Genomic DNA, 144179 nt, shown 5'->3' on the forward strand with positions numbered 1-144179 from the left:
ACCAATAATGACAGAACTACTTGACCCAGGTTGTAGCTGTTGATAAAATCAAAACACTATTCAAAGTATTTAACAAGTTGGGGAGGCTGGGAGTGCTATTGGAATCAGCCAATCAGAACAGAAGCTATTGCAGCTGAAGAGCACTTACTGGGGCAGGTATTAATTAACCCTATAATTGCTGAAGTGTGGGGTAATGGAGAAGGGTCTGGAGTGAGTCTGTATCACTGGGGATGATAGGGAGGAGGCTTAGAAGCTCTATGTTTATGGTGCAGAAATTGTTTTAGTGGTTAACTACTGTAAGTTCTATAGCCAAAAATGAAGACCAACCTTGGTTATAAATTCTTATACTTACAGAGGTAGAGTTTATATGAAAATTCAATCCTAAAGAACAAAGGAAAAGTGAAAGATGTGTTTCAAAGAGCTCTAGTAAGTCAGTGTTTGAAATCTCACCATTATTTATCAATAACTGTGGGCAAAGTATTACCATCTTTCCTTTAAAAAATGAAAATACAGTGATCTTGTTTTCTGGAAAGAAAACAAGAAAAAAATGGCTCCAATATTTTATCTCATTTTAGCAGCAGGCAAATGGCTAACTCTTCCATGCACACTTCGTTCAAGAGCCAAAATCCATTTTCTCATCTATGCCTTCTACTATATTTTGTTAGGTTAAAGAGTCAAATGCATTTTCTGTAATAAAAACACAGACTTTAAGAGCTAGAAGAGTGCTAAGCATTAAAAGTAAAACCACCACTGATGGTGCCAAATAAGTAGATGTGCCAAATAAGTAGAGACCCTGATTTAAAATATCCAAGAGTTCGCAACATTAGCATTGCTGACATTTTGGACTGGATATTTTTTTTTGTTGAGGGGGCTATCCTAAGCATTGTAGAATGTTTATAAGCATCCCTGTTTCTATCCTCCAGATGCCAGTAGCATTTTTCCTGCTTGACAATAAAAAATATCTTCAGATATTGCTGAATATCGTGTGTGTGTGTGTGTGTGTGTGTGTGTGTGTGTGTTGGGTGGGAAGGGGGATATTGTCCTTGGTGGAAAACACTGAAATAATCTAAGGAAGTATTTTATTTTAGAAGTCATGATGTTTTTTATTTCTTTTTTTTAATATATTTTATTGATTTTTTACAGAGAGGAGGAGAGAGGGATAGAGAGCTAGAAATGTCGATGAGAGAGAAACATCGACCAGCTGCCTCCTGCACACCCCCTACCAGGGATGTGCCCGCAACCAATGTACATGCCCTTGACCGGAATTGAACCTGGGACCTTTCAGTCCGCAGAGCGACGCTCTACCACTGAGCCAAACTGGTTTTGGCTGTTTTTTATTTCTTGAAGATTTTCCTCACAAATTGTTTTATGTAGGCTAATATTAACATTGATTTTTATGTGCAGACCACAAATTATTGGTGAACAGGTAAGTAGGCCAATACATACAAAAATATCAGCCAGAAACCAATCTGAAATTTAAAGCATTTCATGTTAAACTTTTTGTCAAATTGTGGCTGCATCATTCATCCTTTTACTTTACATCAACAAATATTTTCTAGACATAATTCCAGAAATTGGGGATTCAGTGGCAAAAAAAATAATAGTTGAGTTTGGCCTGTCATGGAACTTACATTTCTGTGATTGCACACAAATATTCCAGTAAAATGTAAACATTCTCAACATGTTCTAGGCAATATTTGACTTTTATGTCTCAACAATTCTAAACTAATATTTAAGAATTGTACTTATTTTAAGTCATGTCACTAAGGATACAATAGATGGTGAAAAATTTTAAAAATCCAATTAGTTATATGCCTGCTTCTTATGCAGGCTCTAGGCTTTATGCACACCAAAATACAAGAGGTTTCCTGAGTGAATCCTCCAAATCTTTCTCAACTCCATATTGTGATGCATCCTGCTGCCCCTTTCAGAAATTTACTCTTTTAACACACCTTCCTCAGCTCAACTAATCATTCATCACAAAAGTCCTATTTTCTCATCTCCTCTGGGAAGCCTGCATCATCTCCATGCCTGGGTTAGGCTTTTCCATTGAAACTCATTAAAAAAAACCCTTAGTCTCATCATGTCCTTACTGGGTTGCAATTGTTTGCTTTTAAAGTTATAGAATGTACATTGTTCACCATCATATGCCCAGTGAGTAGCATATTCTGTCACATGATGCATGCTCAATGTATAGTTACTGAGTAAGTAAATGAATGACTGATCCACTTGGAAAATGTGTCCTGTTATAGATTCTAACATATATGCACCTATGAGGCAGATGTTCATGCCAATAACAAGATACCCTTTGTTGTTTTCTAATGTCTGTATTCCCAGTATTCTTTGTTTGTATCAATTTCTCAATTCTTAAGCCTATCTATTAAACTTGCCTTGCCTTTGGTGTATCCTTTTTATTTGGTGAGGTTGACCTTGATAACCATATTCCACTCCCAATTATTGCTTTCCATTCCTCTTCCCCCCCCCCCAATACATGACTTTTATTGCATATTTAGAATATCACAAGTAAGTGTGACAAATTGTTCAGCATCTTGCTATTTCTATAGCTGGACAACTTAAATCTTATTCATCAGCTTTCTGAACTGTTCCTTTTTCAGGAACATAGATCCCATCCAAAATTTTTTCTGATATCAAAGCAGCTGAATTTGATACAAGTTCAATGTCATTCCCTTTAAGAATCAACTCATCTTTGTTGGCTTGAGATACTGAAAAAGCAAAGCCTGAACTCATCTGAACTCTGCAGATGTATTTTTCACTCAAGAAATTTCTGATTTCAACAAGAGAACCATTCTCCTGAATAATGATGTTGACAGGGAAGTGAGCGAACACAGACTTGAGCTTCTAACACAGTGGTAGTCAAACTCATTAGTCAACAGAGCCAAATATCAACAGTACAATGATTGAAATTTCTTTTGAGAGCTAAATTTCTAAACTTAAACTTCTTCTAACACTACTTCTTCAAAATAGACTCACCTAGGCCATAGTATTTCGTGGAAGAGCCACACTCAAGGGGCCAAAGAGCCGCATGTGGCTTATGAGCCACAGTTTGCCAACCACGGTTAACAAAAGCCTAGTAAAACACCCTTGATCCTGTTGTGTACATGATTGCAGATGTGAGAATCTTGGCCATTTCCTTTCTGTTTCCCTATTTGTCAACCGGATCCTCTTTTTCTTTCTACGGAGACTGAGCTCCACATTGATGTGGTTGAAGTCGCTCCACAGGTGCCTCTGGGGCCCTTTACAATAACTGTGTGTCCCTTCAGAATGATGTCCACATTTTCAGGGATGTCTATGGTCTCATTTCTTCATCCTCACGGTAGATGTGGCAAAGAGCTTCATTCCTCTCTTTTTCCAAACATCCATGCATCATTGCTGTACCTTCCTAGACCTTTTGCTAACTGCTCTACTACATTTTTTTAGTTAAACTAATAATATTTCTCACGCCCCTATTAGGAATTTGGCATAATCTTAGCATTCTGCATACAAAGATAAACAGGGAAACTCATGCTCTTAGAAAGTGCATAGTGAGTCAAACACTACTTCAATTTTACACAGACATCCTGGGTCATTTATATACAACACGGGCACCAGAAGGATAGAACATATTTTTTAGATTGGTCGCCATATGCCTTCAACTTCTCTGTTGTCTGATCTCCTGTTTGTCCCCTTTAAGTCATCATTCATGTCCCAGATGTTTTGTCTGATTCCTTCCAACTTGGCAATACTATTTTGGGATTTTTATAAGAGACATTGCTCTACAATTTATTACTCTTTATTTTGATAAGGCTCTTCCTGAAACAATCCCATTTTACACACTTCATTCAGCTTATAGCTGGAGTCCCCACAACCTTAAAAAGCCCTTAATAGGTATGGTTTAGCACCTAGAAAGTAAAAGCTCTCCTGGCTGTCTTCTAAGAGCGAACACACAATCCTACCTCCCCACAGAGAAATGACAACTTCCTCAGAGCCTTCTCAGCTTCTTGCTCCCAGGTGAGACATGAATTCTGTCTGGCAGCAAGACTGCTCATGTCTCAATGCAATACTTCCAGAGTCATTATGTTATAAAAGTGGATCATTACAAATTAATGGTTCAATTAATATGTCCCACTTTAAAATGGCAAAGAATATAAATATCCAATAAAGAGATTCTCCAAGGTCACTGCAGTATTAATTACAATAGCCATGATATGGAAACAACCTAAATGTTCACAGATGGATAATTGGGCAAAGAAAATGGTTTGGGATATATATATATATATATATATATATATATATATATATATATATATATAATGAAATATTATTCAACGTAAAAAAAAGAATGAAATTTTCCCTTTGCAATAACAGGATAGATCTAGAAGGATTATGCTAAGTGAACTAAGTCAGACAGATACAAATACTCCAAGAATTTGTTTATATGTGGAATCTACAAAAAGGAAGGAAAAAAGGAAGGAAGGAAGGAAGGAAGGAAGGAAGGAAGGAAGGAAGGAAGGAAGGAAGGAAGGAAGGAAGGAAGGATTCACAAAACAACAACAAAAAACGCCCAAGGTCATAGATACAGAGAACATGTTGGTGGTTGCTGGAGACAATAAAGCAGTGAGCTAAATAGGTGAAGAGAATCAAAAGGTACAAACCTCTGATTATAAAACAAGTAAGTCATGTTGACATAATGTACAGCATAGAAACTATAGTTAATAATACTATATTACATAGTTGAAGGTTACTAAGAGATTAATCTTAAAGGTTCCTATCAAGCCCGGGCAGCGTGGCTCCATGGTTGAGTGTCGACCTATGTATGAATCAGGAGGTCACGGTTCAATTCCCAGTCAGGGCACATGTTGGAGTTGTGGGCTCGATCCCCAGTGTGAGGCTTACAAAAAGCAGCCAATCAATGATTCTCTCTCATCATTGACGTTTCTATCTCTCCCTCTCTCTTCCTCTCTGAAATCAATAAAAAATATTTTTTTAATTCTCATAAAAATTCTGTATAGCTAAGTATTCTGATGGGTATTAACTAGACTTATTATGGTATCATTTCTCAACATATACAAATACAATGTTCTATGTCAGTTATACATTACTTTTTAAAAGTTCAACTCAATAATTAAAAAGAAAGTTAAAATGAAAATATAATAGCATTTCTTGCTTTTAAGTTCTCATTAGTTATTAAAATGAAATTATCAAGAATTGGTGAGAATTGGAAGAAACAGACATTGACTATCATGCTCTACTGAGAAGATAAATTAACTTAACCTTGTTAAAAAGTAATTTTCCAGTGCTATTGAAAGTGCACATATCCTTAGACTTAGCAATTTCACTTTTAGGAAGTTATCATAAGAAAATTATTAGGGAGGTGAATAAAATTGTATGTACAGTATGGTCACATCAGCATTTTAGTAACTGAGATAATAGTGATAATGATGATGACAATAATAACACTCATTGAGTGCTTACTATATGTCAGGCACTGTTCTTAACTCTATGAGGTAGTAGGTATTACTATTATTCACTCCATTTTATCAATAAGGAAACTAAGCTGTAAAGAAGTTAAAGTAAGTGCCCAAAGACTCACAGATTCTAAATGGTGGAACCAGAATTCCAATCTAGTCAACCCAGCTCTAGATTCTTTATTCATAATCACTAAGAATAGGGGGCTGATAGCATTATCACACATCTGTAGGATGAAATGTTATACAGGCTTGACATTTTAAAATATATGATTGCATTGGAAAATATCCACAACATATTTTTGAGTGAATAAAATTGGTTGGAAAAAAACTAGCTCTATAAACTGGCATCAGTTTTTTTAAGTTTTGGGTGTATCTATCGTGGTGGGCAGACTTCTAAGGCGACTCCCAGTGATCCCAACTCCTGCTATTTACATTCCTTTGTAACCTATCACCTTTGAGTGTGATCTGGACTTAGTGATTTGCTTTGTAATAATATTAATAATAATAATAGTAAAACTTGAATAAAAGTGTTGGAATGTCACTTGTGTTATTAGGTTACAAAGGGTTATGGCTTCCATCTCGCTCACAGACTGCATAAAGCATGTTGTTGTGTTGGAAGAATTCCATGTAACAAGGAACTGAGAAAGTCTGGCCAAGCACTAATGAGGACCTATGACCCTCAGAGCAATAGTGTATAAGGAACTGAATAAACCATAATAACAGTCACTGAGTGAGCTTGGGAGGAATCCTGCCCTGTTTAATTCCAGCCTAATAAAAGATCCTGAAACAGAATATCCAGCTAAGCCATACCCAGAAATTATAGATTACAATTGTTATTTAAAATTGTTAAGTCTTGAGGTAGGCAGCAGGATATAAGTAAAACATACTTACAGATATTTTTTAATATTATTGTTATTGTTGACACTATTACAGATGTCCCCAGTCCCCCACCCCACCTTTGCCGACCTCCACCCAGTCCCTGCCAACCTTCCCTCTGGCCCTTACCACACTGTTGTATCTATGGGTCATCCATAGATGCTCTTTGGCTAATCCCTTCACCTTCTTTCATCCAGTCTCTCCCTTCCCCATCTCCTTTGAGGTTTGTCAGTCTGTACCATGTATTCATGCCACTGGTCCTATTTTGTTTGTCCATTAATTTGGTTAATTAAATTCCACATTTAAGTGACATCATATGATATTTGTCTTTCTCTGGCTGGCTTATACAGCATTATCTTTAGACAATATAATTAAGATGAGATTGACTTCTTTAAACTTTGCTTCATTTGAAGTTTTTCTGTAAATAGCATACTTTGTTTATACAATAAAAACATACTGAAAGAAAAGGAAAATGAAATATAGTTTAACCAAACATGTATCTTTTAATTGATAATTTTAGAACTTCTATTCTCCTTCAACTAACATAATGAGGATAAAGTTGTTTTGGCCTGTCATCTACAGAACAACTGTATTCTGTGGAGAACTTCCAAAATTACACTTTTCTTTAAGTTCTTAATTTACTGATATAACTAGAAATAAGGAAATTAGGAAATGATTAAAGTTGGCCTTGTCACTTTCTTCTCCCTCTTCCTCCTCTTCCTCATCCCTTTCAGCTTCCTCTTCCTTTCCCTCTTCTCTTCTTACTCCTTCTTTTTCTTCTTTTGAGTTTTCCATGTTTTGTAGAGTCTCCTCATTAATCCACCCAGAGATTTGATGTCCTAATGCTTCTTTCCATTTCTCCAAATATAACCCATCACTACTGCTACTCACAATTCTTACTCGACTACCACTCTCACACCTGTTTACTGCAGAGCACTACCTAACTACTAAGAGGCAGTATGACCTAATGGTCAAGAAAATTCTACTTTAGTTAAATCTTGTTCTATTCACTTAGTGTATAATCTGAAAAAGTAACTTAAGCTCTTTTATCTCAACTCCTTTCATGTAAAATTAGGACAATAACAGTGTCTACTCATAGTTTATTTGAATATTAAAGGACTTAATTTACCTAGAACAGTGGCATATCAAAGTTTAATAAATGTTAACATTTATTGTGATTACTTATCCATATCAATGACTGATAATAATAGCTATTAGTTATTTCAATCTTTCTATATTCCTTGTATTATGTTAAACACTTTATATATGTTTTCTCATTTATTCCTCAAAGTAACCCTATGAAAGGATATTATTATGCTAACTAGAGGCCCGGTGCATGAAAATTCATGCACTGGGATGGAGGTGGTCCCTCAGTCTAGCCTTCCCCCTTTCATAGTCCAGGAGCCCTCAAGGGTAGAAGGCAACCTGGTAATCAGGGGAAGGCAATGTCCCAACACACCTCTGTTGCTGCCACTGCTGTCATCACAAGCCTCACCTGGCCCTGGTTACCTGAGCCTCCGGCAACCATGGGTGGCTGGGCTGCCACCATCTGAGGCTTGCCTGCACCTTGGGCAGGCCCTGGGCCACTGGGGGGATAAAAGGATTGGTGCTGCCATCTTGTGGCTGTGGGTGCCACCATCATTAAGGACAGGGCAGTCAATTAGCATATTTCCTCCTTATTGCCAGTGGGCACCACCATCTTAGAGGGTGGAGAAGTCAATTAGCAAATTCTCTCCTTATTGGCTGTGGGAATTGCCATCTTTTCAACAGCATGAGGGTCAATTAGCATATTCATTCTTTATTAGATAGGCTGATAATTAAACCATCAATGACAAATGCTGAATGATTTGGTAACTTAATAGAATATCATATTTTGTCTTTAAATAAGTTCCTCAAAATAAATTGCTAAACTTTATGTGACATGCTTATAATTATAAAGTTTTTAAATAATTCTTCTAAGTAAAAATTATAGATAGTTATGAAAAGTTAATATATTAGCTCATTTATAAAATTTCATATTTCAACACTAGCATTATCTATACATTCCCCATTGTAATAGGCAAGCGGTACACATAATTCTTTCCTCCTTCCCAGTTTATTATATAGAAAGTTGTCCCCCAAAATGTATATGCACTTTAATAGCTTATAGCTCAATTTTGAAAATGAAATGTATTTTAATAAACACTGCCTTTATAATTATTAATGTGTATGTACATTTTTGGGGATACCCTATGTTTTACAATTTTGAGATTTATATATTTGCATTCAATTCTATATCTGTAATTGTAGGAATTTATATCTTTTGTTCTACATTTAAATAGTTTTATCATGGTTTCTCAATTCTTAGTTATTTACATTTAGATTCTTTTTTAATGACAATTTTATAAAGAAGGGGTCATTTCAAGAAGGGGTCATGTTTGCTCTATTCCCTGAGCTTGTCACCAGATATCATCTATCTTTAATATTAATGCTTGAAAGAAAATTGAGATAATTATGAATATTTTATTTGATCCATATTTCTACATTTTTTCTTCAGAATTACAGCTTATCGTTATGTTGATCCCATTGTCTCCATCTTAATCATCTCTAATTGCTTTTCTACTTTAGTTCTTTTTTATTTCATTTTGTGTGATATTCTCAAGTTTGTGCTGTGTTTCTGTATTTTCACTCTTCTTTATTTGTATTTTGTTCCAATAATAGTTTTAATTTTTCCTTCCATTATTCCCTCCACTGCAAGCTCTGCCAGCTTGCTTTTCTTTTTTGCTGTCTCTTTAGTTTTCCTATTTTCTTTTGTCTATTTTTCACTTTTTTTTTTTTTTGTAATCACTGTATTTTCTATAGAGTATGCTTTGAGATTTCTCATTTTCTGTGATAAATGACTTCTCTGGTAGAATTCCATCATCTGCATCTTGCTTATATTCTTTTCTCCTTCATTCTATGAGCTGGCACCTCTCTGGTTACAGAAGGGAGGATTTTAATAGAGCAACTGGAGAGGGTGTCATTTTCAAGGCTCAATTTGAGCTGTACTTCTTAGAGCCTCCCTTACTAAATTCTCTGTGTCCTCTATCCTGGTCCAGCATCTTCATTTAGCTTTTGGCACCCGATGGCTTGCTGAAACCTTCCTGAAAAAGGTGGGCTTCCTAGGTGAGGGATAATCCACAGTGCTCCCCTCCAGTACTCACTGAGGCCTTCCTTCACCAAGAAAGATTATACTTTCCTTTGCTCCATTTTCCTATCATTTTACATTAGACTGAGTTCTTATGTGGCATTGTTCAGACTGTCCCAAGACTGGCCTCAGCTTCTACATGTCATTCTAATATTAGAAGGAGGGTTTGAGCTCTCCTCAGAATTATGACATTTAGCTGTCAAGAAATCTTAAAACCAAGGAGCTGAATATACCGGTAGGTTAAGTCTTTCATTCTTTCTCAATTTATTCCAATATAGAAGATATTCTCAATTTATGGCTTGGAGTTGTGACTCTTGGGTTGCTTTTGGTGGTTGGTAAGGCAGGGGAACTATTAAAAATTTCTGTACCAGCATCTCTAATTAGATGTTTTGTCTATCTATGAAGCTGATATGAAATTCCACATCCCCTTGAATTTTCTTAAATAAATCAATCACAATTTCATCTTTCTCCTTCATGGTCCCTTTTTGGTGCTTACTATTTTAACTCTGCGAAATATATCAGAATGTATCCTAAATCAGTCCTGATTCTTTTCCATATGTACTAGAATGAAAGCTTAACTTCAATAAATGAAGGAATTACATCAGTCTTGCCTACCACTTTCCTCCCATTACATAGCATAATCCCTAGCAGATAATACATGCCATCTAAAAATTTGGAATGAGAAGATGGCTGCGCCCAGGTGAACACCTAGCCGCAGCCGCACACAACAATTTCAATAAAATACAACTAAAATATAAAACGGACATTGCCCAGAACTACAGGAAGGTTGACTGACTGGAAATTCTACAGTGAGAAGCAAGGAGAAAACCAGAAGGAGGTGCGGAGGAGCTGGAAAAGCCAAGGTACGGAGACGTGGCACGCGGAGAGGACGGAGCCAGAGAGGAGGGAGGCCGAGTGCCTGGCGGGCGTTCCCTAGCGGAAAGGAGATAAAACTCCGACTGTGCTGGGCCCCCGACTGTTCTGATCCCCAGTTTTAAGCCAGACCCCAGGGACTCAGGCTCAGCCATAGGGAGCCGGGCTGTAAGGCGGAACCCGGGGGAAGTGGCGAAAGGAGGTCTCAGCGGTGCGCACACTGCACACAGAGAAGGGACGGTCGGCTGTGCCGCGGGATTGCCCTGACTGGAAGGAGACTGGGGCTCCAGACTGCTTTGAACGCCACCTCCAACTCCACTTCCAACTGAACTGAACCCCAATACCGGGCTCATTGTGGCAGAGCATAGACTTTTTGGCAGCAGGCGAAAATCGAGGGCACCTTTCTCTCAGAGGTGCCTGCAGCGAGCACTGAAGGACCCGCATAGGGCGGGGCTGACAGAAGCCAAAGCTGCAGGCTCCACCCTGAAACCCCATCCCATCTGTAACTGCGAAATGCGACAACAAAATAGATCACAAACGAAAGAAATGGAGGACAAAAAGCGTCTGGATATAGAGTTCAAATCTACGCTTATAAGATTTTTCAAGAATTTCCTAGAAAAGATGGATAAGGCCTATGAGGATATGAAAAGAGATCAACTAGAATTAATAAGGAGTCATCGAGAAATGATAAGGGATCAACAAGAAATAAAGAATACATTGTCTGAAATAAAAAATATTTTACAGAGTCCTAAAAACAGAAGGGAAGATCACAAGAATCAAGTCAAAGATTTGGAACATAAAGAGCCAGAAGACACTCCTCCACAGAAGCTAGAAGGCAAGAGAATCCAGAAAATTGAAGATAATGTAAGAAACCTCTGGGACAACTTCAAGCGAACCAACATCAGAATTATTGGGGTCCCAGAAGATGAGAGAGAGCAAGATATCGAAAACATACTGAAAGAAATAGTGACAGAAAACTTCCCCCACCTGGTGAAAGAATTAGACTTACAAGTCCAGGAAGCGCACAGAACTCCAAACAAAAGGAATCCAAAGAGGACCACACTGAGACACATCATTATTAAAATTCCAAGAGCAAAAGACAAAGAGAGAATATTAAAAGAAGCAAGAGCAAAGAAGGTAGTAATCTATAAAGGAGCACCTATACGATTGTCAGCTGACTTCTCAACAGAAACCATGCAGGCCAGAAGGGAATGGCAAGAAATATTCAAGGTGATGAATAGCAAGAACCTACAGCCAAAAATAATCTACCCAGCAAAGCTATCACTCAGAATCGAAGGCCAGATAAAGAGCTTCACTAATAAAAAAAAGCTAAAGGAGTTCATCACCGCCAAACCAGAATTATATGAATTGCTGAAGGGGGTTCTTTCAGAAGAGAAAGTAAACAAAGATAAAAATTATGAACAACAAATACGTAACTATCAACAAGTGAATCTAAAAACTAAGGAAATTAAAAAAATCTGATAAACAATATTAACTATTGAATATAATAGAATCAGAGGTATGGAAGGGGAGTGAACTGACGATTCTTGGGGAAAAGGGGAGAGGGGGGCGTGGGAAGAGACTGAACATAAACTGTGCACCTATGGATGAGGACAATGGGGAGAGGGGAAAGGGCAGAGGGTGGGGTGGGAACCTGGTGGAGGAGAGCAATTAGAAGGAACATTTCTAATAATATGAACAATAAAAACTTATAAAAAAAATAAAAAATAAAATAAAATAAAATAAAAAAATAAAAATAAAAAATTGGAATGAAATAATGAATTAACTCATTAATCTACTCTCAAACAAGATTATATTATATTTGAGGGGACCTAATGCCTATCAAGATAAATAATTTTGAAAATGTTTTAAAAGGACTATAAAATAATATATATTATGTACCTGACAGCTGAGAGTAAACAAGCCCTTAATGCCTTGATAATGGAATTGAATTAAATGTAATTGAATGAAAGTAAATTAATATAATAAATGTAGAGGTACATTTGGAAGAATACTTATATAGATTACATATTTATAAAAGTTAGAATAAAATAATATAGACAACAAAAGTAAAATAGCCCAACTGGTGTGACTCAGTGATTGAACATCAACACAAAATCCAGGAAGTCATGGTTCAATTTCCGGTCAGGGCACATGCCTAGGTTGCAGGCTACATCCCCAGTAATGGGTGTGCAGAAGGTAACTAATTGGTAATTCTCTCATCATTGATGTTTCTATCTCTCTCCCTCTCCCTTCTTCTCTCTGAAATCAATAAAATATTTTAAGTAAAATAAATAACATACAAAAGCAAAAGAACTATGTAAGAGGAAAATGGAGGAAGATAAAAAGTTGTTTGGATACTAAAGTTTGTGAATTATTTTTATTTTTTGCTTGTTTCTGCAACAGAAAAATTAGTTTTAGCATAATAAAAGAAGAAGACTAAAGGAAGTTTTTTCATTCTGTCTTATAATGCCAATGTTGGATTTATAAAAATGTTTTTGAATTTCTGAAGAGAAAGCTTTAATTTTCAGCAGTTTGAATATTTAGTTTTCCTATAGCCCAAATAGGCATCCTGAAAGCAGTATAAAAGCATGACATTAAAACAGTTTTATAAAATATGTGGGTGTTTTTCTATTTGGGAAGGTACATTTGGTATTTCAAGATTTGAAGGGAAAATAACTGGGATTTCCAAATTTAGGTGTTTTTTTATTTTCTATTTTTATAGTGCAACCATATATCAAAACTCAGTCTTTGAGTGTAATAGGGTAAAATTTTAGTAAATGCCCTAAGTTATATTACCATATTAAGAAAAGATAAAGGATGTAGCAAGGTACCAATTAAGTTATTTAGCTATGCTTACAGCTCAAAGGCTGATGAAGTTCAAATTAAAAAGAAAAATAAACTTCTAAATATTATGATAATCTAGGCTAACATGTCATTCCTATCTTAGAACCTAGTAAAAAAGGGTAGTTTTAGTTTTACATTTATAAAATACAATGAATCAGAAATATCAAACACTTGGCAGTGAACCAAATGGCATTTTACCCAGTTCCTATGTAAATTTGTGACAGTACCATATAGGTAATATTTAAACAAAAAGAATTATGCATTTACTTCACCATTGTAATATGGTATAATATATTTAAATGATGACCCCTTTTTATTGTGTTCATCATGTGGTAGTGGAGAGGAGATAGCTCTCTGCACTTTCTTTATAAGAACACTAATCCTAATCATGAAGGCTGCAATCTCATGGCTTAATCACCTCCAAAGACACCACCTTCAAAAATTTGAGATTCAAGGAAAAATGATAATAAAAAGTAGTATGTGAGTAAATGAAAAAGACCATGAACTATACATTAAAAAAAAGCCTAGTGATGTTAAATAGTAACACTAGAATTAAAATGATAAACAGTGATAAAATATAAGTCACAAAAGATTAAATGATCTAACTTCTTTATTATATAAGAAAAATGAAAGTTTTAATAAATTTCAGACTTTGATAAGTATGATTATTATAATTCCTCAAGATCAATCACAAAATTAGAAGCAAACACATAAATCAGAAACATGCAAAAGGGAAAGAGGTATAAAAATTAATAAGTCAATATGAAAGATCACCAAAAAGAGAGTGAAAAAAATATATATAGATAGTAATATATGTGGGACATGTGAAACAAATAGAAAGCACAAAATAAAATGGTAAATTTAAAACCAGAGACATCTGAAATTACTTTAAAGAGACTAAGTTCTTCAACTAAAAGACAAAAATTTCCCCATCATACTGGAAAAATTTTCACATTCAACTATATGCAATATATAAGACACATAGAAAAATCTAAGAAAACCAAAAGGTTGATACTAAAAGAATGCAGAAGCATATACTTAAATATGAAGAAAATATTTTTATGAAGATATATTAATAGAAGATAAGCATTAAAGCTAAAATCATTTCTAGAGATAGAACATCAGCTTATTCTGTTAAAATATTTAGTTCATGAAGAAGATATAATAACATATATTTGTATACACATTATAACATAGGTAGTGAAAATATAAAGAAAAGCTAAGAGCTGATTATCTTAAAAGTCCAGATAATGTTTATTGCAAAGGAGGGGAGTGTGAATAGAAAGAGATATTCAAAAGTTTTTGAAATGCTGGTTATGTTCTATTTCTTTATCTGAGCAGTATTCGAACAAGTTTTATCATATAGCTATTAAAAATAATATAATCTGCCGAGACTGGTTTGGCTCAATGGATAGAGCGTCGGCTTGGGTACTGAAGGGTCCTGGGTTCGATTCCTGTCAAGGGCATGTGCCTTGGTTGCGGGCATATCCCCCGTGGGGGGTGTGCAAGAGGCAGCTTATAGATGACTCTCTCTCATCGATGTTTCTGGCTGTCTATCACTCTCCCTTCCTCTCTGTGCAAAATCAATAAAATATATTTTTAAAAAAGTATATATAAAAACATAATATAATCCTGTGGTTTTTTTTTTATGTTTTCTATATGTATGGAAATTCTTGAGTTATTCGATAACAAGGAATGTTACATAATAATCTATATACTATAACTGCCTCTGCCTGCAGGGATTGGGCTGAAACCGGCCCTCTGACATTTCCCAGGGGTCTGAGATTGCGAGACGGCACAAGCCAGACTGAGGGATCCCCCAGTGCATGAATCCATGCACTGGGCCTCTAGTATCTACATATTTATCTATCTATAGCTGTAGTCAAAGATATACATTAACTTTTTATCAACAACTATCTCTGTATGGTGGTTTTATACATTCTTTTTCTTTCAATTTTTTTTTCTTATGATATGTATTGTTTTTGTAATAAGGGAAAAATAAAATTTAAAAATACTGCCACTCAGGAATAGAAAATTGGGTTTCTAGAGAGAATAAAGGATTCAGTAGAAGGACATGTGTCAACCTTAAAATGGAAAATGAATAGCTTTTTGGAAAGTGAGACATAGATACTCAATGAGAAGAAAATACTTGGAAAGCAGCAATGCTGAAAATGACTTCAGGGTGAGTGTGGACAGCAAATTAGATAGAAGCTTGCAGTGTTATGTGCCAGAAATGAGAGCCAATGTTATTTATAGTTGCAAAAGCACAGACATCATGGCACAAAACAAGGACAGGAAGCCTCTTTTTATATATATATATTTGGAAAACCTGACTATAAGGCAACAATTATATAGCAAACTAGTTTTAGCTTAAACTAGGTACAAGGAAGAAAATAGCCACCATGACCTAAAAATCATTATGGCAGTATGGAATTCTCCAGTGGGATTATTTCTCTTTCCTGTTTTGTAAAGTGCTTAGCCTCTATTAATGGCAGCCCCAACTTTTATCAGGGTAATGGTAAATGGATATTTACATTTTATCTTTCGCAAAAAAGACATATCATGGTAGTTGTACATGATGCAAAAATAAAGTCTACATAGGAAGCTTGAATGTCTTCAAGAGTTCAACTCATTGAGAAAGAAAAGTCAGCCCTAACTGGTTTGGCTCAGTGGATAGAGCATCGGCCTGCGGACTGAAAGGTCCCAGGTTTAATTTCAGTCAAGGGCATGTACCTTGGTTGTGGGCACATCCCCAATAGGTGTGCAGGAGGCAGTTGATCAATGTCTCTCTCTCATATATGTTTCTGACTCTCTCTCCCTCTCCCTTCCTCTCTGTAAAAAATCAATAAAATATATTTTAAAAGAAAAGAAAAGTGCAGATATTATAAAAGTGGGAGAAATGAATCCTGACACAAGGCTGGCCTTTAAAAGTGGATACAATGCACAATTCCAAAGGATATTGTAAACTGAAGGTGTCAGATATGTTAAGCAGAATATGGCAGCAGGAATCGAGGTGTCAATTAATAATCAAATTCAGATAAGCAAATGCAGTCTGCTCCTAGGTTTGGGAGGGCCAGGAGCTGAGTTGGTGAAGAGTAGGAACCCGTGTCCTGAAAGAAGGTTGGTTGGCAAGAATTAGGCAAGACCTTAAGGTGAGCCGATGGACTTCGGGGAAGAATATCAAATCCAATAAGATATTGGGGTGCTGTATCCTATCTTGTAAAAGAAAGAGAGGATTAATAGGATATAGAAATTCCTTATATAGTATAAATAAAAGTACCTAATTGAGAGATTACTTACTGAGGTATGAGCAGAACCATTAAAATTACACCATCATCACCAGTACAAAAACAAGGATTGTTGAGTTGCACACAGACTATCAAGAGCAGGAAGCTGTTAGCACTTTAAGTGTAAAGGAAGAAAGGGAGGAAACAGTATCACCAGGGTTTAATAAGAACTGTAGATATGGAGGAGTCAGAGGCTGAAGCTGTCATAGAAGTAATGTCAAAATAAGGAGGAAGAGGGCAGGAAAAAAACTAGAGGGCAGGGAGTCTGGGTGATGGAGGCCATAAAAATTAGCTTTTCAGTGCAAAATCAGGGAAGAGAGGGTAGAGAAGAAAATCATTAGTGTATTAGTATTACTAGAGTAACCTGCTCAAGTGCTACATAAGGTGAGGCCAGTAATTCAAAGTGGGCCAATAGGCCAGAGCTGTCCTTTATTCAGTCAACCCCCAAATAATTTTAAAACACTTCCTATATTGGGCCAGCCTCTCTACTAGTTGCTGAGGATACAAAAAGAGTAAATCCTTTCTAATGAAGGAGTTATAGCTCAGTATAGATGAAGACGGAATATAAAGAAGGAAAGACAAAACAAGAAATCAGTCATTCTTGGGTTTGGAAGTCTATAAAGAAACACCATAGAGCAAAAGACATTTAAGGCTTAAAAATCAAAACAATGGAGAGACAGAAGAAATATCTGGAGCAGGGAGTAGAGGTGGGGGGAATCATGAGACATTAAGCAGTCTTGTGTATTTGGGCATATAGCAGTTTGACCCAAGTGTGGAATGTGAGGTAAATTGGAATTAGAAGCTACACAGCAACTAATCCGTAGAGTCTCCTTGGATAGACTGCTCTAGGAACATAGCAGTGCTGATTTGAGTGAGCAGATGGCACATTGGTAGTAGTGGTTGGGTAGAGTAGGGGAATACAAAAGTGCTCATACAACATGCTGCTGCTGTAAGGGTTTTATCCCTCAGAATAAGATTATGAAGAATTAGCAGAATGGGTCAAGGGATAAACAGACTGGAATAAATAACATAACCAAAAAGAAAAATAGCATCAAAAGCTCACAGAGAGAAGAGAAGGGAAGAGCCATCAGAAACACTATTTACTTAGTTCATTTACTAACATAGTGATATTGACTCATCTTAGAATGTTTATCAACAAAAGAAGATGTCCAGCATAGAATGGTAGGGCCCAGCATGTGAACAACTGTATTGTGTATGCAGAACTTTCCAGGGGAGAATTACACCAAATCTGGGAGTCATGGGTAGGCATGTTGGCAGCATTCTATAATGGGAACAAGGAAATTCATCAGACATCACTGTGTTCTAATTCATGCTCTTCACATACCCTTCTGAGTAATTCTTGGTCTTTTGTTATGAATATCAAGAGAGAGAAACTAGTTAGGGGATATATGTAAACCACTTTTGGAAAAAGTTACCAGAAGAGAGATTTTTGACTAATATATTATCTCTTGTTAACTTAATGAGCTTCTTTTTTTTTGAGAATCGAGATCTACCACTGTACCTTTACAATTTCCTGACCTATAAGACAGACATTCTAACCTGGAATACAGTAAATTATCAATAATTCTACCCTCTTGGCAGCCTTACTCAGTTTCCCCCTGCCAACCTTGCCATGGCATTGCCTCCATTCCTTTAGATTTTCTGCATCTTAAAAATAAGTTGGCTTGTCTACAGAGAAACTTAAGGTCCTAAGTGGAAAATCACACCTCTAGAAACACTTTAGTAAAACGATGACAGGAAGTATATGGATATAACAGTCCAACCAAGCACAGCCACCCAGGCTGTAAAATAAACTTAGTTTATCACGAGTTTAGTTTTTACTTTCCATTAAATTATGAAGGAGGCACTATAAAATGGTAGAGAACTAGCAGTTTTCAACACTTTTGAAGCCTCCAGAATTTTTTCCTCAGACTAAATCTTGATGAAAATTGTCATGTAAAAATATGAAGTGCATGGTCAGAAGCAGGAAGGAACAGCCAGGGGTCTGCTGGCTCAATTCTTTCCACCAGGACTCGGAGTTCCACAGCACATCCCAAGGAGTGCAAGGCCCACAATTGAGATCAGCTCACAGAATCAAAGAACCTGGGAGGGAAAATCGTGATACAGGTTTCTACCTTGGCTCTGTAGATGCTTGAAAATAGGGTATGTGGTAAAACAGCTGTAATCAATAAAAGCTACAGAATCTTTTAACAAGGAAATAAACTACCCCAGTGTTTCCCAACCTTCTCTCATGATGAGAATCACCTGGTGGAGTTGTTAAAACACAGATTCCCGGATCCCAACTAAGAAGTGCTAAACTAGAATTTTTGGGAACATATAGGTAAAATTGTATACTTAACTAGTGCTCTAAGACAGATTTTACATACAGAGCACTAAGTTAGGTATGCAATTTTACCTATATGTTCCCAAAAATTCTAGTTTAGCACTTCTTAGTTGGGGTCCGGGAATCTGTGTTTTAACAACTCCACCAGGTGATTCTCATCATGAGAGAAGGTTGGGAAACACTGAACTACCCTCGCCCACAGGACCAGAACCCGTAAGGAGAGTCCCAGCTTGCCATTCAGGGAATCAATATCTAGTGACTTTATTTCCTTATTTAACAGAAGCAGCTGTCCTCATTACTTCTGGACAAATAAGGAAGCAAGTTTTATAATAAAATGAATTTATGGCTTAACACTGAACAGAGACCACCTTGATCCAACATGAACTCATTTCACCTAAGGTTAACCCTTAGCCTCATTATATGTTGTGACTCTTAAAACCTAAAAGTAATATGGAAAACAGAAGTTATAAATACATGTATACATACATTTGCATACGTACTCTTGCACAGAAATCATCAGTACACTAGAGCCCGGCTTTAACACTGCCCTGTTTCACACTGCAGGGCCACCTCTCACGTTTTTAGGTTAAAAAACAAAATAGAGCCGAAACCTGTTTCGCTCAGTGGATAGAGCATCAGTCTGTGGACTGAAGGTTCCAGGTTCGATTCCGGTCAAGGGCATGTACCTTGGTTGCGGGCACATCCCCAGTAGGGGATGTGCAGGAGACAGCTGGTCAATGTTTCTCCCTCATTGATGTTTCTAGCTCTCTATCCCTGTCTCTTGCTCTCTATAAAAAAATCAATTTAAAAAAAAAAAAAAAAAAAAGAGAGCAAGTTTGGTCAGGTCCAGATGTGTTTACCATGTGTTACATTCTGTGTTGCTGCAAGACTCTAGTCTAGCCTTAACTGGTTTGGCTCAGTGGATAGAGCATTGGCCTGTGGACTGAAAGGTTCCAGGTTCAATTCTGGTCAAGGGCATGTACTTTGGTCGCAGGAACATCCCCAACAGGAGGTGTGCAGGAGGCAGCTGATCGATGTTTCTAACTCTCTATCCCTCTCCTTCCTCTCTGTAGAAAATCAATAAAATATATTTTTTTAAAAAAGAAAAGAGAAAAAACAAACCTATAGTCTAAAGAGATCCACATACAAGTACTCATTTGGTTTGAGGATGTGTTTTAACCATTCATGGCAAAATTTAGAAGAGACCTCAGTCTTTTAGATTACTTTTTATGATGACATCTGTTACGGCTGCCAAGACAACCTGCACATTCTTAGTATCTGTGGCGCATGTGAAACAGGTGTCTATTTCCTTTGTGTCCTTTCTCTTATTGAGGTCTTCAAACTGACATTGCACGAATGCAGCTGCCTCTTCATATCAGTTCGAGCCTGCATATTCTGGAAAGCATATAGTAAGAAGGCTCTTTCTGATTTTTTTCTTCAAAGGGAAACCAGTATAAAAACACAAAATGGTCCACAAAACTCCTCTGAGAAATCTCTGCCACTTCCCTTAAAGATCCTGAATAGCTCCTCCCACTTTCTTGAATACCCAACCTCCGAATAAATTAAAAGAACCTCAAAAAAGAAAGCAAATTCTGCTAAAGGGGGGCTACTCTGTCTGTGGATTAGCTCTCTATCTCACTATTTCACTAATAAACTCACTTTCACTTTTCACTCTAGGCTGGCTGGCATTTGATTCTTTCCTGTGCAAAGTTAAGAACCCATAGTGGGTTTCGAACTCAGTTCCCTAGATCCCCAGAATACCTGCAGCATGTTGAAAGGATTTTAGAAACAGAAAAGGCAGTTAGGGAAAAGGGGGTCCATGGGAGAGGAATACATACAGATCCAAGCTGCCAGATTGTTTACAAGAATGTAACAAAGAGAAGAAGAAGAGGGGCCATTGAGTGAGCTTTGAAACTAAAACTGATATGTAGGGAAAAGGGGAAAGTGACCAATTAAGGAGAAAAGGGAGACATAACATAAGGAAAGGTCCAATTAGAAAGTGAAAGAAACTATGAGTGTTTATAAACCCATAGACAAAGACACTCATGGAACTAGATTTTTTCCCCCCATTTTAGAGAGAGGGAACCCCTCACCAGGGAAAGTTTGTATACACTTGCAATAAACTTCCAGACTTTTGCTTAAAATATTTTAGTCCAAGAATTTTATCCTTCAAGTTTTTTTGTTTGTTTGTTTTGTTTTGTTTTGTTTTTCGCAGGACAAGACCCTATGAGGAGAGTCCCAGCTTGCCATTCAGGGTATCGATATCTAGTGACTTTATTTTCTTATTTAACAAAAGCAGCTGCCTTCATTACTTCTGGACAAATAAGGAAGCACGTTTCATGATAAAACGGCCCTGGGAATACTTTGAAGTTGCAGGAAACACGAACAAAAGACTCTATGTTTAGGATAAGTTCTCATATTTGGAAATCCGAAATCCCCTCATTGTATCATCACTTTCAATGGCTTTCTGTAAAAGCCATTGTTCTACAGTTTTAAAAAGAACACACACAATTTCATATAACAGATTTATATTCATTTATAAAAAATAACCTTTATCTTTGCTGTGACCTAGTGAAATTACAAGTAATTTATTCAAGTAGTAAGTATTGAGCACTTGTTATTCATGAACTATTGTGCCAACATAGTTAAATATATAAAGTTGCCTCCTTGCTTAACCAGGACAGAGAAAAGAAAAGGAGAATGGTAAAATTATAGAGTGAATTTGTTGATTTACTGTTAAGTATTATGATGAGTCATCACTATGTTCCTCATAGACTCACCCAAAAATCTATATTAGGAACCTTTCATCAGTCTCTCTTTTCTGTGTGCCATCTTGATTAGGTTATACTCCATGAAATGAGCATCTAACCTGTTTCCTCCTCTCCCCCTCTCTCTTTTTTTTGTGTGTGTGTTTTTTTCTTTTTTGCTAAAAAGTAGCTTAACTTAAATTTATACCTAGTTCTCTCCCATAAAAGTATTTCCTTTCCTTCATTATTTAGTTTATAACATTGACTATTATGGTCATATTCTATGCTTTTTATTTAAGTCATCTAAAATACTATTAGTAAATATTGTTAACTAACACTTGACTGTTTTATATTATTAAATATAATATTTAATTTAGGATGTTATACTCACAGTGGAAACAATCACTGGCCAAGATATATTTTTATTCCCATTTAAGACAAATCAGTGTAGGGAAGCAGTAGGAATAATAGCAGCATCTTCTTTATATTAAGTTGAACTCTTACAGCACATAAAATCTATAAGCCAAGGTTTAAGTAATAGAGTTTTTCTGTGGTCTGGACAAAAAAACTTTATGACGTATGGTTATTTGATGCATACGGTACGTACAACACAGTGTTCCAGGAAGAGAGGTGGGAATTGGTGCCCAGGGAATCTTCAGTTCTTGGAAGCTGAAAGCTAGCCTCTATGATCTTTAAACCAGCAAAGGATTTATATTATGTTTCTCTGCAAATTTTCCTTTTCATTAAATATCTGGGTATGAAAAATATAACAATCTAAGAAGTAAGTCTCCAGTTTTTAAATACTTTTTTTTCTTATCTAGATAAGACTTTGCTTTTCTCAAAAAAACAAAAAAACAAAAAAAAACACAATGATATAAGCTGTGGTGTTTTTCACCCTTCAAGTTTCAAGAGTTTAAATGGCAGCATTTCCCTTGATGCAGTGTTTGCCTTGATGGAGCATCTCAGAAAATCCCATTCTGATTGGCAACTGCAGTTCCCTGAATCGGTAATATTTTTTCTTGGCGTTTTCTGATGTGACAAGTCAATCCCGATTAATGAGAATAGTTAAGTTGATGTGTGATAGGCATGTAACCTAGGAAGGCTGAGATGTCCATGCCAGTGAGGTGGTAGTACCTAGCATATAATAGTTCTACCATGTACTGGATAAACTGATGTTTTTCTCATTTCCCCATCTGCTTAAATATTCAAGCCTAATTTATTATCTGATTTTATGAGATAAGAAGCAAGGGTGGAACATATTAGGCAGCACATGGCTTATTTATCAATCTTCCCATTTTAAAAGTCTAAACTAGCATATCAACTACTCCTGAGATAAAAAAAGATCACCAAAATGGGTCCATATGCCTCTCACTCTGAGTCAAACTGTATTATGTAACATTTCTCTTCCTCATTCCTAAATTCCAGCTACCACTGGAAGACACTCAATAGCAGTAAAAAGTGCAAAAATGAAGGTTGATTTCAAAGAAAATGCAGAGAATTAAGGAGGCAGGATATAATTACTATTCATATTGGACAATGCTACACAATAAAAATGACATAATAGTCAATTCAACCTCAAATGCTTGAAATAAAATTCAACTTCTTACTTGTTATGCCAAGATCTGTTACCTTCCCACTTCCTTTAAATTGCACAGAAACCAGTTAGTGAGCCAGTATCTTAACTAATTAAGAATGTTTGATTCAGGAGGTCTATTTCACATACACAATAGAAGAACTGACCAATATAAAAAATTAAAACTAAAGAATACAATAAAAATAGATATTAAGATATTCATGCTAGAAACAACCAAAAGTTTAGACTTTTCTTGTTGTAAGAACTTTAACAGGATAATGCCATCTATAAGTCAATGTTTTGCAAGATGCATACCATACACACTTTGGACTAGACACTGGAAAAGATTCCAAGTAGACCCAGTTCCATCCCCCAAAGAGCCAAAATCTAGATGAGGTGACGTATAGAATTGGCTTTAAATAAATGATTCACTGATTAAAGAGTAAAGCTAGAAGAGATGTTAAAGAACAATCAGTCCGACTTCCTCATCTTCTGCAAAAGAAAACATGGTACACTCAGACAGAATAAATCACTGGTAGGTACGAGGAAGGGACAGAACTGGACTCCAACTCTTCTGACTCTAAGTCTCTAAACTTAGGGATTTTCACATCATTGGTGGACCCTTTTCTAAAGGAAATGACTTTATCACCAAAAGCTAGGTGGTTGCAATTAATGGACTGCGTAACAGCTCTAATTGAACATTCTTGATATCATAATAAGGTCATTTCTGTTCCAGCAATGGGGTTATTTTAGGAAGGTTTTGATGGGTTTAAGGACCCTAAGTAAAATAGGTCCTTTGGCAAAACCAATTTGTTGAGAAACATTTCCAATGTTATAACATAATCATAAAGAACTTCAGCCAACCATCAAGACTTAGAGGACCCACTGTATGCTATTTTCCTGGCTCACACCTGGGGAAATAGAAGTGCTCAAAAGAGCCATCTTTGGTCTCTGGTTACCCTGCCCCTTTCTAAATGAGATACTGCTTCCATCAGAACCAAGTGGAGCTGCTACCTATGCTTTTGATGAGTTCTACCCACCAATAAATCTCCACTTCTTATCTGCATAATCTGCTTAAGACATCAGTTCAAAGAAGATTCTCCAATAATTTTTCTAAAACTTCTTATTGTGGCTCACATTACGAAATATAACTTACATTATGACCTATTATACACATATATGTTAAATTGAAATAAAAGATTTATACAAAAATACTATATTACTCCAACACCTAATATTTCCTATTCCTTTTTATTCTTCATTCTTGAAGTAAAATATAAATGTGAATTATAATACATTAATTTACTTTAATGACTCTCTAATAGATCATAACCCACTTGAGAAACACTATGAGACCATTTATCTATTTATTCCTAATATATTTATTGTCTACCCTAGGTCAAGCACTATTTGAAGTATTGGAAAACACTTTTCTTGAAGCCAACATAAAAGAAGTCTGACTACCCTGGGAACACCATGCTGAAGATGCATGCTCAGAAGGCAGTATTCAACAGTTCTAGCTGAGATTGTCCCTCTGAAATCCTAGACACAGTAACCACGTAACAAAGAATCCATCTTGGAAGGGGGTGGTCTAGTCCATTAATCCAGCCCTCAACATTCAAGTCACCCTCAGCTGTTTAAACCATATCAGCTGATTCTCTAGACATTCTGGAGGTGGGAAGAACTGATACCACTGTAACCTTACCAAGTTACTGATGACAGAATGCAAGAGCATAATGAAATGGTTGTTGTTTTACATGATAGTTTCATGATTGTTTCACAGCAATAGATAGTGCAGACTCCAATTTAAAGGAATTTTCCAACCCCCAATAAATAAGAATATTTTGACCCAATCAGATTTTTGCTAAGATGATGATGAAGGATGAATTATCCTTGCTTTTATTGCTTGGCTTAGTTTCTGTGAAAGGGGGCAATTGATGCTCATAAAAGAATCCATTTGCTCTCCACCTTTTCTACTCATCCATGCAGTTAGGTGATGGCTATTGTCCAGTTCTGGCTAATAAAATATGATGAGATGTAACTTTGGGTGCAGTTACAAATAGGTATGATTCCTCTAACTTTTCTCTTTTGGTCTAGGGCACAAACTGAGGAGACAGAATTGCAAGATGGAGGTATCCTGGATCCCTAACTCCCCATTCATAAAGAGACGCTTGAGAGAGCTTCCTGACTCACTCCAAACACCAAGAGGAACAAGAAATAAATCTTTGTTGTGTTAGGTTATGTAAATCAAAGCCATTACTTGTTATTGCAATATAATCTAGGTACTATAGCTAAACCTAACCAGTATAATTTTCATAATCTTCTAATATAGTCACTCTGCATACACTATAAACCCTCTCTCTTTTTTTTTCTTTTTTTCTTTTTTTCTCATCAAATTCATCTCAATGCCTACTCAACTCTTCCCTGAAACAGCTCCAGGCATCTTCAAACTATGGCCCGAGGGCCACATGCGGCCCGCAGAGGAGTCTGATCCGGCCCGCCAGGTTTTTTGGGCAGTGAGCGCAGCCGAGGTGTTACAGTAGGAATTAGTAGTTCATATAGTCCGGCCCTCCAGCTCTCTGAGGGACCGTGATCTGGCCCCCACTTTAAAAAGTTTGAGGACCCCTGATGGGCTGGGTGGGAAGGGGAAGGGACTAAGCAACCATGGTAACTGGCTTCTTTTTATAATTCATGTATGCAGACTTCAAATGGACCCTGAGTGCTTCCTAGTTATTCTCTTAAATTTTCTTCTTTAATTCACTCCCCAATTTTCCAAAGTGATTCTTTCAAACTCCTTTCACTTTCTTCAAATCAACACCTCCTTCCCCAAATTTATTCTCAGCTGATGATTTGCTTAATATTTTACTGACAATGTTGAAATCACAGGAAAAAAATTTTTCACATGTACCAATCTATCTGGATCTGTCTATATATTTTGTATCTCATTTATTAATTGTAGCTGAGCTGACTATGCTCTTATATAAAGCCAATGGCTCTACTTGAATCCAGTCCCATCTCTCTTACTCAATGATATTCCTTTCCTTCTCTCTCTGCATTGCTATGAAACTTTATTTCTTTACTGCACATTCCCATCACCATGCAATCATTGGTAGTTTTCCTTATTGCAAAACTCCTTGAAAAATATTATCTTTGCTCATCATCATCACTTGATATACTCTAAGTGTTATCGAATCCTTTGAAATTATCCTCAGCACTTTGCCCAAGCAGATATTGTAAAAGTCACTAATGAGCTTCAAATTGCTATATAAAAAACAAGTTCTCATTTCTCACTGGACACAATTTCTTAACAGCTTTTGGAACAATTGATCCTGTGCTCTTTCTAGAAACATACTTTTTCTGTGGCTGCTGGAATGATGTTTTTTTGTTTGTTTGTTGTTTGTTTGTTTGTTTTGGGGGGGTTGCTATCTCACTGTCTGATTGTTCTTAGTGTCTTTTTCTGAGTCATGTTCATTTCCCCCATCTCTAAGCATTAGAATGGTCCCATGAACAGATTTCAGACTTTGATTTTCCATTTGTATTTAACTTTCTACTTCATCTCATTAGAATCCATGTCTTTCATTTTAAGCTGTGCCGTGATGAATCCAAAATTTATATTTTCAGCTTCAACTGAGAGATTTTACTTCTGAACCCAATCTCCATTCTGTCTTATATAGCTAACTCCACATTTTCCACTTGGATGCTTAATAGGCATCTTTATCTTAGCAGAAGCAAAACTAAACTCTTGATATTTCTTTCTACAATTTATTCCTCCCACAATCTTCCTATGACAGTGAGTGGCAATTTCTTTCTACTAGAAATTCAGGCCTCAAAACTTGGGGTCATTCTTGACTCTTCTTTTTCTAACACATCATATCCAGTCCTTTAGCCAATGCTGTCAATTCTATTTTCAAATATGTATCCTGAGTCTAATCCCTTTTAACAACTGTCACAGCTCCCACACTATTTCAAGCCACCTTTATATCCCTTGAAGATTTCTCAGTAACCTTTTACACGGTTTCCCTATAATCATTCTTGCTCTATCATCAACTAATTTCCATGTCGTAGTGGAGAAGATGCTATAACTTAATAGTTACAATGTGTGGCTCAAAGATGCTTTAAAGTCTTGTCAGATCACACTCTCTCGTCTCAAATTCTTCAGATAGCTTTCCAGCTAAAGTACTAAGTTCTCGGTGCCCTATATGACCTGGCTATTTTCTATCCCCCCAGCCCCTTCTCATAATACTCAGACAATTGTCCACTCTGCTCCAGCCATACTCCCTTTATTTCTCTTTCTTAACTTCACCATCCAAGGTTCATCTCAAAGCTTTTGCATGTATAGTTCTCTTTCTCAGGGAAACTCTCTTCTGAAGTTGCCATGTGGCCCTTGCCTCATTTCATTTAGCTCTCTGCTTCAAGTTCATCTTTTTTTTAAAAAAAAAAAAAAAAGCTTTTTTCTGACTGTGTGTGCTATTGATCTATTATTCTGTTTTACTTTTGTATCATTTATCAAAAACATAACATCCTATATAATAAACGGCCAATATGTAAATCTATCAAATGGCGAAATGTCTGGCCACTATGACATGCACTGACCACCAGGGGGAAGATACTTAATGCAGGAGCTGCCCCTGGTGGTTCATGCACTCTCACAGGGGGAGCAACACTCAGCCAGAAGCCCTGAGCTAGGGAGCCTCTTCCACCTCTACAACAGTACTAAGGATGTCAGACTGCCAGCTTAAGCCTGTGGACCTAAAGCCATCAGTTGGACATCCCCTGAGGGCTCCTGGACTGCAAGAGGGCACAGGCTGAGATGAGGGACACCCCTTACCCTCGAGTGCACAAATTTTATGCACCGGCCACTAGTAGTTTATATTAAATGTGTTTATTGTCTGATACCTGCCCTGTGCAGGCCTAGAATGTAAAATCCATACACGAAACAACTTGATGAGTTCTATTTGATGCCTTTTATTATAGAACCCAAAATATCTGGAATATACTGGTAGTAGGTGCTCAATAAATATTTGAATAAATTAATAAATAAATAAATATGAAACTCGGTTTTAGATGATGAATATAAGTCTCATATCTGGAAACTCTGAGTTCATGTAAGAAAACAAGTAATCTGCATGCATCCAGAGGCATCAAATTGACTAAAGTAAGGCTCCTAGAATATAAAACAAACTCAGGATGGGCAGCAAAAATATTAGTACACCAAGGCTACCAATGTCCTTGGCAACTAGCCACAAAAGACAAGATAAAGCAGGAACCAGCTTGGCATTTGTGTCCAATATAAGCCCATATTTCTCCTTGCATAAAGAGAAAGCACATCCACATGAAGCAAATGCAGTTAAAACAAATGCTGACAACCGGTTATAAATTAGATTAGTGGCATTCTCATTAGTTTATGCTTGCATAGGGAAAGAACATTAGGCTGTAGTGAAGTGGAGCAATTTAAGGTAGTTCAAAAAAATTGTTATAAGTCTGGATTTCTTTTTCTGGTATCTTTTCTAGAGAAAATACATATGCCTAAAATAATCTTTTCTAAACCTACATCTGTAATATTCAATTATACAAACATACATTTACTTATGGGGACACCAGGACAAAATATAAAAATTGATACCGGCTTTAAAAAATGCAGGATATAGAGGTACAGTATATATGACTCTGAAGTGACCTTGGATATATTAAGTGGATGAATAGTCACAAAAAAAGAACAAGCAGATGCAGTACAGAGGAAGTGAGATCATCAAAAATAAGATGACTGAAGAGCAGAACACCATTAGCAACATATTTATTCAGCTACAGGAATAAGTTCTAATGAGGATGAATGGTTGGAATTCTGGAACATACTAGTAATAGAGTGAATGATCATGGCCTCAAAGAAATCCTTGTAAGAAAACAGGAATAGAAATAGAGGCTTACTACAAGAATTGGACTTATTTTCTTTACACACAACTGATTCTGGATTATGCAGTTTTATACCTTTTTAACTGTAATCCTTTAAAAGACTATTTTAACCAATGCTGTGTGTATTGCTGGAAGATATATATCTGCCAAACTCAACTTATTGATGCTCAAATCACATTCAGCCTCACCACCTTCATCGGGTGTGCTTTTTGTGTCTCCCAGCTTTGTGTGTCTAAGGCTTTGTATGTGTGCCTGCCCCAAAACACGCACACTAGCAGTCAACAAAGGAGAATGGAGATTATATATTTGAGGATAATATATACCTTAAATGTTTTTATAAAGGAATGGTAAAATTCTAACTAGATTTCATTCTAGTTAAAGAATGAAAAGAATAATATTGTAGGATCTTCAAAATTTCAAAATCTGTCTTAATATACAAAGAACTCAGACATAATGGCAAAAGACTACACTGACATGAGCAATAAAACATATGAAGATAGTGGAAAAGCTGAGATGAAAACCCAGATTTCTTAGTGCTGGGAGCTGGGTATTATTCCTTTCATTTCACTAGTTCTCAGTCTTAGTTACTTTACAATCTAATAAAACACAACAAAACAACCTCCTCCTTGACAGTGCAAATATTTTAAATAAGTATATATTTGCATGTCTGTTGTTATGTTTCAGAACATAGCACAAAAAGTTTCTTTTGGTACATTTTAAGGGTTTGAGTTGCAGAAATAATGAAAGGCTTCCTAAATTCTTTACATACACTGTCCTGGGTTAAAGTCACTGAGAGAAAAAGAGTATGAGAAGTGTATGTTGCAATGTCAGGCCTTTTCCCTCATCTATGGCTTTCAGTGATTTTATTATTTATTTATTTCTTTAAGGGATGGAAATATCACTCTGATTTTGTAAAGTCTATATTCCAATTCAGCATCCCAAGAGACGAGCTTTCTTTTTATTTGTATGAAATTTAAATTTTGATTATAGACTTTTCTGATTAACTTTTCCATTGCCTCCTGTATTACTACCAGTTCTATTATAGAAAAAAAAGCCATAGTAGGCTTAAAGGTATTGAATTTTCCAATCTTGAATGAGTAATGTTTTTTATTATTTATTTTTAATTAAATTTATTTGCATAAAGAAAAAAGATCATATAAGTTTCAAGTATACATTTCTATGATGCATAATCTGTATATTGCATTGTGTGCCCATCACCTAAAGTCAAAACATCCTCCATCATCATGCATATGGCCCCTTTTACCACCCCAAAGCCCTTTCTATCTGATAACCACAATACTGTTGTCTGTGTCTATAAGTTTCAGTTTTACTAGTATATCCCAAATATGAGTGAAATCATATGGAATGAGTCACATTTCATTTGTGATTCATGCTGTATGATTCTTATGAATCTGATATTATCATTTAAAGTAAAGAGACTGAGCTCAAAAAAACATAACAAGTATTAAATGGTTCAAATCTAGACTCATTCTTGTCACTGGTGAAATTTATTTTTGCATAGTTCTTTGGGAAAAAGAAAAACCCTTTTTATTAACAAAATGAGCATGCATTTAAGATGATATGCAAAATACAGGAAGACTTTCAATTTTCTGAAGCCAAGGGTTGTTTCCTATTTATCATTGAATTCTCTACACTTAACACACCAGTTTAACCAATAAAATTTATTGATACTTATTGAATCTTTACTATGCACTACTAGCTTTAGATATAGCTTATTAAGCTAAAAATTAAATCTTTAAGATGTTACAATAATTATTCTTATTTTACTGAGGCTCAATTAGATGAACTAACTTAATAGGACCACAATGAAGTTGAGTTTCCAGATAAAGAAGTTTGGTCTCAGTACCTACAGTATGAATCCACTTCTCAGCATTGTTAGGTGAAAACAAAAAGGACCTGGGTCACCTAGAGGACGTTGTGACCACACTCCTGTGTCTTTTTCATCTAACAATAGAACTGTAATTTAGAGCTGATTTTAACTGGGGGAGTAAAAAGCAATTACTTTAGAGTTGATGCTCTCTTGCTCATGTCAGTTCACCACCTAGAGGCCAATTTTTACAGCTCATCCTCTAAATCACTACATGTAGGGAATTATATCACATCTGACAGGACTTTTTTGCAGCATCACAGTCATCCCATTATCATCTCTTTTCTGATAAGCTCCATCAGTTTTGTTGCTGAACCATCACTCACTTTTCTTCTAAGATTTGATCTTGTCTTTAACACACACACAAACACACACACACACACACACACACACACACACACCCCACAATTTTCTAGATCATTTATGTATACCTGGCAGAAAACTTGCAAGAAAGGATAATCTTAACTGAGGATTAATTTTTTCATCAGAAATGAATATATTTTTAAGTAGCAGCTGGAAGATTTTCTTTATATAGATGTGAGGAAATAGATTATATTGCCAATAAAAAAAATTGAAATGACTTAATATTTAATAAAGAAGTTCTTTGAGATGAGAACATAATAGTAGTTCTCAAAATTTCCATCCTATGAAAATGTTATCAACAACTTGAGGATGCCCATAAATACAAACTATAAAATTCTGTTTGAAAATATTGAAGGTTTTGGATCTCCTTAAATCTGTACTCCTTAATCTGTGACCTATAATTTTCGAAGACATTGAGTAGAAAATGACAGTATTGTGCAAATATTTGGCAGCATTCAGTTCTTCACCTAAATGGAAAAATGGCCAGCCCATACTTTCCTGAGAAGCAGACCCACCCTATGTAAAATCATACAGAATCACGCAGACACACCAACACAAAATTAAATCTGACTTCCACCTGAGAATTCAAGAAATGTACTACCTTGCCCCAAACAGATAAGAATCCAATTACCACAAGGATGGATAGTTACCCATGGCGAAGAAGGGGATTCCCAGCAGGGTGGAGTTGTACTTCCCATCTGTGATGAAGAAGATCCCCGCTGCTGTGATGAGGGAGATGCATACCGTGAGCACCCCCAGGAGGCCTAGGAAGGGCTTACTGCGCAAACAGTCCTTCATGGAGCTGGAGAGGGTGGCTGTGGTCAAGATCAGCACAAGGCTCACCAGGACCTTGCTCCTGGCCAGGATGCTGCTCTTATGAAAGTCTCTCCAGAGGCTAAAGGATGCTAAATGGTAGAGCTGGAGTTCCTGGTGCTCTTCCTGGAGCTTCCTCATAAGCTTACAGAACTCATTCTCCCACTTCTCCCCTAAGAGGTCCTGGGTGGCAGAGCCATAGGTCTGGAGGTAGTAGGTGATTTGAATGGCTCTGGCTGACTTGACCCGTTGGTCCTTGCTGTTTGGCACTTCTACTACCCCGCCCAGTTGGTGTCCAATAAAACTGTTCCTCCCATCCTTGAAAACAGAAAAAAGGGAGACATAAGTTACAAGAGAGATGCATATTTCAGAGAACGGCTTCTTATTCTAAGTGAAGGAGACCAAGAAAGGCAGAGATGGGCGTTAGCAATTGTGGAACTGATGTGGGTGGAGTGACATGTTAGATTTTATGTTTAACCTTTTGGAGCCACATGGGATACCATGCAAGATGATTAGGATTAGAAAAGATGCAAAGACTATTATGAAGCTCTACAAGTCTTGCCACATGCATTAGAAATGTGCATAACTATTATTTTGATCTCATCCATACCCTCATTCCCACTATTTCCTTCTGTAACAGCCCACTGTAATTCCTTAATGGAGATCAAGTTTTATGATTCAGTTTCAGCCAAAAAAAATGAAGTATGAGTTAATATTTCAAAAGTTAAACTAAGTATTCATTTAATAAATATATGCTAAACTGTTTAGGGTTAACACACACACCTACACCACACACACATAGACACACAAACATCCATACTCATCCTTTATATCCTGGAAATACAACTGCATATCACAGAGCAAGGAGAAATAAATATTGTTCTTTTTTTTAATTAATTTTATAGTGTTAAATGTGTGTGTGTTTTTTAAAATATGATATGAACACCTACTCACTCATTATTTTCCCTCCAAACACATGCCTCAGTCTTACCGCAGGTTGACCTCTTTCCCATAGAATATAGTGGACAACCCCCCCTAAATGAGACTGCTAACATTTCACGTGGGTTTGCTAAAAGTCATCACAACTTCAGAATTTCACATAAGGTAGAGTAGACAAGATCATAAAAGTAGGATATTTATTCTTCCTGTTTAAGGTACTCCTGAGGCAGACACTGATTATCATCCAGTGTACCTTACCACTTAGAACAAAATTCATGACAGCCATTATCACATTTTAAGCAGTTAGTTTTTGTTTTCTGTGTTTGGGTTTTGCCACATTGTCATTTACTCTAATGCTAATGGCTGTCAGATGGAATATTGAACCCAATAGCTGGTTGCAAGATGAGATATAACATTGAAGATGGGCTGCAGGTACTGAGTGGGACACAGGTATGAAGATTAATTTATGCCATAGACGGTTTCTGTTAGATCAGGCAAGCCATTTATCTCACAAGGATATAAAAAGTAGATTCAGAGCAGAAAACAAATCTTTCTAGAAGGGTAGTGCAGAAAGGCAATAAACCAACAATGCTGTAACCTTGGTTATTTTCACTGAACTGTTATTGTGGACTTGTTTAGTACAGACACCTATATCTGCCAAGTTCTTGTTTGTATTTGTATTTTTAATACAGTCCAAAAGCAATATAAAAGTTTGAGAAATTTACAGAAAGTACAAATGTTGTTAGTAGCCTCATCCAGAATTAAGAGGAAGAAATTTCATAGTCACTCCACATACCCATATTTTCCTCACATGTTCAATAGAAAACAATCTTTCCATTTAAATCAATCTGGCCAGATATAAGTGAACAAAATATTTCTAAGTAAGAATTTGATTTAGTTTTTTTTTTTCCTTTCCTTGGTTTATCTCCCACTTCTTATAAATATCAAACTAAAATTCTGGCTGTCGGTTCAAAAAGCTCTATCTACATGAAACCCCGAATGTTCTCCGATGAGCTGTGAAAAGTGGAAAAGCTTTGAGAAAGGCGTGAGAATCCTGACTCATACTGAGATACAGTGAAATATAGTTTCCTGTCTTTTCAGTCCAGGAAACATAGACCCTTAATTAGGCTTGTTTACTTTTGTTTTAAGCTTGGTATAATTTTAAGTGCCAGTCTTGGTTTCTACTTCTTTGAAATCCCATCTGTGATGTTGAGTTGTGCTTTTGATTATTTGAAAGATTATTCTAAAAGCTGTACATAATTCACTTGAGAATGTACAGTTCCATGTTTCTCTACTCATTTATATAACCAAAAATATTGAATATTTCTGAGGGATCTTTAGCTGCAGAACAAAGATTTATTCATGCCTTAGGCCTTATTTGGAGCTTATAGTGGATCAAAGAAGGTGCTGGTAATGTAACTGGACAAAAGTAAAAATTTAAACAAGGCAAATATAGATTATTAAATAACTGATCTTCATTGGCTTTGGTTAACGGCTCACACCCCTTTTGAGGTAGTCTAATTTTCATTTTTTTTTAGTTCATAAGAATATTGTTTCATTCCATTATATTCAAATGAAAGTAACAAATTGAATGAGTTTCTCTTAATTTGCTTTAATCCACAAACAAGAACGAAATAAGCTTTGGATGTCCTTGAATTGAAAGCTCTATTGAATGGTTCACATTGGAGACAAGCCATTGGTGCCATCATCGTACTCAGTACAGTCTTGAGAAATATACTTTTATACATTATTTGTAAAGGACATTCTATTATTTTGTAAGGGGTGGCAGAAGAGATATTCAGTTTCCTAAACTAACCAGTTCATAGGTGCCTCTATGTAGGAGGGAAAAGAAAAGAATATCACATATGTTGTAATTATCCTCTGGAAATGTAAGAAGCTGGGTAGGATTAATAGAGAGAATACATAATCAGGGGTCATGTGATCTGGATCACTCTGTGCATCTTGTTCTAAGTGGATAAAAAACCTTGTTTGGTTTATTTCCCCTCCTAACGTTACATTTTCATATTTGTAAAGTGAGTGGATATGAGCATATGAGTAAATGTTTATGATACTGAAGACATTTTTGGCTCTATCCATACATATAAAAGGCTAATTTGCAAACTCCCTGGGGAGTTTGACCATGAGACCAGGAGTTCGATTGGTCACTATGACATGGGCTGACCACCAGGGGGTGGCACAGAACATGGCAGCTGGGCACTGAGGGAGGAAGGAAAGAAAGAGGCAGGGAGGCAGGGATCTGATTGGCCCTGATCACCAGCCAGGTCTAAGGATCCTAACAGTACACAAATTTCATGCACCAGGCCTCTAGTTATTCTATGAAAATATTGTCCAGAACTATTTTGAAGAGATCTGAATGTCAGAATGATATCATTACAACTATAGAGCCATAAATTGATTATTTTTACATTATATTCCACCCATTGGGTAGAACTGTTTTGTTTAATTAAATAATCAACTAGAGGCTCTGAGAAGACAAATCTTGGATGAACACAAGGTTCCAACTCAACTGAGAAAGCCTCAATTCCAGCACTTTCCAGAGTTCTATGGGGTGATTTCAGGGAAGTCAGGCTGGATCCCACTCTCCACTAAATGTTCTTTATTATTAAAACTATCTTACATGAAGATCCCTTTTTCCAATATTTTCCTCTCCATTAAACCAACAGCCAACCATTTAATACATGGTGATTCATTTTCCTCCTTTCCCAGTGAAACCTCCTACACAAATTCTGAAATTCCTTTGAGTGCAGAATCACTTTTATGTCTCAATGAAGATAAATCTTAAAATAAAAATATGACAAGATGGTAACATATTACTTTCATATGCTCTCCTTTTTCAGTGTTTTGCTGAATTGAACTGTCATTATTAAGATGAAATAAATTGAAGTCCCCAACTCATATCCTGTGACCACTTCCACTCCTCCTCAATATGTTTTCCATATTAAAGGTGGAACATATTTCCCCAGTTCTAAATGAAATCACATAATTTATTCCCTTAAATCCTTCTCATAGCTTCCACTTGCACCAGGATCAAATAAGAACCCCTTACCAGGCCTGCAAGGCCCTGCATGGCTCATTGTTGGTTGAGCCCACAGACCTCTTCTCCTACTCTTCCACTCATAAATTCTGTACCAGCTTTTCTGCCTTTTCACTTACTCCTTCAAGTTAATTTTCACTTCATGGCCTTTGTACCAACCATCCCCGCTGCCTAGAATGCCTTTCTCTGTTCTTATGGCTACATCTTCATGGAAAGCTCAGCTTCTAAAAAACTATTTGAATCACATAGTATAAACTAGACACCTTCTTCCCACCAATCATTCCCTCACATGGTCCTATTTTATTTCCTTTCTACTAACCATTTCTACCTGAAGTGACCTTTCTGTGATTATTCAATCATTCCTTTTCTGTCTCTTCCAGGAGAATGTGTGCTTAATTGAAAGGTGGCACGTTTCCTATCTTGCTCACCAATAATCTCCCTGGGCCTAGAACAAAGCCTGATGTATGATAAACACATAATATTTAACTCAGTGAAGTCACTCAGAGGTGTGGTAACAATACTTTATAGAGACTACTTTGCTTAAAACTGGAGAATTAAGAGACAGCTCAAAGTATTTAAGGACAGTAGGACCTCAGATGAAGAGAGGTGTACATAGAAATTAGTGATGATACAGAAAAAAATAAACTATCTTTTTTTTCTCAGTCTGCTTAGTTTAGTAAAATATCTTCCCTAAATATTTTTTCTCTTCTTCCTCTACACACTAATAATGTACAGTAAGCTTCTCAATGGACAGGGCAACATAGTGAGTAGCCAGAAAAAAGGATTTGTATCCACTATGGTTGGGACAAAGAATAGCATGAGATGTTCAAGGAACTGAAGGAAATGATGGGATCTGAGAAGAGAGAGGAAAGCAGGGTCTCTTCTGTAAGGGCCGTGGGAGTCATATTGAGTTGGACTTCATTGTCCTGTGATAGGAAGCCTCTGGTAAGTTTTAAGCAGGGGGCATAGCATGCTTTACTTTTTGGAGTGCTCACTCTTATTGCACTGTGGAACATGATTTAGGGAGTCAGATGACTCTAAATAGCTCAGTCAGAAGGTCCCTGCAGTATTTCTGATTCTTGATGCAGCATGAATAAAATGTCAGCTGAGTCAGTCCCTGGTAGGTAAATTGTCCCAAGGTGAATCAGTGGAAGTACAGGTCACAATGCTGTCTCACGGCCATGAAGCATCTCATCACATTATCTCTCTAGAAGCAATAATGCCAGGAAAAAAAAAAAAAAAAAAAAAAATATATATATATATATATATATATATATATATATATATATATATATATATCTTGGGCTTTTTAGGTCTTTTTTAGTTTATAGTTACTACTTTGTAGCTCGTAAAATTACTCTCATGCAAACTTCCAGAGTGGAAAAGAAAATTAAACTCCCAGAGATATGATCAAAGAATAAATTCTTAAAGATATACAAGAGGAGACATTAATGCTATAAAAATTGTGCAGAAAATACATTACTTGGTGAAGATTTGAAATTACAGGGAGTAAGTGTCCTATCTGCTCAATGTATATGCTAGGTTTACATTAAGATACTTGCTATGGCTGCAAGACAATTTGGAAACAAACCCCCTGTCCAAGGCAATTGTAATCAAAATTTCATTAATATTTGATGAGGTAGACCCAGTAAGGGTGTTGGGAACTTTTAGATGGTCAGTTGCCTTTATTGTTGACAAGAATACCTTCCTATGTATGGTAGACAGTGATATTTCTAAAGTAATTCTAAGTTTTTTTGTGTGTGCTTTTTTTGTTTGTTAGTTTGCTTAAACAAGATTTTTTGTCATGTGCATTTCTTAATTTATCCTCTGATTTATTATCAGTATCAAGAATACATATAAAATGGAATTAAATAAAATCATCAACAATATTGAGTCTCTAGAGTAGGGGTGTCGAACTCAATCAGAGAAGGGGCCAAAATCTAAAATCCAGCCTAAATCGCGGGCTGAATGGTTTACTGAACAGTCATAAACTGTCATTGTGATGGAAACGCAGCGGAGTGCAGTGATGACAGTGCGGTGCGGGCCACATTGCAAGGCCTGGCGGGACGGATTTGGCCCGCGGGCCTTGTGTTTGACACATGTGCTAGAGCTTCATGTTTAGTAGAAACACAGTGAATACGGAGAAAGCAAGTTCCTACAGGATCTTCAGTTAAAAAGAAAAATCAAGAGTCATGTTCAAAACAAAGGTTTAAAGCATTAAAATGCTCTGATAAAGAATAAATTAAAATCCTTATGCATATTACTAAACTAGGCGAGGGCAATCATATATCGATATATCTTGTTTTTTTATTCAAAGAGGGAAGTTAAAAAATAAGGTTTCTGTGTTGCTGAAATGAAATCTATACTAATAAAAGGGTAATATACTAATTAGATCAGGTCAACCAGACATCTTCTCCTCCTCCCTTCCTTCCAGCAAAGCCATGGTGGCTGGGGCTGAGCTAGAGGTGGTTAGGGGTGATCCAGCAGGGGAGAGAAGTTAAGGGCAATCAGGCTGACAGGGGAGGGCAGTTAGGGGCGATTAGGCTGGCAGGGGGAGGGCAGTTAGGGGATGATTAGGCAAGCAAGCAGAGGGGTTAGTCACCAATAAAGACACAAAGGCTGAAAGGAGCAGAGTTTGCCACCCCATATATGCCTCTTTGAGATATGGATTATTTTAAGCTGGTTATTTGTAAGGTCCAGAAGGCTCAGGAAGAACCTTTGACCTTACCTCTAACTGCCTTAAAGAATTTAAGATAGGAGATCTGGTCCAGCGAGGAGCTAGCACCATAGATAACTATAGTTTAGTCTGGGAACTAGCCAGGCCCTTCAATCAAAGTCCTTTCTAAGGCACACTGTCTCAAGATGTTCCAGCAAATAATTTTTTTATTAAACATTATTCATTTTTATCTCCCAGATGAGGCGAATTGACTTATTTCCCTTGGAAGTCCCAGACCCCTACCTCCCTTTCCTTAGTCCAGAATGTTACACATATATAATACAACAGGTCCTCGAATAATGTCATTTTAGTCAATACCATTTCAATATAACATTGATAAAAAAAAAAAAAAAAAAAGTAATTCCTTGCTGGGGCCACTGTCTATATGGAGTCAGCACATTCTCCCCATGTCTGTGTGGGTTTTCTCCAGGGATTTGGGTTTCCTTCCACATCCCATAGATGTGCAAGTGAGGTTAGTGGACTTGTCTAAATTGTCCCAGTCTGAGTGAGTGTGGGTGTGAGTGGCCCTGCATCCTGTCCAGATGGGTCCAACTTTTCTCCCTGAGCTGCTGAGATGGTATCCAGACACCAATGACTCAACTAGAATAAGTGATTAGGAAAATCATTAAGGAAGAGAGTGGAGGAGGGGAGAGAGAGAGAATGGATAAAGAAGGAGAGAGGGAGTGAAACATCATTGTGAGAGAGACACATTAATTGGTTGTCCCCTGCATATCCCTGACTGGGTCTGGGTATAGAACCTGCAACCCATGAAGCTGCCATTGACAAGCGATTAAACTCGTTATCCTTTGATGCTAGAGATAATGTTCTAACCCCTGAACAATGCTGGTCAGGGTTGTATTGCTCACATTTAATTCAATGTTTTAATATCAGAAATGTTTTGTGTCTAATTTAGAAGTTTGGTGATGTTTGTGGACAGAAATATGCTATAAGAGCCTAATTCTTGTTTATATCAATTAGCCTATAGTAAAATTGGTCTCATTATATGTTATTTCACTTAAAGTCATATTTTCCAAAAATCTGCTATTAAGTGGGGACTTAATGTACCTCACTTGCCTTACTGTCTTTGGAATTTTCATGCTTATGTGATTCTCCCTGTGTACATATTAAATTTTATTTTCTCTTATTAATCTACTTTATTTAATTTTAATTATCTGACTAGCCATAAAAACCATGAAGGAAAGGGGGTAGTATTTCCCTCCTATCTCTCCCACAAGGGCCAAGTGAGAGAAAACAATGTGAGTGAAGTCATACAACTCCTAAGTGACAGAGCTGGTCACTTGATTCCTCTGACTCCCAATGCTCATGCTCTTAACTCGACTACACATATGTTTGAATGATTTATCGATATACTTGAATAAAAGGAAGCATATAGCACTTATGTACACAGACTCAAGAGTTCAGTGGTCTTGCTTACAGTCCCAGCATCCACACTGACAGCTGTGGAAATCTCTCAAACTCTCCGGACTTCAGTTTTATTATCCTATCTAATAAAAGAGTAATATGCAAATTAACCGTCACGTTGTTGCATCCACAAGCCACACCCACCAGCCAATCAGAAGTGGTTATGCAATTGAACCCAACCAAGATGGCTGCGGCCACAGAGCAAGCAGAAGGCTTGGGTTTCCCAGGAATGGAGGAAGCCAAGATTTCTGCTTGCCCTGGCCAGCCTAGGCCTCCAGTCAAGGCTACAAAGTTTCAATTATAGAAGATAAATAAATCCCCGATCCCAGGGCCTTCACTTGGGTTGCCAGGGGGTGTGGCCAGCCTGCAAACCACCACAGGCCCCTCACCCAGGCCTCCCCATACCTCAAGGGAACCCCAACACTGATCCAGGACACCCTTCAGGGCAAACCAGCTGGCCCCAACCTGTGCACCAGACCTCTATCTTATCTAATAAAAGAGTAATATATAAATTGACCATCACTCCAACACACAAGATGGCTGATCCCATGTGGTCAAAATGGCTGCCCCCATGTGGACACAAGATGGCCACCACAAGATGGCCAGAGGTGAGGGCAGTTGGGAGGGACCAGACCTGCAAGGGAGGGTGGTTGGGGCAGATCAAGCCTGCAGGGAAGGCAGTTAGGGGTGACCAGACAGGCATAGGAAGGAAGTTGAGGGTGACCAGGCCTACAGGGAAAGGCAGTTGGGGATGACCAGGTCTATAGGGGAGAGCAGTTGCAGAGAACCAGGCCTACAGGGAGGGCAGTTAGGGAGGGCAGTTAGAAGCAATATTACTATTATATGTGAGTCTTTCACAAAGAAATTGTTATAATTTAATTAGCTAGTTAGGGATGACCAGGCTTGCAAGGGAGGGCAGTTAGGGTGACCAGGCCTATAGGAAATGGTAGTTGGGGGCAAACAGGCTGGCAGGGGAGCAGTTAGACATCAATCAGGCTGGCAGAGGAGTGGTTAGTGGGTGATCAGGCTGGCAGACAGAAGCAGTTAGGGGACATTCAGGAAAGAAAACAGGTGAGCAGTTGGGAGCCAGCATTCCTGGATTGTGAGAGGGATGTCCGACTGTCTGTTTAGGCCTGATCCCAGTAGGGCATCCCTCAAAGAGTCCCTGATTGGAGAGGGTGCAGGGTGGGCTGAGGGACACACTCCCCCACCCCGTGCATGTATTCTGTGCACTAGGCCTCTAGTTGGTTAACATAAAAATCCAAAGGCATTGTGAGGATCAAGTGTATTAATACACAGAAAACATTTAGAATAGTGCTCAGAAAGTATTGGATATTATTTTTATTAATATATATCATGAATTAAATATTTGAGTGAGACTGTCTATTCACTTAGCCATCTAAGATTATTCCACATTTGTCAGCAAACAACTGAAACAGGACACCTGGTTGCAAGTTCCAGTTCTACTACTTTACATCAGGATGACAGGGGACATGCTGTTGACTTTTCTGAATGCCAACTCCCTCATCTCCAAAATAAAAGCTTTGGCTTACATTCTCTCTAAAGGTCTTATTAGCTCTGTATTTAATGATTCATCTGTGGAAAAGTCATTAGACACTGCAAAGTAGGCTGGAGAAGTCTTCCCTGAGGGGGAGAAAAAAAGAAATAAGAAGGAAGGAGAAACACTGGACGACCCATGTTCATTTCCATAGAAACAAGAAGATTTTCTTGTCTTTAAATCTGGACCCAATAGCCTTTTTTCCTCTTTCTTTGAACAGTTTCCTGGGAGAATTCTTATCAAACAGAAAAAGATCAAGAATTTGCCCCATTTTGCCTAGATATAAATCATCTCTCAGTAGCCCAGATGAATTAATTTACTTCTTAGTAAAATTCATTTTAGCTTCAGTTCTCTATTTCATGAGTATCATCTCCCCTGTATTGGTTTTACTTCAGATAAATATTTGTAATTTCTCCTTACTCAGGTAAAATATTTACACAAATTTAGAAACACAATGTGGAAGTAGAGCTAGTGTTTACATTAAATGTGAGGCATTTAACAGTGAACATTTTGGTTTTTTGTACCTCAGATTTGTAACTCTATCCCAAAAATTTCCATAAGAAACAATATTATTATTTTATGTGAATCTTTCACAAAGAAATTGTTATCATTTAATTAGCTAGTATATTAAGATTAATACAAGGAAGAGAGCATAGCGAAGGCCAGACTTTATAAGGGATCACTGGGGAAGCTTCATCAGGAAGCTACAGCTTCACACAGCATTATTTCTCCAAGGGGATTAACTCCTCTCCCTTCCCATCTGGTGTTGGATTGTTGGGAGGAGAAGGAGGAGATAGGCACATGTGTAGTGAAGTGGGGCTGATGTATCATGTTTTCCCGAAAATAAGACATCCTCCGAAAATAAGACCTACTTACAAGTTTCCTTCTGAGTGAAATATAAGGCATCTCCCTGAAAACAAGCCCCCCCCCCCCCCCACCCGGCTAAACATGAGAGATTTGGTCCATTGATTCTGAAAGAAATGGAGTCACAAGAAATTCACCAGAAAATTCAGGAATTGGATTGTTATGATGATGTTCTAGAAGATGATGACATGATTGTCATTGAATAAATGAGTAAATTCTTGATACTGTAGGATTCACAGTTTGTCTGGTTTGTGTTGACAACTACCGAACTACCGTACTACCATACCGTATACAGGTAATAAATCTCCTTTAATTTCATTTAACAATAAATGTGTACCGTATTCTTCTTCATGGAAAAATAAGACATCCCCTGAAAATAAGACCTAGCGCACTTTGGGAGCAAAAATTTATATAAGACACTGTCTTATTTTGGGGGAATCAGGGTAGTTAAAGTGCTTGGCTATTAGTCTAGCTTGGGGAACAGTTGATTGGCTAGGGCAGTGATAGGCAAACTCATTAGTCAATAGAGCCAAATATCAACAGTAAAATGATTAAAATTTCTTTTGAGAGCCAAATTTTTTAAACTTAAACTTCTTCTAATGCCACTCTTCAAAATAGATTCGCCCAGGCCGTGGTATTTTGTGGAAGAGCCACACTCAAGAGGCCAAAGAGCCGCATGTGGCTCATGAGCTGCAGTTTGCCGACTACTGGGCTAGGGGTAGACCCCATCAGAAATGAGTGAAATCTTGGAAAGTTAAAATTCCCAAAGAGTTCTCACTCTTCCTGTTCCCTTTTCTCTCTTGCTCCTTGACTAGCACTCACCAATGCATTCAGGTATTCTCTCTTCATAGACATGTGACCTTAAGCAAGGCCATTCGGACTCCACATGCAATGGACTGCAAGCTAAGCTAGCCAGATGCTGAACTGGACTGGACTTTAATATGACCTAGAAAGCATGGGCAGCAGCCTTAATTCTGGCCTGCCGAAGACAAGATTGAATTTCTTCCATGTGGGAGAAACAGAGATGGAACCTTGGAGGGGCGCTCCCCTCATTTTACATTATCAACAAAGCTTTCCAGGAAACCTCATGCTCCCATGGGGAACTCAGGAAATTATTTTCCTCACAACAACTCAGGAAATTATTTTCCTCACAACAACCCAAGAATTACACTTCTACTGATAACAGAATCACATGGGCAAGTAGTCCATATCTAAGAACATTTAACTCTGATGCTGGTTACATAAAGGAAGACTATGTATCCCTCTTGTGGGAGCATTTCAGGAATGCAGAAAGGCCCTAAATAGAGGGATTGAAAGTCTCCTCCTCCAGGACAACCTTCCTTGTGGGTTAAGAAACTTCTCCAACAGAGACACTAATTGAAAACCACATACATACTCTATAAGGCCTGTGACATCAGGGCCATCAGCGCCTCTGAGTGAAAAAGTAGATCAGACTGACAACCTACAGAGACAAACCTCAGAACAGAACTCAAAACATCCTCATCAAAATGGGTGAGTTAGGGCAAATCACAGATATAGGCACTGCAGGTACATTAGTGCCTACTCCATGGGGCACTAATGTGGTGAGTTCCTGGAGTTCCTAGGACATGACACACAGGTGGAAACAGGCAAGAAGAGCAAAGGTATTCCTTTACTCAAGAAATATTCAGCGAGTGCATGCTCTGTGTCTCTTTGTCAGCCAGCTATGAAGGACCAAATGGTGAACAGCTATAGTTCTTACCTTCAAAGAGCCTATGGCTCTGGATGGAGTGGGGGATTGGAGAAGAAGATAAATAAACAAACAAACAAAAAAAAGATATATATATTTACACTATGGTACTAGTTAACACAAGATGGTAAGGTAGTACTAAGAATGATTTCCGGCCTAGTAGGGACTAAGAAGATTTTCCAAAGAAGGTTCTTAGCTGGAACTTGAAGCATGAGTGACAACTATCCAAGTGCACATGGAAATTTGGATGGTGGATGTGGGGAGGAATGCTCTTCTTCCAGACAGAAGGAAAAAATATGTGCAAAAGTGTAGAAAGGAGAGTAAGCATGTTGAGTTCCTGGGACTTTGAGAGTAACTGAAATACACAATGGGGGCTACTGAGAAGCAGTAATATGGGGATGGGTACTGGTAGTGAGTATGGAGATTCACTTATCTAAATGCTCTCTTTACCAGCAGTGTGAAGAATAAACTTTTGGTGTGTATTAAGGATAGAAATGGGTACTAGATAGGGAGCATTAGGTCAGTTTTTGCCCTCCTTATAGCTTTGTCTACAAGAAAACTTATCTAGCTGATTGTATGAGCATAAAAAAAAAGACTTTTCAGATCTTATAGAATGCACACTATTCTGAAAATAAATTTCCCTCATACCCTGAAACAGCATGTCTTCTGGGATGCTGATGGATTCTTGAAGAAAAGTTTACATGCAGGGATATTTGGAAGTGAACTACTTCTTCTAATGATTCCCATAAATCTAATATGTTTAAACAATACCTCTGTTGAGAGCTTGGGAAGGTGAATCGTTAGTCTGTGTGTAGAAAACAAGATAAGGGCAAATAAATGAAAGATAAAGTCTCTCTTTTGGAAGAGTTTATAATTTTGTTATAGAAACAAATCACAGAAATAATAGAGAAATGAAAATGAAGCAGCATAGAACATTATAACATAGAAGATACAGCCAAAGAATCAAGATAATTGCTAAGAGCTGCAAAAATTATTTACATATGGCATGATCTCAGCCATGTGAAAATAAATATGCACATATAAATAGTCAAAGGACATCATCAACATTTTAACATTGGCTCTTATTTTGTATAAAATTATAGGTTATGTCTGTTTTCTTGGTTAGTTGGGCTATTTTATATTATATATATATATATATTTTAAAAGTTTAGGTACTCATCAACAAAAATAATAATAAATGTGTTAAGGGAACTGAATAAAGGACAGAGAGGAATGGAAGGGATAAATTAGATACAACTACTAATCAAATGTCACTTCTGCAGTTGGGAGAGGAGAGAAGACCAAGAATCAGGACTCACTTATTTCCGGGCTTATGTTATAAGCAATCTGCCTTGTGGCATCTTAGTGAACTTGAGATATGATGGTTCATTCTTCATTAAGGACTGTGATTTGGTCCATTAAGATGTAATGAAGAATGAACTTGAAGTTATAGGTTAGTCCACAGCAGATTCTTGGGTTCCAAGATATTGTACAATGCTAACACACACTTCAGCCTGGAGCTGATCTGACCTTGCACATGGCTATGTGTTTTCTTTTCAAATAAAAGATTTTGAGGACCATGGCAGCTCAATATCGCTTTCCTTGTATTGAACTTGAATTCCAAACTGGCCTTCCTAAGGTTCTTTTTTCATTTTTGTCTTTGTATCCTTCTTTCCCATGCATTATTTTTATTTATTTTGAAAAAAAAAGGACAAATTATTTGACCAAATGAAAATAATTTAGGGTATGCATAAAGCATCATTTTAAGTAAAAGCTGGTTTATTTCTTTCTTAAATTATCCAGATAATTGTAATTGCAAAGGTCTAGATTATGAGGTTGATTAAAACTTTCAGAAAATATGCCATTCATTTGTGCAGTTTGCAGACAGTGTTGCTATTTATGAACTCCATTTTTCTCATTTCTATTTTGCTTTGATTTCCAAGATTGTAACCTTGTCTTCATTCAAAGGGGCCTCTTCTGATATGAATACACATAGTCCTTTGCCATTGCTATCTGCTTTATCATTCCAATTAGACTTCCAGCTTCACTGAAGGTAGGAAACGAAGTCTGTACCTTTCCCAAGCTAAATTACATACTTTGGGGCACATAATTCAGGGAAGCATAGAAGGAGCACATTGTGAAAAAATGTGAAGACAAGAGTGCAGCATTCATATGTAGCTGTGGATGACCTTAGAATCTTAACCCTTTGATAAAACAGAAGTGACACCCTTATATCACTACTGAAGATGAATTAGATCTTAGTTTCTCATTGCTTATATGAACAACCTCCTGGTCTCTTCCTGGCTTTGCCTCATTGCCGCCTTACTCCTCCTGCCCAGCAGTTTCTCCTGCTCATTCTCTCTTTTCTTTCCTATTTCCCTCAACCCTCTGATCTCTCTCCAGTTTCCTTATCTGCCCACTCCCCTTTTTGTCCTCCCTTTATTTGAAAGACAACTATGTTGAAGTCACAGGGAGGGATATTATTGAACTATGTCAGTAAAATGCCAGATAAAGAACCCAACTTGTGCTTAAATCCATTTTATCTTCACTAAATTACCTTTTCTTTTTAATCCCTGAAAGGACTGACATGCTTTGAAAGTATCGTGTGTGATACACATTCTAATGAGACCCCTGCAATTGTTCTGTACCACCACTGAGATATTCAGCCTCAAAGATATAAAAATAATTGAAAGCCTCTTGATAAGGCCAAGAAAATAACTACTCTCCTATCTCACGGCTCCATGTGGGAGTTAAATATTGCTTCTCCAGAACAGGAAATGTGAATGGAAAGACGAACCTTTGCAACATGTTCTGTGTTGATGTGGCATGGTTTAGTAAGTGCATTAGCTCATCTTTGAATTAAACTATATGTGCTTGCATGTCTAGCGAAGGAGCATCTGGATGCCTTTGGAAGGTAAACTTTTAAAAATTAATAAAACTTTTAAAAATACCCAAATGAGAAATTAACACATAAGCAAAATACCTTTTTTGCATGATAGTTTAAAACTTACTACAAAAGATTTTTCATAAATCTTTAAAGATTTAGAAAATAATTTTGTCTCTGTTTCTTGAGAGCAAAAAAATTGCCCACTTATTAGCTTTCTTTAAAGCGAAGATTCAAGTTGTTTTTGTTTAAAGCTAATATAAAGCCAAGTTAGTATTAAAGATAATGAATAACTGTGGATTTTAATTTTAGTAAGGCAGGTTAAATTTCATGTTTTCTTATTATCTAAATAAAAAAAATTCATACAACACTTATATGTTCTTAGTTTATATCTATGTGAACTTTTTTAATAGTATTATTTTTAATTAAAATCTTTCATTTGACCACATATCTCCATTTTTGGTTTGGAACATATGGTAACTTTAATAAGTTAGGTGAAAATAAGTTACAATGAGTAAAAGCAAACTTGATGAATCATCCCAAAATATTTTGACAATTAATTTACTTAGATTTTTATGCAATAGGGAAAAATATTAAGACAGAGAGTCACATTATAATAAAAGCAACCATCACTGAATTTACTATTCTGAAACAGGCCAATTTTCAGAGTCAACACACATAAATCAAATTTGGGAATTTGATTGCTTCAACTACATAAACATGAGTGCTGCTACTTCTAGCCACACATACATATCCCGCTCAGCTCTGTCAGTTCTGACATCATCTAGTTCTATTTCATGGAGTTTGGAGGAAATGCTTCTAATCAAAATTGCACTCCTTGTTTCAGGTTGGTTACAATTTACTTCTGAATATTTCAAAATAGTGCCAAGATTCAGCAAGCCCATTTCTCATAATTTTGACAGTCAATGGATTTTTTTTTAAGTCACTATCCTTATTTTCAAAGGACAAAGCTTTAGCCTATAGAGAATTCTATCCAACCTGTTCTTAAGAAGTATTAAGAAATGAACTGATATCTCCCCATTCTTCAGAGGAAAGACCTACAGTGCTTAGTCAAATGACCTGGTTACCACAGTGATGATGGCAAAACCACTTTAGCATCACAGGCCATATGGCTGGCAATAGCAATTTGCTTTAAAGTTTGGAGAACTTGGGCTTTAATGGTAATTTGATCACTTATTACTGCTGTGACTTTTGGAAAGTTGCTTAGTCCTCTGAGCTTCTTTCTTTAATCATGAAACAGGACTGTCTAGATCATAAGCTTTATTATAAGATATGTTTGATGATATTTGTAGACGAATGGCACCTTGTGTGTTACTTTGTAAGGGCTCTATCAACAGTTATTATCTAATCCTATCTAATAAAAGAGTAATATGCAAATTGACCATCACTCCAATACACAAGATGGCTGCCCCCATGTGGTCAAAGATGGTTGCCTCCATGTGAACACAAGATAGCCACTACAAGACGGCCAGCAGGGGAGGACAGTTGGGAGGGACCAGGCCTGCAGAGGAGGGCAGTTAGGGGCAAACAGGCTGGCAGGGGAATAGTTAGGCATCAATCAGGTTGGCAGGGGAGTAGTTAAGGGGCAATCAGGAGGCAGACAGGTGAGCAGTTGGGAGCCAGTAGTCCTGGATTGTGAGAGGGATCCCAAATTGAAGAGGATGCAGGCTGGGCTGAGGGACACCCTTCCCCTGACCTGCACAAATTTCATACACCAGGCCTGTAGTCTATAATAATAAAAGCATAATATGCTAATTAGACTGGACATCCTTCCTTCCAGACAAAGCCTCAGTGGTGGGGGCCGCAGCAGAGGTGGCAGAAGCCCCTGGCCATTGTGGCAGAGAGCGGGGGCCAAGACCAAGGTCCTTGCATGATTTCATGCATGGGGCCTCTAGTTACAAAATAATGATTGAGTAATTCAGTTATCTTAAAATAAAATAAACTCAGGTCATGGCCCTTAACACTGAAAACATTCCACGGACTCTCAGCCTATACCAAAAATACAAAAAAGGTCCAGGGGTCCTAATTAGGGTATGTTTAGCTAAAAATGTTTACAAAAGGTGCTAATACCCTGTCCCACTCTCTGTACCACCTAAAGCTTGCTCCCAGCTTAATGCAGTTTTAGGAGGCAGGTTGTATCTGGTATATTTAGAGGAAATCTAAAATTGCTGATTCAAATTTCCCTTTAAATGACCACCTGGACATGGGCTTTCTCTAACCTGGAAAACAGCGCATATCATAACAGAGAAAATTCCTGGGACAAGCCTCCTTCACTGTAGGCTTCCCAGGATTCATTGGGTTCAGGAATTGAGTCAGGCCTGTATGTCATCACTGTCATCTACTTTTATTCTAGGTACCAAAAAGATGGGGCTTCCAAATATGACAAATTTCATGGTACAAAGAGGACCTGTGGCTTTGTGGCATTCTCTGTAGCCAGGAAATGATGGAAGTGAGAATCAAACTTGCAGATTCTGGGGGTGTAGCTCAGGGGTAGAGCATTTGACAGCAAACCTGCAGATTTTATAGTACAGAACACACCCCATACCCTGGAAGGGTCCTCTACCTAAAATCACCTGGTGAAATCATGAAGGAGCCTCACTAGCTTCCTGGTTGTGTACCTGTCTTTAAATTTCAAATATAAAATGGCAGCATGCTAAAGCCAAATGGGGTTATTCTAAACTCAGATGGTTTCCTCTTATGTTTTCTGATCTATCATCTGACCACCCAACTGGATGGTTCAGAGAAATACAACTTAATCAAAATAACTTACAGAAAGCTTTGATTTCAATATATTTGTTTCAGTGCCACTTTTCATACTTACTATAGATAAATGTTCTCTTATTCTGTAACATGTTACAGACATCACTGAAGTTTGCTAAAAAAAAAAATGGCAAGAATACTTTTTCTAGCACAGTGTTAATATGAATTCAATATATTTCACCTTCCCCGTTGATAGCAAATACCTTCAACCAAATGACTTGGTTATATTAAAGTGAAGAGAAGGGGAAAATACGGTTAGAAATGAAAATACTAAAACAGTACACACAGACATTATTTCCAACTTTACACATTCAACAAAGAACGAATTCTTTATAACACCTGCTACAAACCGAGCTATTTTACAAAATATAAGCACAAAAATATAAAAGGCTGGTCCATTGTCCTTAAGAACATTCACTCTCACTCTCTTACAGCAGCACAGATTAATTCCACATAATTTTGTAGCAGTCAGAGAACTGAAGGTGACTATGTCATGCCTATCTTTTATGAATCGGTGGGAGGCTCTCTTTTTTACATGGCTTATGTAAAGAAAACAACCTGACATCCTTCGTTTACAAGGAGGAAGCATGATTAACTTAATGTCTGCTTCAATGGAAAGATCAGCGCTATGTGAAGCCACTGCAATCAGTTACATAAGCACGTATTTATGGGAGACTTTTCATATGCATATTGTTATGTCAATGCACTATTGAAAACATCAGGAGCAACCGGAACATGGAAAACAACACTCCCTTAGAATGGACTGGCAGCATGGGATCTGTTTACAAGGAAATACCTAGTAAGGGTCTACAGGAGTGCACTGCCCCTCAGAACTGAGCTAGCCACTGGGGAATAACAAAGGCCTCTTCCTGTTGTGAAGGGACAGTGAGTCCCATCACACCCTCCAAGAGCAGTCTGAGCAATGGTGTTTGTTATTGCTCATCCAGAACAGAAAAGAATGAAATGAGAGAGCCATCAAAAGGGACTGTGTGTCATCCAAAAGAAAGTGAGATAGTTGCCACTGAAAATCACTAAAACAAGAAGTACCCTGATGAGGTATATGTGTTTGAAGTTCCCTCTGGTAGCAATATGAAGAATGGGCTGAGATGTATGTGTGTGTTGAGGTTTTATGACAATGTTGACAGAGCAATAGATGAATAGATTTCATTAAATATCCAGGTGAGAGATAACAAATCCCTAAATTGAGCATGTGGTAACAGAGAGAAGAGAGAATGAGTTAATAAAGAAATGTGTAAGTAGTATATGAACAGAACTGTTGACAGACTGAATGTGAGAGATGAAGACAAGAAAGGACAAGTAGATGACAACTCCATAGTTGTTGCTTAGGAACCCGAAGGCTGAAAAATCACATTTGTGTGGGGTTGGAAGAACTGGGATTGAGCTCTGTGTATCGAGTTTTAAGTACCTGAAAAATATCAAGGTGGGAATACTTACAAATGAATAAGATTATGAATAGATTGCTAAAGTCAGAGGCTAGAGATACCCAAAGTATTACACAGCCAATGGACTGTGGCTAAGGCCATACTTGTCCAGTCAAAGTGAGTAATGTGAGAAGACTAGAAGCTGTGAGGGGAATCCAGAGGAATAAGGAAAATAGGTCAGGAAAATCCATAAAAAGCCAAAGCAATGCAGAAAAACAGCAGCACTTCCTGTAGAGTCTATATTGATGAAACATTTCCCCATCTCTGATGAGAAAAATATAGTAAACAAAGGGAAGAATTAAAACATGACAACCCATTTGCTGACATTGTTTAATTATCTCAGAATAAAATTTTGTAGGATATGGACTTATAACACACTCAAATGTTTCAATTCATTGACATAAACGTGGTTCAGATCCAAAGAATAGTCTGTAGTTGGAATCTTTTTACAGTCCCTTAATAGGAAATTAAGTCAAGTGAAGTAGCATCCTGTTCAACCTTTTGAGATGAAGGATTTGCCTTTTAATGAGAAATTTGCATTTCATTATAATGATCCTATGTCCTTGGCTAGGTTATTCTCTATAGAAGCGGAGACATTTTTTTGGATCATGTGCTCAGCATATAATGGCAGAATCCAGAAAATTTATCTCAGACATAGAAAAAAATAGGCTTTGTTAAAAGAAAGTGAGAATGAAAAAAAATAATAATCTCTTTTGCTGGGTATAATGTAAAGAATATCCTCAGAGGTGACCTCATAACTTTCCTGTTTCACATCCAGGCATCTGTGCAGACAGAACTAGTCATAGAAATAGTCATGTGAGATCAGGTTATTGAATTAAGAATTATTTGCAAAGGGAAATTTGATCATTTAGGGATAAATGAGTCAGCAGTATATTTAAAGCAGGAAATAGCTGTGGGGGAGAGGGAAGGAGAAAAGGTCCAAAATTTTAATTTAATTTGACATAGTAATGCCTTGAATAGACAGAAGTTAAGTTAAATAATAAAGAATTAACAAAAATGATCATTTTTTGAAGCAATGGCATATAGCATAAAAATTAATAACTTAATACATTTCCTGGATATAATAAAATATTAAAACAGACAGATTTTCAAAATGAATTAAAATGACCAGTGAAGACTCAGAATTTCTGAGGAAATTTCAAAATTATCTAAGATGAGTCAACACATTTGCAAGAGAAATTCTTATCTGTGGTAAAAAGTTAAAACTGACAAAAATTGTTCAAGAACCATAAATTGGGAGAAAGCTCTTTCCTCTGAAGTGTGATATTTTCTGAATTGTTCCTATGACATTTATAATTATTATATGGTATTTTCATTAGGTTTGTTTATCCTTTTCCTTACTGAGAACTCCTTGAAGTCAGACTAAGTGATTTTTTTTTATTTTTTTTTTTGGTTTGCTTGTTTTGTTTGCAATTGCCTAAGTTATACAATAGTATCTTCTCAAAAGTCATTTAACAAAGTGATATGTACCTTAGCTAAAAACTTTTCTCTTTGCATTGTGTGGAGACCTGTAACACCAGATCATGGCACTAGAGAAGGGCAAGATATTAAAGTAACAGCAAGATATGAAAGGAATCCAGATAATTCATATTTTTCTCTGTAGGTCAAAATGGTAGCTGGACCAGTACTCATTATTTACATGTGATTTTTGCCTTCTCTCAAATATATTTCCCATTGACTGCCATAGCCTTGCTTTCACTTATTTGGGCCTGAAATTCTTACTACTGCTTACTACTATGTGTTACACAGCAAAGTACGTGCGGACAACATTCCCTTAAACATCACTCTTAAGAATAATAATCCGGTTGGAATTATTATATAGCTTGGGTGCTATTTCTTTCTTACTAGCAGGTCAACCCAGAGCAAAACTCTGTTACCTTGGAAAGCACAGAACAAGGGCCTGAAAGGATGATCCATTAAATAAGCAGTGTTTGAGGAGTCAAACACGAGGTGTCCCTTGAGAAATTGTGGGCCCTTGGAAATATTACATTTATGAGATAAAATTCGCTGAGGAATTATGGTTGTGTGGTGCATGTCATAGTTATTGTTATTTTATAAAAACAAAAAATCTCCACAAATGACCTAAAATGGCAAAATTTAAGTAAGCAGGTTTAGACCTTAATGATGGCATATTTAAGTAAGGAGAGATGTCTAAGGATAGTCATTATTAGGTGACTAGTTACTGTTGTCAAGGTAGAACCTGCTAATTCTAGTCCTATATAATAAAAGGCTAAAATGCAAATTATAACCGCTCACCATGACGTGTGCTGACCACAAGGGGGGTTGCATGGGACATGTAGGCATCATCCATGGTGGGATGGTGGAGCAGGTGAGATGGGACGCTAGACCAAAGCAGAGCACCAGTCACTGCCACCAGGGCAAGTCTCTGGTGGTTACTGAAAATTATTTGCTCCCATGCACTGCGGTTCTGCCTGGTGCTTGCACCTGCTGATTGCACCAGTCCCACTCACACCCAATTGCTTTATGCCATCAGCGGGTATGAAAGGCATCTGCTGGCTCCAATTGCCCCTCACGGTTTCTCCATCTCCCCCTGCTCCTGAGGGGAAATAGGGGCCAGCAGCTGCCACTCACACCGGCTGCTGGCACTGGCCCCAAACACTCAGCAGTGGTAGAAGTGGGGCTGCCGGCAGACAGGAGATTGGGGGCCATGGCAGGAGGGGCCCAGTGGGGACAAAGAGGATGAGCTGAGACCTGCCTCTGTGTCTACCACAGCCTTGTGGCCAACAGTTCCTTTCAAGGTGCACGAATTCATGTACTGGGCCTCTAGTCCCTAATAAAAAGAGATTATAATTAGGACCTAGAAGTAAAAATTAGCAGTTGACTCTATTGTACTCTCTTAGTCATCAGAGAGATGCAAATTAAGACATCAATGTGCTATGACCTCACTTCTGCCAGAATGACTACAATCAACAAAGGGCAAGTGTTGGCAAGGATGTGGAGAAAAGGGAATCCTCATGCACTGCTGGTGAGAATGCAGGCTGATGCAGCCTCTGTGGAAAACAGTATGAAGGTTCCTTAAAAAATTAAAAATGGAATTGCCACTTGACCCAGTGATCCATTTCTTGGAATATATCTTAAGAATTGTGAAACACCAATCAGAAAGAATGTATGTGCCCCTATATTTATAGCAGCACAATTTACCATAGCTAAGATCTGGAAACAGTCCAAATGCCCATCAGTAAATGAGTGGATAAAAAAGCTGTGGAACATTTATACCATGGAATACTATGAAGCTCTAAAAAAGAAGAATCTCATACTCTTTGAGACAGCATGGAGGGACCTCAAGAGTATTAAGCTCAGAGAAAAAAGCCAGTCAGAGAAAGACATCACATGATCTCCCTCATATGTGGAATCTAATGAACCAAATAAACTGATGAACAAAAAATATTCAGAGGCATGAAAGCATGGGACAGACTGGCAAATCTCAGAGGGAAGGGGGAAGGGAGAGTGGGAAGCAATTAACCAAAGAACTTGTATGCATATATACATAACCCATGGACACAGATAATGTGGCAGTGAAAGTCTGGGGTGAGGTGGGGGTAGGATAGAAGGGGTTAATGAGGAGAGAGGACATATAATAAAGATTAAAAAATAAAAATTCTTATTTTTATGATTTCAGATGGTAATAGTACCGTATTTTTCGGACCATAAGAAGTTCCGGACCATAAGACGCACCAGTTTTTAGAGAAGGGAAATGAAGAAAAAAGATTCTGAAACAAATACTGTCCTAAAATATTTTATGTGCATTAAAACCCAACATCACAGTCATAAACACATGTAATCAACCCTGTAAAGTAAACAGCAGCATTTAGAACCATTTTAGAGCCAGGCAAGCACACAGAGACCACCCAGAGCCGGACAAGTAAAAAAACTTTTTTTTTAAAGTATATGTGTAGGCTATATTTGGACCATAAGACGCAGGGACTTTTTCCCCCCACTTCTGGGGGGAAAAAAGTGCGTCTTATGGTACGAAAAATACGGTATTTAAATAGAGGTTTGGAATATTAAAAATACTTGAAAGGTATAAGAGGGATAGTGTTGGAGCGGGAGAAAGTGTGGCCTTAGACTAATTGTTCTCTATCCTTGAGCTGCCTCCTTCACTCTGAGCCATGGCATATGGTGCACTCCTCCAGAACCCTCAGCAGGTTCATCACTCCATACCTACTACTATATACTGAAGGCAACATCTCTTATCATTCTCCCTCTGTAGTGGACGGAAATGCTGCTTTGGGCTCTCTAATCCTCTCATTCCCCAGTGATTAGAAGACAAAAATGTCTTGAATTATTGACTAATAACAAAATGCTGATCTAAGGTATCTGGGCAGTGAGCTACCTTATGAGGAACAGAGAAGTACTTCCCTTCCCTTCTGTAATAGCCATTACATACATTCTGCATTCCTCCTCACCTAAAAAAGGGGAAGACAGAGTCCTCAAAGAGTTGAATCTCTTCTTCATGATGCTCCACTAAGCTTGTATATGAAAATGTATATGAAATGCAAACTATAACCACTTCTTTTCCTTTAAAGGTCATTTTTTTCTTACCATCCTCATAGTAGATAAATAACAATCTTTTCATTTTGCAGAGGTAAAAAATCATTGAAATGTCATGATTTTTCCTCATACATTTAATACACCACTGAAAACCTTACTTAGAAGATGGCAAACACATGAATCCACAGTAAGAGCTCAAACTCTGTCATGAATATAGTAACAAAGTCTGAGGATGAGTTGGGTTACTCTTAATTGGAAGAATTCAGCTTAAAAAATTCTAATATTTCACTCTAGCACAGTGGTTTTCATAGCATCTCCCCTGCACCAGCAGCATCAACTTCACCTGGGAACTTGGTAGAAACACAAATTCTCTGAATTCCAATTTTCTGGATAAAAATTTTGAGTAGGGCTCAGCAATGTGCATTTTAGTAATCCTCCAGCTGAGCTTGGTGCATGCGCAAGTCTGAGAACCGCTGCCCTCAGAGAACTTGTGCTTATTATGTCAGCTTGATGGTGATGAGTCAAGTTTCACACCAGAAACATGGTAAGAAGTCTAACTTTTGTTATTGTTTCTTGCAAGAAAATAAGTATATGTATGTAAGCAGAAGGATGGTTAAAAGAAGGAAACCACGAGAGATGTAGTTTAGGGAGAAAGGTTTTCCTGACAAGGCAGACTGAGGCTCAGAAACAGCCAGGAGAAATAGGGAAAGCACTGATGGGATGAAGTTAAGAAAGTACTTAAAGATGGCACATTCTACTGAAGAGATGGAGAGGTCCACAAACTTCAAGAAGTCGAGAAGTCCTTTATCAGAAAGGAAGAATACACACATTTGTGAATTTTTCTTTTCTTCTGTTTAAAAAGTATTCTGATCAAGTTTGGGCTTAATCAGACACACACTGTGAACTTCAGAAAGGAAGTCTTCATAGATATAAAAGGAAAAGTTGACAGAATCTTTGACATGTAACTCCATAACAGAGAAAGCAAGCTTAAAGTTGGGTAAAGTCTTAAAATACCATTCCTACTACACAAATAGTCATTTCAATGAGGAAGGAAAAAAGGAGAAACCTACAGAATATGAGGTGGCACAGAATCTTCTCCAATGCATTTATTATTTAAAAGGAGAAGTCTACGTAATAATAATTTTTTAAAAAGGAGTCAATTTAAAAGAATATTGATGTATAAAAAAAATAGTGTTCAGAGTCTAAATTTAAAATAAGCCACCAAATGCTGAATGTAAGAAAAAAGTTCTTTTTGTTTGTTGTAGATAATGTTTGACTTGACTTGTTTTTATTTGGATCAAGAAGATCAAAGAAAAAATAGGCCCTGTTATGGACTCATAATGTAACTCTTGGTGGCTGACCAAAAAGAAAAAAATAAATACAGCTGCTACTTCATTTCTGCCTTCTCTGGAAGGGTGGAAAAAAATACAGGAGAGCCCAGGTGGTGTTGGTGAGTGATTGAGCATCAGTCTATGAACCAGGAGGTCATGGTTTGATTCCTGGTCAGGGTAAATGCCTGGGTTTTGGGCTTGATCCCATTGTGGGGTGTGCAGAAGGCAATATATAATTTAGAGGTAACTGATCTCTCTCTCCCTCACACTTCCTCTCATAAATTAATATTTGTGCATGGGGGTGGGGAGAGGGGTGGCCCTCAGCCCAGCCTGCACCTTCTCCAATCTGGGACATCCCTCTCACAATCCAGGACTGCTGGCTCTCAATTGCTCGCCTTCCTGCCAGCCAGATCACCCCCTAACCACTCCTCTGCCAGCCTGATTGATCCCTAAACTGCTCCCCTGCCAGCCTGTTTGCCCCTAACTGCCCTCCCCTGTAGGCCTGGTCACCCCTGACTGCCCTTCCCTGCTGGCCATCTTGTGGTGGCCATCTTGTGTCCACATAGGGGCAGCCATTTTTTACCACACGGGACAGCCATCTTGTGTGTTGGAATGATGGTCAATTTGCATGTTAGTCTTTTTATATACATATATAGTATTTAAAAAGCACATAGGAGAAAAGGAATGGATGCTGAGGAAAGAATAGAAGATAACAAAAACAGTGTTGAATGATGCCTTTACATTATATGTTCTGACTGGGTTAACCACCATCCACTGCTCTAAGAGAGCCTGAGAAGGAGCCTGAGCTGCCAACAGTGATGCTGCAGCTGCTGGTGCAGCCACAGTGAACAGAGGGGATCAGAAACCTGGGCAGGGGCAAAAGTAATCTGGGTTTGAAAAGGCACTTTCTCACATGCATCTACTGAAGGAGTGATGCTGATTTGAGAACTGCTATTTCAAGCAGTGGTGAGTGGGCAATTAAGATAAAAAGGCCTTTAAAAAATAACCGTCGTAGACAATAATATTAAAGAGTTACAGAGGACCTAGAGTACCTGGACTCCATCAAGGTAGCATCTAAAAAAATCTTTTGTGGGCAGTGACAGGATTCTTTTATTCTTCTCAATGGGATATAAACTAACAAAAGAACTTTGGAAACCCTTCACCATTATCCAGTCAAGCTGAAGATGCAGAAACTCTGGGATTGGTTTCTTAGCTAGGGAGCCTGGACAGATTTTGCACCAATACTTGGAGCCTTGTGCACAGATATTCATTGAAGCTTTGTCCATAATGGCCCCAAACAGCAAACTACATAGAAGCTCATGCACACTAGAATATATTGTGAAATTAGTGCTTAGTGACATCGTATAATAGCAAAGGAAAGGAACTAACTAAAGCACAACTAATCCACTAACCACACAAATATAAAATTAAGTGAGGTCAGCAAGGAATGCATAGCCTAGAACTCTATATAATACTCAAAAATAGGTGAAACAGAATCATATTATTTTTATTGGTTGTTATCATTAGAAGGGATAAAAGAGAATAGCTCCCATAAGAATGCTTAACTACTGACAATGATTTATGTTTTAACCCTGGTAGCATTTATATGGTATTTATTGTTCATTACCCTTTAAATTATACATACAAGGTGGGGAAAATGTAGGTTTATAGTTTTCCATGTGAAAAATAATACAATAATTAATAAATAATAATTCAAGAATAAACTTTCACACACTCACAACTGCAAACCAACTTTTACCTCACCCTCTATATCTTTTATAGGTTTTTTTTGTATGTATGGTATATTAGACAATTAAAATGCTAGAGAACATGTCTCTCATATTACTGTGTAGAAGAAAATGGGAAATATTTTCGGTGACAATATTTAATTAGGTGAATTTGTATTACTGAGCAAGATAATGACATAATCATTGATTTGACACTAGGTTTGGGTTTTTCAGAGATGTGGTGAAGGGTTCTTCATCCTGTTCATTGTTTCAATGAGCACTTTTCATCAGAGACTCTGATGAAAATACAAGACATACATATGAAATTTGAAATTTACATGAAAATGGAATGGTGTATCCCAAACTATTGTGTGCATAGAAACCACATGGGAATCTTGAAGAAATGCAGATTTTGATTAAAAATGTCTGACATAGGGTCTGAGATTCTATATTTCTCACACATTCCAACTGATAAAGATGCTATGGGTCAGTGATGTCACTGTGAGCAGCAAGAGAATTAGGCAATTTTTAAAGTCCTTCTCAATCCTAAGATTTAATGATGCTATGACTCCCATTTTAAAAAAATGTGTTTTTATTGGATTTAGAGGGAAAGAAAAGGAGAGAGAGAGAAAAAATATATCTGCCCTAATTGATTTGGTTCAGTGGATAGAGTGTTGGCCTGCAGACTCAAGGATCCCAGGTTCAATTCTGGTCAAGGGCATGTGCCTTGGTTGTGGGCACATCCCCATAGGAGGCAACTCTTCGATGTTTCTCTCTCATCAATGTCTCTAACTATCTAATCCTCTCCCTTCTTCTCTGTAAAAGATAAGTAAAATATTTTAAAAAATAAATCTGATGCCTCCTATATGCCCCATAGTGGGGATCAAGCCCAAAAGCTGGCCATGTGATAGGACTGGGAATCCAACCATGACCTCTTGGTGCATGAGATAATGCTCAACTGAGTTACACCGGCTGGGCTGATCTTTTTTAAAATATTTTTTATTGGTTTTTTTTTTTTTTGTTTTTTTGTTTGTTTTTTTACAGAGAGGAAGGGAGAGAGATAGAGAGTATGAACATCGATGAGAGATAAACATCCATCAGCTGCCTCCTGCATGCCCCCTACTGGGAATTAAGCCTGCAACCAAGGTACATGCCCTTGACCACAATCAAAGCCAGAACTTGCAGTCTGCAGACATTCCATCCACTGAGCCAAACAGGTCAGGGCAACTCTAATTCTTACTTTAAGTATACGCATGAGTCAAGCTCCTGCTATTGAGGCCATTCCACTCACAAGGTGATGAGGATGGTTTGTCAATTCAAGCACCTGATTACCCTCTTTTTCCATATTCTCTCTTACATTGTTATTTACATTTTCTGTCTTTACTTACGAAGATTCTATTTTCATCTATTCTGGAATATAACAATGGGGCCCTGGTAAACATTCCTCCTAACATTTTCCTTATAACACATGGAGTAGCAGAAAGCATAGCCACATGTTCCCTTCATTAGTGGCACCCAGAGTGTAAGTTAGCTTTTGTCTCAAAAAGTCAAGAAGGAAGGACAAAAATCAAGCATGTCTTGCTTTCTAGTTCTCATAATGATCAATTATAAATTTAAGGACAAATAGGGTGGTTCTAAATTATGAGGAGTGAGTGTTTTATGAACAAATTTTAGCATGGAAAAGAGTGGGGTTAGAGTAAGGACCAATAAATATAAAATCTATTAAGTTTGTGCTATAATACAAGATACATTGATAGGTGCTTTCCTATGCTTTAATTCCATCAATAACCTATGGCATGGGTACTATTATTATTTACATTTTACAGAAAGAAAACAAGTGGTTTGCCCAAAGCAACAATCTCATAATGGATGGAGTCAAGATTATAATCCAAGAGAGTGCCCCTTTTGGTTGCTTTTACTGCCTTACTTGCAGCTTCTAGAGAGAAGCAAAATATTATTTTGGAAAAGTGTGGATGAGAAGTACCATGCATTTTAGGTTATTTAGAAATATCTTAAAATTGCATGTTTGTTGTATATAAAAATCCATGTTAATGATTATGGCAAATACCCATTCAAAATACAGTATCAAATATCACCCCCTTACATGTAAATTATCCATTTCTTTGTATTACAATGAGATTAGCTTTGTTTTTAAAACTAGTTACTAGGGACAAATTCAATTTAGAGAACTGAATTGAGAAAGACTAGAATATCATCCCTGCTACTATCTCCTCTGGTAATCAAAAGTGTTCACTCTGCCAATATTGTAATGTAGGACCATCAGCTTTTCAGTTCCCAGTCAAAGCATGTGACCTCAAATACTCTGAAATCCAACTCTTATGAATATGTTTAGCTAAATAAAGTAACACTTGGTAGAGATTGTCTAAGGGACTCACTGCCCACTGACTCTGTCAGATTTGTTAAAATCTCTCCTTGATACCCATTAGAACACGAGAGGTCTACAGACCAAGCCTTCTTAGTTTAGCTCTCTCACAGAACTGCCATCATTAAAATATTTAACACTATGCTCTTACTGAAAGTCACAGCTACATACAATTTCCTCTCTACTTACCACAAACGTCACTGGGATTAAGGTCTAGTATATCAACCCTTTAAGATTCAGTGGTAAGAAAGACTAGTAGAATCATATCCTTGTTGAACAGGTTAGGCTTTTTTTTTTTTTAATACATTTTATTAATTTTTTACAGAGAGGAAGAAAGAGGGATAGAGAGTTAGAAACATCGATGTGAGAAAAACATCGATCAGCTGCCTCTTGCACACCCCCTACTGGGGATGTGCCCACAACCAAGGTACATGCCCTTGACTGGAATCAAACCCGGGACCTTTCAGTCCACAGACTGATGCTCTATCCATTGAGCCAAACCGGTTTTGGCAGGTTAGGCTTTTTTTTTTTTTTTTTTTTTTTTTTTTTTTTTTTAAGTTATATCTTCTAGCATCCAAAAAACTGATCGGAATTTGAAGCTGAAGCTTAGGAACATTTGACTATAATACTAGCATATGTGTAGAAACATCTTTATTCTCTTCCTTTATTCTGTTTCCCTTACCTTATTAAAAGCCACATGAAATTATTTGTGAATATTTTTGGAAGTAGTAAAATATTTCAAAGTGTTCAAATTGCTGGAAGGAATGGCAACGCACTGTAAAATTCCTTTGCTGATTGGTATAGTTTAAGACCTTCAAAGACACATATTGATGGATTGATAAGAACCTTGGTGCTCAAGGTCAGAACTGTAGGAACCCAACAGAGCGGACTGCTCTTAAGGTTCACAGTCTGTGAATGATTCGAATACTAATAAGAGGCCTATGCTATGTGGTTAGGGATAAACACTTTCTTCTCTTCTCATTAATTAAATCCAAGAGAAAGAAAACATATCACTCCCCACTCTTTCTTTATTCTTTGTGTTTACTATCACCACCCATGTTGAGTAATTTTCAACTCAAACCTAAGCCCATAGCCAGAGGTTTGCTATTTGGAGTAGGAATGGCTCCAGATAGCTTTCTATCAGGCAGTGTGCAGAAAGGCAAATGCCATGAACTTGGAGTCAGAAGTTTTGTGCTTGAGTTCACTCTATCCGAGTTTTCTATCTTTGGAGAGATCACTTCATTCCAGGAAACTTAGTTATTTGATTTTGAACCAGAATACAAATGTAAATCCAATCCAATCCAATATAAATGTAAGCTCCAATCTATATCTGGGCTAGAGAGCCCCCTGCTCCTTATAAAACAAGTTTTTCAGAGCGGCTGACCCTGAAAGATGAGATAGAACTATCAGCTCAGTACTCTGACAGAGAAATTGAAGCTGACGAGGATGAGAACTGCTGCCCTTTCCCACCCAGTCACCCCCCCCCCCCCCCCCCATCTTGTTTTTCTGCCTGCTGTTTGCAGGGACTCCCCCAGCCACTGCATTGCAGGCTCTTCCTTCCTGTCTGTCTACCCTGCAGTTCTCTTCTGTAGTTTCTTAGTCAAAACACAGGCAGACATCTGACACCATGGAAAACTTAATAAATATTACATCAATCAATGCAGTAGTTAATCAGAAACAACTGCCAACAAAATTCTGCGCCACAAACATTTGCTTGTATTTTCTCATTTGCTTCATTTTTACCCAAGGAAAAGTGGCCAGAGAGAAAGGCTGCCAGTGGGCTGTCTACCCTGATTTCTGATGAATGTCAGTGGTGTTGGGTCTAGTTCCTTCGCTAATGCATCAAGCATATTTGTTGAGTTTCTATTGTGTACTGAACGATAGGAAAGTATGAGGGACTAAGTTGAAAATATGAGGGAACAAATGTTAGAGCTGGGCCAGTTAGAGAAACACAAGTATATTTTTAAAAAGACCTCATAGTATAAGCAAACATATATTAAATGTATTCACTATTAGGCAGGTATGAACATGCCTTTAATCTAGATAAAAATGCATAAACACTTTTTTGTCTTTATAAAATATATTTTTATTGCTTTCAGAGAAGAAAGGAGAGGGAGAGAGAGATAGAAATATCAATGATGAAAGAGAATCATTGATTGGCTTCCTCCTGCACGTCCCCTACAGGGGATCAAGCCCACAACCTGGGCATGTGCCCTTGACCAGAATCCAAATCAGGACCCTTCAGTCTGCAGGCTGATGCTCTATCCACTGAGCAAAACCAGCTAAAGCAACACTTTTGGTCTTTAAGTTTTCTTTCGTTTCAATAAATTCCCATGTCAATCCCAAACCTTCCCAGAGTGGTTTTCCAATAATTATAATTTTGCAATCCAAACTATTCTTTCCAATATCTATAACAATAAGAGTAATGTCCAGATGCCTGAAGCAAACATCTCACAGAATTGCTAGGGAAATATTATTCATTCCCTATAAAAGTATTAAATTATGTTTTTCCAAGCGAAGAAGCAGCATTTTCTGTTGTTCCAAATCAAAAGACTACGACCGAGAATGTCAAGGTTCTATTTCCTCACTTGTTTCACCTGAGTCTCCAAGTTTTGTCTCAAGCATACAGGCACTTTCTGTACATTTTGTCATTTTTAGATTAAGTCATTCCATGATAACTTACATCGCAGGTTTGCTACAAAGCATGCTTTATCATGCCAAGCATTGACACAATTTTCAACTCCAAATGTTATCACTCCTTAAATTCAAATGCCTGTACTTGCTATTCTCACAACGTACAGTGTCTCTAAGAATGCCACCCAAAATAGGTGCCAGCTCATAACAATGTTCAAAAATGAAAATGGTGCTTCCTGATGCCAAGTGTTTATAATAGTGAGGCTGTCTGCCTCCTCGGGGGATACAGCTTATCAGATGCATTGTTAGCAGCTCCACAGAACTCCATGGATCTAAAGAAGAGAAGCTATTTAACCCGGAGGCACAAGTAGAGCTGGTTTTCAGGCTTAGAACCTTGATCCAAAATCTAAAGGAAAACTGTCTCTAATATGTGAGAATCAGATGCAAAAATTCAGGGGTTTGAGGTGAAGCGGAAGGGAAAGAAAAGGGAGAGCCTCATTAATCCTGATTGAACCTGATTGCAGGGCTCAGTATGTCTTATTTTATGAGGCCTTTCCCAAGGAGAGTTTAATGCTGCTGTTGTATGTGTTTTCATTAATATTTTAACTTTGGTACTTGCATCCTGAGGCATTTCCATGAAGGGAACGATTTTAGTTATGGAAGAGAAATAACATGACAGTTTCTTCACCCTGCCGCCGGAAAGTTTAACACACCAGGAAGATGTTCTCACTGCCGACAGAGACTATATCCTTGTCACCAGCCTTTTAGTGTCTTCAAATTCTTTCTAAACTGAGTACAAGTTTGTAATACAAACTTGTGACAAGTTTGTCAAATTTCCTTTGTATATTTGAGTCTTCCTAGTCTAAGTGCAGTTCTACATTGTCCAAGGTAAAGATTGGGGAGCTATAGATATGCAAGGCAAATTTGATGTGAGGGTGTCTGATACTCAGCAGAGGAAATTTTTTTTTTTTTTTTTAAAGGCTTGAGCCCTAGCCAGTTTGGCTCAATGGATAGAATGTCGGTCCATGGAATGAATGGTTGCAGGTTCAATTCCAGACAAGGACTCATACCTCAGTCCCAGGCTCAACCCACGAGGCCCCAATCAGGGTGCCAACATGAGGCAATGAATGAATATGTCTCTCTCACATCAATGTTTCTCTCTCTGTTTCTCCCCTCCCCTTTCACTCTCTCTAAAAATCAATGGAAAAACATTCTCAGGTGATGATTAACAAATAAACACACAAAACAAACAAAATAGGCTTGAAAAAAATTTAAGCGGGGAGTTGGCAAACTATAGGCCACCAACCAAATTTGGCCCTTGCCAGTTTTTGTAAATAAGGTTTTACTGGTATGTAGACACACACATTGGTTTATGCGTTGTCTGGCACTTTACAGAAAGGGTTATGGTCAGCTGATCTAGAGCCTGCAAAACAGGTATCTGTATGTTATGATTTTGTTTTCTCCCATGGTTTATTATGCTTAGAATCCTTTTTCATTGAAATTAGTAATATGAACTTTGAAAATGAAGGAACATAGGAATCTTGATGCTTAAATTTTCAATTATTTTTGACATGCATTCCAAATGACAATGTCCTCAAACTCCTGTCAAATAGCAACTTATTAAGTGAAATGCTGTTAGGGTTCCATGCCATAGCATAATATCTGGAGGCTGCAAGTCTAAGCAGAATTTGAAAACAGAATTTATATGTTGGTGTTTCCACATCAAATTTTCAAAAGCTTTGCATGCATTGCATACATTGCAGGTTATGTTCCATTACTTATGAAAAATAAGTTACTGCCACCTATTTCTCCTGACCTTTTCCCACCTCGTTTCCATCTCTGCCTCAGTGGTTTATTGTCTGTTGTTAACTCGGCACATCAGCCCCACATCCATCATTGGAGGAGAAAGATCCTAAAGATTTCCTCTTCAGCTCCAGTCCACCCGGCATGCAAATCACCCAGGGAAGGCAGCTGGATGGCGTATTTCTAAAAATACATGCGTGAGAGTGATACATTTTACTAACAGCCTTTAGAATCAGAAAGTTTCCTTTGCCCTTATCTTTTACTCTAGTTTAATTCTATCCACTCCTCTAACGCAGTAGAGATAAGGACTAGAGTAAACCCTTGATATTATTTTAAAATGTTTCAGTTGTCATATTTCCAAATTTAAAGTGATTATTCCAGCAATGTCTCCACCCAAATAGAGTAGTGCATTTACATTTTTCCTACTCTTGAGATGCTTGGAGGTCCTTGATGTCCTCCTACAATTTAGTTTTTGTGTTTATTTTAAAAAATAAACCGGTTTGGCTCAGTGGATAGAGCGTCAGCCTGCGGACTCAGGGGTCCCTGGTTCGATTCTGGTCGAGGGCATGTACCTTGATTGCGGGCACATCCCCAGTGGGAGGTGTGCAAGAGGTAGCTGGTCCATGTCTCTCTCTCATCAATGTTTCTAACTCTCTATCCCTCTCCCTTCCTTTCTGTAAAAACTCAATAAAATATATATATTTAAAATAAAGAAAAATGTATTTCTACCCTATAAACCCTAACATCTACTCATTGCTTATTTTGAAATAGTCACTGAAAAGTGCTTCTTATTTCAGTCCTTCCAGTGACCTAAAAGATGCTTTTCATCATTATCCCATTTTAAATCGAAGAAGCCAAGGCTTAAGGAACTAGTCATTTATCGAATATGACGTAGCTCCTGACAAGCTCAGGATGCAGTCATAGGTCAGGCTGACTGTAGAGATGGGGTTTTTGCCCCCTGACCTCTGCAGCTCCGAGGGCAGGGGTTGGGTTTATTGCCTCTTTGTTTCTCTAGCGTCCAGCACATTCTATCATGTAGGAGAGTCTCATTAAAAAGGTATGTTTAATGAGTAAATAGCTAAACAAATTTTAGACAAAGGGTCTATGTAAAAATGTAAAAATGTTAGCTATCTCCTTAGTAGTTGCTATGTCTTGGGTTAGCTGTGACTGAGCTAGCCTGACCATTTCACAATTTGTTTGAACAACTCATTCAGATATTCAGAGAAAATGAAAAATTAGAAAAGGAATACGCACACTGACAAATTAAATAATACCAGAGAACAAATAAATGTGTTATTTTGGGAGAATAAATGAGAAAATAACTTTAAAACTTGCCATCTCAACACTAAGTTTACTTTAGTTTCCCAATGTCTTCCCTCATGAATATGAATAAGGCATTTTCATCCCATTTTGTTGATTCTCAGATACATGCCTATGTTTAAATTTGTTTATCTCATTCTTACTGGAGTTGCTCCTTTCTAGAAATAAAAGAATTCAAGATGCAAGTAGCTCTGTTAGAAAGCCCCAGTGCTACAAAGCATTTTAAATGAACTCTCCTAGTCTCTTCTGAATGGAATTCAGACAGATTTAAAAGTGCCTGTGATATTCCCAGCACCATGATTTCATTTTTTAATTAAGCAAGTATACATTTAATTTAAGAATGGGCTGATTTTTGTCTGCTTTTGACTATTATAAGCCAGTAGTTTAAATGTGTTAACTCTATTATCTGTAGGAAGCCTCATTGTGAACACCAGTAATTTCTATTTTTCTTCCATTGTATGCTTCAAAACTTCCTGATATCATATTGCAACAGCTTTCTCAATTGTTCTGACTTTTAAAGGCCCACGCCTTATTTAATAATACATATCTTATGCAGGAGAACATCCAATTTATGATACAACTTGTCAATTTTCAAGTGAAATAAAATGAGGTTTCCCAAGGAAGACATCTTTGGAACATAAAATGCAGACTGGCTTGAAGTAAATGTCCCTCTTTGGGGTATTAATGTAAGAGGTTATTAAGAAACTACAATAGCTCAGGCTGCATTGCTAACTTCCAAAGAAAATGTCATGAAGGGGGCAAACATGTGTGGATGCTCTAAATATCTCCCCTGGCACCAATGTCATAAGCTGAATATTGGTTGGAATCCTTGGACTCATTGTCAGAGCATGCATATTGGGGTTGCCTGACTCAAGGGCCTGATCACTAGGATGGTTTTCTTCTTTGTTCTTATGAGGAAAGACTTTAATAAATGAAACCCAGATGAGATTTCATGTATTAGAACTCTCCTGTTCTTCCCTTCTTTCTTGTTCTAATGACTACATCTTTTTCAATAGAACAGGCCCATGACAAATCACAGCAGGCCCAGTTTTCATGGGGAATTCAATATTTTTCTTTGTATGTACCCTCAGAAAACCCCCTGGGTAAGGAACCAAATCATCATTTAGAAATGTGTACCATCTGATCATTGCAATGGCTACATGCAGGCTTCTCCATTCGCTTTACCTCTGTCTACAATTACTCTCAGTGGAACTGAACTCAAAGCAGCAGAGCCTGACTCATGGAAAAATTTGAAGTGTGGTAGTTCTGAATTTTTATATCACATAGAGTCACACCACTCTAGCAGCACAAATTAAAACATAAAGCTCGCTGCAATCCCTGAGCATTATAAATTCTCATTAGAGCCCCACAATCAATGAAATGTTGTGAAACTGAGCATGCAGTGTAGGAACTTGCATTTGGACTCTGTCATGTATGAAAAAAAGATATTGTCTTGTTAAGATAAAAAATTGGCATTCTGGTAAGAAAGTTACTTCTCTCAGGGCACAGAAATAAAAGGTCTAAGATGATTGCTACCTGAAAGAGTGTTAATGAACTACCTGGGAGCCCTGCTGTAGGAGCTGTGCATTCCTGAGGATTTACTGCAGCTTCAACGGTCAAGATGAACTTGAGATGGGCACTAAGACAATTTGGACTAAAATTTATTATACAATAAATTGGCAAGTGTAGTCCTGGTCGGTGTGGCTCAGTTGGTTGGATGTCATCCCATGCTCTGAAAGGTGGCCAGTTCAATTCCCTCTTAGGGCACATGCCCAGGTTGTGGGCCTGATCCCCAGTGAAAGAGGCAGCTGATCAGTGGAGGCAGCTGATCAGTGTTTTGCTCTTACATCACTGTATATATATATATCTCCCCCTCTCCTTCTTCTCTCTCTAAAACAAATCTTTTTTTTTAAAAAAAATGACAAGTGTGAAAATATAGCCATCCATAAGAAATATTTACCATCAAGCAATTGCCCAAATGTCATCTATTTTCTATTATATAATCTGCAATTGAGAAGGTGGTTCCCCAGTTCCATGACCATCTTATAACTCTGGGAAAAGTATTTTTCAGAAAGGTCAAAGCATTTCACATGAAAAAGGAACTCTCTGTATGAGTGACATAGGCATGTAATATATAACGTGTACAAAGGCTGATTGTGCTTAACATAGTTTCGTAACATTCTCTGAGGGCAACCTACCTTCCCCGTGTTACCACAAAGGCAAATGATCAAGTTAACCAACAGTATTCTCTCCACAGCTTCCCCTAAATCTATGCAGGGTAGCTCCTGTGATTTCCTAGGCCCTTTCCCTCCTTAATGCCAGTGACTAGGTTTAGCAATACTACCGTCAGGATTTAGCATCTCGGCTCAGCTGTCTCTGACTCTCCAAAATGAGGAAGATAAATCATTTAACATCCAGAAAGCACCAGCTGTGCTCTCTCCTAAACACTGAGCTTTCCCTACCAATGGGATTTACAATTGAAATAGGTTTCTAATCTACAAAGGACTATGATTTTGACAAGTAAACAAGACTAGAGAGTTTTTCTCCCGTGGAGGAGGGATATGAGTGAGCATTCCTTAGTGGCTTTTGCTGCGCATCCTGGAAATTCTCCAGGGATTGCGGCCTGATGTCCTGCCAAGTGGTCTGAGTACTCCAGACAGGAAAAGCACACACCCCGAGGCCACACAAAAGGGGACTATGATGTGCAGTATGGGGGATTTAGGTTAGCTGCAAAGATGTGTGTCCTTAGAGAGCAGGATGCTGTTAAACATCCTACAGTGCAGCCCCTCGCAGGAGAAACTTATGAGTCCCAAAATGTCAATGGTGCTAAGATTAAGAAATCCCAACCTAGAGAATTTACAAATACTCTGAGTTCTCATCAATGTTGGCATACTGGGTGTCCTTATAATTAACTCTCTGAAGAGGGCTTTCTATTACTCTAATTAGCCTATTTGAGCCAGTTTTAGGAAATAAAATAATTCTCCACGTGTGTTCAATAAGAATAAAAATGCTAATTTACCACCCAGGTGGGCAGACTCTAAAGACTGGTTGTTCTTTTGTCTCAAGTGTTGTCCCTGTACTTTCCCAATGAATTGCAACACTTGTTTTTAGAACTATTTCAAATCCTGCTTCATCCCAATATCCTTTCCATCGAAAGTAGAGTCTGCATCCCTCACAGGGAGTGCACTGCCTTATATGCTCACTGTATATATGTGGCACATCAACTGAGTTGTAAATCTTTGCTGGTAGCCATAGTATTTCATACTGTTTCAGAGACACTCAAACAATTATTATCTCGCACATAGTGGGAACTTATATATGTTTATTCATCATCTTCATACATTCTGGGAACCTTCAGAATTGTGGTTATTAAATAAAATTAGAAGGCCTTTGGCTGCTAGTTTTTCCCAGTCTAAATTTGGGGCAAAAAGAGGTCATCTCAAAATTACATCAAATAAGTTTTTATTTACAGTGGTTCTTATTCTACAAAGCCAGGATGGGGACTTTGATTTCTGGCCTTCATAAGAACTAGGTATCAGCATGACTTATTAGAAAAAGAATTATTTAAGGACATCCTATGTTGTTAATAGAAAAAGTAATAATAGAATGCCATAATAAAGAGAAATAGTTTTATAATAGAGAAGTGCCGTTATATTAGTTAGGTTTATTAGGCATGAGAGGAGTATTCCAAGAAAAGAGGCAGAAATTCAATCAATTAAATGAGGTGCACATAAATTGTACTTAATAAAACTGCCTAAATTGCTTTGGAAAAAAGATGCTACAGGGAATATACTTTTATTAGTGCTGGGTAAGGATGACTTTGATAATACAGTGAATCCTTTCCCACTTTTAATCTTGGAACCATCAGGAATAACTTTGGAAATATTGCATACCACCAAACTAAAGATCAAATGACCTATGTGGTCCATGTGTGGTCCATGGTTCAGCAGTTAAATGTAGGAGCTTTAGTAAGAATACTGGCTTCACTCCAGTCTAAGCAGGCTTTGACAAGTTGCTTAACCATTGGTGCCTCAGATTCCTCCTTGTAAAAATAAAGCTAATATAAGGTAGTGCTCACTGGCTTATTGGTGAGGACCAAATGAGTTCCTGTATCTTATTGGAACAGTGCCTGCTCCAAATTAACAGACTATTCAGTGTGTGTCAGTGCACATCCCCATCTGAGGTAGAACTTCTCCCATGGACCCACATCTGGCACACAATCGCCTGTCCTTGCCTTTAAAAAATTAGAAGGAAGAGACTTCCTAACTTGCTGTCATACAATGTCTAAATTAAAACATATAACAACAACAAAGAAAACAACAAGAGAATTGAAACAATTACTGAGATAAGAAAAGCAAAATATCATAAAAGTGTTGCCATAAGACAGATAACAATAACTAGGTTTTCTATTTGTAATGATTAAAGACACTGGCCAATTATTCAATGCTGTGCTTCACTTTGCTGGTATGGATAATCCTTATAAAAAAAAAAAAGGAAAAAGGATGTTTTCATTTTATGTTTCTTAACACAGAGACTTAGAGTCCTACAATTTCTACATAAACATTAATGCCCAGAAGCATACATCAAACATCCATTCTATCAGTAAAGATATGAGATATGTTTTGTTGATTATAATGTAATTACACATCCAGTTCTAGAATAGATTTATTGTGAACTGTTATTGAAGATATAAACTAATTTGTTTAATGGGAATAAAAATGCTGATCTATCACCCAAGTGGGCACTAAATCAGAGTTTATGAAACCAGACATTGCTGTAAACAAAAGTAGGAAATAACTCTTTATTATTTGTCCTTATGAAAAATGCTCAGACTCATAGTTGTGGTTGCTTCACAATTTATAAAAGATGCTTTATAATTGTATATATGCCTCATTTTTGCTGGTAATCCCACAATTCTCCTAACAGTTACTACACACTAGGGAGAAAAGTCCTTAGGGTAGGATGATTTGGGGTCATGGAAAGTTCCACTATCCAACAATTTTCTAGCCAGGTCTTATGGATAATTTATAACCCTCGTGTGTTTTCATCTTGATATTTCTTAGTCCATAACCATAAAATTTTCTTGCTTTGTGTTCATTTTTTAAGTCTATAGCATTATTGGGATTTTATGCTGACTTCATAACCTTCATAGTAATTGATCATAGCAAAATATTTCTCTGCTTATGGAGAGCAGCTCTCCACTGACCTCAATTTTAATGAGTATATTTTGGAAAAAGAAAACATTTATTACAGATTAAAATCAATGTCTCTGAAAGACTTCTTCCACCAGTAAAGAATGATGGTTTTTATGATAGAGCCCCTAAGGAGGCTGGATTTGATGTAGCACCAACTCTGGATTATTAAGAGTTGGGGATTTTAAGATTCAAGTTCACACACTGTATTAATTTTTCATTTCCTTCTCTTCCTTACTAGACTGTCAGCTGAAAAAGACGGTCTGTAACTTATCTCCATAACTCCAGTGCCTAGCCCATGGTCTGAAACAATGTAAGCATGGAACCCATCTCTGTAAAAACACTATTCACTTGAGATAAGGCAAACACCCGGAAGGGGAGGTTTAGAGCAGGGAAGATACCTGAATACTTTATAAAGAACATAACATATGTGTTTAAAATTCAGGAGTCATATCAATTTCCCAACCTTAAATGTTGGCTAAAACCAAGAAGGCCTGTGAGATGGACAAGGTCTGCATGTGAGAGAGTAGGCAGCCAGAGAGGAGAAGGCCACGGGAACATAATGACCATCTCCAAAGTCACAGGTAGAGGATGGTTCCAAAATGACAGTAATGACCAGGGTTCCCCTTTACAGAAGAAAGAACAAATCGAATGCCTGTTCAAAAAAAAAAAAAATTAAAGAATCCTTTTCTTCTAGAGAGACACAGTGAGTAGGTATGGAAGCAATTTACATATAACAGGGCTTTCTGAAGTGTGTGGATCAGATAACCTTCCCAAATCTGACTTGTTGATGCCTTGTGAAAATATATGCACATAATATGATGCTTATGTCAAACACATTTAAGGTATTGTCACAATTAGCAGAAACCAGTTTGGCTCAGTGGATAGACCATCAGTCTGCAGATTGAAGGGTCCCAGGTTCAATTCTGGTCAAGGGCATGTACCTCGGTTGCGGGCACATCTCCAGTAGGGGGTGTGCAGGAGGCAGTTGGTCGATGTTTCTCTCTCATCGACGTTTCTAGTTCTCTATCCCTCTCCCTTCCTCTCTGTGGAAAATTAATAAAATATATATTTTTAAAAAAATTAATAGGTTTTTAAAAATGTAAATAAAAGAGGAACCAATCCCCTATTTTGTGTGGCTCTGTAAAACAGAAGGCGAGTAGGGATTCAACTTTGTAAAATGCTTTTACTTTTTGCCCAAAATAAGGAATTTAATATAAAGGTGGTACCTGGGAAACACATAAGTGGCTTTCTCTGTGGAAAGCATGGTTTCCAGTTCCCAGCGGCCAGTGGTGCACATCACATCATTCACATTGACCAGGGGCACATCCTTTCACCTCACTGTATGTGTGATTTATAATTGCCATTTAAAAATAATAAGAGAGTGAGTATAAGATTTGTGAACCCACTGGGATGCTAATGGAAAAGCTTTCTACTGACCCAGGAAGGACACTTAGATTGTTATAGCTCCTATGTAGCTGAAATTACTTTAAATATTTATTGCACTTTATTGAACATACTTTTCCTTTAATTAGACATTGTGTTAATATTGTTTTAATATGGATTGACTTGCCACACCAATCTGGGGGAAGCCAGGATTCCTATATGAATGCGTTAGAAGTCACAAGCTTGCCAAAATTAGTACTTAACCTTCCCAGAACTCATATACCTAAAAAAGAAGTTAATATGATTTTCACAGGTGAAAAGACAGACGATGTAGGAGTTGGCTATAGAGTGAGTGAATTTTGGCTAAGAAAAGGTTGGAAGTATTTTTTAAATTTTTATTTTATATTCTTATTGATTTCAGAGAGAAATGGAGAGGGAAAGAGAGATAAAAACATCAATGATGAGAGAGAATCAAGGATTGGTTACCTCCCTCATGCTTCCCACTGGGGATTGAACCCACAACCTGGTCATGTGTCCTGAACTGGAACTGAACCCGGGACACTTCAATCCACAGGCTCATGCTCTATCCATTGAGCCAAACCAGCCAGGGCTATTTTTGAATTATTTAATGTCACACTTTTAATCCTCAAAATGTGACAATTTAAAAGCCATTTATTCAACATGTATTTCCTTATCTCCTATGTGCTTATCAAAAGGATGGGATAACAGTCCTTGCTGGTTTTTCTCAGTGGTTGGAGCATGGGCTCATGGACTGAATGAATGGTCATGGGTTTGATTACAGTCAAGGGCACATACCTCGGTTGCAGGCTCCATTCCTAGCCCCTATTTGGGGCACATGTGGAAGGCAACCAATCAAGTGTCTCTCTCACATTGAAGTTTCTCTCTGTCTCTCCCCTTCCATTTCACTCTCACTAAAAATCAATTGGAAAAATATCCTTAGGTAATGCTTTAGAAGAAAAAGAAAAAGAAAAAAGGATGGGCTAACTAAGGTTCGCATTAACAAACTGGTTCCAAATTAGCAAACACTGACCACCTCAGTATATGAAAGAATTTAGGCAATCCCGATGGAAATTGGGGACTTAATAACAGCTTAGTAAAAATTGAGTCTATTTCAAGTCCTAGTGTTATACTTCTTGGAGTTACCAAGATTTATTACCTTTGGCTCTATCACCATCATAATAAATATTTACTGTGGGCCTAAGGTTTCCTTTATTAATCTCCTTGCAGAAATGTATTAAGCAATGATGCCTGTTAAAGTGTCAAGGGATATATCTTCCCAATGACTAGCAATCTAGGACATCTTTGAAGCACAGCAAATTGATTAAGATATCATATTTCTGGCCAGTCAGTCCCCGATTAGGGAATTACAGAAGACGATAAAGCTGCTGATTTTAACCACAGAGTTCCCATGGAGGCAGTTTATCTGGTGGGGTGATGCGGACTGTGGTCAGGGAAATGGCCTCCCCTTTGAGACCCCAGACTAAGCCTGAAGCTGAGGTTCAGGGAAAGCAAATTATTCCCTATCCTCTCAACCTACACACCTGCAAAGTGGGTGGGTAAGATGGGGGATCGCTTTCAGTGTTTCTCAATCAAGATAACCATGGGAATCATATGAGAAGCTTCAGAAATGCCCCTTCCCGGATCCTTTCCCCACAGAGCATGTGTCACTTGGAGGGGCCCCAGGCATCATATAATTGGAAAGTTCCTAAAGTGTTTCTTATGAGAATCACTGAGCTAGAGCCAGTGGAAAGAGGGAAAAAATACTGTGCAGTAGGATAAGCCAGTAGGTACTCTTAGATGCTTAATCTTGGATGTGGTCCTTCACACAGCAATCTGGAGCATGTAGGAGTGGGTCTATAAATAAATCAGGTCTTTCTAATTTTTACCCGAGCCCTTTCTGGGGGCACCTACTCCCCTGGAACTTGCTGACCTATATTTATATCTTGCTTTCATAAGGGCACATACTTACTAAAGTGGCATTTTAAATCACACAAGGAAATGCTCTTTTCCTACCGCTTCTGTTTATATTTTGCTTTCTTCCTTATGCCTGTTAAAGATTGTTCAAAAACACCGCCCAGAAACACTCCAAAGATAAACAGTGAAGTAAATTCTGCCAGAGTCACTTGCCAGAATTTTGAGCAAGGAATAAAATAATTTTGGAAATGCTTATGAAAAAGTGAAAACAAACAGGATAAAAAAAGGCATACACTATATTTTATAGAGAAAGATGAAAACAAGTTGTTTATAGAATCGGTGGTGGGATTGTAAGTGATTTTTTACTTGACAATTCTAATCATTCCTTGGTGTTGTTATGATGCTGGATTATATAAAGAATAGCTACAATTTATTAAGAAACTACAAAGTGCCAGAAATTTTAAAAATCAGCAGAATGGATATTAATAATAGCATGTCTTAACATATAAAAAGCAGGGACAAAGGCATTAAGTAATATGTCTAAAGTCCTGCAGCTAGTAAATTAAGAAATTAAATTCAAACATAGGTCTCTTTCCTTTTTAGTACTCTCTTCTTCACTATTTACAAATTTTATTTTATTTTTATTTATTGATTGATTTTAGAGAGAGAGGGAGAGGGAGAGATGCACATTGATTTGTTGTTCTACTTATTTATGCATCCATTAGTTAGCTGCTTCTTGTATGTGCCCTGACCGGGGATCAAACACGCAACCTTGGCAAATTGGGCCAATGCTCTCACTAACTAAGCTACTGGTCAGGGTCATTATTTACAAATTTTAAAAAAGCTCAATCAATAAGCAGTTCTTCTATCTCACTCCATTAAGAAATTAAACCTGCCACTACAATAAAAACATTTATTGCTTTAGACTAAATGGCCCAGCTTGTCAATGCTTATAATTTTAACATCAATAAGGTTTCAGAATACTGAACTGAAGGAAAGATGAGAAGTGAGGATCTCTTGTCAACTTAGTTGTCAATTATCAAAATATTTTTCCAACAGGAAGAAGACAAGTAGAATCACATCAGTATACAAACTATGTTTGAGATATGTTAACTAAATTATAAACTTGAGTACTGTGTAGTGAGAGACATGCTGATAAGATATGGTTAGTTTAAAAAAAAAAATGTCACAAGTTTCTCAGTCTAAAAAAAACAAAAACCCAATTCCTTAAAAAAATAATCCCCCAGGGAAAGATGGTTGAAAAGAATGAAATGAAAATAAAAGTCAAGTTGCTGATGCAGTTTTATGTGCTATTCCCTTAGAGACACATGCTCTACCTATGAAAAGGGGTCATAAACTAGTTCAGTCCCTGAGCTTCTCACACCCCTCCCAGCCTGGGAGCACTAGCAGGGTGCATGTCTGTCTCCTGGGACACTCACTGGCACCCGTGTTACTGCTGTCCTCATGCTGCCCCGCCCATGCTCTGCCTCACCCACCCAGGAATGGGCCTCACTCAGATCACCCCCCTCCCCGCCCCCCAATTGGCTTGTGCAGGAGCCTGGGAAGGCTCATTCCTGGGGAGGAAGAAATGACAGGCTTGACTTTTCCCACAGTCCTTTAAGCTTGAAATGACCAAGATTTGATCCACACCTTTTAAAACTTTGTAATCTTGAAGTAATATAAGATGAGTTCTCAATAATATGTCTCTTTTATTGGTGCTGTTGTACAAATATTTACTGGCATGCTGCATCTTTGTTTCAATGCAACATTCCATTCGGGAAGGGGAACAGACCCTGTAGACTATAGACACTGTGAGTTCAGATTCCAGTTGCCTACTATGTGCAACCTAAAAATTTCCACTAATTTGCACCCGTCATCTTCCTTCCTTCCTTCCTTCCTTCCTTCCTTCCTTCCTTCCTTCCTTCCTTCCTTCCTTTTTTCCATCCATTCATCCATCCTTTTTAATGGGGAGCAGGAAATCTCTTGTTCTTTATACAATTCTCTGTGTTCTAAGAAAATAATTTCAATCTATTTTCATGAAAATAGTAAAATAATTTCCTTTACATTTCATGACCTCTCTCAGTTTTGCTTATGAAATTCTCAAGGCTATCTTATTCCAATGGTCAGTTAAATAAACTGCCCTCTCCCAAATCTAATGATCATTAAATCTGAATACTGATAGACCCTTTCTTATACAAGAAAAAACTTCTAGACACACAGTATTGACCTAAATCAATTAATTTATAATAAATGGCTGTTTTAATATAGATATAGTTCTGCCTAATATGGATGTTTCTTTTAAAAATTTTCAAATGGAAATAAAATTGTTTTAGGTGTGCAACATAATTATTTGATGCATAGTATGAAATGATCACCACACTAAGTTTAGTTAATGCCTCTCTATTAACAACTTTAAAATATATAATATAGTTGAAACTGGTTTGGCTCAGTGGATGGAGCATCGACCTGTGGACTGAATGGTACCGGGTTCGATTTTGGTCAGGAGCATGTGCCTTGGTTGCGGGCACATTCCCGTTGAAGGGTGTGCAGGGGGCGGCTGATCAGTGATTCTCTCTCATCAATGTTTCTAACTCTCTATCCCTCTCTCTTCCTCTCTGAAAAAAAAAAAAAAATATATATATATATATATATATATATATATATATATATATATATATATATAATACATTGCTGTTAACTATAATTTCCATGTTGTACATTATATTCCCCAGGGTTTATTTTTCCTACAACTTAATTTATTTAATTAAATTGTTGTGGTATATAAATATTTTTCACCTTCTCATAGATAAGATATAAAACCAAAGACATTTCTTTTAAATGGCATCTTGATCCAGTGTACTCTTCAGATAAATTTTCCCATTCATTCATTCAGTTTTCATATTACTCAAAAATAATCACTTCAAACTATTAAAACTAAAATGTACCCCGGACTTCCTAAGGCCAGAGCACAGACATGAGGACACATTAAAAGGAACTTCAATTTCACTTGCATCCCCAGTTGAATAAGACAAGAACTTTGGTCCCTGCAAACTCACCCATGCATTTCTGGGAGTCCTTAGAATATACTTAGTATTTCCCAACTGGAGCTCTCATGGTCTTCCTCCCAGCCCCCTGACCAATGACCATTACTATGAGTTACAACTGGAGTGGATCCCTATGATTCTGTGAACTCCCAGAGTGCTCAGCCACCTGATAAAATATGGGACACCAAATTAAATCTAACTTTTAGGTAAATAATGCAATATTTAGGGCATACTTGTGCTAAAAAAAGTATTATTTGCTTATCCAAAATTCAAATTTAATTAGGTGTCTTGTATTTTTATTTGCTACATCTGTCAGCCCTACCAAATGCCCAAGCCATGTTATGTTCCCTGCAGCCTCACCTGAGCTGAAGTCACATGTGTGCTGTGGGGAAGTGTGTCTCTCTCTCTCTCTCTCTCTCTCTCTCTCTCTCTCTCTCTCTCTCTCTCTCTCTCTCTCTCTCTCTCTCTCTCTCTCTCTCTCTCTCTCTCTCTCATCTCTATCTCATCTCTATCTCTATCTCTATCTCTATCTCTATCTCTATCTCTATCTCTCTCTCTCTTCTGCTGGCTCTTTGTCTCTAAGAACAAAGTTTTGCTGCTTGAGCCTCAGGTATCTCAGGACCACTCATGAAAATCGTTTTAATATCTTTCTGTGGCCATCTCTGATTCTGGTTCAGGCACAGCCTGAGAATGTCACACTGAGACTGGGATGGGTTTTCTTCCTATTTCCCTGCAATCTACCCAAAGGCTTGCCCTACAGACCTCCTCCTTATTAGTTATCATCTCCCAGGCGTATCTATTGACTACCAGCCTATTGGTTTCTTAGGCACATGCAGTTATATCTCAGCAAAGACTTGTGACAAATCCAAAATACAAATAATACTGTGATTAGGGGAGCTGCCTTCAAAGTACCTCCAGCGTGTATGCAAATGTTTTCTTTCTTGGGAAATGCTTACAAAAGCTTCATGGAAACATAAAGTGGCTTTGGGGCCTCAGCTTTTAAGAGATGTGTGTGAGTTTGAGGGTATAAAAGAGATCCCTAGCAAAATGAAAAGTGTAAATGGAGATGAGGAAAAAAGGAAGTTCAGGGTAATTTTATTTTAGGGTTTGGTTGCAGCAGGTGGTGTATTGCAACCTGAAACTACAAATAAAATTGGGGGCCTGGCCAACGAAAGTTCTCAGTGGTCATGGTCCAAAGTGTGTAATTTTTTTCTCCAGACAATGGGAAGCCCTTGCAAGATTTGGTTAGTGGAAAATACAACCAAGAAATGCAGAGGATCCTGTTATGAAGGCTAGTTTCCAACTGTGAGAAGTTATGTGAAAGAGGTTAGTTAGATCGTCACATGAATAAAATAGGTAATGAAGGCTTAAAGGAAGATAAATTTGAAAAGGAGAGCTTGGTAACCCATTATAATCAAAAGAGGTTTAAAAATTCCCCATGTCTCTGCCACTTCCAGACTAATTAAATCAGAATCTCTGCAGATGAGACTCATGACATCAGTCTTCTCAAAGCTCCCTCTGACCTCAGCCACAATGGAGCACTATAACTATAGCACTGTGGTTCTCACACTCCAGCAGGAATCAGAATAGTCTAGAGGGCTTGTTGGACTCCACCCCCAGACATTCAACAGATCTGGAAGGAGCTCTGATCATTTACATGTCTATCAAGTTCCCAGGTGATGGGGATGCTTTGGTACAAGGACCCCACTTTGAGAACGTCTCCTGCAGAGTGATCAGGGCCGGGTAGTTAATTAGATATACCTCGTGTATATATATTGGTTTGGTTGGAAAGAAAGGAGGAGCTAATCATAAGTAACAGATACTGATCTTGAGAACATGACAGAATAGAGATGCCATTAAAAGTGTTTTAGCCAAGCCAAAACCGGTTTGGCTCAGTGAATAGAGCGTCAGCCTGCAGACTGAAGGGTCCCGGGTTTGATTCCAGTCAAGGGCATGTACCTTGGTTGTGGGCACATCCCTAGTGGGGGGTGTGCAGGAGGCAGCTGATCGATGTTTCTCTCTCATTGATGTTTCTAACTCTCTATCCCTCTCCCTTCCTCTCTGTAAAAAAATCAATAATATGTATATATATATATATTTTTTTTTTAAGTGTTTTAGCCAAAACCGGTTTGGCTCAGTGAATAAAGCATCAGTCTGCAGACTGAAAGGTCCCAGGTTCGATTCCGGTCAAGGGCATGTACATTTGTTGCAGGCACATCCCTGGTAGGGGGTGTGCAGGAGGTAGCTGGTAGATGGTTCTCTTTCATTGATGTTTCTAGCTCTCTATCCTTCTCCCTTCTTCTCTGTAAAAAAAAACAAAAAAAAAAAAACAATAATATATATATATATATATATATATATATATATATATATATATATATATATATATATAAAGTGTTTTAGATATGGAAGAAAATAGATGTTTAGCTTGAATGAGAATTTTGAGAGAACAGACATTGAAAAAGACTGTTTCGTGGGAATAATTATAAATAGAAAAATAACAAGGGCAGTGAATCACAATCAGAGACATATAAGGAAAACCAAATGTCAGAGAAGCAAAGAGGAGAAAGTGGTCCAGACTAGCTCTGTTGAGATTACCACAAAAATGCAACCTCTGTGCCACTTCCAAATCCAGTAACCATCGAAACCTAGGTCCCATACTTGCCTTATCTGCCTTTTACTGTCCTTAGCAAACAGACCTCACATACATAATGGCAACCCTGGAGGAAGCTCAAGCTTTTTAGTGCAAAAGAAGAGAGCTCTATGTCCCTCATGTTACACTTACTAAGAAAATCGCAGTAACTAGCACATCATAGATTTTCAACTCTGAGAGTTGAAGAAAAAAAGGTTCTTCATATAATTATGAGTTCACAAGAAAGTCAATTAATCAATTCTGAATAAGGGCATAGTGTCAGTGCTTAAAGAGTGAAACCACTAGCTTTGTAAGAATTTACAATGAACCAAGTGCTGTTCTAAGTGCTATGTACCCCTCTTCCTCAGAGGGTGGCTCAGGGACCAGAGGCCTCCGAATCACCGGCTGACACAGTTTGAGAAGCACTGCTTCAGTATCATGAGCTCACTAATCTGATAATGCTAAGAGGTAGGGGCTATGATGAGGGAACTAAATTACAAAGTTAAAATATCTGTGCAAAGTCATAGAGCTAATGCAGTTTAGAAAGATATAAACTTAGGAAATCTAGATTCATAGACTCTCTTCTAAATTGTGTTACACCACCTGGCAAGAGAGTCTTACCACAGCCCTTGGCACCCTCACCATCATCACTCTTTAACATCCATCCACAGTGGCTTTCCCTCCATGCATCTAAGCGACCATGTCCTCCCCATTGCACTCTTGCTTCTACAGTCTGACCCACTCTTGAGGAATGTGAACTCCCTTCAGGTCTCAGCTCACAGTCACTTCCTCGGGGGAAGTGATTTCCAACACCCCCAAGTCTTCATATCCTACTCTCACAGCACCATGGATTTCTCCCCCATGAAAAATCTATAGTTATGGGTTTACCTATGAGATTTTTGTTTTTTCCCTAGACTTCAGCTCCTGGAGGGTAAGCACCACATCTGCTTTGTTCCTTGCTGAATCTGGAACAGATACTTAAAATAGTTACCCAAACGGATGTGTCTATGAATGTCTTGCCCACATTAGCATGACCAGCAGTGACAATCGGAACTGAACATTCCCTCCCTCCATGTAATCAAGAGAACTGGTGAGGTGAGAGACTGAACATTCAAAGGGAAGTGTCATCTTTGAGGCTGAACCCTAAATAGCCCGTCAAGCCTCCATCTGCCGGGAACACCTGGAGCTGTGTTCAGGCCTTCTGAAACTAGGAGAACCCTTTAAACACGTTTCTGCTTTTCCAAACCCAGCGCCTGTGCTGTGCCTCTGCCTCTGAGACTGTAAAGGGAGAGCAGCCCACGGGTGGCCTCTCCATGTTGGGAGGGTAGTTGTGGAGGGAAAACACTGGCTATTCTAACACAAATCCCGGATCTAAACACAGTCCATTCATTTTGAGTGCTGCTCATCAGGTAGCTTTCAGAGGCCCTGAATTCCCCTGAATGGCGGAGAATAGCTTTGATTTCAGTGAATGCCCACCATAATAATCATAGCAATCCTGTCTGAGGAAAGCCTGGATTGCAAGGCTCCTTTCAAAAGACACACCACTATAATCATGTGTTTCATTTCCCCCAAATACTCTTACTCCTATGTATAGTTACCATACCTTGTATTCTCGTGATATTAACATAATTAGTCTAACTCGGGTTTTAATGTTGCTACTATTGTGACATAACTGCAAAGAGGCTTGAGAAAAATGTTGCTAATTTTTCTCTTAAAGAGATATATTTAATTTCAACATTTTGGGGAAATATTGAACAACAGTAATCAGTGTTAGCTTTAAGCAGGTGACAGGCCCAGTTACAGATGATAGAGATGAAGGTTTCTCACTGTGGAACAGCTGCTTAATAATTCTCCAGGCATTTCTTCAACGTTCCTACCACACAGTTAAATGATATGGCTATGAGCTCAATTACTCATTTCTTTCTTTCTTATGGTATTTTTGTTACTTTAAGCTCAAGCCATGGCCCAGCCAGTGTGGCTCAGTGGTTGAGCATCAACCTATGAACCAGGAGGTCATGGTTCGATTCCAGGTCAGGACAAATGCCTAGATTTGGGGCACAATCCCCAGCTGGGAACATGCAGGAGGCAGCCAATCAATGATTCTCTCTCTGCATTGATGTTTCTAGCTCTCTTTCCCTCTCCCTTCATCTCTGAAATCATTAAAAATATCTATTAAAAAAAAAAAAAAAAGACAAAACAAAACTCAAGCCATGAATGAGCAATACCAAGGTCAGCCTTTGTTTCAGACCTGAGCTTCTCAAACTCCCTGGGAGCTTGTTAAAATGAATTTCTGGTCCATAGGTCTGCACTGAGACCTGGGGACTTTTCATTTCTAACAACTGCTGGATGCTGCTGCTGCCGGTCCATACACAGCAAAATTAGTTTTGGGGCAAATTAGCTTTGTTTTGAAATTCAAGTTGGCACGCTTTTAAGTCGGAAGCATTGCCTAAATGTTTCCTTTGGCCAGGGCTGTGATGAATGTAACTCTATCCACCTCGCACAGTCAGAAAAGATCACAGAAATGAGTCACTCCCATGATTCCACTCTGGGGTGAGGGGGCTGAGTTAAGGGAAAAATGGACCTGCTGTTCATCTGGAGCTGTCTTATGCAATTCTAGAATCCAGGAATGTCCAGACATCCTCTTTAACAATGTTGGTATTAGCATACGTAGAAATGTCTGGACATATATGGAATAGGTGTGGGCCTATGCTGGTCAACTCTAAAACTGTATTAAAAGCAATGTGGTCCAATCATGGTGTAATAGCTAATGGGTTAAAATAAAAAATATTCCTCAAACAGTATATTTTGAAAAGCACATCCAGCTTGTTTCATTTATAATAATGAGAAGAAGAAGAAAAAACACTTTTTATGCTTGTTTAACACAGCAGGAGAGGTGAAAGAGTGGTTTTCTTTTCTGTTTTGGGGGTGAGGGGAGGGAGTTGGAGTGGCCTTAGCTCCTTCCATGCTTCCACCATGCTGTATGTCTTTGCCTTCTCCCTTCCCTACTCCCAAGTCCTTGGTGGTCACCAGCCACGAAAGAAACCACCATCATCAGCTCAGCTGATGGTAAGGAAATGAGAACAACGGAGAGAATATTTTATGTTCTGTTTTTTAAAACCACCTCTTAACTCTTGAATTTCAAAAATGGAAAGAAACATAAATACTTCCAAAAATTATTTTAAATTTCATTTAAAGTAAGTTTTTGTTGAAACCAAGGAGCAGCATCTAGTCCTGATACCAAGCAAGTCTTTTGCCTACTTTGGTGTTCTGAAAAATTTCATAAACAAACACACCCTGTTACCATGAATAGGAAATATTTGTGCAACAATTCAGTTAGGACACTATGAGTAACACTATTCAACATCATAGCTCAAATCTAATCAAGAAAAATAATCACTCTAAAGGAAAAATATTTTATAATATATCCCCAAATATACTATAACTAGAGACCCAGTGCATGGAAATTCATGCACTGGAGGGGGTTCCCTCAGCCCGGTCTGCCCTTCTCACAGTTTGGGAGCCCTCAGGGGCAGGAGGTGACCAGGCAATCAGGGAAAGGCAATACCCTCATCACACCTCTGCTGCTGCCACTGCTGGCAGCACAAGTCTTGGCTGGCCTCATTACCTGAGTCTTGGGCAGCCCTGGATGACTGGGCAGCCAACATCCTAAGTGAATGGGGGACTAAGAGGACTGGGCGACTCTGAAGGCAGGTGCGTGGAGTGGCCAAATCTGAGGAGACTGGGGTCTGTCATCTTATAGATGAGGGCCCCGCCATTTTTGAGGGTGTGGCAGTCAATTAACATATTCCCTTTTTATCAGCTGTTTGCACTGTCATCTTTGTGAGGGTATGAGGGTCAATTAGCATATTTCCTCTTTATTAGATAGGATGTACTTACTATTACACTATGGACTGTTACAGAAAACATCCTGGAACTTGAAGCCCACATTGGGGCTTGTGTAACAACTGCTCTTTAAAGATTTGGGATTAAAATTTATGTCTCTTGAATATTTCTCAATTCAGTCCTCATTGTGTTATTGTATTATTCCATGCTATCTCATCAATCCTTTTTCCCTGATGCCAATCTAAGATAGAAATACTCAAGCCCATCTGGCACCTAAGCCCGTGGCAGAACCTTGGGTCACATTACACAGATTCCCACTTAAGGATGATCCTAGAGCCCCACTGGAATTTGTTCTGTATTGAAGTGAAATTATATTAAAGGTGAAATCATGGGCCAGTGAGGAACTTGCTAAACCCTTGTGGCAGGTTCCACAGTAAATACACAGTAGGAGTTTGCCCCAACTGCAAGCTTTACTCCCTTATGGGCAGATCAGCCTCACTTTATCTTCCTCAGGACTGGCCTTTCTGACTGAGCAGGGGCGGGGGAGCTGCTGTGAAAGAGCATTAGTGATCTTTTAACATGGATTTCACATAGCTTGGGATTTACAGCCCACAAAGGGCTGTGCTAAAGAGAATGATGCAGGAAGTACTAATACCTAACATAGCTCTGTGAGAATGATGCAGGAAGTACTAGTACCTAACATAGCACTGTGAGAATGATGCAGGAAGTACTAGTACCTAACATAGCACTGTGGTTAAGAATATGAAGGTCACCGAAACCAGTGTGGCTCAGTGGATAGAGCATCAGCCTGCGGACTGGAAGGTTCCAGGTTCGATTCTGGTCAAGGGCATGTACTTTGGTTGCAGGCACATCCCCAGTAGAGGGTATGCAAGAGGCAGCTGATTGATGATTCTCTCTCATTGATGTTTCTAACTCTCTATCCCTCTCTCTTCCTCTCTGTAAAAAATTAATAAGATATATTTTTTAAAAAAGAATATGAAGATCAGGGCCAGCCAGCATGGCTCAATGGTTGAGCACCAACCTGTGAATCAGGAGGTCACAGTTCTATTTCCAGTTAGGACATATGCCTGTGTTGCAGTTCAATCTCCAGTGAGGGCATGCAAAAGGCACACAATCAATGATTCTCTCTCATCATTGATGTTTCCATCTCTCTCTCCCTCTCCCATCCTCTCTGAAATCAATAAATATATATTTAAAAATAATAATATAAAGGTCAGTATAGAGAGATCTGGATCTAAAATCCAGCTTCAAAATGCCCTACATTGGGAACTTCAACATCACTTAACCTCCTGATCTTTAGTGTCCTTACCTCTATAATTGAAATAAAGACTCCTTCTGGCTCAGACTTGTAAACATGGCAGACTGTATATAAAACACCAACGTCTCTTAGGACACAACCTGAACATTCAATAAGGTAGCCATGATTTTTCCTAAATCAGAGAACATCCTGACATGGATGTCTTAAGAGGTGTTAGAATGAATTAGGAAAAGAAGTCTAAGGAATAACTTTTCTTGAAATCTCTAAAGATAGTGTTAGTGTTCAGTTTCCATGTTGGCTTAAGTTGTCCTTCCATTGAGATAGGAACTAAAAAACTAATGGCAACATTTTCCACAGCTGGGAAGATGTATTCCACATGTACCCAAAGAAACACTATGTTTTGTTAAAAAGCAGAAAGTGTTCCTTTGTTCCTATTCCTAAATATGGTACATTGAAGAATGTACATTCCACTTAAACACGTGTCCAGAGGCATGGAATTAATGGAACTTAATCGGAGAACAGGCTGCAAGGGAATCAAATCTGTGTCATTCCTTTCTCACCATTTGCCATGAAGCACATTTGTCTATTTCTTTTTTATTTGTTTTTTTTTTTTTTCACTGTGGCCAAAATAAAGAACAGGGGACATATGGGAATTGTTTCCTATCTTGGAACTAGCCAGATGGAAAAGTGTAGTCATGATGGCCTCCCTAAGAGGCAGAAAATATTACCTACAACACCTGAGCCTCTTGAGTTATAATGAAAATACATTTTGGAGTCCAGAGTAGTCCTTGCTTAATGACTCTGAGTGCCAGTCTCATTATAATCATAAGACTAGTTTCAACAATAAGTATGTATTTAACTGAAACTTTCAAATTGGATGTTTTAAAAGTTGAAAAAAAAAGACCCCCAAATTATTGGGGACAAAAATACTTTGTAGAAATTAGGTAAATGTAGATAATGGTTTGTTTTGTTTGTTTGTTTGTTTTTAAAGTATGTCACAGAAGTTTGAAAAGTGATGATAATTTTGTGATAATACAGCATAAATGTATAAATTAATCAACCAACTAATCAATGATGTGACTTATCTACATAGACCCAGACAAGATTGGGCTGGAGGAATGGGAATAGTATAGAAGGAATATAAGACATGGCCTTTGCGCCTAATTAGAGATATAACAACATAAAGATTATAATGATAGGCACAGTGATGGAGTTCACATTATATAGGTGTAGGGCTTTCAGATTTTGGCCTCTTTCTACACAGCTTTCAAAAATGTGTATTTTGCATTTCTTCTGTAGTATTATTCTAAGCTGATTGCTGCTTTTTTCACGCCAGCTTTATCTGAGCCTCTGCTTAGAATTCTAGACTAGCAACTTTCTGTGTCTCTGCTTGTCTGGATCACCTTGTCAGAATAATCATGTTTATCAGAAGTCCTAAACCTTTCTGTATTCTGGACTGCTTGGGTGTATTAATAGTACTTGGAAGATGCCCTTATGATTGTCATAACTAAGGTGTTTGACCACTCCATTCTGTCAATCAGTGTTTAGACATCTTCCGACTACCTCTAAGCTATGTCATGTCAGGAAAATGCCAATTCCTAGTCATATTATCCAGCCACTGCTACTTATTTGGCATTTTTCTTCAACTTCTGGTTCCCTGCCCATCAAGAACATCTTCCAGCACTAAAATTTTCCATATTGTCCAGAGTTGGAAAGATTGGTGATCCAAATATGAGAAAAGAAAACAAATGAATTAGAAGGTCACAAACGTACATATAAAAATTTTCCCTCCAACCTCATAGGCCAGAAAGTCTCTAACTTCAGCATGTGTCAGCATCGTAGGGACACTCTTCGAATATCACTGCCACACATGACTTAAAAAAAATTATTTCCACGCTGAAACTGGTTTGGCTCAGTGGATAGAGCATCAGCCTGCTGACTAAAAGGTCTTGGGTTTGATTCCGGTCAAGGGCATGTACCTGGGTTGCAGGCACATCTCCAGTAGGAGGTGTGCAAGAGGCAGCTGACCAATGATTCTCTCTTATCGATGTTTCTAACTCTCTATCCCTCTCCCTTCCTCTCTGTAAAAAAAAAAAAAATCAATAAAATATATTTTAAAAAATTTAGTTCCAAATAACATGCAATTGAAATAAAAGGCCATCTCCCTTTGCTGTGTGACAGGCAGCTCTTAACCTGACCTGAAAGTCATCAGAGGACCTTTGATGAGATTCTAAGTATCCAAAGTACTCCACAAATTGTATTTTATATTGCATTTGCTTTTATGATATTACATCTGGATGCGTAAGAGGGCCCATTGTTCTCAGAAGATTCTTACAGGATTCATTTACCCAAACAAAGCTTAAGGACACCACTGATGTCTGCAGCGACAGTCAAGCCAACACATTTGAGGAGACACTGACATTGGAATATAGCAGCATAAGGGCTTTACAATTCATAGGACCAATATATAATTCAGTTATCTTTATGGTTATTGGATAATTCTACTTTTACTACATTGACCTTCATAATCTATGACTCCATTCCTTTATGATTATCTTCTGACTTCTACCAAGACGTAGATCGACCAACCAATCAGGCAACAAGTTTTGATGGAGCCCCTATTATAGGCCTAGCATGGAGTTTGCTTAAAGAAGGGCCCCAAAATTGCAGAGTCCCTGCTTACAGGTAACCCTGGGTGGGAACATGGACGTCTAATGCGTTTAAGCCCCACCAGGGTAAGAGCCCTGACTTTCGCCGAAACCGGTTTGGCTCAGTGGATAGAGCATCGGTCTGTGGACTGAAAGGTCCCAGGTTCGATTCCGGTCAAGGGCATGTACCTTAGTTGTGGGCACATCCCCAGTAGGGGGTGTGCAAGAGGAAACTGATCAATGATTATCTCTCAGCGATGTTTCTAACTCTCTATCCCTCTCTCTTCCTCTCTGTAAAAAAAAATCAATAAAATGTATTTTTTAAAAAACGAACCCTGACTTCTGTGCCTCAAACTCCATCTCACGTGTTGAGAGGATCACCTGGTACATCGTAGGAGCACAACTAACAATTATTAAATAAGTGAAGTAAAGGCCTCAGGCGTCTGTACTATAAATGTCATAATGATATTGTCATATAAACAAAATGTCCGCAGTGGCTAAAGCTCTTACACCTGGAGATAAACGAATAAAAGAATAAAAGAAATAAGGGACCCCACTAAGACAGCATATCAGTAAGCTGCAAACTAGCCTCAATAGGGAAATCTAACTGAACTTTCAAACCTTTACACTAGATGTTGGCAGAGAAAAGAACTCAGTTAAAAGACTAGCTGGAAAGATCACTCTCCTTTTGTTTAGCAAGCAATAATGCTGATGTAAAGGATTCAGAAAATGAAAAGCGTGCTGCCCAATCACATATATTCATCATACTCCCTTCAATAAGTGTGAAGCAGACAAGCCCTTACCTAGATTTCAAGCTGATGAATCATCTGCCCCGTTTCACTGAAGCTCAAGGGGCTGATCAACTAAACAAGGAACTGAAACCCTGTCAGCCTCAGGATGCACTTAAATAAGGACATATGTTAAAAGCAGGCAGGTGGTGAGGTTTCCTGAGGCATCCCTAGTTACTAAGTGCATAAAATCCTCCGTCAGTTCAGGAAAAAGAGGCTTTTGATCTCAAAAATCATGAGAAAATTATTGTGTGTGTGTGTATAGATGCTAACTATATCAGATAAACAGAAATATTAGCCATTTCCTATATTTAGGCCATCCATTTATTGAACCTGGGGTCCCTCCTATTCCATCATCCCTATGGAAACACACACACACATCATCACACACATTGGAAGAAAGAAAATTCCTTCTTCTGGGGAAACACCTGTCTTGGGGATACTTAGCTGTGCAGCTTCTGAGCCTGCATAGGGTCGAGCATACAAATGGTGCAGTGACTCTTTGGAAGTCACATTTGTCCCTGAAACTTCAGTCACCTGGAGACTGCATGCCTCATCGCCCGCAGCAGCTCAATCCTGACAGTGTAGGATGAGTTTAGAAATCTCATTGGAGCAACCCAACTTGAATTGAGCATTTAAGCAGCACAATACTTTTAGTGCTGAAATAACCACCCTTTGCAATTTTTTGCTGATTGTGGACTTTTTCTTTTCTTTTGCTATTATAATAATCTTTCCTTGGTTTGCATATTTTCATGGAAAGACGATAACAGGGCTCAGTAAACTGGTACATCAGTTAGCTGCACATTCCCATTTTCACCCAGAGAAAACCCCTGCTCCTTTGGCTATGCAAAAATACAAACACACAATTCCTGGAATCCCAACTGCTTTCATACCCACTGCTCTCAGACAGACTCACACCGGGCGCTGAGACACAAACTCCCTGCATGTCAAAAATCAAGCCAAGTTGAAGATGCAAATTGGTGGATATGGTGCCAGGTGGATGTGTAATCAGTAATAAGAAATACATTGAGCCCCGTAATGAAAAGAAATCCCCCCAAATTGTTCAGAACTCCCCCTCCCCCTTCCATTCACTGATTTATTAACCCTGAACAAAGAGGTAATTGCAGGGTCTCAGAAATAATTTGTTTCCCTTTTTTTTTCTTTTTCATTTTTTGGCATTTGTTTTGTTTGACTTTGAATATTCTTAATATCTAGTCATACCATTCATTGCCTGTTTTCTTCACTCAGTTGCCCATCTTTCCCCCCACCAGAATGAAAGAAGCATCCGCTTCCGAGTCTTAAGGATGAGTGAGACCTCTGCATTTTCTTTGCTTGTTTAGGGCAAGAAATGAAGTGCTGCCTCTTTAACTGGCAGAAGCATGCAGGAGGAGCATACCTTTAATTTAGTGTTGGGATACCTCACTTGCACCCTGGCTGTTGTCTTATTGGAGACGGCAGCCTGCCTGAGATCCTCTAGCACTGAAATAATATCATCCAGCACGCATTTCTTATCCTGATTTCTCAACACACACAGATGGGAAAAAGTATAATTATAGCCCTTGTGGTTCACCTTCATTTCCAGCACGGCTCGGTGGGTCTGCAGGATCCCCTCCGCATGGAGCAAAATATTGTCCCCGGGCTGGGAGAGGAGGATCAACCTGCCATACCTCCCGGGGGTGTGCAAGTCCGAATAGAGCTGGCTTTTGGACTGGTCCAGGGGGAAAAGGCTGCCGGCCAGGCTGCGCTCGATCTTGGCCAGGCTGTGGCTGGGAGCGACCAGGCGCTCCAGGTCGCCCTCGGGCTGGAAGTGGTTGAGCACGCTGAGGCCGAAGGTGATGGTCAGGACCGCGGGCACGGTGAGGAAGAAGACGGGGTGCCGGCTCACGCACAAGCCCAGCCTGTGGCAGAACGACTGGAGCCCTCTGCGAAGCACCTGCCGCAGCAGCATCCTCCACCAGATCCAGCTTGCAGGACGCTCCTGGCCGTCTTAAAAAGCGCATGTGACACGTGTAAGCACCAGGCTGCCCGGGTCTCCCGCCCCGTTGGGGACCAAACCCTCCTCCCCCATTCCCACCGCTGCCGCCCCCTTCCAATGCGCTCACCCAGGACCTCTCCGCCGGGTCTTCCCCCGGCCCCACCTCCATGCGCTCCACTACTCTTTCAAACACTGCAGCAAGTTGCAGCGAGTGAGGCGGGTGAATAGCGGGCGCGCTCTGCGGGGGCGCCGCGGGGGGACCCCCCCTCCCCGGCGGGCCTCCCCGCGCCCTGCCCTCCCGCCTCCCCGGGCCCCCTCTCACCGCACGAGCTGCGATCCCTCCCGCGGACTAGCCCTTCATCTCGCCGCTGCAGTCCCCCGGCCTCCCGCTCAGGAGGCGGCTCGGTGCGGAGCGTCCCACCGATGTGGCTCTCCTCTCCGTCCTGGCGGCGGGGTTTGGCGCCGAACGGGAACCATGTGCCCCGGTGTTGTAAGAAGCAGACATGTGCCCCACACACAGCGGAGGGAGGAGGGGGGGTGCGGGAGGGGGCGTAGAGGGGGGGGGAGTAGAAGGGCGAGAGGGGGAAGCAGCTAAGCTTTTTCTTTCTTAAGAGGCTGACCGTTATTTTTAGAGTTGTGTTTTCCCTCTTTTCCTCCCCGCTGGAGTGAATGGGAGAGGAGATGGGAGAAGGCGCTGCCGCTGACCCATTGGAGCGGAGGCAATTAGAGCCCGAGCCAGGCGCGCGGGGAGGAGGTGCAGGGAGGGAGCTCCTGAGGGCAGGCGGCCAGTGGTGCCCCCCCACCCCCCTCCGGCTTCCCTTGCCCTCGAATTCTGTTTTTTTTGGCAGAAGAAAAGGAGCGAGAGGATGATGCTGCATTTTTAGCATGCCACAAAGCATGCAAAGGATTCCTTGCAACCCCACGCTGTCAGCCCACAGACCATCATCAGCTGCAGCCAGGGCTGCCAGAGACCCCATCCTGCGGGCGGTGCTTTGGGCTCTAGGAATCCCTTCCTGGCTCTGGGCATTGGAGAGGACACAATTGCCTAGAGCAGCCTTGTGTGTGTGTGTGTGTGTGTGTGTGTGTGTGTGTGTGTGTGTGTGTTGGAATTGAAGATCTACATGCAGTATGTGGTTTCTCATAAAATATCACGTTCCCATTCTGTACTTTTGAAGTTTAGGGGGGAAAGTTGTTCAGAGCTGGTTTCAGCCCTCTTACCCCATCTTCTCTTTCACCTTGCATTTCGGAAACCAGCGGGTTTCTAGCCATCTGATTTATGCTGAGATGAAGGGGAATGAACGGCTACCTAATATTCTCCTGTGAGTAGAATTCAGGGGGGGGGGGGCACACATTTTGGGACATTCCTCACTTAGTTTTTGCTTGATGGGCTAGATGGGTGGGGGAAGTACATTGGAGTCCTTGGCTGTGTAAAACAGCGAGTCACCTTCACCATGGAGGAAACAAAACTCCCTCTGTACATAAGAGTGTGAAGGTGAGGAACTCTCACCTGCATCAGATCAACCTCAAAAACTTGCATGTTAATAAGCTTGTGTGTGTGTGTGTGTGTGTGTGTGTGTGTGTGTGATTTCTTACCTATCAGGGCTTTCACAAGTTCATGTTCTGGAAAGCTTGGGAAGAAATCTTGAGGATAAATTCTAAAGTCTGGAGACCTGCTTTCCAAAGCTTCTCTTCTCTTTGCCTTGACTTCATATACCGTGTTTCCCTGAAAATAAGATATCCTCCGAAAATAAGACCTATTTACAGGTTTCCTTCTGAGTGAAATATAAGGCATCCCCCCAAAAATAAGGCCCCCCCAGGCTAAACATGAGAGATTTGGTCCACTGATTCTGAAAGAAATGGAGTCACAAGAAATTCACCAGGAAATTCAGGAATTGGATTGTTATGATGTTGTTCCAGAAGATGATGACATGATTGTCATTGAATAAATGAGTAAATTCTTGATACTGTAGGATTCACAGTTTGTCTGGTTTGTGTTGACAACTACCATACTACCGTACCATATACAGGTAATACATTTCCTTTATTTTCATTTAACAATAAATGTGTACCATATTCTTCTTCATGGAAAAATAAGACATCCCCTGAAAATAAGACCTAGCGTATCTTTGGGAGCAAAAATTAATATAAGACACTGTCTTATTTTCGGGGAAACAGGGTAGAAGATTTAGTTTCAAGTGCTGATTTCTTCACACCTTCTTAACAACAGTGGAATATTTGTTCTTCATTGGATGCTTAGAGAGGTACCCTTCCATGCGTACAAACCAAAGGACCCATCCTTTTAATAAGTCAATGGTTTTTATTATATTTTTGCTAGTGGAATCTATTCTTCCATTTTTTAGAGACCAATGAGACTTCAGAGAGCTCAGAATCAGGGGCTGTATTTGCAGGCAATAGTCTACAGGGTGGTGTTGTACCTAAAATTAAAGGAAAATTCTAGCCTTTTAAAATTGAAAATGAACTTTGGAGGCCATCAGTTTGAGTTTCTACCAAGGGAAGGTGCTTCTGAATATCCCTGATGATTCTCCGTCGAGCTCTTGCTGCAAAATTCTTCACATACAAGAACCCACTCATTTTTCTAGAAAGCCCATTCTATTTTAGACACCCCCTTTCTTTGCGTTTTGCTGAACTCAATCTCTTTGCAGCATTTATAGGCTAGTCCTCCCTCTCCTTCAGTGGGAAGCGTCCCCTTTGCATAACTGTTAGATCTTCATGTCATTTCACATAATGTATTCCATTAGTGCCACATGATATTGATAGATGTTGTTTTTGACTATACAGCAAAGAGGAAATGTATCTATCATCTATTTTCTCCACCCTCTTTATGATGTTAAGTACGTTTGGCCCTATCCTATACATAAAATTGTCTTAAAAATGGTCTTTTTGCAACATATATATCATTATATTTTAGGCATGGACAGTTGAATAAAATATGCAGTTCATTTTATAGATAAGGACACTAAGAACTGGAGAGGTTAAGTGAAATTAACCACACTTCAAGTTATATGCAAAGTTAAAAGCAGTGTTTAGATCTCGTTTCCCCTGGCAACACTGGGCCAGGCCCACCCCTCAGAGGAGTAGTGGACAGGTATTTTGAAGAATGCCCTCAATTGAGAATTGTTTGATGCTTGTCTTATTAGATTGGAGTTAGGAGTTCTGGAGGAATAACACAGAGGTAACGTGCCGTTTTTATTATATTATATTAAGGGTACATTCTAGCAACATGTCTATCACGATTGCATGCACCTGATCACCTGCCTGTGTAGTGTTTGTCAACTTCCTCCGCTGTAAAATCACTCTTCTACTCTGCTTTCCATGGGGTCGTCTTTGGAAGGAAGTCACTATGGGAGCCCACACTTAAGGAGTGGGAGCCATGCCCCTCCTCCTCCCTCCTTGAGGATGGAGTCTACATCAGTTATTGGAGATTCTTTGACAAGGGAGATCTGTCCTATTCTGTTCTACTCCATTCTCTTCTATTCTATTCCATTCTGCTCTGTTGTTTTCTATTCTGTTTCATCCTTTCAGTCTTTTATTTATATCAGTACTGACTCAAGGCATTTCTAAACATTTTCTTATATTTGGGGTTATACTTCAATACTTCTTTGTGGCTCAAATTTTTCCAACTTTGGCTATTATTGGGAGCTCTTCCCATTGGCTCCTATATCCTTTTGCTGTATACCATTATTACTGGGCACTTGAAAGAAAGTATTCCCTATTTTGTTGCACAATGAGATTTTCAGACTCATCTGTATCTTTCCTCCTCCAGTCCTAGAATCAGCCACTTCTCCAAGGAGCCCTAATTTGTGTTTATTAGGAAAAAGTATTAGACACAAATATCTGTGTGCCTTGTGTGTTTCTTGTTGCAAGGCTATTATTTCTTCTAAGTCCTCTCAGCTGAAAGCAAGGAAATAGGTTATACTAATCTGTGTACATGTGTATCCATAAATAGTTCTTTATATAACTCTTTGTATCTATATTAACCTAAATGTGAGTTTATATTTATGTCTCTAACTCTAAATCTATTTCAACATGGATTATTAATGTCTCTTCCCCTTACTTACCTTTAACCTCCCACTCCAAAGGTGAAAACTTGGCTCAGTGGGTGATGTTTAAATCACTATTCTATAATAAAAACATTATTTGTTTTATTAGAAAAAAAATGTTTTAGAGCAAGTTATTTGCGATTCTTTGACATGGGAGATCTGTCCTATTCTGTTCTACTCCATTTTCTTCTATTCTATTCTATTCCATTCTGTTTTGTTGTATCCTATTCTGTTTCATCCTTTCAGTCTTTTATTTATATCAGTACTGACTCAAGGACATTTCGAATTGATCCTTAATTTTGATACCATACATGGATAATGCTAAGCAGTATTATGCATTCATTAGAATGATAAATTGTATGCCTAGACCATCTGGGCTTATGGCGGGGGTGAGGAGGGGGTGGGGAGAGAGCATGGGGCCAGCCTCCTTTCGAGCACGTGGGAGATTTTGTGGGATTTATTTGTTAGTGTGTTTTGTTTTAAACAAGCTCCCTTACGAAGAAACATGGTATGATGGTGGGAATGTTTGGATGCTGGGCAGCTGACACTACACTTAGTGCTGAGCTTTTTGTATGAAGCAAATTAGTTTCTGAGACCATGTTTTCTGAATGAAAAATAGAGAAATAATTGGACAAAGGGGTTGATTTTCTAATTTGTGATTTCTTCAGACTAAAAACTTTACAATGGTACAACAAAGAAAGTAAAATGATATTTGATATTTTAAACATTACTTTTATTTCAATAGCATACAAATATGTAAGCATTATTCTTGTGACAAGTTTACTATCACTGATAACATATCCAAATGGGGTGGAAATGACTGACCTGAGGAGTTTATGCAATCACCTTGACTTAATAAAAGTTATAAAAAGTTTAGGTTAGTCTTCACATTGATTGATAACTCAAATTCATCCTGTATAAGGCTGTGCATCAAATTTGGCTCATCAGTTCAGTCTCATCACCAAATTGTTGTATCCTGTATGTTTAAAACCTAAAATAAGTACCATTAGAATTTTAGCATTTTAATAGCAAAATACCCACAGTATATATTTTTAAAAGACACATAATAGTGTGCACATTTATAAATCACTACTATTTATAAATAAATCACCAGTAATGAATTTCTGCCAAAACTAGTATTTTTCTATGGTGGAACATGGTACAAGTTCTGGAAAAGATTTCAGACAACTAAGATTCTGCTTGATTGCTCTGTTAGTTTATCTTTCTGCTTACTCACTATGTCAGCTTGCCTTAGATCTGTGGTCGGCAAACTGTGGCTCACGAACTACATTCAGCTCTTTGGCCCAACAAAATACCACAGCCTGGGCAAGTCTATTTTGAAGAAGTGGCATTAGAAGAAGTTTAAGTTTAAAAAATTTGGCTCTGAAAATAAATTTCAATCATTGTACTGTTGGTATTTGGCTCTGTTGAGTAATGAGTTTGCTAACCACTGCCTTAGATGTATACTTGTAAACTAATACAAAGTAATAGAATTGAAGTAAGTGATCATTAACTCTTCCTCTAGCTATGATTTTAGGATCTTCTGGAATTTGAGTTAATGGGGTTCATTTGCTACATTTACCCAGAACAACCTCTGATTCCCTACTCAAGTCTCAGCCTCCTTTTCTGATTACTGTTCATACAGCATCAAATACAGTCAGTGAAGTTTGGGATTGGCCCAACACTCAGGAGATGCAAGCTTTGGTATTAGTTTGAGAAAAAAGAGAGGCTGGAAAAATACTTGGAATGCTGGAGGAAAGTGCGTGTGTGTGTGTGTGTGTGTGTGTGTGTGTGTGTGTGTGTAATTTGTGTAATTGCCACGGGGGAATAGCTGGACTGAGGATGAAATACTGCCTGTCAAAATACAGTATAGTGCAGACACAATCTCATCCAGATGACATGTTGTACTGGACACATTTGATTTTCAAGCATTTAAATAAACCATTTTTGAATTTGAGAAGAAGTAGACCATACTTTTTAAAGAAATCATCTTTTAATTTAATTTAATTTCCTCTTCTTATATCCAAGTGTGGAAGGATTGCCTAGATTTTTTCCCTTTCCTCTCTCCTTTACTTCTTTCCTTCCTTCCAATACCAATTCATTTTTCTGAAATGTTTCTATCAAGGTCTTCTTCAAATTACACACACACACACACACACACACACACACACTAACACACTTTTCTCTGAATGAGCTCAGTGGTGTATAGCTTTCATATTATTTGTCACAAAATTATACATTTTCCAAAAGCTTGTGCTCATATTAAACTGGGTTGTTAGTTACCAAACTGGTTTTGGTGGTGTTTCTGCATTCAGAGATAAGATTTTTTTTCCCTTTCCTCTCTCCTTTACTTCTTTCCTTCCTTCCAATACCAATTCATTTTTCTGAAATGTTCCTATCAAGGTCTTCTTCAAATTACACACACACACACACACACACACACACACACACACACACACACTAACACACTTTCCTCTGAATGAGCTCAGTGGTGTATAGCTTTCATATTATTTGTCACAAAATTATACATTTTCCAAAAGCTTGTGCTCATATTAAACTGGGTTGTTAGTTACCAAACTGGTTTTGATGGTGTTTCTGCATTCAGAGATAAGTCTGCTCCTAAAAGATGGGTTTCATTAATTTCAAGCATGGCTTACTCCCTGACAAGGCAATTTTCCCAATCAGATCCCCCCAAAATAAAGAATTGTATGGAGCTGCCTATGGAGTGGATGTGAGCATCAGAACCACCATGGAAGAGCTACTCAAATAGGGAAGCTTATTAGAGCTCCACATTTATGTTGAACCATAAATATCATATTGATATCATTATAAACAGCAACAGAAGATAACAATACTCCCTCTCTCTGTTAATAGCAGGTCTTGCTCAGTAGGGTCATGGAGAAAGAGAGTCATTAGGACTGGAAAGAGGACTTTTGGGGAAGAGAGTTGACAATATATGGTGACAATAAAAAGAACATCAGATTTTAATCAGTTTCATCATTTCTTTAAATTTTCAAAGCCAATGCTATAATTGCCTATTCCTGACGAGGGGCAATTCCCACCGTGGTGGTGCCCCCTCCCCTGTACCTCTCTTTGGTCTTTTACTGCCCCCCAGGAGTTGCAGGTGTGATTTCTGAGTAACTTCCCATTTTGCATATGCAGAGCTGCATATTGCTGAAAAGATGTGGGTGGTCTTACAGTCAATCTGGGGCCACAATATGAAAGATGCAGTTGTTCTCGTGTGATTATAATCTCTGCCCCTGAAAATGACTTCTCCCCTCACGTGGTCTAGCTTTGGCGTAGAAGGACGTGAAAGCACCTGACTGCTGGAGCAGCACAGCCTGCATATAGCTTGATTTCAGATTGAGTTTTTACGCTGGGGAAAACAGAGAAGATACATAAGTGAAATGCAGTTAGACAACAGACAAACTCGGGCTGTTGAAAAGTGTGTTTGACATTCAAAAATTTGTTCTTCAGCCTGTCAAGGTGAGGAATCGCACTGTGGCCTTTGGGAAATGTTCAGCCTTTTAGCCAGGAAAAGCAATGTAAACAAAAGAAATTGATGTCCAAATGGAAAAATGAGAAAGTTTCCTATGACCATTCACCTATTATACATAAACAACAACACATCTCCAGAAACCATGTAGATGTTACATCTGCAAATTCATTTATGTGGTCACAGCAATGTCAATAGACAATTCAAGCAGCTGCAATGTGTCAAAGGTTCATACACAGCAAAAGTCAAACCAATGACTCATTAAAGTGGTAATGAGTAAAATTTACGTTGCACACACCAGAAGTCTGGTTTGCAAACCGGTGGGACTGAAATAAAAATGTAGAATGAGGCTTTAAAAAGTGGCCAAATTAGGCAACTTTTAGGTCTTTTAAACAGAGAAATAATTATTCCTGACAAATTTGTCAAAAGAGTTCTGTCTTGGAGTAGAAAATTCTTGAAGAAGAAACAAAACTTTATTTTTGTAGCCTTCATGGCCCTGAATTTCCTACCTCTGGCGATGAGGATGCCTTTTTCTCTTGGTACAAGGAGGGGACCTTTCACATGGGAAATTTATTTCCTGCTTTCAAGAAGTAAAGAAGGGTGAGAGTGATCTTCTTATCCCAGCTGTTTCTTAAATAAGTTTAATTCAAAATTATAAACATATATGTGAATATATGAATTATATTTATACATATAAAATTCAATATACAGTGGCATATGTGGGGGAGACCTGTCCTGAATCCCATAATTAGTCTTGCAAAATAAACTAAGTTTTATTTGCATAACTAAACTGGTTTGTCTGTTGCAGAAATTTTCAAGGCTGATCTTGGTTCCTCCTTGGTTTTAAGCAGAGAGCCCTCATCTTTAGCAAAGCGTCCATCCTTTGCTGAGCAGCTGTAAAATGTAGTGCAGTCTTCGTTCTATTGTGTTGAAATGTGTCTCCCTCCTACATAGGCTGCAATCTGCATGAGAGCAATGGCTATTACCCTCCGGCCTTGTACCCTCTGTGCTAGCAGGAAGCCTGGCATTTAGTAACAACATATAGCATAATAGCTACTTAACTCGTTCCAGAATGGCTCTCCCAAAGTAAGAGAAATATTGAAGAAACTAAGGACGGTAACTAAGGAAGGTAAGAAAAGTATACATGTCACTAAGGATAAGACACAACAAGCTATTTTTAAAAATATATTTTATTGGTTTGTTTGTTTTTTTACAGAAAGGAAAGGAGAGGGATAGAGAGTTAGAAACATCAACATCGATGAGAGAGAAGCATCAATCATCTGCCTCCTGCACACCTCCTACTGGGGATGTGCCCACAACCATGGTACATGTCCTTGACCGGAATCGAACCTGGGACCTTTCAGTCCGCAGGCTGATGCTCTATCCACTGAGCCAAAAAACGGTTAAGGCACAACAAGCTATTTTTAAACCAGAGGTTTAGTCCTGTGGCTGTGACCTGGGTCTGTACTCCTCTTTGTTTTGTGTCCATTCTTCATTTTCCTTTTATTCCCAAGGGTCTCTTTGTTTGCTCCCCCTAGCTGCTCTGTGACCAGGCCCAGCTCTCCTGGTATCAGATTGTCTGGATCTTGGAGTTTACCTTCTTCATTTTCAGTGCTGTGGGTTTCCAATAACCGCTTCTCTTTTGAGGATTTTCAGGATCTAAACAAATTTCATTATAGCAGTTACAGAAAACCAGAGAAGAACCAAGCAATGCTCAGAGAGATGGAGTTACATTTATTATTAATATTAGGCGTATGCCCAGAGAAAAATGTCTCTCAAATTCTGGTCCCCAACATGGAGGAACTTTCCTTATTTATATGTTTTTACCTTCTTTGTCTCCCAAATATGGGGTGTTTCCAGTCCCCTTTGGATGTGCTGCGGCCTTAAGACCTCAACCAAAGGCGAGGCCTGGTGCCAGCACTGATAACTTCGTCTGGGGAAGGTTTATGGCCTCTCTAGAGTAGTCTTATTTTCCTTATTATGTAAGCAAACATTTACAGAAGCCAAATATCAGGATTAAAATTTTAAGCAACAGTTTTTATATAAGATGGATGCTTTATAGCTAGAGTGTAAATTCAAGGGCAGGAGTAGGAAAAGATGAGCCTGAAGGAATGAACTGGCATAAGAATATAAAGAAGCTTGGAAACAAGCTTCATTCAATACACTGACCAAAGATTAGAGAATAACCAGTATGTGAAAGACCCTCCCTTGCAATCTGGAAAGGGTTGCTACTTTCATAAAGTTTTCACTGGAGGAGGAGTTAAAGAGTGAGAGCACTGGGGAGCTATGGATTGTTACAGGAGCACCCTGGGTTTTATTTAGACTGCAGCCCTGCTCCAGTGTAGAGAATGAAACCTGGGTGATCCTTTGGTGGGCTGAAATAATTTGAGCCATGACAAGAGCAGCATGAACCACGCTAATAAGGGCAGAAATGGTGTGGAATGAAAATCTTTGTAAATTGTTTACAAGTGAAAATAGGTATAAGTTGGTGAAGGGTTATGTGTGGATGTGTACACTGAAAACAGATTGTGTACTTCCTGAATGACGTACGAAGATAAGCATAAAAACTATTACAGTCACATTCCCACCCTATTCTATGGGTGAGGGCAATACAGCATAGTAGATGTCTAGACTCTGGACATAGTCACATCCAGTTTCTATGTCTACTATGGGCATAGACACATCCAGGATCCAATTCCTTAAATCCCTCTTCTGTCACCAAGGTGTTACCTTGGGCAAGTTACTTAACCACTCTAAGCTTTAGCCTTCCCATCTGTAACAGTGAGATAATAAAAGCTCACACTCCATTAGCTTTCATGTGGATTAAGTGGAATATTGAATGAAAATATTCAATTATTGTACATTAATAGAAATAGGATACATATTATATGGAGTTGGACAAGAATTATTAGATGTGTCCTTGCCTTCAAAATACTTATAAATATAATAAAAGGAAATACATCATTGCTTGAAAGTAAAGCATATAATTAAATTAATTTCCATATATTTAAAAGTTATACCTAAGCATATGTTAGGTAGTGAGATGGAATTTTTGGACTGGAACCCGGATTCTTTGACTGCCAGAAATCCTCAGACAGAAAGTGGTATAGCAAAGGTGGAGATTTATTGAGGACTAAGTACAGACTCCCTCGTGGAGAGAGGGAAAAGAGTCCCACAGAATGCACTCTCCGTGTGGGGAGGGGGAGAGGGCCCCACCGAGTTCCTTTTCCCTATGGCTGATAAAGGCTGCAGATCCTGGTGCCTTGATATCCCCTCTGAGTGGTCACTATTCCCTTAGACCACATGTGTCAAACACAAGGCCCTCGGGCCAAATCCGTCCCACCAGGCCTTGCAATGTGACCCGCACCACGCTGTCATCACTGCACTCCGCTGCGTTTCCATCACAATGACAGTTTATGACTGTTCAGTAAACCATTCAGCAGCGATTTAGGCTGGATTTTAGATTTTGGCCCCTTCTCTGATTGAGTTTGACACCCCTACCTTAGACTATTAATAGTTACTATGGTAACTCCTGGGCTCAAAGATCAAATCTCTTCCTTTCCTGGGTGAAGGGCTTCCTTTTCTTTATTTTGTAAATATAGACCTTTTGCTGGTCCCAGCTCCCTCATTCTATGGAAATGTATTTGTTGCAGCTTTGCAGCTCCCCCATTCTATGGAAATATACCTCCTGCTGCTCTCCAGCCCCATGCTTTTTCCATGGCTCCTTTGACTTCCAAAATTTCTAAAACTTCCTAAACCTGTCCTATTTTACCTCTAAAACTCCTTTTTCAACAGTATATAATTGTAGACACTAAAAAAGTGATTTGGTGAGAGAAATATACAATTCACGTCAGAAAAAAAAACTTGGTTATGTTTAATCTTACACTAAATATTTTGCTAGCTGCATTTACTGTTTAATTAATTATTTTTAAATACTGTGAAATATCACTCACCACCACAGAGATAAGAACTGAGGTTCAGGGGGTTTGGAATTACTGGAGGGCCCCCAAACACCTGCTCATCCCAGTATTCATGCTGCTGAGTTGAAGAATGTTCTGTGTGTTCTTAGCATATCTTGGATATACCCTTATTTAGAAGCATTGTCTATTTATTAACTTTTTCTTACTTTGCCTACTCCTGGATCCAGCAAAAACATTGCTGCTTGTGTTGGGCTTGCCCTTAAGACCTTTGCTTAAGATTCCCCTTCTCTTGGTGTGGGAAGAGAAGGATTTCTACAGCCAGCAGAATCCGGAAGTCTTCTCTTTAAGAAATGAATACAGACGAAAATCAAAAGGAAAAATGTGAGCTACAGAATATTGTTTTCAAGTCCTGTGAGATTTCATTCAAATTATGTTTTATTCATTTAAACTCTTGCTTAAATGAATAAAACATAGGGAGTAACCTTAATAATCAGCTCTATTCTGAATTTCTTAGTCATTTCTGTTTGTTGTTTTTTTTGTATATATTGATTTCCTGAAGAAAGGTTAGCTTCCACCATAGATTTCTTAAAAGAACGAAGTGTACACACATGTGTTTATACAATTCCATATGCTTTTGTTTATATTAAAGTAAAATCAAGTAGTGTGTGTGTGTGTGTGTGTGTGTGTGTGTGTGTATGTGTGTGTTATGTGCCATTGATTCATCTTGTTGTGGGGTCGAACCCTGGGTTCAAAATAAGACCACTGGAAGCTGATGATTTATTAAAAAAGCAGGCAAAAATTTATTAAAATATCTGTCCAGGACAGCCACAAGAGCACCACACGCAGGCAGACTTCACAGGACTGCACTGCTTCAGGGACAGGTAGTTCTTTTTAAAGGTTCTTAGAAGGAAAACCCCTAATTTGCAACAAACTGTTGTTTGGAATTTTCTGCTGTTCTTCCTAGATAAATGTTGCTTTCTAGTTTGCTTTAGCCTGTTTGAAGAATGATGAAGATAAACTTAGCTGACTGACCTGGAAGGCCAGAGACCAGATATGCCCACAATCTCAATACCATGCCAGGTGCACTTTCTCAATTGGATAGAACTGTATTGTTTTTCAAGGCCAGCATTGAGATAACCACTAAGTGCACATAGGGCTGGCTCTTTAAAAAAAAAAAAGAAAGAAAGAAAGAAAGAAAGAAAGAAAGAAAGAAAGAAAGAAAGAAAGAAAGAAAGAAAGAAAGAAAGAAAGAAAGAAAAAGAAAAAAAAGAAAATTCTGCCTGTAACCTTGCTTAGAATTTGAATTCATCCTCCCTAAGCCCATCGCGCGATGAACAAAACAAGTAAGTGAAGGTCGAAGTCAGAATAGTAGGGTTAAAATTCAAACAGCAGTTTTTACCAAAGTATGGTTGCCAGTATATTTCAATCTCTGATTCCGGGTGAACCTGTGAATGAGTTGTATTCACAGTGTCCTGGCCTTAACAGTGATGCCCAGCTCCTGTAGACTCATGCCTATGGCTTCTTTTATGCGGTCAATCCATCTCATAATTGGTCTTAGTAGGGCAGCTTCAATTTTGTTGTCATTTTTCTCTCCATTAATGTTCTGGCTTAATTTGCTCTAAGATCCCTTTATTCCTCTTTCTAGTGGTAGTATATCCTTAGAGCTTCCCCCACAACACCATATTTCAGTCAAATGCTACTTTGGCCTTATAATGAAAAGCAAGAATCCCTGCTCCACTTCTCTCTTTCAGCCCCACTCCTGAGAGAGAACTTTCATCATTTTTAGCCCTTTCTTATTGAATATTTTTTCCATATTGCTAAGCAATATTTGTAGAGCTCTGCTTCAGGATTAGCCACTAGAGACCAAAGTCTTTTTTTATTGCTTTCTTAATGTTTCCACAAAATTAAGTCAATTAGTTTTATAAAAATAACTTAAATTATAGTTATCTCTTTGAAATGTAATAAATATGAATTATTTAAAAACATTAGAATAAATGTAATTAATGACAATAAAAATAGCTAGAATTTATATTTATTATAATATAATTTTAGTACCAAATCGATTCACTCTAATTTATTTAAACATCCCTTTTGTGGTGCATACTTATTTCTGCCTTTATAAATGATGCTGAATAAACAACTATTGCTAAGTTTGAGTACACACATACTTCGTGTAATAGAAAAAATTCTAAGTAATATAATGTCTGGCATTTTTTTTGTTCATGTTTTTTTGAAATATATTGTTAAATTTTCTTCCATAGAGTCCACACCAATTAATATTTCTGCAAAAATAGGGTTTGATGAACTTTTTCTGTAATGGACAGATAACAAAAGAAAAATTGAGGAAACTAGAAAGCTATTTATATAACAAGAACAAAACATACCTTTTCATACATTTTACCTAACAAATGTCAAAATATAATAACAATAATAATAATAATAAATTTAATTTTATAACACAGATCTGTTAGTAAGAATGGAATTCTTTGGGGGAATACCTGTTTGCTTGGTTGGATTGGTGGCAGAATATGCCTCCACAAATATATCCACATTCTGAGCTTTGGATATGTTTATAGCAAAAAATAAGTTGTAGATATAATTGATATTGTGGATGAAAATAGGAAGGCTAGAATATATTAATCCAAGTGGGACAAGTCTAATCAAATGAGCTCTTAAAGGTAAAGAGGATGCTCTCAGGCTGAAGTTAGAGAGATGCAGGAGAAGGAAAAGTTGCAGAGATGAAAAGCACACAAGGGACTTGTCCTACATTGATGGAGGGGCCACAAGGGAGGCATGAGAAAAAATGTAGAGAGCATTTAGGAGCAATGATCAGACCCTGACCGACAGTTAGCCAGGAAATGAGGGCCTCAGTTCTATAACCAAAAAGAACTAAATTTGTTCAATAACCTGAATGAGCTTAAAAGTGGGATCCGTCCTAACTGGTTTGGCTCATTGGATAGAGCATTGGCCTGTGGGCTCAAGGGTCCCAGGTTCGATTCCGGTCAAGAGCATGGACCTTGGTTGCGGGCACAGATGCAGTGGGGAGAGTGCAGGAGGCAGCTGATCAATGTTTCTCTCTCATCGATGTTTCTAACTCTCTATCCCTTTCCCTTCTTCTCTGTAAAAAAAAAATCAAGAAAAAATATACTTTTTAAAAAGTGGAATCATTATTTCCAAACCTTCCAGAGAGAAACATTGCTTTGCTGGTGAGAAGGAAAACCCCTATTTTGTAAAAAACTGCTATTTGGAATTTTCTGCTGTTCTTCTTAGATAAAATGTTGCTTTCTAGCCTGCTTTAGCATGTTTGAAGAATGATGAAAATAAACTTAGCTGTATGTCCTTGTAGGCCGGAGACTAGATATGTCCATAATCTCAATGCCATGCCAGGTACATTTTTTAATTGGATAGAACTGTATAGTTTTCAAGGCCAGCATCGACATAACCATTAAGTGCACGTAGGGCTGGCTCTTTAATAAAAAGGGAAGTTCTGCTGGTACCTTTGCTTAGAATTTGAATTCATTTTCTCTAAGCCATCACACAATGAATAAAGCAAGTCTCTCCAAACTCTCCTCCTGCATTGTTTGATTTTTCGGGAACTCTGTAACACTGACACCTTGATTTTGGCCTTGTGAGATTTTAAGAAAATTCAGTTGAGGTTTTCTGTAACACAGACTTATAACTTACAATCTGTGAGGTTGTAATGGCTATTGTTTTAATCCACTACATTGTAGTAAATTGTTGTAGCAGCGATAGAAAACTCACACAGGGCTTTTAAATATAATGTTCTCTATCATCAAAAGTGGTCGCAAATGTCCATCTGTTAATGTTGAGCTGAAATAAAATTTTGTATATTTCATCTATAAAATGTCTTTTCATATACACTGGCACTGCCAAATCTTGAAGAAATTCACAGACATATGATTTTAATTGAATATATTCATCTCTAGGAAGGAATTCATGTATTTCCTTTGGAAGCACTTTTTGATATTTGCCTTTTAACACATCATTACATAGCAGATTAATCACTTCCAATTGAAGGTAAGATGGAAGGAAGCTTTTCAGTTGCACAGTTAAATGAACTTTAAAATATAAAAATTTCCTTTACATTTTCTTCAAGATCAGAATAATGCTACTGTACCTGCAGTTTTATCTCAGAACTATAGTTCTGCCCATTACCAATTTGTTTAAAAATGGGGATCTAGTTTATTGTTTAAACTTATAGTAGAAAGCTTGTAAAATTATATTACTTGTGATTCAAACAATATCAGTTGTGGAAACTACTACCTGTGTTTCCCCGAAAATAAGACATCCTCCTGAAAATAAGACCTACCACAACTTTGAGAGAAAAGAAATAATATAAGACACTGGCTTATTTTCAGGGAAACAGGGTATACTGAAGTATATACTTCATATATTAAACATTCTTCTGCCTAACAATGTTCATTAAGGAACATTATCAAGTCTACAGCAAAAGCTAATTTCAAAAGGTGCTCAGTATTTGATATGTGTTGAGAGACATTCTAATTCAGGAAAATTTCATTCTTGGTCTTCAGTTCAAAATCTACCAGATAGCCAAAACCGATTTGGCTCAGTGGATAGAATGCCGACCTGCAGACTGAAGGGTCCCGGATTCAATTCTGGTCAAGGGAATGTACCTTGGTTGCAGGCACATCCCCAGTAGAAGGTGTGCAGGAGGCAGCTGATTGATCTCTCTCTCATCGATTTTTCTAACTCTCTATCCCTCTCCTTTCCTCTCTGTATAAAAATCAATAAAATATTTTTTTTTAAAGAAAAGCTTTGTTTAAAAAAAAAAAATCTACCAGACAACAACAGTTAACTCCATAAGAGTGCATGTGAAGCATCCATCTTATATAAAAACTGGTATTTGAAATTTTAATCCTGCTATTTGGCTTCTATATTTGTTTGCTTGCTTAAATAATAAGGAAAATAAGATTACTCTCACTTCAGAGAGAACATTAAACCTTCCCCGGATGAAATTATCAGTGCTGGCACTGATTAAGGGCCAGGCCTTTGGTTGAGGTCTCAAGGCCCCAGCACATAGGGCTCTTTAAGAACTTACAAAGGGGGCTGGAAACACCCCATATTTGGGAGACAAAGAAGATAAAAACATATAAATAGGGGAAATTCTTCCATGTTGGGGGCCAGAATTTGAAAGACATTTTTATCTGGGTCCATGCATTATAAATGCAACTCCATCTCTCTAAGTATTGCTTGCTTCTTTTCCAGTTTTCTATAACACATGAAGTATACTGTTGACGTGACTCTATCTGTAACTTCTGCAGAGCACCTTCTAATGACTAATACAGTGAGAGACCTTAGGCTTAAAATACTTTACATCTCCACGAGCTTCATGAATTTTTTAAAAAACTAAACACTTTTCTGCTCTACACATATTTTTATAACTACTGGTCATAACACATCTTAGCAGATTCTACTTCAAGGGTTTTCTCAACTTCTTTGAAATTATTCTCACCTGTATTTGTTCCACACAAACTATTCATAGATAAATCTTCAGTCACTTCAAACTTATCATTGACTTCTCTAATAAGCAACTGGCTAGTAATGGAAACATACTCTGACTTACCAATAGCCAAGGAAAAACACTCAAGATTATTTGCATTGTTCTTATTTATTTTTTTTCCTTATTTTGAATTTATTGGGGTGACACAAAATTATAAGGTTCCAGGTACACAATTCTCCAACATCATCTGTATACTGTATTGTGTTTTCACCACCACAAGTCAAGTCTCTGCCAATATCATTTATTCCTCCTATACCTACCTTCATTTCCCATGATCCCACCTCCCCCCAAGAATCCTCACAGTTGTCCCAGTCTATGAGTTCTTTCTTTTTCCCCTCTTTTTCTGTCCAACCCCTCTATCCTCCCACCCAGCTATAGCACAATCCCACAAAAGATGTCAGCCTGCTCTCTAAGTGTCTGTCTCTATATTGCTTGTTAGTTCATTTTGTTCATTAGGTTCCACATATGAGTAAAATCATATGGTACTTGTCTTTCTTTGGCTGCCTTATTTCACTTAGCATTGTGTATTGTTGGTTGGCAATGCAGATTGGTTCAGCCATTGTGAAAAGAGGTATGAAAAATAAAAGTGGAATTGCTTTATGACACAAAGATTCCACTTCCTGGAATTTGTCTGAAGAATCCCAAAAACACTAATTTGTAAGAATATATACACCCTTATGTTTATTACAGCATTATTTACAACAGCCAAGATTTGGAAGGAGCCAAAATGTCCACCAGTAAATGAGTGGATTCAAAAGCTGTGGTACACTCATACACTGGAATACTTCTTAGGTGTAAAAAATGAAGGAACTTTTATCCTTTGAGACAGCTTGGGTGGGCCTGGAGTTCGTTGTTTTTAAATTGACTATTGATGTTGCTTCAGATGTTTTCAAGTCTTTGAGAAACTGTTCTTTTAAAAAAATTGATAATTTTAATTACTTCTCCTGCCCACATTTCTTCAGTTGCTAAATTTTCTTGCTTGGCTAACAAATGAGCTTCTGAGAAGTTTAGTTGCAGCCTCATTTTTGTCTTTTATTTTTGTGAAGAAATACTTTTTGTGATTTTATTACCTTTCCTAATTGTTGTTTTCTTATGAGTTGTAGATGTAAAGAGTGCATAGTCTAATAATAACATTTATGTGGCATTGCTCAGGTGTCATTGCTTATTTAAAAAAAAAAAAAAGATATTTGGCCACCTACATTGATAACAAAATAATTCACCAGTGTATTACAATTGCAATATTCAAACTCCACTTTTTTGCTTTTTTATTATTTTGACATGACATGCAACAAAATAAAACAAATGTTATTGTTTAGTGATATACATGGCACCAGAAATGTAAAATTATAACTGTCACTGTGCTTTGTAGTGAACCAAGCAGCAGTGAGAAGCAATGAGACTGTATATAACATATGCTCTGGGTCACAATTGCTCAGCTGTGCTGTTGGAGCATGAACGCAGCCATAGACAGTGCGCAAAAAAATGAGTGTGGCTGTGTCCTAATAAAACTTTAATTATGGACACAAACAGTAGAACTTTTTACATGCCACAAGTTGTGCTATGATAATACCATTTATTAATAAAGCAATTTGACAGTGATCTTAATCATAATAATTAACATTTATGGCATCCATATTGAAGCCAGGAACTTTGCGTACTCTTTTATTTAATCCTCACAAAAGTTCTGGCTGAGAAGTATTAATTGCTACAGGGTTCTAGAGGAATTAATTGAGGCATCAAGAGAAAATATAACTTTAAGATCTTATAACCACTAGATGGCAGACCCTGGATTCAAATCCAGCTCTGTCTTGTTCCAAAGTCTATGTATTAATGGTGGGAGTGTGGATGGGTAAAAAGAGGTCAACCAAAGAACTTGTGGATTCGAGGGTCCCAGGTTCCATTCTGGTCAAGGGCATGTACCTTGGTTGCAGGCACATACCCAGTGGCGTGGGGGTGGGGTGTGCAGGCGGCATCTGATCTATGTTTCTAATTCTCTATCTCTCTCCCTTCTTTGTAAAAAAAACAATAAAATATATATTTTTAAAATTCCAAACTCAATTATAAGCAATATTAAGTACTAGTAAACAGGTATCCAGAAATGCCTACAGTTCTTCTAAATTAGGGGTGTCGAACTCAATCAGAGAAGGGGCCAAAATCTAAAATCCAGCCTAAATCGCGGGCCGAATGGTTTACTGAACAGTCATAAACTGTCATTGTGATGGAAATGCAGCGGAGTGCAGTGATGACAGCCCGGTGCAGGCCACATTGCAAGGCCTGGCGGGACGGATTTGGCCTGCGGACCTTGTGTTTGACACATGTGTTCTAAATAATCTATCTTTTCTGACACTATTTATAAGTTAACAAGGGTCATTTTCACATGATCTTTGGATATTTGACTGGAGGGAAAGTCATTCCCAGGAAGCTTATAAAAATATGGCTCCTCCATAGGAAATAGTTGCTATCTGCTGGGCACTTTGCAGGCTACTTCAATTATATTGCCTCTAATCCTCACCACTACCCTGCCAAACAGGTATTTCTAGTGTCATTTCTTCAGAGCAGGCTCATAAAGTTCATCCTGTTAATAATTATCTATGCTAGAATCTGAACTGAGGGGTGCTTGATTCAAAAACCTGTGATTTTTATACACTAGGTGGCAAAAAAAAACTCAAAAGAGAAAATATAATTATTCCATAAGAAAGTCAGGCTGCCAAGAGCTGCAGAATCCCTATAACTTGTCATTACTCTATGCATGGGGCTGGCCACACAGTAAAGCAGACAATAAGTCATATTATAGAATGAGTACAAGGAACTAGGCAAAAATCCCGAAGTGTTCAAATCACTAAAACAAGTCATGGACATATTTATCAACTGCCCCACTTCCGTCTTAACTTGGAAGCAATCATGATACTTAAATATGGTTATTTTTTAACAGTTCTAATTCACACCAAACTTTTCAGTTGATAACTTATTATATAAAGTGTCTAGCATCATCACTTTTTCTATTATAATTTTCCTGAAAATTCCTCATCAAGCAATTTCTGGAGATTATGTTATTAGGAAAGCTTATATCCTTCTGGGTTGATCATATCCAGCAGCAATGTAAATGTGGGCAAAATTAACATAATTTGGGATACTTGAGGTAAAAATATGAATAAACAAAATATTTATATTTTAGCACATTTTAGTTACTTTACTCATCTAATACCTTTGTAGCTTTTACTAAAACAAAAGCATTATTCATTTTTCATTATTCAACATCCAGTGTCAGTAATCATAAAATTGAAATAGGAGTCGTGCGGCAGAGTGGAGAGCAGTGGTACTCAATATATGGCCTTCAAGCATTCTGCCAAGCTTTACTGGAGGTGTTTGCTATATGTGCAAATTCTTAGACTGCATCCTAGACCTACTAAATCAGAAATTGCATAGATGCTGGGGTTGGGCTGTACAATTAGTGTTTAATCAAGCCCCATAGGTGATTCTGCTGCATGCTCAAGTTTGAGGAGCACTGTTTTAGAGAGCACTGTTACTCAACACGAGGTCCTCCAGCTGGCAGCCTCGTCATCAGCTGAGTGGAGAAACTGGGACCACACTCCAGCCTATAAAAGCAGGAATTATATTTGATAAGATCCCCTGCTAGTAGTGCACACACTAAACAAAGACCTGAAAAAGATCTCATTGGACAACTACCTTCAATGTATTCCCTGCATCTCTCTCTTGTCCTAAAATTGCTGATGCTCATCTGTGGTAAACAAAAAGGACTCTCTGAATTTGATAATTTTAATTCTAACCTTGCCATTCTGTATATACAAAAAATAAAACCTAGAGAGAAATTGAAATCGGAACTCAATGATGGACTAAGTCTATTGACCATGGTTCTTTTATTAACCCTAGATGGTGTGATGGAGTTTGTACCAGCTTTTTCAGTGGTGGTGTATAATAGCTCTTCAACTGGCCTTGCCAAGTGCTAGATTATCCACTTACTTCATTTAATCTTCTCTGTTAAACTATTAAAACTTTGGTCAGCGTGCAACTAGGGAATCTCTTTCGTCTCCCTCAGTCAGTATGGAGGCTATATTCGATTTAAAAGATCATAAACTGCCTAAACTGGTTTGGCTCAGTGGATAGAGCGGTCAGCCTGCAGAATGAAGGGTCCCAGGTTCGATTCCAGTCAAGGGCATGTACAGTGGTTGTGGGCACATCCCCGATAGGGGTGTGCAGGAGGCAGCTGGTCGATGTTTCTCTCATCGATGTTTCTAGCTCTCTATCCCTCTCCTTTCCTCTCTGTAAAAAAATCAATAAAAATATATTTAAAAAAATAAAAATAAAAGATCATAAGCTGTGGTCAAAGAACCATTGGTTATGAGACACAAGTCTGCTATTCAGCCCCAGTATAACAATATATTAATTGTGGTTTTTGATAGGCCACTGATTGCTCTGAAGCTCAATCTTTTAACATAAGAAATGTAAATATTTATGAATATTAATAATTTTAAGTTATCCTGAATTCCCACCCAATCACTTCAGTTAACTTAGGTGGCCAAACTGGGGTCATCAAATGGGTTTGCTTTGATGGGGCAGAAGGAGTTGGCAAAGCAAGGTTCAGCATCAAGAGATCTTATTGGGGGTCGTTGTGTGAGCAGGTGTACAGAGATACCACCAATCCTCTTCCCTGGCATGTGAATGGGCCTCCAAGTAGCCACCAAGGCAACATCCTTTCATGGACTACTTTCTTCCATAAGTGTTAGTCTTCATATATGCCCATGTTCTCAATTCCTGATTTGAATTTCAGGAATATTTGTGTTCTCCTCTCACCATGATTTCTGGCTCCAATAGTGGAATTCTTGTTCCCTCTTATCCTTTCAAAGGCTGTGTTGGGCCAAGCAGTTTTGGGGACACTGGCAACAGTCATCCTCAGGCTTCTCTGACACGCTTCATTTAATAAAAATAGTTTGGGGCCCTAGCATAAAACCATTCACCCTTCTGTCTTAAATTACTTTACAGACATTAATTCCCATAGAATCTCTGCAAGGCACACATTAGAGAGCCATAGATTCATAGAGACTTAAAGGTTTAAGGGACTTCAGAGATCATCCACTTCAAATCACATCATGATTTTTCTAGAGAAAAATTTGAAATCTCAAAAGGTGAAGTGACTTGCCTAAGCAGTTCTCTCTTTAAAAATGGGAATTCAAAACAGGTGAAGAACTCCAGGCCACAGCAGAGAATGCATTTTTAATTACTGTAGAAATTAAACTTTAAATTGCATTTACTAGCCTTGAGAAGAAGTTCATCTTATCTTTTTGAAGGTAGACCTAAGGAGGGGGGAAATGGACAAGAGGTTACATAATAAATTGGTGTGACAATATAGTGTGCCAGTGAGTAGAAGAAACAATGGCATTTCTCCTCACCTAATTTGAAGGTATAGGACGGGAGAAACTGCTAGAAATGAATCTCTTTGTATCAAATTTGATAAGCTCTCTTTCCATCTTTAATTCTAGATGCATCCAATCACCTGATACTACTTTGTCACCCACATTTCCTACCTCCCTATATGATTCATCTGTCATTTAAAAAAAAAAACACTAAAAAAAACAAACAAATAAACAAACAAGGATATGGAAGGAGAAGAAAAAAATTGAGCATGAAGAGACATACTGTACCATAAGGAGAGATGGGGGAATATCATCACAGAATCTTTTGCATTTGTTCAGAGAAAGGAGAATGGCATAGAAGCACCTGAGGTAATAGTATTTATCTCACCAATACAAAGCATTTTCAAAGATTCAAGGCTGCCATTTGAGAGCTCACAGGGAACATACTTTACCCTACCATAATATTAATGGGACTAAATTGTAATAGTGCAAATAAAGTGTTATGGGAGAGCAAAGAAATAGATATGAATTCAAAATGGATGAACTTGGGAAGACTGGGGGGAGAATTCAAAGTGGTTAGCAAAATGACGTTATTGGGAAAGGGCATTCCAGATAAATAGGAATGTATTTTACCATAAGCATCAGGTTTTTTTTTTTTTTTTTTTTTCCCTAAAAGACAAAAACAAATCAAATAAAGGTCCCAGGGAATGCAGTCAAAGGACTAATTTGTGGGGGGTAAATGCCATAAAATGAAAATATGAATCATGACTAGTGGTAACTACAAGATTTCACTTGAGAGAACTTACTTGGAGCATTTTGGGAGTGTTTACTGCTGATTGATGGATAAGGTGAAGGGGAGGTAGGGTTATACATACAGAGAATGGAGAAATATTGAGATAAATTAGAAGACAAGAAAGATTGCAAAAGCACCATTGAATGCTGGATAGTATAATCAACTAAGAACATCATTGACAGAATATTAGAAGATATATGGATTTGACCAAATCATAAAATAATTTTTATTCCCTGAATTCTTGGGGGTAGCTCTTTCAAGCCTTTTTTTTTTTCAACCTCAAGAGACATGATTGAATCTATAAATGTATTTCTCAAAAGACACAATAAAAATCTCTGATTGATAGCCTAAGAATATAAGGAAGATTTAGTTAGGGTCATATGGTAAGTGTAAGTAGACAATGGCAATATTTTAATATAACAAATAAGTGTGGTTTTTCTTTCTTGAAACTATAGCAGATTGGAACAACTAGTGATCTTAGTGTTTATTATTGATTTGTATAACATCATAGATGAATTTTAATTTACTTATATTGAGTGAAAGATGCCAGACTCCCCATCTCTGCCCCCAAAGGGCACATTCTGTATGGTTATATACATAAATCTCTAGGAAAAGAAAACTAATGTATAAGGCCAAGAAATGGATTAGTAGAGGCTTGGACTAGGGCCAAGGTAGGATAGATTATAAAGGGGCATAATGAAATATTGGGAAATTATGGATATGTTTACTATTTTGATATATAGTTTTATAGGGCACTTTATACATGTGCATTTTCATGTGTGCCAATTAAACTTCATTACAATAGCTTAAAAATAACATGAATACCAAGAGATCTATTTGCCCCTAGAATCCTAATATATAAAAAGCCAGGGGCTGTTACAACTGAAACAACCGGATGGATAACCAAACAGCAGGCTGTGTGGGGTGACCAGGCCAGCAGGCGGGTTAGTGAGGGACAACCAAACAACTGAACAGTAGGCTGCCCGGGGTGACCAGGCCGGCATGGGGGTTAGTGAGGGATGACCAAACAACTGAATAGCAGGGTAGTTGGGGTAATCAGGCCAGCAGGGGGGTTTAGTGAGGGATGGCCAACCGACTAAATAGCAGGCTGCTTAGGGTGACCAGGCCAACAGAGGAAGACGGAAAGGTGACAGGCAGCCAGCAGCCAGGGGAAGGCAGTAAGGGGCAATCAGGCTGGTAAGGAGGCAGTTGGGGGTGACCAGGACAATAGGAGGGGGCCAGTTAGGGGCAATCAGGTTGGCAGGCAGAGGTGGTTAGGGGTGATCAGGCTGGCAGGGGGAGAAGTTAGGGGCAATCAGGCAGGCAGGCAGGCAGATGAGCAGTAGGAGCCAGTGATCCCGGATTGTTTAGGCCTGGTCCTGGATTGGAAAGGGTGCAGACTTGGCAAAGGGGACACCCACCCCCATGCATGAATTTCATGCAGCATGCCTCTAGTCTGTAATAATCTTGGCAAATTTGGGTAACACCTAAGTATATGTGCCTTTCACACAAGATATCCCTCCTAATCATGGAACAGGGAAACTTACTTTATAGTTATTTTAAAAAAGAAATGTAACTATTATATCTATGAAAAAAATAGAGTATTTTTGTAGTTCATTGGCAGAGCAGGAAAGGCTTGGGACTTCTTGTCAGGATGACTGCTCCTTATACCAATAATGGCTTTGGTTTACTCTGTGATTTTGAAACTTAACCTTACCTTATCACATGCAAAATAAAATATAAAATATCTGTGCCACACTTTACTTACAAAAGATGAAATTATTTAGAAATATTTAGATTTTTTTTTTTGTATGTGCAAAGCAATAGGGATACAAAAATAAAGAAGATATAGTACTTTTTCTCTTGAGGGTTGTATTCCTCCCCATAGGTATGTAGATAGAAAGAATGAAAGAAATATAGGTAGATAAATAGATAGATATGAAAATCAATCATAAAATACTTTAAAATTTATAATAATGTATGAACAGAGTATAGTACAAGTACAGAAAAGGAAGCAGCTAGTTATCTGAGAGAAGAGGAAGCAACATTTTCATTGTTCTTGAAGAAAAAGTTCAGCAGAAAAGAAAGTATAAAGATTCAAGATGGAAGACACATGTGCAAAAGTTTACAGACCTAAGTGGACTTATTACTTGGAAAATGGCTTAAAATGTGTTGTGCTTGATGGAGAGAGCAAATGTGGGAGAATGTTAAAAGATGATTCTGAGAATAGTTTGGAGCTATATTGGGATGGACCTTGTATGCTGTCCTGGAGAATCTATATATAATGGAACCACTAGAATTTTTAAGCATGAAAGTATATAATTAATATAAAATTGGCATAAATGTACATTGCACTAGCCAAGAAAGATAAATGAATATAATAAAATAATCAATGCAAATATAACTCACTGGTTAAATATTGGACCTTTACAATGAATAATTTTGGAGTAATATCAAGAAAAATTGATACAGGGATGCAACCAAAAATGTGCCTAATTTTTTTTCCTGTGAAAATTACTTTTTGTAATGTAAATCTATATTAATTTATATCAATTAGCTAAGTCATGATTATATTTCTTTGTTATTTAATTTAAAGTCTTAATATTAGTGTATTACCATAGATCAAAGACTTTTTTAGAAAAAAAATATTGACTAAATGTATCTTCCTCTTGGGAAATAAAACCTTGTAAAATTTAAACATGCTTGAGAAATGCAAGACCAGTTTAAAAAGTAATGATTATTAAAGGCTTTTAATCAAGAAAATTGCTTGTTTAAGAAAAGCAGAGTAATTATCAGATATTTTTCAGATGCATGGAGTGGAAGACTTGTATTTAGATGAATGTTTTTCTTTGACTGGAGTCAGATAATGCCTTTGTTTGGCTGACATTTTCAAAGATTACTGATCTATTCAATATTTATATCTAGTTTCTTACATGGTGGTATAATATGATTACACCTCTCTGACAGCTGTCAGTCTGTTCTCTATATTTATGAGTATATTTTTTGTTAGTTTATTTCATTTATTAGGTTCAACATATAACTGAGATCATATGGTATTTGTCTTTATCTGGCTGGCATACTTCACTTGCATAATACTCTCCAGGTCCATCCCTGCTGTTGCAAAAGGTAAGATTTTCAGAAGAACATTTCTTGAACCAAGTGTCCCACAACACTGTAAGTTTGAAAAGTACTAGGGTTTATAATGTTGTTATATAATTTTGCAGTTGTTTTTGACTGTTATAAGATCTAAATCCAAAACCTTCCATAAATACAATCATGCTAAAGATTTATTTAAATCTTTTATTTAATTTTATTTCTTGTTAGGACAGGAAATCCATATATGTAACAAATATAATCATTGGGAGTTTTATACCAACCTAACTTTTATAAAAAACCTTATGAAAGGCACCATTTATCCTATTTGAAACAAAAGGACATGGAGATTCAATAAGTTTAAATAACGCCATAGATAAATGATAGTTTTGGAATGTAAACTTAAATCTATCAATTCCAGTTATTACGCTCATTCCTTTGCAATTAATAAACCATCAATGAAAATACTGATAACAGAGGAGGAAATATTCTAAGGTATCATGTAACCTGCTCCTATAAAGTCTACCTTGGGTCCTTGAATTGTTCAATTCAACAAGCTTTCAATGAGCACTTATTTTGTGACCAGAATCGTAGATCATATAAGATGAGCAGGACAGAGCTCCTTTCCTCTAGGGGTTTATAATTCAGCCAGGAAGATAAGCCCTTAATGGGAAGCTATTATAAATTGAACTGAGGTCCATGGTACAATCTAGGTTTTCTGGGAGAAGGAGGAATCACAGATCATAAATACAGAAGCTTAGTCCATCTACAAGTAGTAACAATTCATCTTTGCAGGTATATGTAAAACAGGATGAGTCTAGCCAAGTTCTTAAGCAGGAAGGAGAAGGTAGCTCTTAACATTGATTTTAGAAGAACTAGACAGTGCAAACAGAGAAGTTACATTAGTCATGTAGGTCCTTGCTTAGGAGCCGCATCCTGTACATTCTCTGTCATATCAGAGCAGTCTGGTCTCACAACCTTGGTAAGCATGGCCCGCACCCTTTTTGAGGGCTTCCAGCCAGTCTCCCAAACTGACACATACTCAGACATCAGGAAAAGCCCGGGAACAACCTCTGAGAACATGCTCTAGTATCAGTAAGGTCACATCTTCCACTGCAAAACAATTGCAGCAAGGAGAACTGCAATTTTTAGGTTAAATAAATAAATAAATAAATGCAAACATAGGAGTTGCTTTAGCTTCAAAGTGAAATAAGTACAGGCTAAATGGATAAGGAGGGGTTGGGAGTACTGGGTGCTGTCCTCTTATGGCTGCGGAGGCTGCCATCTTTGAGGGCATGGCAGTCAATTAGCATATTCCCTCCCTTTTGGCTGTGGGCACTGCCATCTTTGTGGTGATATGAGAGTCAATAAGCATACTTTCTCTTTATTAGCTAGGATAGCATATTTAACCATCAAGGTGATCCCTGAATGTTTGTTGAGGAAGAATGAATGAACTAAAGATACACATTGAGCAGCAATGTCTTTCTCATCTCTAAAAGCATTCTATTTTAGACTGTAAGACCATGTGTGAATGTTACTAAAGAGAGAGAAGTTAGAAAACAAAACACCTAGGTTCCTTCTGTTAGAGCCTGTAATGAGCATGAGAGGGAGTCATGACAGGTGTAGAGACAGCTGTAGTGAAACCCTGTACCACCTCACAGATTCCTTTCTTCTCTCAGCAGGATGATGTTAACCCCTGTTCAACCTGGCTCATATGCACAAGAAGGTTCTCAGAAAAGACCCTCCTATCACATAGGAGGCATCTGCAGTTTAGAATAATCCCTGAAATTTTGCCTGTCTCCTCTGTGGCATTTACTGTCTTCTTGAGTTCTGACAGTTCATCAGACTTAGGGTGTCTTTCTATGTACATGGCAGTTGGATGATTCCAAACTTCATAATGGACTTGTCTCAATGCTGGAAACTTTTGACAATTCTTCAAACAATGTGAACAGAGCTTTTCAAACCATACTTCTACTTACCTATTTGGCTTTCCCAGTACTTATTCCTCACATGTATATAATTGTATTAACCGTTGTCACCCCAATAAATCTAATTAAAAAATGTCTAGGAGTCAGGCTCAGTCCTCAGTAGGTGTCATGCAGGAGGCAGCCAATGGCTATTTCTTCCTCATTGGTCTCTCTCTCTCTCTCTCTCTCTCTCTCTCTCTCTCTCTCTCTCTCAAATAAAAACTTATTTTTTAAAAAAAGTAAGTACCAATAAATCAATGCTGGCAGTGTTTATGATCTTTCTAATATGAAATATTTTTTAAGTAGTAATCTCTATTAAAAAAAACAACAACACAATTTAGCCACATACTTACCAAAACCAGTGAAGGAAATTTGACTGACATGTTGAAATCAATTGACCAATTATTAATGAACTATAAATTATTATTTTTTAAAATTAGAGTCATTTATAGAAATAGCTCACTGCTTAATAAATATTACTGATAAATATTACTGCAGCACATTTTAAAATGATTTTCCAGGTGTAGCACCTATAGTTTCTTCAAAAAATAAAAGGTGGCAAATTAAAAATAAAATGAGAACATAATGATTATGAGAATGTACTTTAAAGTCAAACATACCAGAATTTTAACCTCAGCTTTTTTACTAACTAGATGTGTGACCTTGGGCCTTTCTCTATCTTCTAATAGAGTTAATGATATCTACCTTATTTGTGAATTTTAAAAATCATTTATTTAGACATGCCTACTGTAGTAACAGTCACCTAGAAGCATTCTATAAACGGTACTTATTATGATGATGCAACCTGAACTAAATGTCTACAGATATTGCAATGGGAATAGAAAAGACAAGATGTTTCATGAGCACATTATGTTGTTATCTACAGAAGAAGACAAATGATTTTTCTGACACTAATGTTTTCTCACTAGCTGTTGCTTGGCTTTCATTGACTCCTGATGCCCTCTGCTTTTCCCTCAAGTGCATTGATGAGGGGAGCTCTGTTTACTGAAGTCACCTTTACTTGAAAAATAAAGTTTATATATACTATGAATTAAACTATACTTTGAGAAATCCTGTTTTTTATTGAGACCCTTGAAGCAGGCCATTTCTAACTGACATGCTGCAGCTGTTGCCCCAATTCTCTCTGATTTCTGCTGTTAATGGTTAGTAAGGATTTGTAAAGAAGCAATGATAGCTAATTTGGTTCAAGTAATATAATCATGTTGGAATTCATTATTATATTAATTATTTATTTGCTTTGTGGATCCTGACACACATATGCAGGTAAATCAAATGATTATGGTGACTTTGATTTGTCATTTCTCAAGAGTCTCTTTAGCTCTTGTTTTTCAAATTCACTGTGACACTTTTCTGAGCTTCCTATTTGCTGCAGATATTTTAAACTTTTCATGTTAATTCTTTAAATACAGCAATGTTAAAGAAAAATTCTGATAATTGTTAAAATCTAAGAACTTTATTCAAGACTATTGCAACAGGGGTATTGTAATAGGGAGCTAGATCAGGTTAACTCTGAAAATAGCAAAGACACCTGGAATTTATAGCAAACAAACAGATTTAAAGGGTGCAGGGATGGAAAACTACTCAGAGGAGACATCAAGGGTAAGGAGATTCTTGCTAAACTGACATATCAAGAGTTTGCTAATGCAGGTTCAAGAACTTAAACATTATGGGTGGGACATGAGGAATTTGATCAAATGGGGATACTCACTAAAGAATCTGCACTTAGCAGAGCTGCCATTAGAAAATATGTAATATTTCTAGGATGTAATATACCTTTGCTACAGAAGTATTAATTATATTACCTCCAGGTCTTTCTTCTAAGGAGATATTTATTTCAGTCTCTATTTAAGATCAGACCACCACCACACCCTGACACCAAGCAGATCAAGGCTTTAAGAAAGGGTCAAAGCAATTTGCACTTTCACATTATAACGTCAGATTAAAATATAGGGATAGCTGTTAAAAGAGACTTCTTTGCTTCTCTTTAATACACAATTGAAACAAAGGCAGATCATTTACTTTGTCCTCCCTTTCCTTATAGTTACATGGGCTGACCATACTAATCATGTTTAAAGAAAGCAATTACTAAGAAATTCTTTATAGACGTATTAATTAATGTCCTAGTTATTTATATTTATAAAAAGCCAGAGACCATAAGGCCGAAACAACCAGATCAACTGATCATTATGACACCTACTGAGGCCAGCAAACCGACCCAATCAGGGGTGGGGACAGCCAACCAACCCCCTCTCCCGCCCCCACAATCTTTGCCCCAGCCAGTCCACCCCCGATGTGTTCCCACCACCTAGATCAGCCCATGGCCTCACCACCAGGCCTTTGGCTCTGATTGGTCCCCCCACCCCATTAGGGGGCAGGGCTGGCCAGCTCACCATCCACAACCCCTCTCCACAGTTAGCCCTACCCCAGATCAGCCACCTCAGTTGGTCCTTGGACCCTCGCCACAGCCAGTTTTGTCCTTGTGGGGCCTCCACATACCAATTGTGAGTGGGGTCCACCAGCCAACTGCCTATGGCCTTTCCCAAAAAAATCACAGCCCCAATCCACCCCAATTGGGGCCAGGCTGGCCAGTTCCTGCCCATGCATGCATTCATGCACTGGGCCTCTACTATCCTATATAATAAAAAGGTAATATGTAAATTGATCCTCAAAGATGGTTGCTTACGACCAGGCCAGCAGGGGTGTTAGTGAGGGACAACCAAACAACTGAACACCAAGCTGTGTGTGGTGATCAGGCCTGCAGGGGGGTTAGTGCAGGACAACCAGGCCAACAGCAGGGACAGTTGGGGGTGACCAGGCCAGCAGGGGGGAGGGCAGTTAGGGGGTGACAAGGCCAGCAGATGGAAGCAGTTGGGGGGACCAGGCAAGCAGGAGGGGCAGTTAGGGGTGATCAGGCTGGTGGGGGGAGGGAGGGTAGTTAGGGGCAACCAGGCAGGCAGGCAGGGAAGCAATTAGGAGCCAGCAGTCCAGGATTGTGAGAGGGATGTCCAAAGCCGGTTTAGGCCCAATCCCCGGGATTGGAGAGGGTACAGGCTGGGCTAAGGGAACCCTCCATGCAGGAATTTTCTGTACTGGGCCTCTAGTAGTGTATAAAAGAAAACTCTTTGTGGATTTATAATGTTAGTGTATTTAAAGTCATATTAAAAATGTTTACAATCTGCCTTCCCCTTAAGAAAAATATGGAACAAGGCATTTGGGCTAGCCACTGCTAAAATAAAAAATAATTTCCCTTTTTCTGAATATGACTACTGACATACTGCCTTCTTCCATTCCTAATATAAACCTACTGGTTTCATACACTGATAATTTTGTTTAGCTACTTCAAACTAGAAACAGACTTGGTCTTGGGTGGGTTGTGCAGGAGCAGAGGTTAAAAAGGAAAAAGGAAAGGATAGAGAAAAGAGATGGAGGAGATGAGGAGCATATTCCAAATTGGCCCTTTGGCTTGGTTTTGAACTAACAGAGTAGGGATAGTGTAGCAGAGGCTGAAGCTGATGTCATTAAATTGGGACTCTGAGAGATTGCAGGACGCAAGAGACAAAGAATGGCCTGGAAAGGTAAAAACTGGTCTTATTTCTGCTTAGAAGCCAGGGCTAAGGAAGATCCAGAGGTAGCATTCATATCTGGACATGGTGTTTCCTGACTTTTGATCACTACTGTAAGATTACTCCGGCTTTCTCAGTAGATGTGCATATAGGTGAGCCAAATCAGGAGTGTAAGCATAAGGCAAACCTGGTGGTATCTGTGGCTGATTGAATATAAATGTGGCTTGCTCTTAGATATGACTTGGAGAAAGTGATAGAGGGCTAGGGTCTTGCTATTTAGAGGTGAGGGCAATTGAGGTAGAAGCTATAACACTTACCAGTATGTATTTCAATTTATTCAAAGAGATTCTATGATTACCTTCAGTTATTTATTTTTTGCAAATTTCAAAAAAAAATCTCTATTTCATCTTTCATAGAATAATAGACTCATTGAAGTGATAGCTATTGTTCCAAAGTAGCTGTCACAGTCTTATCATTGGAAATGAATTATTTTCATACATGCATAGTCACATATGGTATATAAGAAATGAACACTGTCACCTCCAGCTCCATGCAAACACATCTCTGCAGGACATCTGACAAATTGTCATTTTATTCCTGTCTGTCAGCTCTAAATTCCTATTTAGAGTAAATAATCCCTATTCATAGTAAATTCAAAACAGTCCCTTGGTACTCTCACTCCTTTTTCTTACTTCTGCCCTTTACAGCAATAGGCTCACTCTTCTGCATGACATACCCTCAAAAATTTGAACATAGCAGCCTTTATGTCCAGCTCCATCCTGCATTTTCACTTTTCCAACCTGACTATTCTTTGGTTCTTCAACCACTTCATTTACATCCAGGTTTCCTATCTTTCACCCACCTAGTCAGTCTTCTCTGTACACTGATTGTTTATTGTCCCAATATAGCAGTCACAGTGAGATGCAAGATTTAAAAATAGGTTACACTTAAGGTATTTTCTTAATTGATAAGGACAATAGACATCTTTGTTTTAGGAAATAATAACATTAAATCGCTGAATGAAGTTGAATTGGGAATAGATCATCTAGCTGCTTTCTGGGAAGGGGTTTGTGTTGCAAGGTGCCTACTGAAAACTTGCAATACATCAGTACAACACTCATAAAAATACTGTGGGCTATTATCACCTACATTTTCCAAAGGAGTGAACTGAGGTTCAGAGAAGTTAACTTGATGGAGAGACAAAGCTGGCAAATGGCAGAAGCTGAAGCTATGTGTGTAAGTACAGCCAAAAATCCAACACAGGTTTCTTTGATTTGATCTGGTGCTTACTCCTTGTTCCAGAAAATTGATCAAACCTGTGGTTCTGAGAACCTCTCTCCTTTGCAGCCAGGAGGTCAGAAGTACAGGAAACAACCTCGACTCTGAATAGTATCCTGAGTTGGAGGGAGTCCTTGGAACCTTCAGTCAGAAGCCCAGGTAATATATAGCATGTGACTGCCATCTGAAGTGGGCAGGGGGAGTCCTCTTGTAGGCCTGAGCCTTTAGCCCGTGGAATGTGATGTGTATTCTGGGAGATAGTGTCAGAATTTAGTTCAATTCTCAGACACCAGCAGCGTGTCTGAGAACTGCTTCGTATTTGTTGCATCGAAAGCACCCCCCACCCCCTATAAGCCCCAACCTACAAATTGAGTAAAACTGGATCCAGGAACCCAAAATATTGTGCTAACTAGGCAACTTGTATTTAGCTGGCTATTTTATTTTACCCCTGAGTTCTTTGGTCTATGAGGATGATGCAATATTTCTGTGCATCATAGAATTTTTGAGTCAGGAAAACTTAACATTTACCGAGGTACTCAGATGTACTATGTATTTTGTGGAGAGCATCTCATGTGCTGTAAAGATATAGAAGAAAACTTCTTGGAAATCCTCGGGTATTATAATCAACCCAGGGAGTCTAAGTGACTCATCAAAATTCTCAGAATAATTTTGTGCCAGAATACTTCAGATTTAATGCCACTATTGAACTCATATTCACTCTAGCCCCTTTCCTGAAGAGGCTCGCAGAAAACCAGCAGCTGGAGTTTGTCTGAGTGAATGGATACAGTGTACAAGTTGAGAGAGTTGAGAACAACGACTCTGGGGTTGGCAATCTGGATTGAAATGCTACCTCTGCCAGCTGCCCCTCTGTCTGTTTTCCCCTCTGTACAGTAGGGTGTTATCAATGGTACCTGATGTGAAGAATAAGTGTGAATGATGTAAATTAATAAGGCTTAGCAAATAGTAATTGATGTGTGCATATTAACTTTAAAAATGCCATGTGATTTTAACATATACAGGGCCATATGGACTATGACAATAAAGTATAATGATCTTAATTTCTTATAATATAGTCATATGTTAGGCAATGGCTAAAGGATAATTTTTCTTTTAATTGGAAGATCATGACACTGGTATGGGTTTTAAGGCTGTTTGACAGCTAAAAACTGTTTTTTTCCAAAATGGACATGGCTGGGAATAGGAAAAGCTGTCCTAGAACTCCGTAGACTGGGAAAAGAATAGGTAAAAATAAGTAACTTAGTTTAAAAAAGAAAATTATTTCATGCCCTCACTGTTTTTACTCAGTAGATAGAACACAGGCCTATGGACTGAAGAGTCTCAGAGTTCATTTCAGTTAAGAGCACGCACCTCAGCTGCAGGCTAGATTCTGGGCCCTGTTCGGGGCTTGTGCAGAAGGCAACCCATCAATGTGTCTCTCTCACATTGATGTCTCTCGCTGTGTGTCTCTTCCCCTCCCTTCCAATCTCTCTAAAAATTAATGGAAAATTAGCTTGAGGATTGACAACAACAACAAAAATAGCGTTACTTATTACTAGACTGGATGAAAAGATAAAACAAGATCTGTCTTTAGGAGCTTTCTCTTTGACAGGAAATATAAATAAGGAAATAATGTGTGACAAGTGCATGGCAGAGGTGGGCCCAGAGAGCATGAAATGTCCCTTCCTGGACTTGCTGTCCAATTTCACAGTTAAAGACCAGAGTCAGGCCACTCGCTTTAAATCCTGCTTCGTCACTTACAGCTGTGTCATTCTCAGCATAGTACGCAATTCCTCTTTTTCTTATTTTGGAAAAAGCTCCAAACACAGGGGTGTGTGTGTGTTTCCCCTTTGGTGTCTGAATCAAATTTCCCTTCACTTCTGTGATTCCTTCCTGGTAAGGATTCACTTCTGTAACACTGAGTGTCTACAGGTTTATTTCTTGCAAATTCTATGGGAAACAGCTGTGTGTGATGTTAAAGGTAATCAACCCAGGTAAAAGGGTAAGGTGGCGGAGGCCAAGGACATGACATGTTGGATAGCTGCAAGGATGACGCTGGGACTCCGATCATGCCAGGTTGTAGCTGGTGCTACCACAATCAGGATTACTGAAGTGGTTGTGCGACTGGCCCACCTGTTTGCAAGGCTGCCTCCACCAAGCTGAGTAGACAGACTCCAACCTCTGTCACACCAGGCTGCTGCGACCTTACCCACGAATGTCCAGGTGACAGGAATTAAAAAATTAGTATTTCTATTTTATTGACTCCTTTGCAGGAAGCCAGTTCCCATGCAAATTTTAAGCTGAGTCATATAAACTAATTTCTAAAGAAGTAAATATATCAACATATCATTGTGTTCCCATGCTCTTATTTTCAGTTATATGTTAACTGTCCCCACTGCTGGCCTGGTTGTCTGCAAAGGAGCAGAGACCAAATAAATGTCCTTCAATCTCAGTTCCATCTGCTCATTTTTAGCCGTTTTATACTTGCATCTCCACATGTCAATAAAAGTGTTTTTGCTTCTCCAGTGCCCACTTGGCAGAGTAATGGTAGCATCCTAACAATTCTGGACAAAGAGATCAGGATGGGGGAAGGGGAAAAAAGTTTCTAACTTGTCTCTAAATTACATTTTTATTTTTTTTTTAATATATTTTTTTTTTAGCAATTATCCACTCAGCACCCAGCCTTAATCATCTGGGGAGAGTTCCTTATCCTTACTTCAGATTCAGCTTTTTTTTTTAAATTTTAATAGTAGAACTTAACACTAAAGCCTTAATAATGGGCATATCAATCCTATCTTCACTAAACAGTTAACAGGACCATTATGGCTTTTAAATTAGCATCCTTACATTTTCATTCTCTCCCACTCATGATAGTTTGCATTGCTTTTGACAAAGTATTTGCATCTATATTGATGGGCTCCTATAACAATTATTGGCTAAGTATTACATTGAACATGGGTAGTTCCTGTCACTGTGTTCAATCTTTGCTTTTGTTCAATTGTTTCACCTGCTCATTAAAAGAAACAACCTCAAATACTCATTTGCATGCATTCAGATGCTGCTTGCTGTTTTCTTTTAAATTAAATGTGCAAATTGTTACTTTTTGGCAAACTGACCATACAACAATTAGATAGAAATTGAGTCTTTCTTCAACTTTTCAGAAAGCATTAATATCTGTTCAACTTTCCAAATACATTTTCCTTAGTTTATTTTTCAGGTCTATTGTGATTTTAATAATCAGTTCTTTTTAATGGATTGTTTAAAAAGAATTCTCTAACATTTGCATCAAGCTGTGCTTTAGAATTGGATTTAGGTACCACCCCTACTCCCAAGGTATTATTTGTGGAACATCAATGATGCTTTATACGATATAGAAGAAAAGATGTGCTACATGAACTGACTACTATTTTAGACTAAAATAAGATAGGACAAGACACCAAAGCCACTTATTTTAGTGGGAAAAAATATTTTTTCCCTTCAATGCTTCTTGGAAAATACTCACGATCTTTTAGCTAAGGCTGTGACTGAGTATATGTTGTGACCTTTTAACTTTATTTTTTCTAGCTCTACCTTTTATTTTATTAGAGCCACAAGTTCTGAGTGTCTCCCAAGTCTGGTCCCTTAGCCCTCTGGTCTTCTCTATTTATATCCTTTCACTCCCAAAGCTTTCTTCTGACCTCTATGTGTGGGTGATCTCTAGCTCTGACCTAAATTCTAGCTTTAAATGTCTAAAACTTGCTAGAATATATTTTTATTGGACATCTTGAACTAAAAAGTCCGAAACTTGAAGCAGCTCATTGTTTTATATTTTATGGTTACATCTATCAGTAAAAATGCAATAAATTTTTATGATGTTTGCTCAAAAAAAATTAGTATTCCTATTTTATTGAATCCTTTGCAGGAAGCCAGTTCTGATGCAAATTTTAAGATGAGTCATATAAACTAACTTCTAAAGAAGTAAATATATCAACATATCATTGTGTTCCCATGCTCTTATTTTCATTTATATTTTTTACTGAAGTTAAAATACATAAGATTAAATGTATCATCTTAACTATTTTTAAAAAATATATATTTTATTGATTTTTCACAGAGAGGAAGGGAGAGGGATAGATAGTTAGAAACATTGATGAGAGAGAATCATCGACCAGCTGCCTCCTGCACACCCACTACTGGAGATGTGCCCGCAACCAAGGTACATGCTCTTGACTGGAATCGAACCCTGGACTCTTCAATCCGCAGGCTGACACTCTATCCACTGAGCGAAACCAGTTTTGGCAAATGTATCATCTTAAACATTTTTAAGTGTGCAGTCCAGTAATGTGAACTAAATCCACATTAATGTGCAACAGCTCTCTAGAACTCTTTCATCTTGCAGAACTGATGATCTAACCGTATTTTTCGGACCATAAGACGTTCCGGACCATAAGACGCACCAGTTTTTAGAGAAGGGAAATGAAGAAAAAAAGATTCTGAAACAAATAGTGTCCTAAAATATTTTATGTGCATTAAAACCCAACATCACAGTCATAAACACATGTAATCAACCCTGTAAAGTAAACAGCAGCATTTAGAACCATTTTAGAGCCGGGCAAGCACACAGAGACCACACAGAGCCGGGCAAGTAAAAAACCTTTTTTTTTAAAGTATATGTGTAGGCTATATTTGGACCATAAGACGCAGGGACTTTTTCCCCCCACTTCTGGGGGGAAAAAAGTGCGTCTTATGGTCCGAAAAATATGGTATATGTCTATTGAATGTGCATTTTTCTTTTTCTCCTCTTCCTAGCACTTGGCAACCAACCCCACCTTTTGTTTCTAAGGGTTTGACTATTTTAGAGACCTCATATAAGTGGAATCATAAAGTATTTTTTTTGTGTGTGTGATTGGCTTATTTTACTTAGTATAATGTCCTCAAGTTCCATCCATATTTTAACAGGTGACAGCATTTCTTTTTCTTTTCTTTTTTTTAAGGCTGAAAAATGTATCACTTTTTATATATATATATTACTTTTTTTTTTAATCCGTTCAGATGATGATAGACATTAATATGGTTCATCCTCTTGGCTCTTTTACATAATGCTGCAATAAACACAACACACCATTAAATGTGTTTGCAAATATCTCTTCCAGATTCTGCTTTCAGTTCCTTTGATTCTATATGTACAAGTGGGAATGTTGGATTATATAATACTAGAAGCCCGATACATGGATTCATGCACCTGTGGGGTCCCTCAGCCTGGCCTTTGGGATCTGGCTGTAACTGGTTCTCTGACATCCCCCGATATCCCGCAAGGGGTTCCAGATCATGAGAGCGATCAGGCCAGGCAGAGGGACCCCACTGGTGCACAATTGGGGTTGGGGAGGGACCATGGGAGAGCTCCAGGGTGTATCTGGCCTCCTCTCGCCCAGTCCTATTCAGGGCCAATCAGGACCATCTCACCAAGTCCCGATTGGGGCTGGTAAGCTGGGGAGAGATGTGGGAGGTTGGCCAGTTGGGGAGGGATCAGGGGAGGCCTCCAGGGCATGTCCAGGCCATTTCACTCATTCCCAATCGGCTTGACCCCAGGAACAAGCTAACCTACTGGTTGGAGCATCTGCCCCCTGGTGGTCAGTGTATGTCATAGTGAGCAGTTGAGCAGTCTTAGCATATCATTACCATATTATGCTTTGGTTGAACAGTATTTTAGCATTATATAGGATAATAAAAGCCTAGGTGGTGTCATGCCCTCATGAAATGCCCTCATGTGACATCATCACAAGATGGTCACCACAAAATGGCTGACGGGGAGGGCAGTTGTGGGTGATCAGGCCAGCAGGGAAGGGCAATTGGGGGTGGGGGGGGGGCAGGCCTGCAGGGGAGGGCATTTAGGGGCAACCAGACCAGCAGGGAGGGCAGTTGGAGGTGAGATCAGCCCAGCAGGAGGGCAGTTGGGGGCAATTGGGCCAGCAGGAAAGGGCAATTTGGGGCAGTCGGGCTGGCAAGGGAGCACTTAGATGTCAATTAGGCCAACTGGGGAGCTGTTAGTGGGTGATCAGGCTGGCAGACAGAAGAAGTTAGGGGCAATCAGGCAGGCAGACAGGTGAGTGGTTAGAAGGCAGCAGTCCCAGATTGTGAGAGGGATGGCTGACTGCTGGCAGTTGGACATCCCCCAAGGGGTCCAAGATTGGAGAGTGTGCAGGCTGAGTTGAGGGACACCCCCCCTCCCTGCACAAATTTTGTGCACCACGCCTCTAGTATAGGATATAAAAATATAACTATTATATAGGGTGTCATAAAAATTGTATGCATGCACTTTGAATAATTATAAAGCCATTGTTTATTAAAATACATTTCATTTCATTTTCAAAATTGAGCTATAAGCTACTAAAGTATGTATACATTTTTTGATACCCTGAATAATAAATAGTTATATTTTCAATGTTTTGAGGAATATCCATACTGTTTTTCATGGAGGCTATAATTTTACATTCCACCAATCGTTCACAAGGGGTTCAATTTCTTCACATCCTTTCCTTTGTTATTTTTTCTATTTGATAACAGCCATCCTAGACAGGGGAGGTGATATACCTCAGTGTGGTTTTGATTGGAATTTCTTTTATAATTAGTGATGTTGAGTATCTTTTTCTTATGCTTCTTGGCCATTTGTATATTTTCTTTTAATAATTTTCTATTTAAGTCCTTTGCCCATTTTTATTTTTTTAATTTAAGTTATCATTATTGTTGAAAGTATTTCAGATGTCCTCCTTTTTTTCATCATTGACCCCCTTTGCCCCTCCTGTCCCCCAGGCCTTAAATTGAATTGTTTATTTATTTTTTGTTGTTGATGAGTTTCTTTATATATATATATATATTCTAGAAGTTAACACCTTATCAAATATAGGGTTTGCCAACATGTCCCCCATTCTGTAGACTGGGTTTTCACTCTGTTGATTGTTTTCTTTTTTGACGTGCAAAAGTATTATAATTCAATATAGACCCATTTGTCTATTTTTAAATTTTGTTGTATGTACTTTGGGTATGGTTTCCAAGAAATCATTGACAATCCAATGTCATGAATATTTCCCTTATGTTTTCTTCTAGAAGTTTTAAAGTTTTAGATCTTGTGTTTCTGTCTTTAATTCACTCTGAGTTAAGGTCTGTATATGGTATAAATTCCACTTTATTTGTTTGCATGTGTATATCCAGTTTTCCCAGCACCACTTTTTTAATTTAAAAATTTTGATGTGTAACATTGTATAAGTTTAATACTTTGGTAGATTTACATATTGAAATATGTTTGCCAAGATAGCAATATTTATCACATTATGTAATTCCTAGAGGCCCGGTGTATGGATTTGTGCACTGGTGGGGTCCCTCAGCCTGGTCTCTCTTGCAATCCAGGACTCCTTGGTGGATGTTGGCCTGCTGGTTTTGGTCCAAACATCTGAGGGATGTAGTATTACACAAAGCAGCAGGTGGCTGGGGAGAGCCCAAGCCCAGGCTAGATGCTCCCACTCATCCCAGCCCCACTGCACCTGCCTCTGCCTTTGCTTGGTAGAGCTGCTGCGAGGCTGGAGAGGCTCGCGCTGCTGCAGTGGCACTAATAAGCCGTGAACCTGGTGTTTGGTGTCCATTGGTCAGCTGAGCAGCGCTCCTGCTGTGAGAGTGCACTGACCAATGTGGGGCAGCTTCTGCATTGAGCATCTGCCCCCAGGGGGTTAGTGCACATCATAGCTACTTGAACAGTTATCTGGTCGTCTGGTCGTCCAGTCATTTGGTTGCTTAGGCTTTTATATATATATATATATATATATGTAATTGGTAGCATATTATTGTGTATACTTATTATACTGTGCATTAGATCTTTATAGCCTATTTATTTAGTGTTCGTTACAAGTTTCTACCCTTAAACACTATCAATCTTGTCTCTATACACTGTTAACCACCATTTTTAAATGGTTCACATTTTTTATATTTCACATGTAAGCAGTATCGTACAGTACTTTTCTGGATCTGTTTGACTTATTTCACTTAGTATAAAGTGCTCAAGGTCCATCTGTGTTGCTGCAAATAGGAAAAGATCTTTCCTTCTTATAATTGAATTATATTTCTTTGTGTATATTTACCACATCTTTCTAATGCATTCATTTGTTGATAGTCAATTAGATATTTTCATATCTTGGCTATGTAAATAATTCTGTGATAATGATGTGAATGCATATATCTCATAAAAATTCTGGGGTTTTTTTTGTTTGTTTGTTTGTTTTTTGGGGGGGTTATATCCCCAGAAGTGGAAAACAGCATCATTTTTTTTTTTTTACAGAGTATGCATCCTTGACATCTTTGCAGATGATTTTTTGAAAATGTATGTGAGAATTTATTTCTGTGTTCTCTATTCTGTTCCATTGATCTATACTGCTTTGATTGCATAGCTTTGTAACATTTTTTGAAACCAGAAAGTAAGAGGCCTCTAGCTTTGTTTTTCTTTCTTAACATTGTGTGAACTATTGAGTCCTTTGATATTCCATATAAATTTTATGGTTTCTTTTCTATTTCTGAAAAAATTACCATTGTTATTTTAATAAAGATTGAATTGAATCTGTAGATCACTTTGGGTAGCATAGTATGTTTCCCAATTACTGAGCATGGTATGTATTCCCATTTATTTATTTCTTAATTTCAGAAATATTTTGGAGTTGTTAGTATATGAGTCTTAGCAATGCAATGGTTAAATTTATTTCTAAGTATTTTATTTTTTATGATGACATTATAAATAGAATTATTTTCTTAACTTTTTAATTGTTTATTGTTAGTTTATAGAAATATAACAGATTTTGGAGTGTTAATTTTGCATTCTTTAACTTTATTGAATTTGTTTATTAATTCTAGATGTTTTTTGTGGGGTTTTTAGGGTTTTCTGCAAATGAATTCATGTAATCAGTAAACAGAGATAATTTCACATCTTCCTTTCCTATTTTGATGCTTTTATTTCTTTTTCTTGCCTGATTGCTATGACTAAGACTTCCAGTACAATGTTTAATAGATGTGGTAAATATACACAAAGGTAGATATCATTGTCTTTATACTGATCTTGGAGGGAATGCTTTTAAATTTTCACCATTGATTATGATGTTGGTTGGAGGTTTTTCCTACATGGCCTTGATTGTGTTAATGTAATTTTATTTTATTCCTATTTGTTGAGTGTTTTTATTATAAATTAATGTTGAATTTTGTCAAATGCCTTTTCTTCATTGATCAAATTATTTATCAAAATGATCACTATTTTTATCTATTATATTTTTGTATATTATATTGGTTAATCTTCATAAGTTGAATCATTCTTATATTTCAGTAAAAAATACCACTTATTCATAATGTATAATCTCTTTAATGTGCTTTTGAATTTAGTGTGACAATATTTTGTTGATAATTTTGCATCAATATTCAATTTTTACATCAGGGATATTGGTTTGTACAATAGTTTTCTTTTCTTAAAGTAGCTTTGTCTGATTTTAGTGTCAGGGTAATTATGACCTCATAAAATAAAATAAATTTGGAATTGTTCCCTTCTCTTCAATATATATTGATTTCAGAGAGGAAGGGAGCGGGATACCAGGCAGGTGACCTTACCAGAAATCCAACCATGACCTCGCAGCTCATAAGTTGATGCTAAACCACTGGGTGACACTGGCCAGGGTTCTCTTCTATTTTTTTTAAAAAAGACTTTGAGAAATCTTGGTGTTAATTCTTTTTTAAATGCTTGGTAGTAATCTCCACTGAAGTCACCTGTTCCTGGGCTTGTATTGTTGTGAGATTTATAATAACTGAAACAATCTTCTACTAATTATAAGTCTGTTCAGACTTTTATTTATTCATAATTCAGTTTTTAGAGGTTATATGTTTCTAGATATTTATCCATCTTTTCTAGATTACCCAATGTGATTGTGTATAATTAGTTCTAGTCGTGTTATAGGATCTTTTTTATTTCTGTGGCATTAGTTTTAATGTCTCCTCTTCATTTCTGATTTTTATTTTAGTCTTTTTATTTTTTTTTTTGCTAATGGCCTTATGCTTTTATTTTAAGAAAGATAACTTTTTAATTGTTTTTTTTAATTTTTATTTTTTCACTAAAACTATCATTAACCTTAACATGGAATAATATGATATATATATATTTGGAGTAAAATGGAATCAGAAGATCCTGAGGTGGGGTGTTGTCTTAGTCTTCTTGGGTTACCATAGAAAAATATCATAGATTATGTAGCTTAAAAAATAGAAATTTACCAAGATTTTTCTCACAGTTCTGGAGCTAGAATCCCCAGATCAAGGTGAACTGGGCCAATCTGTAGCTTGCTGTAAAAGACCGTTTTGGTGTGTCCTCACAGGGAAAAGAGAGAGTGATTAAGCTTTTTGTGTTTTTAATTATATATATACAATAACCTTATGGGATCAAGGCCCCACCTTTATGACCTCATTTAACTTTAATTTCCTCTCTATAGGCCCTATCTCCATATAGAGTTACATTACATGTGTCAAAGTTTCAACATAAATATTTTTGGGGAAACAATTATGTTCTCAGTAGGTGTGACTAGACTGAGGGAAATATAATTTTTTTAGTGCAAAATATATTTAGAGTAACCTTTCACCAAGAAAAAGACCCTGACAACAAACATCCAAATAATTTTTTGTTTCAAAATAATTTTTTTTATATTTCTGTCAGTATCTCTCATACAGAAGCACTTGTGGGAAAGGGCAGAAATATACTCAGATTGTCTGGGGAAAAGTAAATAGGGAAGCCTATGGAATTGTATATAATACAGGAATACAGTCAGATTTTACAAGTCCTCAGCAACACTCAAGTTTTCTCTTAATTGTTTGGTATAATCTAAATCTTATACTAAATATAACATACTAAATAATAACTTAATAGAAAAAAACCCACTTTAGAAATGTGCTCAACTCAAAAATATTTTAGAGATTTGTAGAAATAGAATAAAACAATACAATACACAAGTTGTATTCAGAACTCTGTTATCTAACTCTGTGCTCCAAGATCTCTTTTCAAATGTTTCCTCTCTAATTAAGTCATATGGTTTCTCCTCTGCTTAAAACACACTAACATTCAGGGGCCTATTTTATTGGTATTTTCATATGAAGAATTCACATGCGTAAAGTATCTCTTCTCTCTAGCATTTGCCATAAATTTATGTACTATCTAGTGTTACTTAGATAAGGCACCCTCTCCTAATGACTTTATATAAAGACTGAGCTCTTCCTTTCACAATGAGCTCAGAAACAAAAGTTGATTATAATAATCAAGTACAAAAATGTATTTTGATTATTTATAATCATATTGTCATGATCAAATTCAGTTGTTTAATACTCCAAAATTTCCTTTCAAGAAAATGAAAAAGAGAATTAAAATATTATTTAAAAACACTGAAAACATTTAAGAATTAGGTCAGATGTTAAAATGGCAATGAGTCATAAACTGAGTTAATGGCATGCTTGTGTTTGTTTCAATGTAGTTTTAAAAGGAAGACATGTCTTATTATGTAAATTGTAGTAAATGTAAAATGAAGAAGAGAAAATGAATGTCTTCCCTGAATGAAAAATGATGGTTGAGTGGAATAATATAAAAACAACTTTATGTACAAGTACCAGGTAGGTAGATGTCCAATTTAAAGTGATAAATTAGCCTTTAAACTGACCTTCAGTTAAGGATAACCTTCTTGTTAATAACATTCAATTTTCAAAATTGAATCTAGCAATCACTTTGAATTATTAGGAAACTTACATAATTCTTAAGAATGTTCAAAACAATCTTGCTCATTTTCCCCCTCCTTTTAACTCTTTCCCCCTGTTTATAGAATTTTCTCCAACTAATCTAGCCTTTATGTACATTTTTCAAATCAGCATAGTAAAATGGTTACTAGTAGAATTAAGTCTTCACGTTGTGAAGTACATAAGATTTGATTTTTCTGTAGGCTGCCACTTTTTGTTGTTCAATTGTTTTTTGTTTATTCTCTCATTTGTTTAACCAGCTATGTGCCAGGAATGAGGTTATCAAAGCTGATATAATCCCTGGTTTATGGACCAGTAGCATGGGAAGAAGGTGGGCAAACATATTAAGCAAATAATTCCAAAAAAAATGTATAAAAAAGAAGAATGGTAAGTACTATGATTGGAAAAAAAAAAATACAACAGGGTAATGCATTAGGAATTCATCTGACCTCAGGAGTTAGAAGAGACTTCTCTGAGGAAGGGTATTTGACTTGAGATCAGAAGGATGAATTGGCATTGTTTGGGGAAATATGTGGAAGACTGGCCAGGTGCAAAAGTCTTGACAGGTGAGAATTCATAGATCTATAGGCTCAGAAGATGAAAATGAGGCTGTGAAGAAATATAGGAGTGAGAATAAACAAGGTGTTTCACCATTTAAAGAACTTTGCCTATATTCATAACAACGAAAAGCCTTTCTAAGATTTTTTGAGTGATGGGAGATAATAAGATCTTCATGTTAAAAGGATCTTTCTGTACTTTCTATGAATATGGGTAGTTTGGATCATCACCGGAAGAGGAGAGAGCAGTTGACAAGAGAACAGGAGGGGATAATAGCTTGGACCACAATGGTGGGCACTTTGTAGATAGAAAGGGGAGGATAGCATAGAAATACTTAAGATATAAAATCAAAAAGCCATTAAAGAGACATGTTTTGCTGAGGAACAAAATTACCCATTTTTATGGTTCCCCTTGTAAACCAGATGCATAGTTTTCTCATTTGCTGGGATAGGGCAACCCTGGATAAAAAGCAGATTTGGAAAAAATATGATAAATTCACCGTTGGACCTGCTGAGTTTGTATTCCCTTAGGGTCTGGCCTCTAAATAAAGGTCTTGAGTGATGATAAAGATTTGGGAGCCATACATTATCTAAGGATCCTTGAGTAAAGAGTTATTGGAGAGAACACTACATTAAAGAATATGGGGCCTGTGGAAAGACCTTGAGAAATCTAGATATACAACACAGGTAAAGAAAGCAAAAAAAATAAAATAAAAACCTTAATAAAAACACCTCCCCCCCAAAACAAAACAAAACAACAACAAAAAACACAAAGAAAATACCATATTTTCCCATGTGTAAGTTTTTTGTTTGTTTGTTTGTTTGTTTTTTCTAAAATCATTAGCCTGAAAGTTGAGGGGCATCTTATACACGGAAGTCAGCAGAGGAGAGAGCCACATGGATACCTTGTCAAACAGGCTTCTTCTAATCATGAGCCTTATTGTTACTGATGTCAGCTGATGCCATAATTGGAGGTGGAGGTGGAGAGTGCCGCAGATGCAACTGGGACCAGAGCATTCTGAGCCCATAAAGATGTCAAAAAAGTAAAAAGATAAATACTAGTACATGATCATCTTACTCTGCAAAATTCAAACTGAATGTAATCAGCTATGCAAAAGAGCATGGAAATAGAGCTGCAGAGAGACAATTTGGACCTCCTCCCACTGAGTATATGATCATACAGTGGAGAAAACAGGAAGAACAACTCCTTAAAATGCCAAAAAAGAAGAAGGCCTAAAGAGGAAAACCAGCAAAATGAGCAAAGTTGGAGCAGAGGCTTAAATTAAGACTTGGATTATGGTGCAGTGCCAGAGTGGCTTATGTATGCCAGCCATGTTTATTTAATGCCAGGCAAGAAAGTTTGCAAGTGAAATGAACATTGTTGATTTTATAGGAAAAGCAAAATGGTGCTTCAGTTTCATGAGGAGATAAAGGTTGGCCATGAGAACACGAACAAAGTTAGCTCGGAAAATGCCACCAGTTTATGAGGATGATCTCACACATATAGACAGTGACTCAGAAGATAGCAGTGACGCAATGAAAGTTGAAGAAGTTGTTATGTCTGGAACTAATAGTGATGAAGAAGAGAGCAGTGATACAACAGAGGCTAAATGAAGTGATATGCCGCATAATATCATAGTACTGGTAAGTGAACATTACCTGTGGTAATTACTAAATGAAAATGTGTTCTGTTTTATGTTTAAAATGTTGATTTTCTAATTTTGGGTTGGAAAAGTGTGTGTGTGTGTGGGGGGGGGGGCTGTCTTATACACAGAAAAATATGGCACCTACCAGGGTATTAAACTGGTTCTCATTCTTTTTAATCTTGACACTTCCGTTGTTTGTTTGGTATTATTTCTTTTGTTGGCTGAATCAACAACAGCTAAATCATCTTATCTAAATGGTTTTAACTCCCTTCTACAGAAGAAATACAACATATTTATGCATTCTACATAAAGAGTTAAGTGAGCAACTATATTATTTCAGGAATTATAGGAATGTCTCTGTTTATTAAGTTTGCTGGAGAATGAAAAACAAAATCACTGGTTTGTATTTTGGCTAAAGAATTTGTCATCCTCTTTTAATATGAAAACCTCATTGGTATTGTAACTTTTTAACCAGCAACCATTTAGTTAATTCTTAATTATAATGTATCTGCAAAGTTGTTTCCTGGGAATAACTTATAATTAATTAATAATTATTTCTTCTGTTACTTCATTATTAAGGAGAACAGGATTATTATGGATCAAATTCAGCATGTGAGACAAATACTTATTAATCGTTTTTTTTCCCTTTGTTAATTTCTCCCAGGGTGTTTACATATAAATAGGAAATGAAGTTCTCTTTTTAAAAAAGAAAAAAAAATAGAAACTCTAATGTAAACTATACTTTGTAGTTATCTTTTTGGAGAATTAGAAGACCCTTCTTAGAATTGGTAAAATTTTATCAACTGTCACTATGTCCACTAATATTCTGAAGAAAATTATAGTTAAAAATTAACTGGTGAATTTTCTCTGATTGAAATTCTCCTATACAGGCATAATCTTGTGCAAATTCTCTCATCACCCCGCAGTAAACCTCCACAATTAGGTGCTTATTTTTCTAAAATGATGCTCAACAAAGTTGTGTCAAAAATACTGGGTGGTTCAAGGGCATTTCATTAGTACAAACTTACATCATAGGGCTTTCAGCCAAGGAAATTAAATTAATTTTTAAAAAAATAAAAACTAACTTTCATTTGAGTTCTCAGTTCTGCTTTCTAGATCTCACCTTGATTCTCCTTATGTCTCCCAACCTCACTCAGGGGTTATAAAAACAATTGGTTACGCAACTATCCTCCCTGAAACTTTTATAACCCTTCTTGAAATGTTTTCAGCAGCTTGTGTAAATGCTTTATGCTCCTATTTAGCCTTTTCCATCTGTATATAACCTCCCTGCCATACTTTAATAGACTAATAGAGGAGAAAATTCTGGCAGAAATAAAAAACAAGTGAACATTCAATTTAGTGAAATAAATCAAGTAGCTGTTTATTACCCTTACTTTTTATATCTTTATTTCAGGAATTTTTGCAGTGGTTAAGGTCACTTAATGATTGTCCAATAACATATTTAGTAAATACTCAGAGACTGTCTTTAACAGAGTGAATATTAAAATCACCCAAAGCCTCTGGGAAAAAATGTACATAGTTATTGAGAGAGGCAAGTGATCAAAAAATGCCACCAGTCCTGAAATTCATGTTAACCTAAATGGATTTGTGGGAAACCAATAAGAGAAATGACCTCATCTAAACCTAATTACCTTCCAGGGACTTCACCTCCAAATAACATCATCACTTTGGGGATTAGAGTTTCAACAAGTGGATTTTGGGAGGACACAAACTTTCATTAAGTAACACAAGTTTTGTTGAGTTTGGAGAGAAGATGGGGAGAGTAAACTGTAGTTCCAAAAGCTGGGGAAATTTAAAAGAATAGAACAGGAAGCAATTGTGAAAGTTTGGAAAAGGAGACTATCATATTTAATGGATTTGTTAAAGACTTCTCGTAAACAATATTCAGTTGTCTGTAACAGAAATTGAAGGTCTACTAATGAGAGATGTTGGAAATAATGTCAAACAGAGAAATGTGGCTTCAGGATTCGTGTTACTTGCTTGATCCTTTCCCTTTCTCTCCTGAATTCTTTTGCAACACCATGCCATCTGTAATTAGTTATATCTTGAAGTAACAAATTACTTCCCCAAATAGTGGCTTAATAATAAACATTTATTATGGAACAGTTTCCGTAGGTCAGTAATTCTTTTTAAAAAAAATATATTTTATTGATTTTGTACAGAAAGGAAGGGAGAGAGATAGTTAGAAACATCGATGAGAGAGAGTCATCGATCAGCTGCCTCTTGCACACCCCCTGTTGGGGATATGCCCGCAACCAAGGTACATGCCCTTGACCGGAATCTAACCCAGGTCCCTTCAGTCCCCAAGCCGACGCTCTATCCATTGAGCCAAACCGGTTTCGGCTCGGTAGGTCAGTAATTCTAAAGTTGGGTGGTTCTGGCCTGATCTCCCTCATGACATGGCACTTAAGATCTCAGCCTGCAGTCTGGGCTGCAATCATCTGAAGGCTAGAAGATCTCCTTCCAAAGTGGCTCAGAGGCTCATGACTAGCAGTTGGTCCTGGCTTTCCACAGAAGTCCTCAGGTCCTTGCCACATGGACCCTTTGGCTCCAGGGCTGTTGGAGTGTCCTCATGAAATGACAAATGGCTTTCCCCAAATAAATCAATCCAAAGTGAACAAAAAGATGTTGTAATATATTTTATGAATCACCGGAACACTATCATAAAGGCTGGCCACTGCAACATCTCTTAAAAAATTATATTTGGAAGTCCACAGAACATCCCTTAGGACCACAAAACAATTACTGCTTTGGGTTAATTATGAAATGTTCCTACCCTTTACTGTGAATGAGAAAGGAAGAATATGATTTTTTTTGTTGGGGGGGAGAGGGCCTGTTATATTCTGCTAAAAACCAGGCTTGAGCATAATTAATGAAGAGGTAAAACACACCTATATTCACCCTTTGTGGTAATTTTTTCCATCTCCTATCATTCATCATATTTTTTGTGAGTGCCCAGACTATTCTGCTTTGATTGACTAGTACCCCCACTTTTTTCTCTAATAAATTTTATCTTACTAAAATTTATCTTCTTTTTACTGTTGCTTCTGTTTATTAGTCTTAAGGTCCTTCAATGCTAGCTGAGCTCAGTTTGCTGAAATAGAGTTATTTAGCCAAATTAAACTTATGATTTATGACTGATTTGCCCTCCTAAGTATTTAGAGAACATTATTCTGTTAAACTACTGAGTCTTGAAATGTGGATGAGAATTAAAGACAATTAAAGACCCTTTAGATATTGATAACCACAACATGTATGGTTTTGAAGACTTCTTTTTAGGAGTAGCATTGAGTTGTTTGCAGCAATCCATATTTTTCTTTGAAAAATAATAAAACCACACACCTATGAAACCAAAACCAAATCATGGGCACTTATTTTAAAAAGTATTAGGGATTGCAGAAGTAAGGACTAGAGGAACTAAAATACTAGAGCAGAGACACCTTTCACAGTTGAACCCAGGACGTGCAGCTGCTTTTTTTTTTTTTTTTTTTTTTTAGGCATTTGCCTATTTTGGTTGCAGAATAAAGCCTGGGCTTAATGAACTAATGGATCGTTGCTGGAGGACAGAGAAAAGAGAGAACTCAGTAGTAATCACATCAGGATGAAATAAAATTTTAAAATTCTAGAGATTAAAGGAGGATCAGTGATTGGCTGGTTTATTCTACTAGATATTTGCTGCATTCCCAAGTTGCATCAGGGTATGGTGATATTTCCTTTAGAATAGAGTAAAAATTCCTGCAGTCTCAAGATCCTTCACAGACAAAACCTTCTAAACACAGAAGCCCCAAGAAAATGAAAGACATGAATTGAAAGCTCTTAAGAGTGATGATTTGAAACTGACCAGCTGCAGTATTTTCCCAGGGGCACACACCCATCTGGGCACACCTAAAAACGTCCTGAATTCAGTAAATTAATCTATACATCCAATAACCTACCAAACTGTAAACTAGATAATTTTTAAGAAAATCATGATAAAAGTGTTAAAAATCAAAGACAAAGAAAATCTCCAATGCACCTAGGAATGGATGGGTGGCAAGAGACAACCATACCACATAACTATTTTGCCTAAAAAAATCCTTGCATATGCTCCAGCTTGGTGTTTCCTTAACTTCTCTGTTTGCATGCCCTCCAAGGGCCACTGTTACAATCCCTCCAAAATGTAGTATGTGTATGTTTGTGTGGATGCCTTTTATGATTAAAATATGATAAAAAAAAAAATCATGCCAGTTTGGTTTAGATGCACAAATGAAAGAGGAATATGATCAGGAGAGGGGTGAATTAGGATGCATTAATGTTATTCCTGGGGACATCTCCATGTCTCCATCAATAGTTAGTGGGAGTGGGGTTCTTTTTATATCCTGAGAAAAGGAATTTTCTGAGACTCACATGGGAGGATGAGGTATTGTAGAAAGCTTTATTTTTGTGGAATCAAACCTCTGTTTTTAAGGCCCCCTTTCCCGCTGTCCTACCAAATTAGAAGTCCCACTTTACTTTTAGCAGAGCTAAGATCAAAGCCAGTGTCCAGAGTTTCCATTTCATGTTGAGGCACAGTCTAACCCAGCATCAGGCTAGTTTGTGTTCCCAGCTGCAGTCCATTTGTCCAACGTGAGTGAGGTCTGCCTGGCCACATGACCATGGAGGAAACACGGGCAGGAGCAAAGCTGAAGGAGCCAGAGAGCCAAGAGCAGAGAACCAAGCAAGAGTCACAAGAGAGTTAACAGTGCAAGCTCCCTTGTCAAGGGGATTATGTATTCCCCAAATTTCCCGAGTTTGAGTTTGCAGTGACCCTGCCCTCTCTGGCCAATGATCTCTGTTCCCAGGTTTGATTGACAGGCAAGTACCTTCCCTATGTCACCACTACTCACTGTGCCTGCACCTATTTCCCCTTGGTCCAGTGCCTTCCCCTGGTAACCTGCAGCGAATGCGCAGGTGGTTCCCTGGGAAGTATAAAACTGCAGCTCCCGGGTGAAACTGCCCAAATGACATGCTGATAATGTCTGGCCTCCCCTTTGCTCCTTCCCTATTATTAATAACTAGATAATTACAATGGCATCATTAAGAGAAAAGCCAAGGTCGGTGGGATCCAAG

The 144179-nt window shown here is 37.9% G+C and overlaps 1 protein-coding gene and 1 pseudogene across 1 annotated transcript; both read right to left on the reverse strand.

The window, feature by feature from the left end:
- Positions 1–2580: 2580 nt before the first annotated feature.
- Positions 2581–3381, reverse strand: LOC123651400 (annotated as a pseudogene).
- A 28588-nt stretch (positions 3382–31969) lies between these two features.
- On the reverse strand, positions 31970–92023 carry LOC118705833 (patched domain-containing protein 4). Its single transcript, XM_036414954.2, is given in 3 exon segments — positions 31970–32473; positions 91594–91995; positions 91997–92023. Coding segments are annotated over 3 exon segments (933 nt in total).
- Between the last annotated feature and the right edge of the window lie 52156 nt (positions 92024–144179).

Source organism: Pipistrellus kuhlii, unplaced genomic scaffold (genome assembly GCF_014108245.1).
Source record: "Pipistrellus kuhlii isolate mPipKuh1 unplaced genomic scaffold, mPipKuh1.p scaffold_m20_p_5, whole genome shotgun sequence".
Classification (NCBI taxonomy): domain Eukaryota; kingdom Metazoa; phylum Chordata; class Mammalia; order Chiroptera; family Vespertilionidae; genus Pipistrellus; species Pipistrellus kuhlii.